Source organism: Gorilla gorilla, chromosome 10, assembly GCF_029281585.2.
Source record: "Gorilla gorilla gorilla isolate KB3781 chromosome 10, NHGRI_mGorGor1-v2.1_pri, whole genome shotgun sequence".
Taxonomy (NCBI): Eukaryota; Metazoa; Chordata; class Mammalia; order Primates; family Hominidae; genus Gorilla; species Gorilla gorilla.
The window spans coordinates 121,452,179-121,596,357 of record NC_073234.2 but is presented as its reverse complement, the minus strand read 5'-3'; the positions used below and the strand labels follow the sequence as shown (position 1 = coordinate 121,596,357).

At 44.1% G+C, this 144,179-nt stretch overlaps 2 protein-coding genes across 2 annotated transcripts; one reads left to right on the top strand and one right to left on the bottom strand.

Annotated features, from left to right (window-relative positions):
* Nucleotides 1–1,660: 1,660 nt before the first annotated feature.
* LOC101142341 (thyroid receptor-interacting protein 11-like) lies at nucleotides 1,661–8,743 on the bottom strand. Its single transcript, XM_055358933.2, has one exon. It carries the CDS (start codon nucleotides 6,761–6,763, stop codon nucleotides 5,705–5,707), a length of 1,059 nt encoding a protein of 352 aa, XP_055214908.1. The 5' UTR covers nucleotides 6,764–8,743; the 3' UTR covers nucleotides 1,661–5,704.
* A 30,321-nt stretch (nucleotides 8,744–39,064) lies between these two features.
* On the top strand, nucleotides 39,065–114,712 carry NUAK1 (NUAK family kinase 1). Its single transcript, XM_004053807.5, has 7 exons — nucleotides 39,065–39,637; nucleotides 71,547–71,667; nucleotides 91,170–91,321; nucleotides 94,119–94,184; nucleotides 105,216–105,335; nucleotides 107,156–107,288; nucleotides 110,108–114,712. The coding sequence occupies exons 1-7, from the start codon at nucleotides 39,398–39,400 to the stop codon at nucleotides 111,259–111,261; spliced, it is 1,986 nt and encodes a 661-aa protein (XP_004053855.1). The 5' UTR covers nucleotides 39,065–39,397; the 3' UTR covers nucleotides 111,262–114,712.
* The last annotated feature ends 29,467 nt before the right edge of the window (nucleotides 114,713–144,179 follow it).

Here is a 144,179-nt window from a genome sequence, read left to right as displayed (position 1 = left end):
GCCCTCCTCATTCTTTTGTGATTTCAGGGGAAAAGAGGAGCATTACCTGACCCCTAAATTTGCTCCCTCTGTTGGCTCTGCCTTTCCACAAAGGGATTTCTTTGAAAAAATAGGGTCTGACAAAAAATAGCCATCTTTCCATCCTAATGGTGGAGTAGTGCTCCACCGTTGCCTCTCACCCTCTCCTCCAGGGAAAGGAAGACTCTGTTGTCTATTCATTTATCCCTGCCCTGCCAGTCCATTCTCTGTTAAAAGGCTATTCTAAGTCTGAACCTCTTGAGAGTGTGAAGAGCTGGTGGGACATATCCAAGTGAAGAGAAGGGAGCATTGCGGAGGCCTGGCCAGGGTTCAGGAGCAAACAATGGTGACACTCTAAGACTACCCACAGCTGGAAGACTCACCTCTCCTAGGAATGCAAGGAGATTTGGAGAGGCTGTGGCCATGGAAAGGGCTACAGGGTAAGATCCACGGCCACAGGAGGACACGGAAACTGCACTTCTCACCCTCTGGTCTTTGCTGGTGCTTCCCATGGACTGTGCCCAACAGAAAGCCAGAGGTGAGGGGAGCCCAGGGGATGCAGTCCCCAGGGGTCAGCCTTCTAGGACCAGAGAAAGAACAGAGAATGGACTGGCGGGGCAGGGATAAATGAATAGACAACAGAGTCTTCCCTTCCCTGGAGGAGTGGGTGAGGAGGCAATGGTGGAGCGCTACTCCACCATTAGGATGGGAGACAGGCCGGGCACGGTGGCTCACGCCTGTAATCCCAGCACTTTGGGAGGTGGAGGTGGGCGGACCACAAGGTTAAGAAATCGAGACCATCCTGGCCAACACGGTGAAACCCTGTCTCTACTAAAAATACAAAAATTAGCCAGGCGTGGTGGCACGTGCCTGTAATCCCAGCTACTCGGGAGGCTGAGGCAGGAGAATCACTTGAACCTGGGAGGCGGAGGCTGCAGTAAGCCGAGACCGCACCACTGCACTCCAGCCCAGCAACAGAGTGAGACTCTGTCTCAAAAAATAAAAAAATACAAAAAAAAATAAGGAGTGGGAGACAGAGGCCAATTATGGCACTACTCCACAGGTAGAGAAAGCCCCCCTTATCTGTGGGTTTGCTTTCCATGATTTCACTTACACCAACCACAGTTCCGGAAATAAATGATTCTGACATATGGTCAGAAGGTCAATAGCAGTCTAATGCTACGTCATGATGCCTGCGTCATTCGCCTTACTTCATCTCATCATGTAGGCATTTTATCATCTCCTGTCTTCACGAGAAGGGTGAGTGCAGAACAAGAAGGTATTTTGAGAGAGAGAAGAAAGAGACACACCACATTCACACAACCCTTATTATAGTATATTTTACAATTGTTCAATTTTATTTTTAGTTATTGTGGTTAAGCTCTTAACTGTGCCTAATTTATAAGTTAAACTTCATCATAGGTGTGTATATATAGGAAAAACATAGTACTGCATATATAGAGTTTGGCACCATCCACAGGAGGTTATTCCCCACAAATAAGAGGGGAAAGGCTGTAAATAAAAGTCAGGAGTGGAGAAAAAGCCCCTCCCCCATCCTTCTCTATCTCTATCTATCTATCTATCTATCTATCTATCTATCTATCTATCTATCTATCTATCTATTTCTCTATCTATCATCTATCTATCATCTATCTATCTATCTATCTATCTATCTATCTATCTATCTATCTATCTATATCTATCTATCTACCTGCCTGTCATGTATATCTGTCTATAAATTCTAGGGAAAAATCAGACGCCGTCTAGAATAGCAGCAAGTGCGGGTTTTAGAACCAGGCCACTGAGTGCTGGCTGGGCCACTCAGCAGCTGTGTGAGTTTGAGCTGTTACTTTATCTCTCCAAGGCTCAGTTTCCTCATTTTGCAACGGTAGCAATGGTAGTTAGGAGAGTTAGATGACTGGATATGTGCAAAGTGTTTGGAACAGTTCCTGGCACATGGTAGGTGGCTATGTCAACAATTCTTCTTTTGTTTGCTAAAATTTTTTTTTTGATTGTGAATGAAGACATTGCCAACTTACATATATCATTTTTATTTGGAGTATTTTTTCACCTTGCAGTGGTCCTGAGAAATTAAAAAATGCATTAACTTTAGCTCTGTAAATAACACAACTTAATATTAAGGTTGGATTGGAAATTTCCCACATTTAGATATTTCACTAAAAATCAAAAGACAATTTATCAGTTTTATGTAGTGAAATCTTAATAAGTATTTAACTTTTTAATAAGTTAAAAGATAAAGACTGGCAAATAATCACAAATGTCAGAACATGAAAGTAGCATTTTTTTCCATAGGAATATATAAAATAAATATCACCTATCCTTACTCAATATTTACAAAATTAAATACAAATTTTTGTTGATGGAAGATGTTTTAAATACTTTGATATGTGGAAAACTTCATTATCTTTAAAAATCAGGTTCAAATGCTTTCAAGTTTGATGCGTGATAGCATTTTCTAAATAATTCTCATTACTCTTCTGTCCCTGAAGACATAGCTTTCCCCCCCATCTATTGATTGGATAAGTATTTTGATAGTTTCTGTACTCTTTTCAATTAACCATTAAGAGGTTAAAAGGAGCCAAAGGCTTTATTTGGGGGAATATTGGACGTTTAAATTGGCTAGTTGGAAAGAAGCCATTCCTTTTTTCCTAAGGTTTTGTTTAGTTTTGTTTTTTCTTCCTTTCATTTTTTAAAAATCAAGAATGGCAGGAATGAAAATTCAGACAATTTGATCCAGTATTATGCTAAAATTAAATTCAATGGCTGGATGAATTTTCTACTACAGTATAGAGGTTGGAAACCATTAGGAATGTGGTGAAAAACTATGGCAGAGAAGGTGGAATTCAACCACAAATTCTGAGTGGATAGAGAAATAAACAGAAAAATTACTGTAGTTAAAATGTTGCAGTTAAACGCACTGTTAGCAATGTCCTATTGCCAACATTAGAATTATATGCTTCATCACTGTCTGGTTACTAAGACAGTTCTGTGAGCAGGTGGTTCATCTCTGACACAACTAAGTTTCAGAAAAATCGATACGTTATATCTGGTTTAGATCAGCGAACACTAAGTATGCATACCAGTCAGCTATAGTTTCAATGACACAATGGAAACATTAGGTAGTATAGCTGTAGGACAAGGTCACATACTTATTTAAATAGCAGCCATTTAATATCATGCTCTGTGATGTTTAGCTATGCAATCCACCCACAACAGCTTTTAAAATTATGTTAAACTATGGGATGAGAGGGGGACAGGTTGTTTTGGTCGGAGAAGGAAATACTAAAAAATGTCACAAAAGGCATTTCAAGTATGATGACATACTACCTAAATACCATGCATATCTTTTTCAAATTAAAAGAGAAAACTTTTTACATATTCTATTTCTTAAAAATAAAGGACCGTGTGTGTGTGTGTTTAACTTAGAAACTAGTATTTCATTTGCTCCACACTGAAATGAAACTTCAATGGCAAGCAGCAAATAATGTAGAATAGTCAGTGAAAGTATCTTTGTTAGGAGTATATAAAAACCAAGGAGTAGGCCGGGTGCAGTGGCTCATGCCTGTAATCACAGCACTCTGGGAGGCTGAGGCAGGTGGATCCCTTGAGGTCAGGAGTTTGAGACCAGCCTGGCCAACATGGCAAAACCCTGTCTCTACTAAAAATACAAAAATTAGCCTAGTATGGTGGCACACACCTGTAATCCCAGCTACTTGGGAGGCTGAGGCAGGAGAATCTCTTGAACCCGGGAGGTGGAGGTTGCAGTAAGCCGGGATCATGCCATTGCACCCCAGCCTGGGTGACAAGAATGAAATTCCATCTCAAAAACAAAAAACAAAAAACCCTCCCAAAAAACCAAGGGGTAAACAACTCATAGAGAAATAATAATGGGCAAAAAACCAAGAGGAGGCAGCTTGACAGTTCTAATACAGAACTTGTATGACCACTTCCTTTAAAGTATACTAAATAAAGAATGGCAATATGAATTAGTTATCCAAGGAGATAGGAGACATTCTGAAGCAGCATTCTCAGTTACTTCATTTTTCAGAAAAACAAGTTTCACCCATCAACGTCCAATTAAGACTTCTAGTCTTCCAAATATATTAGAAAGTACAGTTAATCACAGCAAAACTTGCAAACAACCGAATTTAGTTCTGGCCTGAGCCAGGCCTATTTACATATTTGAATTTGTCTCATTTTCACCTTTCTTTGTTACACAAATGTTTCTATTTTAAAGGCATATAGAAATTTACAAAATTTGCAAGAAATGTCTTTTTAAATGTACAACTTCAACAACTAATAAAAATGTGAACATCCAGATACAGTTAAGTTTCAAGTCAGGATTTTTTTATGATGGGTTTATAAAAAATTAAAGAAATACTCTCTTCAGTTTCAGACATCTGGGTACTGGTGCTATCAAAGCAAATTCATGCCCTCAGTCGCTACTGTGATGAGAACAGTTGAGTCTCAGATTGCTGTACCTCATATATCAGGAAGTGGCATGTTCAGTGATATTGCTAATTATACTTATGTAGATGCAGCTGTATGGTTTAACACTTATATGAAAGTTGTATGAATTTGTGTAAAGAAACATGTAGTTTTAAGATGATGTCTTTAAATAGATATCTTAGCTGTTAAAACTAAGTGATATATCTGCACTATATACCCAACAATAAAAAGGAACAAACTAGTGATACATCCAAAAACTTGGATGGATCTCAAGGGAGTTATGCTGAGTGAAAAAATACCAGTCTCAAGAGGTTACACACTGATTTCATTTATATAACATTCTCTAAATAACAAAATGACTGAGATGGAGAACAGTTAGTGATTGTCAGGGATTCAGGAGAGGGACAGGGAGGTGGCTACGATTATGAGAGGGCAACACAGGGGATGGTTGTGATGGAAGTGTTCTGTATCTTGACTGTGGTGGTAGTCACAAGAATCTACACCCAGGGCTGGGCACAGTGGCTCATGCCTGTAATCCCAGCACTTTGGGAGGCCGAGTGGGAGGATCACTTGAGCCCAGTAGTTTGACAACAGCTTGGCAACATAGTGAGACCCCATCTCTATTTAAAACAACAACAACAATAACGAAAGAATTTACACACATGCTGACATTGCACAGGACCAAATACATACTTCGTCTCAGGGCACCAATGACCTTCCAGGGACCATCTTGTTGGCCTGTTTCCACAAAGTCCTCCAAAGATGATCACTATATGCTTCAGATCAACTTTCCACACTATGCAGAGAAGGCACTACTAGTATTTTTTTATTCTTCATTAAAAAAAAAAAAACTCTCTTGACAAACCACAATCTCTAGCTTAAATGTGCTTGGAAATCACAGAAGGAAACAGAAAGCTAACATATAGCTACTAGTATTTTTGTCTGTCTGTATTTTTGTAAATTAAGATAAAAGATAAATCAAATGTTCCTAGCTTAAATTAAGTCAAATCAGAAGGAATAAATCAGATGATATAGCAAACACTTCCTCTTGACACCTGCAATTTCTAAAAGCATTAGGAATATTTTTATTAAATTCAGAGAAAGCATTAACTACAAATAAATACGTGACGTTTTCTAAAAGGCTGCTTTGTGATAAAGTACATATAGTGTTCATGGTTTCTTTAAAGTGCTAGATTGTCTCTGGCTTGAGAATCATCTATTGTTTTCCAGTGTCTTTCAACACAACTCCAGCGCTGTTGTCAGGAAACACTGGCAAAGGTGTAAATGTGGGCCAAACATCTGAGATGGGTTTCAAAAGAAGATGCTGGGGCCCACCAGGTCCAAGTCCAGCTGGGTTAATAAGAGGTACAGCTGCCGAGCGAGGAGCCAAAACCGGATTTACCTCTCTTCTTCTACCTGACCTGGATTCTGCTGTATCTTTAAAACTTTCTGGTGCATTTGTGTCTAGTTTTCTCCTTCCTGGTGATTCTAGAGGTTTCATATCATGAACAGAAAGCTTTGGTGGTGGAACAGATGAATGAGATTCTGTTTCTAGAAATTTAACAAAACGTTCTGAAAAAGAACTATTAAGCACAGATTGCTGATTTGGTCTCAAAGGTGTGTTGGGAACACTTTTTGATCCTCTTCCAAGCCACCCAGTCATCCACCTGGTAACACTGCCCTGATCGTCATGAAACAACTGCTCCATCTCCTCCCTTCTGACCCCCAGGATGCTGCCCATCAACCGTAACACTTCCTGACGCTGATTTTTTGGCATGTGGAAATGACTGATGAAGAGGTTTCTCATTAGGACTTTGTCCACTTTTCCTTCTAGGCTGTTTGCTAAGTTCACCAATTTCTTTTGTACATCATCCAGCATTTCTTGTTGGAACTCATTTTGTTTTTTAAGTTCTTCAATTTGTTCTTCTTTTAGATCTAACTGTTCTGTGAGTCTTGATGCTGAATCCAATGCAGCATCTGCTTCATCCAAACGTTCCTGTAATATCACTTTTCTTTCCAAACTTTCTGCCTTTTTCTTCCATTCAGCTATAAGCTGTTTTTGCTTTTGTAGTTCAGCAGAATACATAGATTTTTCCTCTTTTTGGAAATGCTGTAGTACCATCTGCAGGTTGGCCAGTGACAGAGCATACTGCTTTACTTGTTGCTGAGAGGCAGAAAGCAGCAGCGCAGTTTCATCCCTTTGCTTGGAGACTACATTCAATTGTTCTTGCAATGACTCTACCTGCACATTGGCTTGATGACTTGCATTTTCCATTGCAGTAGAGGATGAAACTAGCTTTTCCTCCAATACTGTGACTTTCTTTCTTAGTTTAGCGTCTCTATCTTCTGAGGCCAAAGCTTCACTGGTATAAGAACCTTCTGATTCTAAAAGATGATTACGCAGTCTCTCTAGCTTCTGGTTTGACTGAAATTCTTAGTCATGTAAACATTGAACCTGTCTCTGTAGGGCAGTGTTTTCCATTTGTTTTTGTTTCAGGGCCAACATGACTTGGTCTCTCCTGTTGAAATACAACTGTCTTCTCCTGCACTGATTTAACTGCATTTAAAAGCTGTTTCTTTTCCACATTTAGCTGTTCTTGTTCTCTCCTCAAAATATCTCTACCATTTTCTGCAGAAGATAATTTTTTATTTATATCTTTTATTTTATCCTCAAGTTCCTCAATTTTTTTGGTAGACTCCACTTTTTCTGTTTGTAGAAGTTGAGTAGTTTTTTTGCATCTCATAGACTTCAGAGTGATCAATTTCTGTAACTCCAGAGCCACCTTATTGTAGCAGATTTTTGAGTTCTTCAGTTCGTTCTTCATAGTCACTTAATTCTTCTCGATGTCGTTGACTTATTTCTGTTGATGTGCATTGTGCAGTACTGATATTTCATGTTGATGGTCATCAATTTCCTGACTTTGGTTCTGTTTCAGTTCCTTAATGATATTTTGTAGTTTGCATGTTTCACTTTGGGCAGAGCTATGTGTTCCTCATGCTTTCAAAGTCTGAGCAATATGCCTCCAATAGCCAACTTCAGACTCAAGCCTTGAAACTTCATTTAAGAGTCGGTTTATTTCTTGTTGGGACAAAATTGTGTCCTCAAAGTCCATGTCATCATCATGGAAAGCTGAAGAATGATGACTAATCACATAAATGAATGAAGCTGCAGTGGTTGCTGGTACATCGCCAGCTGCTGAAGGTACTGACTGAGCAGCTGACTGCAGTTTCAGCAACTGATCCTGGAGGCAATCTGTCTGGCTTTAAGATGTCTGATTTCTACCTCTTTTTGTTGAAGTTGATTTCAACTTCAACAAAAAGCATTGTAGAATGCTTTTTAAACATTAAAAAGCATTAATAAACAGCATTGTAGAATGCTGGTTTATTTGAAGCTCTGATGCTTCATATTTCACTTCTAGATCTGTACAAAGTTTCTTAAGCCTTTCATTCTCTGATCTCAAGATTGAATGAATGGCTTCAATTTCCTTTGTCCTGGAATCAGGTAATTCTGCTTCCACTTCCTCTGAGCCCTCCATCAGCATAACCTTTGTAAAGTTTGAAATCTGGCCAGTGAGGGAAGCCAGGCTGCCCCCGACTTGACCCGGAGACTGGCCCCATCTGGAGCCGAGGCTCCCAAGCCAGGACGACATCACGGCGACTTTAGTGAACTACCTGGTCCACTTGGAAAAAAAAGGTTTAGTGCCGTCGGATGATCCGACCAAATATCCTTGAATGCCTGCCTTCATGAGACTAGTCCAAAACACTCAGGATTCGATAACATAAGGCGGGGTTCCCAGGCAACGCCTGCTCCTAGTTCTGCTTAGAAACGCAGAGGCCTAGCCTGGGACTTTACCAGGTGCCCGCCTCTAGTGACACAGTCACCCATGCAGGGCTTCTGTTCATTCCCAGGAATTCCCATCGTCCAGATTGGGTCACTTCTTCATCTGCTCTAGTGAGTTTCTCCAGTTCCATGGGCAACTCCTGCCAACTTGACACCGCTCCCATGACACCTGCCAACAATTCTGCCAATAATTCTTTCTTTTTTTTTTAAATTTTACTTTAAGTTCTGGGATACATGTGCAGAATGTGCAGGTTTATTACATAGGTTTACATGTGCCATGGTGGTTTGCTGCACCCGTCAACTTGTCATCTACGTGTTCAGCCCAGCATACATTAGGTATTTGTCCTAATGTTCTCCCTCCCCTTCCCCCAACTCCCCCACAGGCCCCGGTGTGTGATGTTCCCCTCCCTGTGTCCATGTGTTCTCATTGTTCAACTCCCACTTATGAGTGAGGACATGCGGTGTTTGGTTTTCTGTTCCTGTGTTAGTTTGCTGAGAATGGTGGTTTCCAGCTTCAGTCATGTCCCTGCAAAGGACATGAACTAATCCTTTTTTATGGCTGCATAGTATTCCATGGTGTATATATGCCACATTTTCTTTATCTAGTCTATCATTGATGGGCATTTGGGTTGGTTCCAAGTCTTTGCTATTGTGAATAGTGCCACAATAAACATACATGTTCATGTGTCTTTATAGTGAAATGATTTATAATCCTTTGGGTATATACCCAGTAATGGGATTACTGGGTCAAATGGTATTTCTGCTTCTAGATCCTTGAGGAATCACCACACTGTCCTCCACAATGACTGAACTCATTTACACTCCCACCAACAGTGTAAAAGCATTCCTATTTCTCCACACCCTCTCTAGCATCTGTTGTTTCCTGACTTTTTGATGATCACCACTCTCATGAGCGTGAGATGGTATCTCATTGTGGTTTTGACTTGCATTTATCTAATGACCAGTGATGATGAGCTTTTTTTCATATGTTTGTTGGCCACATAAATGTCTTCTTTTGAGAAGTGTTTGTTCATATCCTTTGTCCACTTTTTGATGGGGTTGTATTTTTCTTGTAAATTTGTTTAAGTTCCTTGTAGATTCTGGATATTAGACCTTTGTCAGATGGATAGATGGCAAAAATTTTCTCCCATTCTGTAGGTTGCCTGTTCACTCTGATGATAGTTTCTCTTGCTGTGCAGAAACTCATTAGTTTGATTAGATCTCACTTGTCAATTTTGGCTTTTGTTGCAATTGCTTTTGGTATTTCAGTCACGAAGTCTTTGCCCGTGCCTATGTCCTGAATGGTATTGCCCAGGTTTTCTTCTAGGGTTTTTATGGTTTTAGGTTTTAAGTTTCAGTCTTTAATTCATCTTGAGTTATTTTTTGTAAAAGGTGTAAGGAAGAGGTTCAGTTTCTGTTTTCTGCATATGGCTAGCCAGTTTTCCCAGCACCATTTATTAAGTAGGGAATCCTTTCCCCATTGCTTGTTTTTGTCAGGTTTGTCAAAGATCATATGGTTGTAGATGTATGGTGTTATTTCTGAGGCCTCTGTTCTGTTCCATTGGTCTATATATCTGTTTTGGTACCAGTACCATGCTGTTTTGGTTACTGTAGCCTTGTAGTATAGTTTGAAGTCAGGTAGCATGATGCCTCCAGCTTTGTTCTTTTTGCTTAGGATTGTCTTGGCCATATGGGCTCTTTTTTGGTTTCATATGAAATTTAAAGTAGTTTTTTTTCTAATTGTATGAAGGAAGTCAATGGTAGCTTGATGGGAATAGCAGTGAATCTGTAAATTAGTTTGGTTAGTATGACCATTTTCACAATATTAATTCCTCCTATCCATGAGCATGAAATTTTTTTTCCATTTGTTTGTGTCCTCTCTTATTTCCTTGAGCAGTGGTTTGTAGTTTTCCTTGAAAAGGTCCTTCACATCCCTAGTAAGTTGTATTCCTAGGTATTTTATTCTCTTTGTTGTAATTGTGAATGGGAGTTCACTCATTATTTGGCTGTTTGTCTTATTATTGGTGTATAGCAATGTTTGTAATTTTTGTACATTGATTTTGTATCCTGAGACTTTGCTGAAGTTTCTTATCAGCTTAAGGAGATTGTGGGCTAAGATGATGGGGTTTTCTAAATATACAATCATGTCATCTGCAAACAGGGACAATTTGACTTCCTCTCTTCCTATTTGAATATGCTTTGTTTCTTTCTCTTGCCTGATTGCCCTGGCCAGAACTTCCAATACTATGTTGAACAGGAGTGGTGAGAGAGGGCATCCTTGTCTTGTGCCAGTTTTCAAAGGGAATACTTCCAGCTTTTGCCTATTCAGTATGATATTGGCTATAATTTTGTCATAAATAGCTCTTATTATTTTGAGATATGTTCCATCAATACCTAGTTTATTGAGAGTTTTTAGCATGAAGGGGTGTTGAATTTTATTGAAGGCCTTTTCTGCATCTATTGAGATAATCACGTGTTTTTTGTCATTGGTTCTGTTTATACGATGGATTACATTTATTGATTTGCATATGTTGAACCAGCCTTGCATCCCAGGGATGAAGCCAACTTGATCATGGTGGATAAACTTTTTGATGTGCTGCTGGATCTGGTTTGCCAGTATTTTATTGAGGATTTTTACACTGGTGTTCATCAGGGATATTGGCCTGAAATTTTCTTTTTTTGTTGTGTCTCTGCCGGCTTTTGGTATCAGGATGATGCTGGCCTCATAAAATGAGTTAGGGAGGAGTTCCTCTTTTTCTATTGCTTGGAATAGTTTCAAAAGGAATGGTACCAGCTCCTCTTTGTAACTCTGGTAGAATTCAGCTGTGAATCCGTCTGGTCCTGGACTTTTTTTGGTTGGTAGGATATTAATTACTGCCTCAATTTCAGAACTTATTATCGGTCTATTCAGGGATTCGACTTCTTCCTGGTTTTGTCTTGGGAGGGTGTATGTGTCCAGGAATTTATCCATTTCTTCTAGATTTTCTAGCTTAGTTGCATAGAGGTGTTTATAGTATTCTCTGATGGTAGTTTGTATTTCTGTGGGATCAGTGATGATAGCCCCTTTATCATTTTTTATTGTCTCTATTTGATTCTTCTCTCTTTTCTTGTTTATTAGTCTGGCTAGTGATCTATTTTGTTAATCTTTTCAAAAAACCAGCTCCTGGATTCATTGATTTTTTAAAGGATTTTTCGTGTATCTCTCTCCTTCAGTTTTGCTCTGATCTTAGATATTTCTTGTCTTCTGCTAGCTTTTGAATTTGTTTGCCCTTGTTTCTCTAGTTCTTTTAATTGTGATGTTAGGGTGCCGATTTTAGATCTTTCCCGCTTTCTGATGTGGGCATTTAGTGCATAAATTTCTCTCTTAACACTGCTTTAGCTGTGTCCAGAGATTCTGGTATGTTGTCTCTTTGTTCTCATTGGTTTCAAAGCACTTTATTTCTGCCTTAATTTCCCTATTTACCCAGTAGTCATTCAGGACCAGGTTGTTCAGTGTTCATGTAGTTGTGCAGTTTTGAGTGACTTTCTTAATCCAGAGTTCTAATTTGGTTGCACTGTGGTCTGAGAGACTGTTGGTTATGATTTCTGTTCTTTTACGTTTGCTGAGGAGTATTTTACTTCCAATTATGTGGTCCATTTTAGAATAAGTGCTATGTGGTGCTGAGAAGAATGTATATTCTGTTGATTTGGGGTGGAGAGTTCTGTAGATATCTATTAGGTCTGCTTGGTCCAGAGCTGAGTTCAAGTCTTGAATGTCCGTGTTAATTATCTGTCTCGTTGATCTGTCTAATATTGACAGTGGGGTGTTAAAGTCTCCCACTATTATTGCATGGGAGTCTAAGTCTCTTTGTAGGTCTCTAAGAACTTGTTTTATGAATCTGAGTGTTCCTGTATTGGGTGCATATTTAGGATAGTTAGCTCTTCTTGTTGCATTTATCCCTTTACTGCTATGTAATGCACTTATTTGTCTCTTTTGATCTTTGTTGGTTTAAAGTCTGTTTTATCAGAGAATAGGATTGCAACCCCTCCTTTTTTTTTTTCTTCCCATTTGCTTGGTAAATATTCCTCCGTCCCTTTATTTTGAGCCTATGTGTGTCTTTGCATGTGAGATGGGTCTCCTTAATATGATACACCAATGGGTCTTGACTCTTGATCCAATTTGCCAGTCTGTGTCTTTTAATTGGGGCATTTAGCCCATTTACATTTAAGGTTAATATTGTTATGTGTGAATTTGATCCTGTCATCATGATGCTAGCTGGTTATTTTGCACATTAGTTGATGCAGTTTCTTCATAATGTCATTGGTCTTTATATTTTGGTGTGTTTTTGCAGTTGCTGGTACCAGTTTTTCCTTTCCATATTTAACGCTTCCTTCATGAGCTCTTATAAGGCAGGCCTGGTGGTGACAAAATCCTTCAAAATTTCCTTGTCTGTAGAGGATTTTATTTCTCCTTCACTTGTGACCCTTAGTTTGGCTGGATATGAAATTCTGGGTTGAAAATTCTTTTCTTTAAGAATGTTGAATGTTGACCCCACTCTCTTCTGGCTTGTAGGGTTTCTGCAGAGACATCCACTGTTATTCTGATGGGCTTCCCTTTGTAGGTAACCTGACCTTTCTCTCTGGCTGCGCTTAACATTTTTTTCCCTTCATTTCAACCTTGGAGAATCTGACAATTATGTGTCTTGGGGTTGCTCTTCTCAAGGAGTATCTTAGTGGTGTTCTTTGTATTTCCTGAATTTGAATGTTGGCCTGTCTTGCTAGGTTGGGGAAGTTTTCCTGGATAATATCCTGAAGAGTGTTTTCCAACTTGGTTCCATTCTCCCGTCATTTTCAGGTACACCAATCAATCATAGGTTTGGTCTTTTCACATAGTCCCATATTTCTTGGAGGCTTTGTTTGTTTCTTTTCATTCTTTTTTGTCTAATCTTGTGTTTACGCCTTATTTCATTATGTTGATCTTCAATCTCTGATATCCTTTCTTCTGTTTGATCGATTTGGCTGTTGATACTTGTGTATGCTTCACGAAGTTCTTGTGCTGTGTTTTTCACCTCCATCAGGTCATTTATGTTCTTCTCTAAACTGGTTATTCTTGTTAGCAGCTCCTCTCACCTTTTATCAAGGTTCTTTTTTTTTTTGGAGACAGAGTCTGGCTCTGTTGCCCAGGCTGGAGTGCAGTGGCGTGATCTTGGCTCACTGCAAGCTCCGCCTCCCAGGTTCACACCATTCTCCTGCCTTGGCCTCCCGAGTAGCTGGGATTACAGGCACCCGCCACCATGCCGAGCTAATTTTTTTTGTATTTTTAGTAGAGACGGGGTTTCACCGTGTTAGTCAAGATGGTCTCAATCTCCTGACCTTTATCAAGGTTCTTAGCTTCCTTGTATTGGGTTAGAACATGATCCTTTAGCTCAGAGGAGTGTGTTATTCCCCACCTTGTGAAGCCTACTTCTGTCAATTCGTCAAACTCATTCTTCATTCAGTTTTGTGCCCTTGCTGGAGAGTTGTTGTGATCATTTGGAGGAGAAGAGGCATTCTGGTTTTTGAAATTTTCAGCATTTGGGGGCTGGTTTTTCCTCATCTTCGTGGACTTATCTACCTTTGATCTTTGACGCTGATGTCCTTTGGATGGGGTTTTTGTGTGGGGGTCCTTTTTGTTGATGTTGATGTTATTGCTTCCTGTTTGTCAGTTTTTCTTCTAATAGTCAGGCCCTTCTCTGCAGGTCTGGTGGGGTTTGCTGGAGGTCCACTCCAGACCCTGTTTACCTGGGTATCATCAGTGGAGGCTTCAGAACAGCAAAGATTGCTGTCTGCTCCTTCCTCTGGTAGCTTCCTCCCAGAGGGGCACCCACCTGATGCCAGCCGGAGCTCTCCTGTATGAGATGTCTGTCGACCCCTGCTGGGAGGTGTCACCCAGTCAGGAGGCATGGGAGCCAGGGACCCACTTGAGGAGAATTCCACTTATATACCTTAGCAGAGCTTGAACACTGTGCTGGGAGATCCACTGTTCTCTTCAGAGCCGGCAGGCAGGGACATTTATGTCCACTAAAGCTGTGCCCATGCCCACAGCTGCCCATTCCCCCAGGTGCTCTGTCCCAGGGAGATGGGAGTTTTATCTATAAGCCCCTGACTGGGGCTGCTGCCTTTCTTTCAGAGATGCCTTTCCCAGAGAGGAGGAACCTAGAAAGGCAGTCTGGCCACAGCCACTTTGCCACGCTGTAGTGAGTTCCCAACAATTCATTTTCATGAAGAACTAGCAAATAGTTGGGTAACACTTCCTAGTCAAAAAAAAAAAAAAGTGCCATTCACCAGGTTATGGAGGTGGGTCTGGGGTCTGCTTGCCCCAGGTTAGATTCAGGTTCTCAGTCAGAGACCCAGGGGTGATCCTCTAGGAGGTCTTTCGGGGGACTTTCTCTTCCTGTTCATTCCTTTGAAAATGGGAGGGAGTGATTCTCACCGGGGTACTAAGAATTTATCACATCCTGGCAGGCAAGAAGGAGATACTTACTTAGCCAGACCCAGAAAGGAGAGAAAAGGGAAGGGAGGGAAGAAAGAGGGGTAGGAAACTGCAGCAAAAGGCACCAAAGGGGATATGTGGGACCCAAAGACAAGTCCCATGGGGGCAAGTGGATACTGGGTTTCCCCTTCCACTCCCTTCTGCAGCTCTTCTCCGCCTGGACTTCAGTATGACTTAGTGGGGTCAGCCAGGCCTGCCTCAAATCCCTCTCTGCCCCTTCTGAGGTGGCCCCTGGGGCAAGCCACGAAAAAAGCCTCGGTTTCCTTACCTGTAAAATAAGGACAATAACCCCCTCATTTGCTTGTAGGGAGGTTAAATCCAATAAGGCATCTGTGGCGCTTGCTAGAGTGCCTGGAACAAAACGTGAAAGCAACATTTGGTCAGGAAAAATAAAACCAAGGGCTTTGAATAGATATTTCTCCAAAGAAGATCTACAAGTGGCCAATAAGCACACGGCAATATGCTCTGTGCTCAATATTATTAATCATCAGGGAGATGCAAATTATAACCAAAAGAAGATACACACACTGACACACACACCCATTATTATTTAAAAAAAGGAAAACACAACATAACAAGTATAGGTGAAGATGTGGAGACATTGGAACCCTTGTGCACTGTTGGTGGGAATGTAATATGGCACAGCCACTGTGGAAGACAGTATGGCGTCTCCTCAAAATATGAAACAGAACCACCATGTGATCCAGCAATTCCACTTCTGAGTGTATACCCGAGAGAAATGAAAGCAGGAACTTGGAGAGTGATTTGCACACCCATGTTCAGAGTAGCATTATTCACAGCAATCACCACGTGGAAGCAACTCAAGTATCCACTGAAGGACAAATGGGTAAACAAATGGGGTATATCCAACAATGGAATATTATCCAGCCTTAAAGTGGGAGGGAATTCTGACCAATGCTATAGCATGGATGAAACCTGAATACATTATGCTCGGTGAAATAATCCAGATACAAAAGGACAAATATTGTATGATTCCACTTATATACCTGTTAAAGCAAAGTAAGTATGGACTGAGAAGGACTCCATACTTCCATATTTGAGTCCTTGTGATGAACTGTAACCTAGCTTAATAGGCAGACAAAATTGAAAACCTAACTTAGTAGTACACACCTGTAACACTAGTTAAGGCTTGGCCAATCCCAGTGGCCACACTTCAACCATTCATACACTGCTGAGTGTTCAAACTATGTTCAAATAAGACATATGCTGAGCTGTAACCAATCCAGGCATTCGGTACCTCACTTCTAATTTCTGTACGTCATTTCCCTTTTTTTTTTATCTATAAATCTTCTTCCACCATGTGGCTGCGCCAGAGTCTCTGTGAATCTGCTGTGATTCTGGGGACTGCCCAATTCTCAAATTGTTCATTGCTCAATTAAACTCCTTTAAATTTAATTCAGCTGAAGTTTCTATTTTATCATATCTAAGAGTAGTCAAATCTATAGAGACAGAAAATCTCTGCAGCGGTTGCCAAGGGCTGGGGAAGGGGACATAGAAAATTAGTGGTTAATGGACATGGAGTTTCAGTTGTGGAAGATGAAAAAGTTGTGGAGGTGGATGGTGGTGATGATTGCACAACAATGGGGATGTACTTGATGCCACCGACCTGTACACTAAAAAATGGTTAAAATAGCAAATGTTATAAGATTTGACAACAAACAAGTAAAAGCAAATAAAACCAAGGAAGTTATCATAGCAATGTTATTAACAATAATTACTATTATCTTTCTGAAAGCAGATCCTGTTTACTTTCTTAACACACTTTTCTTCCCTGAGCCTAGCACGGTGCCAGGGTCTCAATACACAAAAGCTTAAAACAAAATGAAATACACAAACTGAAGAAGCAAAAATCCGTGGTGTGTTAAAACCCTTGGAGACTGGAATGAGGGGTCTGTTGGCCTGTCTGGCTTATTTGCATTCGGTATTTGAACAATTCATGGTCCGTTCTCATTTTGCAGACCATGTGACTAGTCTTTGGAGTGAGAAGAAAAAGGAAGAGGCAGAACTGGGGTATTTGGCTTAATTGACAAGGGCAGCATGTGGGCTGGTTGCTGTCTCACTTCTTTATCCTTAGGAGAGTCTGTGCACAGTCACTGCAACTCTCACCACCATCCTTGGACAAACCCAGGTTGCCATTGTATTAGTTAGCTTTTGCTGGGTAACAAACAGTTCCAAAACTTAGTAGCTTATAACAACAGCAATTCATTTAGCTCATGAGACTGTGTTTTGAATGGCTGTTTCTCTTATCTGGGCCAGGTGGGACTTATGTCTGCTGGGCTCATGTGTCTGCAGTCAGTTGCAAGATGACCCAAGACCAGGCTGATCTAGGACGGCCTCAGCTAGCCTGGCTTGTCTCTGCTTCATATGGTCTCCCACTCTCCAGTGGGCTGGCCTAGCCCAGGCTTATTCCTGTGGTAGGACCCAGGGCCTCAAGGGAGTGAGCAGAACTGGGCAAGGCCTCTTGAATTCCAAGCTTGGAGCTGGCTGGACATCATTTCCACTTCATTTTATTGGTCAAAGCAAGGCATAAAACCAGCCTAGATTCAAGGAGTGGGGAAATTGATTCATGGAGGGGAATTATTGCAGGGCATTTTTTTTTGCAGTCTGCTATTCTAACTTTACAAGTTTGGGGTCATCTGGAACAGCATGTGTATTGAAGAAATAATGAAATAGCACTTAGCACAGTGCTTGCCATTAGTCATGTTCAGGTAATGTTGAGTGAATAAAGAAAAGCGTCTTCTTAGGCTGAAGAGATAAAGTAAGAACAAGATGCATTTCATGTCCTCAAGAATCTCAGAGCCAGCTGGGCATGGTGTCTCACGCCTATAATCCCAGCAGTTTGGGAGGCCAAGGCAGGAGCATCACTTGAAGTGAGAAGTTCGAGACCTGGGCAACAAAGTGAGACCCCCATCTCTGCAAAAAATAAAAAAAATTAGTCAGGCACAGGGCTGTGCCCCCTCTAGTCTCAGCTACTTGGGAGGCTGAGGTAGGAGGATTGCTTGAGGCCAGGAGCTTGAGGCCAGGAGTTCGAGGCTACAGTGAGCTATAATGATGCCCCTGGCCTCCAGCATGGGTGACAGAGCTAGACCCTATCTCTTAAAAATAAATAAATAAATAATAAATCTCAGAGCCAAGAGGAGAAGACAGACTTATAAACAGATTACTCTGTAACAGTGGTCAGTGCTGTGATAGGAGTTTGTATGGTGCATTGCAGACACCAATAAGAGAAGGACTCCACTCATCCAGCCTGGGAGACAGTGTGCAGGGGAGCCAGAGGCAGTAAAGCATAGTGGTTCGGGGCATGGTTTCCTACAATGTTGCCCACGTTGGAATCTGGCTCTGATACTAGTTATCTGACCTGGGTCAAGTCACTTGACCTCTCTGTGCCTCAGTTCCTTCATCTTTAATTTGTGGATGTTAAAAATAGTAGTGCCTACTTATAGTGTTTACATGAATTTAATTAATTAATTATAATTATTATAATTGAGACAGGGTCTCACTCTGTTGTCCAGGCTGGAGTGTAGTGGCACAGTCATAGCTCACTGTAGCCTCAAACTCCTGGGCTCAAGGGATCTTCCCTCCTCAGCCTCCTGAGTAGCTGGGACTACAGGCATGTGCCACCATGCCTGGCTAATTTTTTTTTTAGAGGTCTTGCTATGGTGGCCAGGCTGATCTTGAACTCCTGACTTCAAGCAATTCTCCTGCCTCAGCCTCCCAATGCACTGAGATTAGAGACATAAGCCACTGTGCCCAGGCTGCATTAATTTTAAATTAACAAATATTTGAAAAACACTTATGACAGTGACTTAACACATAGTAAGCATTACATGAGTGTTATTATTATTATTATTATTATTATTATTATTTATTACTATTATTCAAGAATGAGTAGATGTTAGCCAGATGGAGCCTGACAGGAGTTAGTGCATTCTAAGTATTGGGGGTTTGGTGAAACCTTAGTCAGTTCTCCCCTCCTTCATACTGTAACACAACTGAGAAATGGATACAGGAATCAGAGGTGAAAGGATCAGTTTCATGCTGGTAAAGGTGGATCTCAGCTTGGGTCTCTCTGAAGTTGATATGGTCTTCCTGTTCCTTTGCCCTATTAATAGACGGACTTACCTTTTGTTGGGGGCTAAGTCCTGCCCTGGTGAACTTATCATAGGGCACAAGGAAAGGAGAAAATAGGCAGGCAGGTTTCTAGGGAGAGACCTTACGTGGGACAGTCCCCTCTTCCATCTCCCCACTTGGATAGCGAGAAATTGTTGAGAGAGGAAACAATCTCTTAATATTGTTCTCTCCTGAATGGTGATCCCATGGAAACAGAAGTGGAGTAGATTGTATTATTGCATTTCAGATATTCACTGTCCCTCCCACTTTGCAGTGTAAGGGGTACACACTCTTGCCTCATTGGTCTTTGGCCCCCTAATGTGACTTGCCCTCAGCAATGCAATGGAACAGAGTTGATGTATACCAGATCTGGTCAGAGGCTTGACATGTGCTCTCGTGGTTGGCTTGGCCTGTTGAGCGTCTACCTCCATCATGAGCTCAACCTGCCCCAGAGAGTGGCTTCTCTTCCAGCCTGGGTCCTGCAATTTGTAGACAAAAAGCTCACACTTGAACTGGCGCCAAACCCAGCTACACCCAGCAGAGCCACAGAAGACTGGTGAACCCACCTTTGAGAAATAATTTCTTATCATAAACCCCTGAGATTTCGGAGGTTGGTTGTTACCACAGGAAAAGATAACTTTTAACGGCAAAGATTATTGTAATGGCAAAAACTGCATTACTTTTGCACCAACCTAATACTAAAGGTGAGTAATTGGCATGTTCCTTGACCGTTAAATGAGAAAAGGGCATGAGCGAAGTCAGAGAGGCATGGAGAGAAGCTGCAAGCTGTCAGGGCTGCTGGAGCATCACCGTGGACTGGAAGATAGATGGAGAGTAGGCAGGGGACAGGCTAAGAAGGATGGGTCCTGTGGTCAAGGCCTGTGAACTTTAACACCAAAGAAATGGAAGACATTGAAGAGTTTTAAGCATGGGGTGACTTGAATAAGATGTGAACTTTAACTCATCCAGGAGTCGTTGTAGTGCAATGCATTACTCACATATCTCTGGTGATGCTGGTGTAAACAAAGCACTGTACTGCCAGTCATATAGAAGTCCGGCACATACAAGGATGCACAGTAGATAATGCTTAATAATGATAATAAATGACCATGTTATGGGTGCATGCATTTAGTATACTGTACTTTCTGTTGTTATTTTAGAGTGCATTCCTTCTACTTATAAAAAGAAGAAGTTAGCTGTAAAACAGCCCCAGGGAGGTCATTCCAGAAGAAGGCATTGTTATCATACGAGATGACTGCCCAATGTGTGTTATTACCCCTGAAGTCCTTCCAGCGGGGCAAGATGTGGAGGTGGAAGATGGTGATATTGATGATTCTGACTGTGTAGGACTAGGCCAATGTGTGCGTTTGTATAGTTTTTAGCAAAAAAAGTTTAAAAAATAAAAATAAAAAATTTAAAAAATGGAAAAGCTTATAGAATAAGGATATAAAGAAAGAAAATATTTATATACAGTTGCACAATGTATTTTAAGCTAAGTGTTATTACATGAGTCATAAAGTTGAAAACATTAAAAAGTTTATAAAGTAAAAAGGTTACAGTAAGCTTTATTATCGAAGATCATTGATCGAAGAAAGAAAAACATTTTAAAAAGAAATTTAGTGTAGCTTAAGTGTACAGTATTTCTAAAGTCCACAGTCGTATCCAGTACTGTTCTCAACCTTCATCTTCACTCACCACTCACTCGCTGACTCACCCAAAGCAATTCCAGTCCTGCTCCACTCATGGGAAGTGCCCTATACAGGGGTACCATTTTCTAATCTTATATACTGTATTTTTACTGTACCTTTTTTATGTTTAGATATATTTAGATACAAGAATACTTCCCATTGTGTTAGAATTGCCTGCAGTATTCAGTACAGTTATGTGCTGTAAAGGTTTGTAATCTAGGAACAATAGGCTCTACACAAGCTTGTCAACACATGGCCCACAGGCTGCATGTGGCCCAGGACAGCTTTGAATACTGCCCAACACAAATGTGTAAACTTTCTTAAAACATTATGAGAATTTTTTTTGCAATTTTTTTTTTTTAGCTCATCAGCTATCGTTAGTGTTAGTGTATTGTATTTTATGTGTGGCCAAAGACAAGTTTTCCTCCAATGTGGCCTAACGGAAGCCGAAAGATTGAACACCCCTGCTCTACTGTATAGCCTTGGTTTGGAGTAGCCGACACCATCTAGGTTTATGTAAGCATACTCTGATGTTCACACAATGAAATTACCAAATGATGAATTTCCCCGAATGTACCCCTGTCATTAGTTGATGCATGACTATAATTATAAAAGATCCAGGGATACATTTGGGCTTTCTGAAAAGAAGTGAGATGGTGGAGACTCAACTCCTATTTCAAGTATTAGGTGGAACTTAGGTGGCCTAGGCCAGATTAGAATTTAGGAGCTTGGTTTCCTGAATCTTGTCTTTCCCAGATATGTCCATTGAAAGAGAAAAGAGAGGTGAGACCAGCTTTCCCCGTCAAGCTGTGAAGTATGTCTACTGAGAGAAGGCCACTGGACACAGAATGACAGAAGCTGAGCCTGTGGCTTGGTCCTGCCACTTGCTTAGCTTTACTGCATCTCATGATATTATTTGCAACTCTGCTTGCAAGTGTAACAAACACCTATTTGAGCTAGGGAAGCTCAACATGGGGGATTTGCTGTACAAATATAGAGATGGTTTGCAGAATTTAAGGAAAGAGATGCAGCTGAACCTTTGGCTAAGACTGGGATCAGGGTTGTAAAAGCCATTGGGGACCATACAGCTTCTCTCTGCTCATCTGCTTCAATCTCTGTTTGTAGACTGACTTTTTCTGCTTCTTGGTCCACAGCTCTGGAGCTTACATCACCTCTACTCAAGTCATCAGCTCAGACCAAACTAGAATCACTTAATCCTCATTGCAAATAGACATAGAAAAAGGACTCTGACCCATTTTGGGCTAATTGTTCACTCTGGTGGCCATCAGGTCAAGGTCAGGGGGCACATATTTAATTAGGGGAGCTCATACTTACTGGTGAAGTGGGAGGACAAGGGCACTGCTGTAGCCTGGGTAGTTATCCCAAATTTTATCTGTGGGGTATCTTAGAACACAAGTTCACTGGTTTAACAGAGACTTCAAATACAGTGGTTTAAATAGGAAGTATATTCCTCTTGTAACAGTCCAGTGATAAGAAATGTAGGATTGAGAGGCCGGGCGCGGTGGCTCACGCCTGTAATCCCAGCACTTTGGGAGGCTGAGACGGGCGGATCATGAGGTCAGGAGATCGAGACCATCCTGGCTAACACGGTGAACCCCATCTCTACTAAAAATACAAAAAAAAATTAGCCGGGCGTGGTGGCCGGCACCTGTAGTCCCAGCTACTCGGGAGGCTGAGGCAGGAGAATGGCGTGAACCTGGGAGGCGGAGCTTGCAGTGAGCCGAGATCGCGCCACTGCACTCCAGCCTGGGCGACAGAGCAAGACTCTGTCTCAAAACAAACAAACAAACAAAAAAACAGAAATGTAGGATTGAGAGATTAAAGCCACAATGCCAGCACACTGGGCCGTACTGATGGTGGAGTCTTATTTTGATGTCCACCATCCCTAGGCTTTCACCCTCATCTCTGATGTTCATTATGGTTCTCCATGGTTCTCCATCAGATTCACCTTCCGGATAGCAAGATAGGGGAAGGGGAAGAGAGAGGGAAGGCCATTCTCTTTAAGGGCGTGACTCAGAAGTTGGCCAGATCTTTTTGTTTATAATAGAACTTAGTTACATGTATAAGAGAACTTAGTTACATATAAGGAAGGCTGGGAAACATAGTCTCTATTCTGGGTGGCCATAATCTCAGTTAAAAATTGGGAGTTCTGCTACTACCGAAGAAAGGGAGAAGCAGATTAAATGGTGTGGCTAAATGGTGTGGGCCAACTGAAAATCCTCCTGCAGTGTAATATTTCCTACAAATTGTTCTGAGGTCAAATGACCTGGTCAGTGCAGGTGAAAATGGAAAGCACAATATAACTGTTCACCTCAGCCTCCCTCAGTTTTATGAGCCATGAAACCTTCTTGTGAATAGTTTTCCGTCTGGTTTTGGAATTAAAAGCCTTATATTGGAGTTGGCAGGGCTTTACCATTTATTATTTGTGTGCCCTGGGGTGAGTAATTTCACCTTTCTGGTATCAGTTTCCTCAAAGATAAAATGGGGCTAACAATAGTGGCTACCTCAAGGGTGTTGGGAAGATTAATTAAGATAACATATGCCGAGGACTTATTACTAATCTGGCATATAGTTAGTGTTCAACATGTTATCATGATTTATGGTCCCACCTTGAGGTTAGAGCTCAGATTCCAACTGACTTTTGGCTTTTATCAGAAATAAAATCTCTGAGAACCCTTCTTGGTTGCCTCCCAGCAGCCATCCTCAATCTTTCTTCTCTCCCTGCCTTTCACTTCAGAGACTGAATGTGCCAGGTACTCAGCCTGCTTTGCAGCTAAGGGTAGCTAGGTGATGGGGTGTTTAGGGAGGTATTTCCATCTGACATAAAAGGAGAGAAAGACACATGAAGGGAGCTGCCCTTTTCCCCTGGCTGAGCCTCTACTTCATTCCTTCTTACTTCCTTCAAAAATAATAGTACGAGAGTGTGATATCCGGAACAAAGGCAACCATCTGTGATTACTGGGTCACAACCCAATGGATTCTAGAAAGCTAAATGGTAGAGAAGAATAGAAAGAGCCTGGATCTTTGATGACTTTGTCGAGCTGCTGAGCCAACCTTGGAACTGTTAACCCCAGTCATCTTGCCATGTGAGATAATAATATTTTCACTGTTTTTTTTTGTCATTGTTGTTGTTTTTTTGAGACACAGTCTCACTCTGTCACCCAGGCTGGAGTGCGATGGCATGATCTCAGCTCACTGCAACCTCTGCCTCCTGGGTTCAAGCGATTCTCCTGCCTCAGCCTCCTGAGTAGCTGGGACTACAGGTGTGTGCCACCATGCCCAGCTAATTTTTGTATTTTTAGTAGAGACGGGGTTTCACCATGTTGGCCAGGCTGGTCTTGAACTCCTGACCTCAGGTGATGCGCCTCAGCCTCCCAAAGTGCTGGGATTAGAGGTGTGAGCCACCGCGCCTGGCCACATTTTCATTATTTAAGGCACATTTGCTTAGTTGTTTTCTTTCTTGTCACTAAAAGGATTCTCATATAAATCCTCCCATTAGGAGAGGAAAATGCACTCTCACTAAAGCTGTTCAAAAGAATATGCCACCCACTAAAAAGGCTGTTTCCCCAAAAGGGCACAGCAAGTGCGCCACCTCTTATGGTGACTTCCCTGAAATGGACACCATTCATTTTGTATGTATGCATTCTGATATATTTATTTTTTTTTTAAAAAAACAGTCTCGTTCCTTCATAGTTACAATTCTGGGCTTCGGCTCAGCTAAGTTCAATATTTACTTATCACCAGCTATATCAAGAACAGTAATAGTGCCAATGACGCACAATAAAGAAGAGACCCAGACACTGCCTTCAAAGAGCTTGTAGTCCAGAGGGGAGAACAAATAGATAAACAGAGGATCCCAACACACAATGGAAAGAGCTATGATGGTATGGAAGGACAAAGAAGACGAACTCAGCCATAAGGCAGGGGGGAAAGTGGGGAGCAAAGCAAACCAGGAAAGAGAATATTTATTGAACACTTACCATGGGTGTGTTAACTGTATGTGTATGTGATTTTTAACTAGAAGTCTCACTTCTGGCACCAATGTATCAGCACAGGAGGTCTGTCTGTCTCCCAGCAAGGACCATCATCAGCATTTTAAGGTAGCCTTATCTACACATCCATACAAAATAGAAAGATAGGTGGGGGTAAATAGAGTCAGCAGGCACTAATTAACATATCTAGGATCAACATATTTGGCCTTGCTTATTCGCATATAGCCAGTCAGAGCAAGAGGGTGAACAGCAACACCCCAAAGAAACCAATCACAAAAAGGAGTTCCTCAGGACAAAGCCCAAGGACCCTGAGGGCAGATGGCTGGATGGCAGGGACTGTACTGTGCTTCCTCATTCTGTTTTCCCACTTTCCTAAGTAACTTGTGGAGCTCTTTGTCTAGAGGCTCTGGGTCATGCTCCGATAAGAACTCTTCTCCTAGATCCAACCTATGGTGATGGCTGAGATGAAGGCTGAGGTGACACAGCATTCATTCCTACACATGAATGATTCCTACAGGTACCTCCTTGGACATTCTGGCTTCCTAATAATGCCCAGGAGAACCATGATATCACATTGTTTGTGTCCAATTTACAGATGAACAATGTGAGTCCCAACAGCCTACATTATCAATAGAAATTTGGAATTTGAGCCAAGAGATAAGGCCTTTTATCGCCAAAGAATTTATGTGTGTGCATTAATGGGAAGGTTTAGTCGAGACAGTTTAGATAATTTTATATTAGATGATTCTTTTATTATTAAATACTCCTAATTTTGTGTATGTGTATGTGTGCATGTATGTGTGTGTGTGTAATCTGAAAAGGCTTCCTCCGATGGGTTTCTACCTATGACAGAGCCAGTGGAGTGCATGAAGCACAGCTCACTGTAACCTTAGACCCCTGAAAGTTTGGCAGGTGCTGTGCCAGATGCTTCTGCTGAAGGAACAAGGATGGATTTGTGGAGTATGTCAGTGTCTTCTGCAGCCTGCAGGTTTCACTCAGGGGCCAGAGCCACAGTCGAGGCTGGACTCTACAAATTCAGGATAACACCCTCAGAGGACAAGGTCACCCGTGGTCACACCGCCATATGCCACTTATTTGCAAAGGTGATGGGAAGTTCCCATTTCATCTGCATTGACACTTGTCAAGCTCATCTGACTATGCCTCAAATTCCACAATTAGAATTTCATCCTTTTGGCTAAAGCCAAACCGGAAATCTGTGTCTTATTCAAGGACATTTCTACCTGGAGAGTGAGACTTTATGCTTAATAGCCACAAATGTGACGTTCTCACATCCCCTCCTCTCACTGGATGCCCTTGATAGCTCAGTAATATAGGTTTGACGATTTTACCTGTTTACCTGATGAGCAAACAGAGGCCCAAATGGAAGCCAAAATGTAAACTCTTGGCTCGAATTCCAGATTTCTATGGATAATGTAGGCTGTTGGGACTCACATTGTTCATCTGTAAATCGGACACAAGAATGTGATGTCATGGTTCTCCTGGGCGTTATCAGGAAGCCAGAATGAGGCACACTGCTCTTTTGCTTGTTAGCTCATTTGTTCATTCATTCATTCACATTCAGCAAGTGGTTCTTTGCAGTCTTGATCTAAAGGACAAAGGGCTACCAAGACGCCTAAGCAGAACCTGCTACCCTAACTCCCCTTTAACTGAGCCCTTATTATTTTCCAGATACCAGGCATATTTTAATATAATCTTCCCCAAATAACTATATTTGTTAGGCATTCTTCCCATCTTGTAGATGCAGAAACTGAGACCCAGAGAAGTTAAGCAAGTTACCTAAAGTCACGCAGCTAGAAATGGAGGGAACTGGAGTTTGACCCAGATCAGACTACAAGAGCTTTCATTCTCAATATTACACAGCCTCTCTCACATTGGAATTTCTCTGTGCTTTATTCCCTTCAACTTTGGCTGGACTTATTTTAGACGGATGTAGCTGGATTCTAAGGGGCTACACTGGATAATAAAGTCTGAGCCAGCAGGTAGGCCAATGACCCAAGTATTTTGGTGAGAGCTACTGGGACATTTAGGTAAAAGTGTTTATCTAAATTTTCTCTGGAAAATTGCTGTATCTGTGCTGTGGCCAGGTGTGGACCAAGTGGGCTGCTCACCGGCTCCTGCCTCAGCAGTAGGTCTTTGCTTCTCTTCTAGAACTGCCCTAGGGACTACTCATCCACTCTATTTTTTAAAATTATTTTTATTTTTATTATTTTTTTGAGAGGGAGTCCCGCTCTGTCTCCCAGGCTAGGTTGGAGTGCAATGGCGAAATCTCAGCTCACTGCAGCTTCCACCTCCTGGGTTCAAGTGATTCTCATGACTCAGCCTCCCAAGTAGCTGGGATTACAGGCACAAGCCACCACACCCAGCTAATTTTTTATATTTTTGGTAGAAACGGGGTTTCACCAAATTGGCCAGGCTGGTCTCAGACTCCTGACCTCAAGTGATCCACCAGCCTCGGCCTCTCAAAGTGCTGGGATTACAGGAGCGAGCCACCCCACCTGGCCTCTCATTCACTCTGTCAGTACAGAGATTGGTCCCTATGGCCAGAGTCCACTCATCACCTGCTGTCTGTCTGCTATGAGTGGCTGGTACCACCTCTGAAGTTTGCCAGCTGGTAACGTGAGAAGCCAGGGGTGAGAGCGAAGTGCAAGGCTGGAGGGGACTACTGGATAGCAATCCCCCAAGGACACATTAATTTCTCTAAATGACCTTCCAGCATAATGAAGGTACAGAGAATCCAATCAGTTGCCCTTTCGAAAGAACAGTGAGACAGCTGCTCTTTTTGAAAAAGCGGGACTCCAAGCTGAAGCCAGGTTGGATTTCTTTGTGCTATCCTTTCTCTGGCTCACGAAATTCTACCTTGGAGGCTGAAAACTCATGGCATTCAGTTTCATTTTAAAAAGGAGATTGGAACCCTGAAACTAAGTATCTACAAATTATTTTAGAAGTGGCTTTCACAAAGATGCTCTTTTTTTTTTTTTTCATTTTGATGATGTCTCTACATTGGAGGGTATGGAGGGTATCATTATCCCCATTTTCTAGATGGGGAAACTAAGGCCAGGAGAGACTGTGTGATGTGATGGGAAATGTTGGGAAATTGAGACTATAAGCTGGCTCTAGTCTGATAAATAATAGACACAACATGTAGAGCCCTTCGCAGCTGACGGAGTATTTGCATGTTTTAAACTTTTTAATCCATCCATCCAACAAACCCAGTAGGACATTTTATTGTTATCCCTGGTCTTACAGATCAGTTAGTGACAGACCTGGCCTTCTAACTCCTTCCCACCCTTCTGTTCTCTTTCCATCATATTACTTCTTCTTGGGTTCCTTGACTTCTTTGAGTCTCTATTCTAGGAGCGGTATTTTTTTCTGTAAAGAGCCAGAGAGTAAATATTTTAGGCTTTGATGGCCATATGATCTCTGTTGAAACTACTCAGTTCTGCCCTTCTAGTTCAAAAGCAGCCATAGATGTACGTAAAAAAATGGATGTTACTGTGTTCAAATAAATCTCTGTTTATGGCCCTGAAATCTGAATTTCATATAATTTTCATGAATCATGAAATATTATTATTATTTGATTTTCAAAAGCAACTCAAAAGTGTAAAAACTGTTCTTAGCTTGTGTATGGCACAAAAACAGGCAGGGGGCCATAGCGTGCTGACTCTCGCCCTATCTTTGTCTGTAAAATTGGGAAGTAGTAATACATCCGCCTTAGACTCACATGGATTAAGTAAGATCACACCAGTACCATGTTTTGCACAGGGTCCACCATTGCCCTTCTGTCACACAATGAGAGCATGAACGTCTCTGGGTTTCAGTTCTCTTATCTATTAGAAGGGAAGTGTTGGCTACTTCTAGCTCTGAGTCTATATATTTTTGCCAAATTAGAGCTTCAACCGCCTTCCTTCTCTCTGCCCTGAGGACATCCATGCCTCCTGGGTCTCCCCAGAATTTCTCCACCCCATTTCCATTTGGCCAACTTCTCTTTCTTGGTCCTAGTCGTTATTTTGTACCTTGGCTTGCACTGAAGTGAACTAGATTTCTTCTCCATTTCTTGGAGAAGTTTTCAGTGGGCAGACCCAGCCACTTGGTGGAGCTGTGGGGAGATGTTTTTCCTTATAAAGCTACCTGATGTTTCCCCTGGAGAACTTCAGGTTTGAAGGTGGGGACACTGGAACTGGTGCTTCTGGGGGAAAGAGGTGTTGTTCATACCTGTGTGCGTGTTTCCAGCATCTGTCCACATCCAGTTAATTTGGGCAGTCAGGGTTTTGAGTTCAGATGTTTCAAGAGTCCTGAGTGGGGCATTTATATGGGAGAGGCCAGGGACAGATAGATCCTAGATCTGGCGAGGTTCTCAATCCGAATTCCTGGAAGTTTCCCAGTTGTCCCTTGTTCTGTCATGGAGGAAATCAGTCTTTCTCCTCACCATGTAAAACATGCACTTTCTTTTTGGAGCCATTAGATGTACAATCAAATAGACTTTATCTTTCAAGGAGCTGACTTTTTGTGACTTTTATATAACAACTATTGGTGAGATGTGATTTCTTCTCCCTTTCTTGGAGAAGTTTTTGGTTGCTCAGATATTACCTATTATGTAGCCAAATTACCTGAGTTTGTAAGTTGCGAGACCACAGGGTAGTCTCTCGATCTCTTAGCATATCCCATGAAAAACGTGGGAAATAAAAATATCTAATCCCAAGTAAAGTATCATTTTGAGAATTAAAAAAGACCACTTGTGGGAAAGTGTTTTGTAAACTGTAAAGCATCATGCTGATGGGAGGTATTAGAAACTTCTTGAGGGCAGAGGACCATCTTGTATTACTCTTTATCTGCAGAATGACTGCAGCATCATAGATGCTCAGCTAACATCTGTTGAATGAATGAGTAAACAGGCGAATGAAGAGCATCACGAAGGGGTTGGCAGACTGGAAATATGCCTATTAAATTAAGGGTTTCAAAGGATGAGGCTGGGAGAAGCAGGAGAAGCAGGCCCTTGAGAGGAATCTAGGGCACGTGGCTTGTCTGCCAGGAAGGCAGCTAATGCATCCCTTGCCAGCTAGCCGGCTGCCGGGCAGGCTGGCTCCACTGGGCAAGCTGCCAGGCCCCAGGCCATCTAAGGCTTGTGTGAGTGTCCCAGAGCAGGTGGGCCGGGAGCGTCTGTCGTCACGGGTGGGCTGGTGACCCGCCTGGAATGCCTTCCCTCTCGTGCCTGCTTTTAGAGCCTTAGTCCCTGGTGACAGTAAACAGAATGGACGCAGGGCCTGACACTGAGCCACCCTGGGTCTTGGCAGGGTGGGTCTGAGAGACCTGTTTTCCAGAGTTAAAAGAATACAAATAAACACAGCACAGATAACTGTAGGCAGTTATATAGGAAATCTAGGTCCCAGGGCTATTTTTTCCTGACCTAGTTTTTTTGTTTGTTTGTTTGGGACATAATTACTTGGGAAATGGAAATTGTTTTACATGCTTGCTATAGACCTGATAGAATAAATCTAATAATAATATTATTTAAACAATAATAATAGCAGCTAATGTTTTGTCTGTGTTTACCACGTGCCTATGTAGTACTATGTTAAACACTTCATAGACATTTTCATAGTTCTACAAGGTAAGCATTCACTCTGTAGGATTGTATCCCATCAATCCTATGTACTAAGTATTATTACTATACCTATTTTACGTATGGAGGGATTGAGGTTCAGTCACTTCCTGGGGTCACAGAGCTGAATGGTGGGAGAGCTGCTAGAACTCAACTCAAACCATTCATCCACCCATTCATTCATTACATAATGATTGAGCACCTACTATATAGCAGGTACTAGGGATTCATGTGTGAATAATACCAATAAAAACTCCTGCTATGTGGGGATAAACACAACAAATAAAGAAATTGTATAATATATTATATGGTGGTAAATGCAATGGTGAAGAATAAAGCATCCAGGGAAGGAAAGCAGCGCCAATAGCAGAATGGGAGGTGGAGAAGGTGGGCTGCAATTGTAGACAGGATGGTCAGGAAAGGCCCCATGGTGAGGGTGACATCTGAGCAGAGTTGAAGGTACTGGGTTGCTGAACTGTGTGGATTGGAAAGTAGAACTTTGTTTTGTATGAACTTTGCCCAATGGGGCAAACAGGCAAATTGGAGTCCAAGGAAGATTTCTGTGAATTCACTTTTTTTCTTAAGTTCATTCTCACTCTCTTTTCTGGGCTATGCATTTCCAGAATAGGAAATTGAATGGTAAACTAGGGAGAAAGTAAAGGTATCAAATAAATTCATCCATCAATCCATCCATCCATCCATCCATCCATCCATCCATCCATCCATTCATCCATCCATCCACCCACCCATCCATCCATACATCTGTTCAACATTCCTAGGGCACCCACTACAAGCCAGACCTATGCTTCTCTTAGAAGAATAAGATCTAGCTCTATACTGTTGGATATATAAAATATATATAAAATAAATATATGTATAAAATAAATATAAATAATATATGTTATATAATTTTATATAATCAACTGTAAATATATTTTACACTGCTTCAGATTTTTTAAATTTAAATTTTCAAATGAAAATTTTATTAAATACAACTTTATTGTTTTGCTAGAGTTGCATTTCAGTTTAATTATTGAAAATTTCTCTGAATTGAGAATACTCTAAGTGTGAAATGCATAATGAATTTTGAAGATTGAGCACAGAAAAATGTAAAATATCTTATCAGTGAGTTGTTTATATTAATTACATATTGAAATTATACTATTCCAAATATTTTATTGTTACTATTTATTTTATAGTAATATAGTAATATGTTTATTATTACTATTTCGAATATTATATTATTAAAGTTAATTTCTCTTGTTTTTGACTGGTTTTTAACATGGCTGCCAGGAAAGTTAAAATTATTTATGTGGCTCACGTTATATTTCTATTGGATAGTGCTGTTCTAGACCTTGCCATTCCGGAGCTTCCAGGCAACTGCAGGGAGCTGGGCACACAATTGAGTAATTGTAATACCATGTGGTAAGTGCTATAATAGACCCAGGAACCGAGTGCTCTGGGGACAGAGGAGAACTGAGCCTTTAGTTCTGCCCAGCCCAGGATCAGGGGAGAGGTGACGTCCTCAGCTAGGTCTCTGAGATGGTAGAAGTTTGTCATCTGGAGGCCAGGAAATGAGGGGTCCCAGGAATTGGGTATAGCATGTGCAAAGGCCAAGAGACATGAAACCCTGAGAACCACAAAGGGAAAGGAATGTGTGCATTATTCAGCAAGAGAAAGGACCCCACGCTGCCCAGAACCCTATTTAACCTCAGTGAAAGCCTAAGCCTCTTCCATTGTAGCCAATTAGAGTTTTTCTCCCACCCGACCCCAGCACGTCCCTGCACGTGACATTTTTACTCTTGCGACTTTCTGGCAGCCACTCCTTCCAGGGTGGCACGGTGTTGTTTCTGCTCTGGAGTCCTGCCGGTGCCTTCTCTGTTGACAGGAATTTATCACCTTTCAGTTTCTTTTTTTTTTTTTTTTTGATAACAGAAACTTCCAACGAATCCCTGCTGTTTTATTCCCCAGGAAGAAGCTATCTTATTTTTCAGTACAGGGTTTAGAACAGAGAAAACAAGGCAAATGGGACTGCTGCCAGCTGTCCACGTGCTCCATCCCATTCACACATGCAGGAGGAAGGGAAGAAGGAATGTGCAAGGAACGGAAGCCTGACATCTCCAAAAGGAATCGAGAATGTCAGTGTCGGAGGGTGTCATCAGTCATTTGCTCCATCGGTTACCCACTGAGGTGGCTCCCCAGACTGACACTCTTCCCAACAGGCTCAATGGGCCCTCTCAACCATCAAATGCATGAGATAAATTAAAACTAAAACTCCATCTGAGCTATTTCTGTTGACCCTTGTAAATATCCACTGATTCTATTTATACTTCTGTTTCCTGATGTCACCTGTCAACCTCCATAGAAAGGCCTTCTCTTATATCCTTTTATATACAGAATAGAATACCAGTGGGCAGGTGGCAACAAAACAAAACAAACAAACAAACAAACAAAAACAAAAAAACAGCCTACATTTATTGGGTAGCACTCCTCGTATCTTGCTGATCTTGTGCTTTTTTTTTTTTTAAATTAACTCATCCAATCCTCAACAACAAAAAACCCTTTGAGACAGGTATTACTAATGCCCCCATCTTAAAGCTGAGAGAACTGAGAAACAAAGAGGAAGTTGACCAAGAGAACATAGATAGAAAGTGGGAGAGTCAGCATTTGTACTTGGGTTGTTCTGATTCTGGAGTCTCTGCCCTTAGTCATCATTCTTATTGTTTCTCTAGCCACTTAGCAGGGGGAAGAAACATAGCTTTCTGTTGGATTTGTGAGTAAGCTTTAGTTTTATTTTAGTTATCTAGTCTGCACTCAAGTAGCCTGGGTTCTCCCAAGAAGTTTGATGGCTGGAGGTCAGTTGAATGCTATTAACTGTACTTACTACTCGTAGACTGGAAGCTGCATGAAGATGAGATCAGACCTGTCTTGCCCCAGCACATTCTCAGCCCCAGGTGCCTGACATGTATGGGAAAATACTGTGGAATGAATAAATTTGTTTCTTCCTGTTTTATGACTGTTGAATACTACTCCTATTTAATCTCTGACACAAGCAATGCAGGAAAGATAAAAGAAAAACTCAAGACCCTAAATAATCTGGTATCTCCTTGAATAAACAGATAGAGAGAAAATAAAAATGTCATTTTGGGTTTCAACTATTCAGGTACTTGTTATAATCTTCCATTTTGCTTTTTCTGTGTAAATACAGATTTGGTGTAAACCGTATGTATTAGTTAGGGTAGTACTAGCTGTCATGACATAAACCCTCAAATTGCATGGGCTTAACACAATACAGTTAAGCTTATTATTCACTGATGCACCAGTCCAATGTCCTGGTCAGAGAGTGACTTTATTTCTTAAGGTGAAGTAGTGGCCCAAGTTTCTTTTATCTTATGGCTTCACCATTCACTTAGGGCCTCCAAGTCCTCTGTTTCCAGCTAGGCAATGCGGAGAAGGCACACCCACTTTTTAAACACCCTGGATTGGAAGCAAAAAACATCACTTTTGCTCATGTTCCATTAGAGAGACCTAGTCTCATGGCCGCACTTGGATGTATGGGAGGCTGGGCAACATGTCCCTGGCTGAACAGCCGTCTGTCAGCTCTATGGATGAAGCAGCATGAATTTTTGGTTGCAATTATCTTCCTTCCACTACAGTGAAGACTAAGCACTTATTTAGCTTGCTATTTAATGTAAATTGTCCACCAGACCACATGTTTAAGTTAGAAACATCACAGTCTTAGGTAACTTTTCAAAACTTCATCTAGCAAAGTGGAAGAACAGTTATCAGCCAAAGCACAGGCATTAATTGACATGAGCTCGGGATAGGGGTTGGAGCAAAGCCTTAGAGTCGGAGGCTCGCGTTCAAATCCTGATTGCAGTTACTGTTTGATCACAGGCAACTTAGCCTCTTTGAGGCTCAGATTTCTCAGTAGCGAAATGGGCAACATAACACCCACCTTGCAGTTTTACGATGATTAGCAGGGCGATATGCATATGTAGGGGTCCTAGGTAGTAAATAAATAATGTAGTAGGTAGTAAATAAATAATGTAGTAGGTAGTAAATAAATAATGACTGCTACTACGATGTTTTCTGAATAAATGTTTCTTTTTTTTCTTTTTAACTGACACACCATTGTACATATTTATGGGGCACAGTGTGATATTTCCATACATGCATACAACGTGTAATGATCAAATCAGGGTTATTCACATAGCAAACATATACCATTTTGTTGTGTTGGGAACATTCAAAATCTGCTCTTCTAGCTATCTGAATATATACAATAAATTATTAATATAGACAATATATTGTATATTGTATATAATTTATATACAATAAATTATAAACATATACAATAAATATATACAATAATGAATGAATATATACAATATAATATTCTACTGTATGTTCTTAAATACACAATATAAATTACTAATTTATTGTATCCTCCCAATTAAATTATTAATTATAGTCACCCTGCAGTGCTATCAAACATGAGCACTTATTTGTCTTATCTAGCTGTAATTTTGTGCTCGCTAACCAACCTTTGGCAATCCCTGTCCCCTCCGCCAACCTCTAGTAACCACAATTCTACTCTCTACTTCAATGAGATTAACTTTTTTAGCTTCCACATATGAGTGAGAACATGTGGTATTTGTCTTGCTGTGCCTGGCTTATTTCACTCAATGTAATGTCCTCCAAGCTCATCTATGCTGCCTGAATGACAGGATTCCTGAACAACGATTTCTTGAGAAAGCGAACATACCTTCTTTCTTTTAAATTGCTTTGAAAATAGAAAGTGCAGTGAAGGACCAGTAATGAGCCTTATGTAAATAAAAGATGTAGGATAGTGTGGATGTCACACTTTCAAGTGCCAGTGTTACTACATCTGTCCTGTATCCAAGAACAAAACCAGAAATCAGAGTCTAACCAAGCAGTATGATTAAAGTGCTTAAAATTGCCCCAGGCCAGGCACGGTGGCTCATTCCTGTAATCCCAGCACTTTGGGAGGCCTAGGCAGGTGGGTCACCTGTGGTCAGGAGTTTGAGACCAGCCTGACCGACATGGTGAAACCTCGTCTCTACTAAAAATACAAAAAAATTAGCTGGGCATGGTGGCACATGCCTGTAATTCCAGCTACTTGGGAGGCTGAGGCAGGGGAATTGCTTGAACTAGGGAGGCGGAGGTTGCAGTGAGCCAAGTTCGTGCCATTGCACTCCATCCTGGGTGACAAGAGTGAAATTCCATCTCAAAAAAAAAAAAAAAAAAAAGGCTCCAAATTCTAGTAGAAGCTATGGAAGATGAAAAGCATCGTATTAATATCCACGATTTATTGAGTGGATATAGTCTAGCCCTTAATCCTCATACCAACCCTGTGGGATGTGTTATTGGTGTAATTGCTAATACCACATACATTGTTACTGTCAGGCCTCTGAGCCCAAGCCAAGCCATCGCATCCCCTGTGACTTGCACATATACGCCCAGATGGCCTGAAGTAACTGAAGAATCACAAAAGAAGTGAAAATGCCCTGCCCTGCCTTAACTGATGACATTCCACCACAAAAGAAGTGAAAATGGCCGGCCCTTGCCTTAAGTGATGACATTACCTTGTGAAAGTCCTTTTCCTGGCTCTTCCTGGCTCATCCTGGCTCAAAAAGCTCCCCCACTGAGCACCTCATGACCCCCACTCCTGCCCGCCAGAGAACAACCCCCCTTTCTTTGACTGTAATTTTCCTTTACCTACCCAAATCTTATAAAACGGCCCCACCCCATCTCCCTTTGCTGACTCTCTTTTTGGACTCAGCCCGCCTGCACCCAGGTGATTAAAAGCTTTATTGCTCACACAAAGCCTGTTTGGTGGTCTCTTCACACAGACGCACATGAAAGTTACCATCGCCACTTTGCAGATTAGAGAACTGAGGCATAGAGGGGGAAAACAATTATCCAAGATGATCATAAGAGGTGGAACAGGGATTTGAACCTAGTCACTCTGCCTCTAGATCTGAAGCTCTTAATCAAGGAGCCTGGGCTCTTGTTGGAGAAAATGCTTTATCGATGTGAAAACATTCACACACAATGCCTGATAGCATTGTGCTGAAGTGTGGTTCCAATTATAAACGTGGTAGGAATTCAGTCTGGAGAGGAACTCCCAGTGCCTGGGCATGACTGTGTGCTAGGCATTGTACTGGGTGTTTTTCATCCTTCCCATTTAAGGAGACGGAGCATGGCATATATGGAAGGAGAAGGGGGAGCTTTGGAACTGGACAGGTAGGGTTTAAATCCTGGTCCTGCCATTTACAAACTGTGTAACCTCTGGGAAATTACTTAACCTTTCTGATACGGTTTCTTCAATTGAAAATAGGGATTGTAAACAGCTACTTTACAGAGGAGGGTTTACTGTCATAAAACAGTACCAGCCTATGGTAGATGATGCTGTTGATTCAATAGATACTGATGAAGTCCCACATATCTGGGAGTAACACTATCAGCCAGAATAACCCAGGTTATACTGCTTTAACAAATCCCACTGACTTAACATAAATAAAGTTTAATATTTGCTGACACTACTTTTCCAATGCAGATTGGCTGGGATTTTCTGCCATCTTTACACAGAGACTCAGGCTGGCTTGGGGAGGCTCCAACTTTGTACCACCATGATTGTCAAGATAGGAAAAAGAAGACACGGGGATTTGCTCACTGGCTCCTAAAGGTTCCAAGTGAAAGCAACACAATCACTTCTGCTCTCATTCCATTGGCCTAAGCAAGTCCTATGGTCTCATCTAACTTCAAGAGGATGGGGTAGTGGATTTCTACCACATCGCAGGGGAGGGGAAGAAGTAGAAAATATTTTAAAATACTACTGTAGACACAATGTGTTTATCTCTACAATAGATCTGCTAATCCGTATCTTAAGAGAAAACCGAAGCTCTGAGAGGTTATGTCATTTGACCAAGGTCACACAGCCAATCCTCTGGGAAGCCAGGACTCAACCTGCATGCCACTCATCCTGACTGTTGGATCTATAGGCACAACGTCCACAAACTTTGTATAGAAGCAGAACAGTTTCAGGATGGGGGGCAGGGAGGCCCTGCAAATGCGGTGGACAGAATAGGAATTGAATAGGCATGATGCGCGTTTGTGTTTGTGTTCTGTGATTGCTCCTGGGGAAGGGAAGAAGGGGCAGGGAAGTTTGTGTGAAATATCAGTAGAAGAAAAGTTTGGACAGGTAAGAATATCACGCGTCAGAGTACAGCAGAGACACGTGTGGAGGATGAGGGCAGTGTTTCAGGCCATTACTCTGGCAGCAGTGAGGAGGCTCCCGGGGAGGGTTGGGGAGAGCGGGCTGTTGCAGGAGTCCGGGGTAAGGTGACCAGGGGTAGACAGGAATGAAGGCGGCGGGAATGTAGAGGAAGGGCTGGACCTGAGAGCTGCAGAGGAGGCCCCAGTGAGGTCCACTGGTGGAAAAGAACCGCCATGCGATCTGCAGAACACCAGACCTTCTTCAGCCTTCACTCTCCCCACCCCAGTCTGGTACATTGCACCACTTGTTAAAAAAAAAAAAATTTCCCTAAGACCTCTTTTTCTCTAGCCTTCTTCCTTATTTTTTCATGGTCTCTTCTTAGAACGGCGGCAGCCACGCCGCGGTGGGAGGCCCTTCCTGCCTGACCCTTACCGTGCGGGGTACCGTTCCTGTCACCATCGCCAGGATCTGGCCCTTCCAGTGAAAGGAAATCTCCCAAGGCCTAATGAGGCAAGAGGCCTGCAAATCGCCTCCTGCTCAGCAAACGGGTTGCTCAGCAGGCCCGGGGTCCTGGTCCACCCCAGGTCCCTGGTTTGCCCACCTCCGATGGCGGCCTTCGCTGGCAGGGTGGGCGCCTCTGGGGAGCCAGCTCCGTCCCGGCGCCTTTAGAGCCCCATCTCTTCCACGTCCCTGGCCTTCCTCCCCTTCCAGGCGGCTGTCCCCGCCGGGGTCCAGATGGTGTCGGAGGGCCGGCGGTTCGACGGCGGGCCCGGGGTTCAGCCTCCCGGCCTCCCTCCGTCCCTGACTCTCCTTTCTTCGGAGACGGCGCGGGGGCCGGGGCCGAAGCGCCGCTCTTGGGGTTCTCCTGGACTCGGAGTTGCCCCAGGCGGGCGCAGCTCTGCCCCGCGGGGTGCCAGCCTCGGCGGGCAAGGTCCGTGAGTCACCGCCTGTAACCCAACACCAGGCCTCCCTGCCCCCTCCCCCAGCTCCGGCCGCCAGGCCGCGGCGACACCTACAAGAAAATGAAGGGGCGCCCAGGCCCGCGGCGGCCCCGGCCGTATCGCGAGCAGGTCCCGGCGGCCCCCGGCTCGCGGCGCTCTCGCTTCCCCGGCCCCGGGGCTCGGCCAGCCGCAACCGCCGCCCCGGCGCCAGCAGGAATCCAGGCCGAGCGACCGGCCCCGGAGCCCGAGGCGGCGGAGGGCCCGCGGTAGCTGCGACCGGCGAGCCCGAGAGCGCCCGGGGAGGGGGCGCCCGGCTTGGAATTTCCCGGTCCCTTCCGGCCCAGCGAGGACAAAGCACCCCTGGCCGCCGCCGCCGCCGTGGCCTACGCCGCGCCGCACAAAGGGCGAGTCGCGACACGCTCCCATCCCCCTCCCAGCTCACGGCGGCCCCGGCCCCGGGTGGCTGCAGGGAGGTGGGGGAAGCCCTGGCTGCACCGCCCCTCGCTCCCCCTCCCCTGGGGCCGCGCGAGCGCCGCCCCCGCCCCGTCTGCGCGTCCTCCCGGGGAGGGGTTAGGGGGCGCGGCGCCCCACATAACGCTCCCCCTCCTGCGCTGCGAGCCACCCTCTCCCCTCCCTCCTGCAAACACCACCGCCTCCCCTGCCACCGCCGCCACCTCTCCCGACGCTCCACAGCTCGCCGCGGCCGGGGGGCGGTGCGCGGACCGTGCGCGCCGCGGGCGCCAGATGTGCAGTCCCCGCCGCCGCCAGTGACCAAGCCGCAGTCCGAGCGGTATCGGGCCGCCTCCCTGATGCTGCGGGGGCGACCTTGAGCGTACAGCGGCTTCCCTCGGTGGGGACCCCGACACCCCAGCGCTGTGCCCGGTCTTGCCCTCTGTAGCCCGGCTCGCCCCGCGCTTGGACATGGAAGGGGCCGCCGCGCCTGTGGCGGGGGACCGCCCCGACTTGGGGCTGGGGGCGCCGAGCTCTCCCCGAGAGGCGGTGGCGGGGGCGACTGCAGCCCCGGAGCCCAGGAAGCCGCACGGGGTGAAGCGGCATCACCACAAGCACAACTTGAAGCACCGCTACGAGCTGCAGGAGACCCTGGGCAAAGGCACCTACGGCAAAGTCAAGCGGGCCACCGAGAGGTTTTCTGGCCGAGTGGTGAGTGGGGCAATCCTGGAGGGTGCGGGGGGCGCTGGGTGGACGCGGCCGGGGACTGAGGGCGTGCGGGGCGGGGGTCTGTGCGCCCTGGGGCTCTCTTGACAGAGAGGGGGCTCATTGGGAAGCCCCGAGACAGACTCCTCACTCTTTCCCCAGTACCCCGTGACTCAGGCGTGTCTCTGTCCTGAAACACTTGTTACATCCTGTCTGCACATATTTTATTTTATTTTTTGGATTGTTTTTAAAAATTTAATCCTAGCAGCAAAGGAATGTTTTAGATTTGCAAACACTTTGCAGCGTTGGGACGGCCGGGGTCTCTCTCCCTCGCAGGCACACAGTTAGACCATGCCCCGAAACGCCTTATTTCCACAACTCTCCAAAGAACCACATTCCCAGCTAGGAGCTAGCCCCTGAGTCCGGTGTTTTGTAGGTGTCCCTACCCCCTTCCACCCATCTGCCCGCAGCTCCTTGCTCTGCATCCTCCCGCTCAGACTCTGCATCGCCCTGACACTGCTGTGACTGCAAGGGAGGGCGACTCTTGCCTGTTTTTGAGACAAGGTTAGGGAGCAAAAATAAAGACTACTGCAAGCCTGAGGATTCTAACAGTTTGCATCATGGCTTTGGGAGGACCGAAATGTCCAGGACATGGGTAGCTACAGAGATAGCTGTGCTTAGTTGCAGCAGGCTCAGTTGTGTTTCAGCTCCTGGTTGCAGGGCTACCAAACCGCTGAAGGGGTCTGGCCCCGCTGCTCTTGTGACAGCTGACACCCTGCCAGGGTCCTGGCACCATTTGCACAGCTCCAAGGAGTGCTTTGAGTGCCTTGGGGTCTGTCTGCCTTGTCCCAGCCTTGGTTTGTTGTTATTTTCACTTCTGCAGAACAGGCCCTTGAAATCCACACTGCTTGTGGCTAGAGAGTTGGGTTCAAAGTGACTGACTGTTGCAGAAAGATTTTGTGTGGTGTGTGGCAGAAAATTAACATGGTTCTTTGATTTGAAGCGGATCAGATGTATTCTAATCGATTTAGGGCCAAAGTCAGAAACTGATTATGGGACTCCTTGTGTGCACTTTTGGGGGTGTTTTGGGGGCTCAGGTTTGCTTATAAACAACAAATGACTGCAGGGAAAAAGGAAAATGAGCTGTAAAATAAAATAGCAGCTTAGTATTGACATGTTTCTTTTGCAATTCGGCAGGAACAGTTCTGTGAAAAAAAATTGGGGTGCCAGTTAGCAAAGTTCGGTCCCCAAATTCTCAAATATCTGGATACCCAGATAACGCCCTCCCAACCCATTTCTCAGATTTGATGTTTGGGTCTATATAACTTCGTCCCATAACGTTATTTTAAAAAAATCTGTTATCAATTAATTGGAAATTTGAGATGGCGTACATTTCTTTTTAAAGCTGGCTCTGTAATAAATTCTACAGCAAGCAAGTAGTTGAGAATTCACTCTGGGCAGGTGCCATTTTTGTAGGATGAAATTGTTAAAGGGGAGGGTTGTAACGGTGGCCTCTGATGAAGGCAATTTCAGGTTTGTGGAAGAAGAGGCTGGGAAACGTGCGCTTCATTCATGCTTTTCTTCTGAGGTGATATTCCCCAGGCTGGATGTTGAATAAGCAAAAACTAAGCTTAGATCCCTGCTCATGTTGTCTTAATAGCTGCTGAAGAATCGCACTGGGAAGGTGGGAAGCAGAATAATGAAAAACAGACGCAGTTCGAGCTGCAGGTTGAGAATGTGAGGCTATGAGGGGTTGTTGAAGTGGTAAGGGTGTGTCTAGGGTCTGTGAAGGGACCCCAAAGGCTAAATGCTGGGGCACTGCCTCAGACCTTTCTAACGAACGAACCCTTGTCTTATGGCAGACGCCTTTCTGCGCGTCAGTGGGACTTCCTGTCAGGCGTTCTTGAGCTGTCTGATCCACAGACTAGGTTAGAGTGAAAGGGATTTGCATCAGTAGGCAGGAGTCCGCCTTTCTCTTTTGGGGGATGTCTTTCTCTGTATTTGCAGAAACTGAACATTCCGTCAGGATTTAGTCAAACGGCCACGAGGGGGCGCCCTGAGAACGAGAGAGGCTTCTTTACCAGCCGCAAATCTGAAGTCCCGCTGTGTTATTGTTCAGCCCTAGTTCATTTTCCCATTGTGCTATTAATTTCAGCTAAATCTCTTGTTTTACCCCAAAATTATGTAAAGATTTTAAATCTGGCAGCAGACCCACGCCCAGAAACTGACAGTCTCTAAAATGCTTCGTTTATTCACGGGACTGCTTTCTCCTTGATAGCTGAGCTTACAGAATGTTAGCCAGATCCCTGGGTAAAAACCTTGCATAAAACAGATGGGAAAACTGAGGTTTGGGGAAGGAAAGTCCTCCTTGGCCCCCCGTCCTCCCCCTGCTGAGCACACTGCTCACAGATGGTGTTAAGAACTTAAGTGAGAAACAGGAATTGTCAAGTGGAAAATTTCCTGTGACTGGCTGAACAGAAAATAACACCAAACAAACAAAAAATTGGTCAACGAGTTGTTCTTGCCCATACAGTGCCTGGTGACTCAGAACCTGTTAAGAGCAGTAAGACATTTTCATCTAAAATATGAACTTGGAGTTTTCTTCTGGTACCAGCGATGTGCTAAACATTCACAACATGCTTTGAAGGTGCAGTTGAGGAGAACTGAAAGGGCACTATCTTAATTTAGCCTTTTGATCTTTGGGTAGAATTTTGAAGTGATGTTTTATTTTCATTTGCACCAGTGCCTTTTACAGCATCTCTCAAGAGGAGCAGTGGTTCTAACGTGTTTTACTAGTGTGAGTGGCCCAAGACAGGTGCCGGGTATGGGGCTGTATGAAATGCTGTGAAATCAACATCCTTGTTGAAAGCTGGGGTTCTTCTCATAGAGGAGAGAAGTTTCTAAAAAATGAGGATGTGGTGGTTTTTAATTGCATACCTGGAAGGACCTTCTGAATAAAACAAAACACAACACAGCATCATTTTCTATGTGCCGCGAAAGGCAGTTCTGAAGAGAAGTGCAGAATGAGATGCTTGGAGTCAGCTGGTGCGACCCTGTGTGTCGTCCAGGCATTCTCCTGCAGTCTTGCAGCCTCTGCTAAAGCATGTCCGTGAGACCAGGACTCAGAGTGGCTTGTTCCAGAGATGAACAAGCTCAAAAATGAGGCACTCTTACAGAAAGGCAAAGAGCCCTGGCTTACATTCAAATCCTTGATCTATCCCCTACTAGCTTTGTGTCTTTTGGCAAGCTATGTGACTTTTTGAAACCTCAGCTTCTTCATCGGTAAAATGAGCTACTAAGAGTACCAACTTCATAGACTTGTGAGAACTGAATACAGTGATCTATATAAAACCTCAAAAGGGGGCATTAATCAATTTAGTTCCTCCTTTTAGCAGATTTTTTTTCTCATCTCATTTTAGGATTTCATTAGATTTTAAGACCATCAGAGAGACAATGCATTGTATCATGCAGAGAGAGATAGAAGAAATAATCAACTTTTCAGAGTAATAAAATAAATACCAAATTAATTAGGGAGGTGTGTCCATAGGAAGATGAGATAATTAGCCAGATTCAGATAGGATCTGAACGCATTTCTCAAGTCTTGAATTTGGGCCTAGTTTATTGCACAACTTTTGTTTTGATACAGTTTTGGGCAGGCCTATTGGGTGAGCCTCTGTGTCATAATTCGGCATGCATTTTCTTTGAGCTAAGCTCCCTGGACCTACAGGCCACACAAAGCGTTGCCAAAAAACCCAAAACCAAAGCCACACAATTTTATGTCCTGTGATCACCTCGATATCAAGGGGCCAAGTTCAACTTCCTCACTGTACCAGGTTATCTCTAGTGAGCAGTAGGTGGTGTGGTGTGAGCTGGAGGCAGGGTCCCTGGGGGGGAGCCTGGGATGGGAGTGGCAGGACTGGTGGGCAGTGTGTGCCCCTCCCCCACAGTCTGCCCTGGTGCCCCTGGCCACTAGAGCATTAGCTTGGGTGATGGGGCATCCTCACCTAGCAAGCCAAGTGTTTTGACCAAAAATGGGTGTTTTAAGCACCCAAAGCTATTCATAGCCTCCTGCTGGAAAACTGCAAATCAGGGAGGCAAATTAGCAAACTGGCCTGCCAAGCCAGGAGGTGTGTTGACGTCACATGCACGGTGGCAGAAGTGCCATGTTGCAGCTAGGGCCCAAATACAGTTTTAGAGTGTAAGGGACCATGGCAAACATGTGGTTCAAACTTCTCATCTTCGAGGTGGGACCAGTAAGGCGCAGAAGTGTTAAGTGACTTTGTTGAGGTTGCACAGCTCTTGAATAATGGAGCTGGATCTTAGAAACCCGATTCTTGGTTTGGTATTTTTCCATCACTCATTTAATAAATCTTTACTAGAGAAAGACATGGGCCTCACTCTTAAAGAACTTATAATCTAGTAGCAAAGGTGAAATGTACTTGCAAACTAATTCTGTTCAGTTCGATGAAGATTTATTGCCATCTTCCATGTGCTACTCACCATGTTAAATGCTGAGACATAGAAATGAGTAAGACCCAGGGAGCTTCCAGCCTAGTGAAAGAGAAGGCGGAAGTAGTTACTAGGCATGAGTAACTTCCATAGAGGATTCGATTGTTTCAGGTGATTTTCAAGTTGGACAACAGCTCATTGAAGCTTAGCTCATGAAAGTGAGTTTGATCCTGGACAGAATCATATTTCTACTGCTACCATTATTTACTACCAGCTGATATTTTTGAGAGCTTGTGGTGCATCCCACTGTGCTAAGTGCTTTAGAGACATTTTCCCTCACTTAACCTTCACAGCAACCCTGTGAGGTGTAAAATAGTGAGACCCATTTTACAGATGGGGAAAATGACACATAGGGAGGTTAGGTAACTTGCCAAGGGTCAGACAGCTGGATGGTGTCTGACCAGTTTCCAAACGAGTTTGTTTGGAAACCCAATGCTGCTAGAGGAATTGAGAACCTTCCTTAATGTTGCACAGCTGGTGGCCTCTGGATTTGGGTGTGGTTCTTTGCTAATGGTGCCAGAAGAGCAGCCATGGGGTGATCGCCCACCCTTCCGGAAGGGGATCTAGAGGAGGGGCCAGGGCATACTGTGGGATTAGAAAGTGTTCTCCAGCTAATGGGAGGACAAGTGCTGTTGAAAATGACCCTTGATTTGGGTTTCAGAGGATTGGAATGTGGGGCATTCCAAGGCATTCATTCACTTGTGTTTGGGGGAAGGTGAATATTCCAGGTGGCTTGGAATGCAGGGTTTGTGCTGGGACACAATGGGAGGGCAGGATTGGTAAGGTAAGATGGGGGTAATAATAATAATTGATGCTAATGCAAATAATAGCAACTAATACTTCTTGAGTGCTTATAACATGCTAGGTGCATGTTAACTGATTTAATCCTCATAACAATTCTGCTATCATCCCATTTTCCAGATGAAGAACCTGAGTCACAGAGAGGTTAACTAGCTTGCTCAAGGTCACAGGCAGCAGCAGAGCCAGGTCTGGACCCAGGCAATGTGAATGCAGAGACCTTGACCTTAACTCTTCCTCTAGAGGTGTCTGAGCTGGGTTCTGATCACAGTGGGGCATTGAGCCCGTCAGTTTGGTGTGCTGGCTTGGAGCAGGGAGTTTTTGCAAGAGTTGAGGTTGGGAAGATAAGAATCAGAGCCAAGTTAGGGAGAAGAGATGTGCCTGCTTCTGGTGAGCCATCTGTTTGTTGGTCTGTTTGTTGGACCTCGAGGAGTTTGTTGTAATGAATCAGGTCAGGGAGCTCTTCACCTGGACACATACAGAGTCCTTTGTTTCCCAAGCAGCCTCAGACCCTGGAGTCCCTAGGGGGCTTTGAGGGGTAAGCTGGTTCACTTCCCTGCCTGCAGACAAAAATGCCCCCACACCATGCCAGTATGTGTTGATCTTGCTTCCTCCTGGGAAGCAGCAGGAGATAAGGGTTTGAGTCAAGGTATCTTGTCTGTCGCTGTGTCCTGTGTGTCTTGAATCCATCCTGCATAGATACTTATTGTCAATGCCTCACATGGTGCCAAGCACATAGTAGGTCCTCAAAAGAGGCTTGTAGGATGGAACTGAAGTGAATACATTGAGCGAGAGAATATCTCGGGAGGTGTGGAAGTTGTACGTTATCTTTCCTGACCTCAAGGAACTTCAGATTTGTAGGGAAGGAAAGACAACAGTTGGAAATGAATGGCAGGTTACAGAGCAATGTCTGAAAAGACAGGCAGACCCTTTTCTGCACGAATTCCCCTTCTGTTACGTTTGCACATGCATTTGTTAGGGAGAGACGTATATCCAGGGTTTGTCAGGTTTCTGGCCGTGGCTTCCTGTCCTCAGTGGCTCCAGAGTCAGACAGCAGAAGTCTCATTTGTCTTTCCCACATGAAAGTCCTGGAGCATCTGTAAGTTATGATTTGTGAAGTATCTGCTTTAAAGCAGAATGCATTTATCATCGTGCTGGCCCAGACGACATTGTAGAGTGCAGGAATGAGAGGATCCCAGGCCTCAGAGTAGGAGGGGCTGGGCCGGATGACCCACCGTGAATGGAGTCTGGCTGAATTGATAAAATTCCCTGGAAACAGCCCAGGAGCAGCCAGATGTTGGCTTTACAGCGAAACTCTTCGGTAAACTTTTAACTGCATGTGAAAACCAGGGCTGGGCATTTCCACTTCTAGGTTTACCCAGGAGAAATGCAAACATATGTCCACACAGAGACTTCTACACAAATGTCTATAGAGCATTATTATTAGTAAGAGCCCCAAAGTGGAAGGAACTGATGAATGGATAAATAAAAGGTGGCACATCCATTTCATTTGTGGAATATTACTTATGATCTATTCCATAATTTTATTTATGGAATATTTTTAGACTGTTATTCAACAGTAAAAAGAAATGAGGTACTTAATACATGTGACAGCATGGATGAACCTTGAAAACATTACGTTCAGTGAAAGAAGCCAGACACAAAAGACCACAGATTGTATGATTCCATTAATATGTAATGTCCACAAGAGACAAATCCATAGCGACAGCGTAGATGAGTGGGCCTGCGGGTGGGGTTGGGAGTAAATGGGGAGTAGCTGCTAATGGGTGTGGAGTGTTCTGGGGGGTGCTGAAAATGTTCTAACATTGTGATGATGGTTGCACCCCTCCGAATATACTAAAAACCCCTGAATTGTGCACTTTAAATGGGTGAATTATATGATATGTGAATTACATCTCAATAAAGCTGGTAATAACTTAAAAGGGGGGGGGGCTCAGGGTGGAGAGTGGGAAAGGGGTGGAAGCCTGTATCTCTCAGGCCTCTAAGATTCCAACCTCTGGTTCCACAGAAATCTCACGCTCATTTTGTGAAAGAAGCGAAGACAATCTCCTGCCAACCATGGTCAACATAGAGAGCCCCAGGGCCAGGCTGCCTGTGTCCGTATGCCAGCCCACCCCTTGAGAGCTGTGTGACCTTGGGCTAGTGACTAATTTTTAACCTCTGGGTTCTTTGCTAGGGCTCACAATAGTTCTTCTTTTATGGATTGTTGAGAGGAAGCACCGAGGTGACATAGCTAAGCCTTTTGCCTGGTGCCTGGCACACAGTAGGTGCACAATAGATGCAGCCAGGGCGATTGCTACTCTACAAGGTGCCTTTGTGCAAATTAAAAAAAGGCCTCCTCTAGGTGGATACATATGAAAAGGCTTCTGTCCTGGCCAGAAGCAGCCCCTCTCCTACTAGCGGCTCTGCGAGAACGACGCGGGCTGGGGCCCATTCACCTGCCCATCGGCTGGTGCCTTGTGCATGTATGATCTGCACATCCCTGCTTGGCAGCCCTGGTGGTAGCTTGCTTTCTTCTTCCTCTTAGCTACCACTTGTCAATACTCTGTGGCTGAAGCTTCCCCATAAGAAAGACCTAACATCCCCACATTGGGGCTCAACACACCTGCTCTTCTTTTCAATCTAGCAATAAACCAGATAGATGTATTTAATGTGTGCTTAACAATGTGTCCAGCACCATAGGGACTTTCAGAGGAGGATATTACAAGTCCTGCCATTGAGATACCTAGAATTTAGTTGGGGCTATTAGATTCAGACATCTGGAATCATCTGAGAACAATGCAATAATCTGAGTATAGAAATGAGGTGTCGAGGCTGGGCACGGTGGTTCACACCTGCAGTCCCAGGACTTGGGGAGGCCGAAGTGGGTGGATCACCGGAGGTTGGGAGTTTGAGACCAGCCTGGCCAACATGGTGAAACCCCGTCTCTACTAAAAGTACAAAAATTAGCCGGGCGTGGTGGTGGGCTCCTGTAATCCCAGCTACTCGGGAGGCTGAGGCAGGAGAATCGCTTGAACCTGCGAGGTGGAGGTTGCAGTGAGTCAGGATCGCGCCACTGCACCCCAGTCTGGGTGACAGAGGCAGACTCTGTCTCAAAGAGAGAGAGAGAGAGAAAAAAAAAAAGGAATGAGGTGTGGAGGAAGAAATTCCAGCTGTCGAATCAGACAGACTTGGATTCAAATTCTGTCCTGCTACCCAGGAGCTAGATGGTCCCAGGCAAGCTGCTCATTTTCTCTGGCTTCTGTTTACTCATCTGGAAAATGCAGCTATGAAATATCCTACCAAGTGCAAAATATCCTACCAAGTGAGATTGCCATCAGAAATAGGATTTGGAAGCTTCCAGCACAGAGCCTGGTGCATAGTAGGCTCTTGAAAACTAGAGCTAATATTACTGTTTCAGGGAGAAGTACTAGGGTGGAGTACCCAGTGACCTTCTTATCTTGGCTCATGGCTGTCCATGTTTAAAATCATCCCATGGTTGCATGGGACCCAAAGTCTGAATTTACCATGTCCTTCAAGGCTCATGCATGGGTCTTCAGACCACCACTTCCTTACTCCTTTGTTTCAGCCCCGTGTCTCGTGTCCTTGTGAGCACGTGGAGAGTGTGTGTTGGACTATTTGTAGGCTCCATTCTTCCTTGTCTATTAGAAAGGCAGCAGGGCTGCTGTCTGCCTCACTCGTCACTGCAGCCCAGCCTGTAGCCCAGTGCTAGGCATCTAGTGGGTGCTCAGTAAGAATGAATGAATGATTGAATGAACAATTGCGGGAAGAAGCACCAGCAATCCTGAGAAGGGAGAGTTCTGTGAAGGCGGGAGTCAGCAGGGAAGGCCCTGGGGCTCCATCCTCCTCCTTCTCTGGGTCACGCCTCCCCTTAGCATTGTATGCACAGCATTGCCAGGTGCTTCTCAGTGACAGCAGCTGGAGAGGCGACTCAAGCCCATCCCAAACCCATTTCCCACCCTTGGAGGCTGCTCCAGGCGGGTAGTTTTTCAGAGCTCAGCAGCCTCCTCAGGCTGCTCCCACACTGGCCTGGCTTCGTTCAGAGAGTCCAGCCCTCCATCTGAGAAGCCCAGGTAATCAGCTCTGCAGAGTGTGCAAGGTTTAGATGCGAAATGCATCTGCAAGGTTTTCAAAACATTTTTTTCTGGGTTGTAAATCAAGTACTTTAAGAATTGCAAACCGGCTGGGGTGCGGAGTTAATGTATGTCTTGAAAAAACACCATCATGATTTGCCTTTTAAATTTGAGAAAAGAATTCCACTTCCCTTACTTTCATTAGAGATATGGAGATCTCCAGGGGGAAGGCGCTAAGTGGAGGCTGTGGTAGGTGTTAGCTCCTTCCCTGGAAGGGCGGGGAATGGTGAGTGGCTTAGGGCTCAACTTTCGTCTATTTGGCTGAAGGGCAATTTCCCTGTTTAAAAAAGGTAGCGGCTGCTTCTCTTAGTTATCTCCAGCGGGACCCCATTCACTTCTGTCTGTGTCAGGCTCCCATTATTCATGTGGCTCACGGGCCACAAAGGTGCTTGATTGCAGCAGGTTCAGACGAAGCCTTGCTGGCTGCTGCCATTTCACTGTGAACTGGGCTCAGCTCACGAGTGGTTCACCCCAACTGCCAGAGGTCACTCATGTCCCAGTCTTCTACAGGATCATGGAAGGGAAGTGGACCGTCCAATCTATACATCGAAAAAGGGAAGCGGGAGTGGTGGCTCATTCCTGTAAATCCCAGCACTTTGAGAGGCCGAGGTGGGTGGATTATTTGAGGTTAGGAGTTCGAGACCAGCCTGAACAACATGGCGAAACCCTGTCTCTACTAAAAATACAAAATTGGCTGGGCACAGTGGCGCACACCAGTAATCCCAACTACTCAGTAGGCTGAGGCAGGAGAATCGCTTGAACCCGGGAGGCAGAGGTTGCAGTGAGACAAGATTGCACAATTGCACTCCAGCCTAGGCAACAGAACGAGTCTCTGTGTCAAAAAAAAAAAAAAAAAAAAAAAGAAAAGAGAGAATTTGGAGCTAGGCTTCCTGGGTTTGAAAGAACATGAACCTCCAATGTAACCTTGAGATAATCAACTGTGACTCGGTTTCTTCATCTGTGAAATGGGAGTTGCAGTGTTAACAAATTGTATGTCGAGTTCTTAGAAAAGTGTGTCGCCCACAGTGAATGGTCCATAAATCTAAGTTTTGGAAGGAGGCCTCTTTGGAAAGGCAGGATGGGGTCTTGGTCCTGTCTGTCCCTGCAGCAGCCTGGGCACGGGGCATTGCACACAGTAGGTGCTGCTGGGTCGAGCACACTTGCTTCACTTGTAAGTTGAGGGCCTGAGACAAAAATGTCCTTAAGGGTCCCTTCCAGCTCGTAGGAAGAGAATCCTAGGATTCACTGAAAGGCTGCATTTCCTATTGCTTGTTTTTTGGCAGAAGGACTCCTTGCTGGGGAAAGCAGGAAGTATCTTCAATTCTCATACACACTTTGCAAGTGCACGGAGAGTCTCCCTGTGTAGACTGTCAGCCTACGTTTAGGGAGGTCTGCTCGCCTTCCCTGCTCTCTGGTTCTGTGGGATGCAAATACATTCTATTCAGCTCAAGGCAGCCAAGGCTTTCTTAAACACGTGTATGAGGTGGCTTCTGAACTAGACTCTATGTGAGACAGAAAATGTTCACCCATGCTGGGTGTGGTTGCTTCTGCCTGTAATCCTACACTTTGGGAGGCAGGGGGATCGCTTGAGGCCAGGAGCTGTAGATCAGCCTGGTCAACACAGTGAGACTCCCTCATCTCTACAAAAAAAATTGAAAAGTTAGCTGGGCATAGTGGCCTGCATCTGTAGTCCTGGCTACTTGGGGGGCCAAGATGGGAGGATTGCTTGAGCCCAGGAGTTGGAGGCCACAGTGATCTACGATCACACCACTGCACTCCAGCCTGGGCAACAGAGCAAGAACTTGTCTCAAATAAAAGAAAATAAAAAGAAAATGCTCGTCCTCAAAGAACTTCTCAGTTTTCTCATCTGTAAAATGGGTTGGTAATAGAACTTAACTCCTAGGTTGTCACAAGGACTCATGGACCACACACACTCTGAGAACAGTGCCTGACATGAAGCCACTTGTCAAGCAGTGTTATTTGTTATTATTTGCGATTCAGAGGAGGGTAAGCTCATGTTCTGCTGGGCAGCTCAGAGGAATCTTTGCTCATTCTTTAGATGCTTAGACTTTAAAGGGGCTTTGCTTTTGGTCCCAGTGAGGCCAGAGGCTCCTGGCTGCCTCTGCTCTCAGGATCTCCCTGTGGACACCACTTATTCTTCCCAAGGCTTTAGCAGTGATTGGGCACATTGAGCACCCAGGAGAGCTTGGCTTCTTGATCCTGGATGACAGGTAGGCTAGAGGCAAGATTCCAGGGATGAGGAAAAGACTTAAGAGAGCCTTGTCCCCAGGGGAAGGGATGTTTTTGCAGTCTCACTTAGAGGGAAGAATTGACTCATATGTTTACTACTATTTCATCCTTGAAGATGAACAAATAAAGCTAACCTTTACTGAGCACTTTGCCAGGCTCTGTGCTGAGTAATTTGCCTGTGTCATCTCACTGAATTCTTAGAACCATTCTATGAGATAGATGCTGTCACCTGACTTTGCCCAGAGGTAACTGAGGCCCAGGGCCCCACTGTTTGTAACTTGGGGATGATGGCAGGAAGGCAACCCATGTCTGTCTGAGCTCGAAATTATGAGCCTAGACTGCTTCCCAAGAAAGAGTAGAAATATCTCTGTCATTTCTTCTTGTGGCAGGTGTTCCCTTCTGCCTCTCCCAGGTAGCTGGTTTAAAAATATTTATTCAAATAGCACTGTGCTAGGCACTGGGGGAGGCAACAGGGAGTAAGATATTGCCCCATTGAGTTCACCCACCTCTTGATTCTAGAATGTGCATCTAACCCTGACATTTGAAGATCCTTAGTCTTTGTGGTCCACATTTATCCCTCCTTGCTGGTCCTTTTAAGGAGACTGATTTCTTGTTGTATTTATTTTTCTTCTTTAATCTCTCAGAATTTTATTACTTTCTATCAAACACATCCGTTAGGCAGCCTTGGCTTTCTCAGTATCAGTTAAGACAGATGCCAGCAAACCTTAGAAGCTCTCAGTGGTCCTTGAGGCAAGATAATTACCTTGTGTGATTCTTAGTAGATTTGAAAGTGACCTCTTTCTTCCATTAGCAGAAGCCATGCAGGGAGGAGACTAATGGTCTGTTTCTCTGGTGAGCTCAAAGCCCAGCCGTGAACGTGTTTGCCTGGAAAGACAGGGCAGTGATGTGCTTGCTGCTCTGGGAAGAACCTCATTTTGCATCATCCTCATGGTTAGTGGGTATCTGTTTTTCAGGCAGGACCAAATGGAACACTGAGGGAGGAAATGAATGAGTGTGTGGGCGTGAAGCAGGTAGTAGAGATCCTGGAGAGGAGAAAAATGAAGTGGAAATCTCCACTTATTTGGTTGTGTAGGAAGGTCCAGAGCAGAGGGAGCATTTTTCCCTTAACAACCCTAATAGCAGGAATCATTGAGTGATCAGTGTGTGCCAGGCACTATTCTAACTATTTACGTGCTTTTTCGCCTTCGAACCTGTATTATTATCACATTCATTTCATAGATGAGGAGGCAGAGGCTTAGAGGAAGTCCAATGACTTGCCCGAAGTCACAGAGCCGGGATCACAGGATGTAGGGCTGGACCGTCTGACTTCAGGGTTCATGATTACAACCACTGTTGGAGCTGGACTTAAAGCACAGAGAAATTGCCTCCGTGCTTGGGAAAATAGCAATATGAAGAACTTAATTTCATGATCCCAGTCGTTCTATGTTTTACTCATTTATATGCTCCCAGTGCCTAGTTCAGTGCCTGGCACACAGTCAGAATGCAATAAATATTTGTCAAATGGCTGTGGAGTGTTATGAGTCTGGGTATGTTGGGAGACTTGGCTGCTGGTTCCATCACTGCCACAACTTAAGCTGTGTGACCTTGGGCAAGACATGCCCCTCCATGGCTTCAGCTAACTTATCTGTAAGATGAGCGCTCTGGGCCAGATTTTTGTTTTAAAATTTGTTATCCATTCAACAGATATTTATTTATTTATTTATTTATTTATTTATTTATTTATTTATTTATTTATTGAGATGGAGTCTGGCTCTGTCACCCAGGCTGGAGTGCAGTGGCGTGATCTCGGCTCATTGCAACCTCCACCTCCCGGGTTCAAGTGATTCTCCTGCCTCAACCTCCCAAGTAGCTGGGACTACAGGTGTGCACCACCATGCCTAGCTGATTTTTGTATTTTTAGTAGAGACGGGGCACAGGCTGGTCTCAAACTCCTAACCTCAGGCGATCCACCTGCCTCAGCCTCCTGTAGTGCTGGGGTTACAGTCATGAGCCACCACACCTGGCCATTTAACAGATATTTATTGATTGCATTTTCTGTGTGAGATACCACTCTGGATGGTAGGGAGACAGCCATGGTGAGACAGATGACATTTCTGCTCCCTTCCTTGCAGCTTACATTCCAGCCGCTTCTAGAAACTGCATTTTGTGAATCTTCATGTCTTGCCCCAAAATTGTTTCAAAGTGGCAGTTGCTGAATTCTCTTCTGTTTGCCTTCCCCTACTAAAAGGCAAGCCAGGGCAGGGGTTTTCATCAGTTTTGCCTACTGATGTACCCCAAGCGCCTAGAACAGTGCTTGGCAAGTTAATATTGCTGATGTGCATGCATGCATGAATGATTGCAATATCTCCTCTGCTAATGAGATCCCAGAATATAAAAATTCTAGGGCTGAAGCCTAAGAAAAAATTAAGGAGCAAAAATCAAATTTTCCAGGAAAAAATTCCATTTTCCAGGAAAAATACTGTCTTTATAAAGGCAAGAACAGTTAAGATTGGGATGGTTTATTATTATCCCTGCTAGTTGAGGGATTAGGGAATCAGGCAGGATTCCTTACTTTTTCATCTGGTGATGCTTTTTGCAAACCGCAGAGAAAACAAAACAAAAACAACTCTTCCTTTCCCCCAACCCCTTTGCTTCAAGCAGAAAAAGCACTTGCTTCTTAAAACAGCTCATGAAGGAAAAAATTATAACGAATATTTTGCATTTCTCTGGTGGCGGCACAGTCTGAATTCCATTCAGCCCCACAATGAGTTCTAATTTTATGAAATGTTTGGATTAGCCACCAATTTTCCGGTGGAATTTAGGAGGCTTGTACTCGTACTTACGCTTGAAGCGAAGAAATCTCATAAAATCCTTGCAGTGTCTCGGACCCAGTGGGACGTTGTAGCCAAGGACAAAATGACCATCAGCAGAATGACGGGGAGGAAAGAGATCCCTTTGGCAGCTGTGGCCTGGCTTTGCAGATGATGGTGTGATCCTGAGCTGCAGTCTCTGGGGCTTGGCCGGGCTGCATACCATTTTCAACTGATCATGGGCTATAAAAATTCCAGCCCAAGCACAATGCCTCGTACCTGACCTTGTTCTTTCAATTCCCAGAGCCAGAGAACATCAGGGCATCTGGTAATTGGGTGAGAGGCATTTGATATAGCACATGGTGCTCTGTCTTCCCCTCCTCATAGCTCATGTTGCCTTGTGTTGTAATTTCCAGCTCACATATCTGCCTCTTTGCCTCTCAACCTGCACTGTCTAATATGGGCACATATGGCTATAAAGTTAAAATTAATTATAATTAAATAAAATAAAACATTCAGTTCCTCGGTGGCACCAGCCACATTTCAAGTGCCCAGTAGCCCCATGTGGCTAGTGGCTATCATGGGATGTTGCAGAATAGATCATTTCCACTATCATAGAAAGTTCTGCTGGGCAGGACTAGTGCTGCTGTAGACACTAGGTTGAATGAGGACGTGGCACACACTTGGCCCCTTACCTTGCTTTATTAGCTCCATAGCACACATTATGATCTATAAAGTATTATGTCTCTGAGCAACCTCGTTCATCACATTTTTTGTATCTCTGGTGTCTAGAACAGTTCCTGGTATGCACTAAGCACCCAGTAACGATTTTCAGAATGAATGAAGTTGCCTGAATCAGCATTGCTTTGCATGAGCCTAACACATAGTGAGTCTTCAAACAAATGGAACAAATACTTCTAGAGGTGAAACCATGGAATGGATTCATCTGATGTTTGTCGAGCATGGACTACAGGTTGGGCGTTATGCGAGGCTCTGGGTATATAGTGATGAGCAAACAAACATAGATCCTCTGGGTAAGGAGCTTATTCAATCCAGTGGCTCTTAAATTTTCAGGGATGTGGGAATCTCCTAGGTGCACCTGTTAAAATATACCATCCTTGGCACTGACCTCAGAGAGTCTGATTCTGATTCAACAGGGTTGGAGTGGGACTTAGGGACACCCGAGTATCTTCTGCATTTTAACCAAGCAACTCAAGTGAATGTGATGGGGGAAGTCCATGGTCTTTATTTTGAGAACAAAGCTCTGGACAATGGGAAGCTAGTTGCTGTATTCATTTGGGGATACACCACACCATTTTCTCTCGTCTATACCTTCTCTTGTGATAAATGGAGGGCTCCTATTTGGGCCTGAAACTTGAGGTTTCTTTTCTTGTTATCCAATCATGGAGTAATAATAATGGCAAACAATTACATAGCAGCAATTACATGCTAGGCGATAGTCTAAGCCTGTCAGTCACTGACCTGAATTCATCCCCATGGTAACCCTAAGAGGTGAACACCATTATCATCCCCATTTTTCAGGCGGATAAACAGGCACAGAAAACTAAGTCACTTGCCCATGTTTACACTCCTTGTAAGATCTGAAAATCCTGAACTGCTGTGATACTGCCGCTCATGGCCACTGGACTTGGGGCAGCTGCCTCCTGAATGCCCAGTGTGCCTTTTTATCCTTTTCTGCTAGTTGCTTGGAATCAAAGTTCCAGTATACTTATGAAATGCCTGTTTAGGGGATTACCACGTGTGGATGTTATGAGCACTGTTGGTCTATAAATATCCACCCCTGCCCCCAAGGAGCTTAACTGTTCAATGGACATTCCCTTGGGCCTACTGTGCACCAGCCCTGTGTAGTACACCCAGGCATAAGACTTGCACTTGGTCTAATGGAGGAGACAGAGGCACAGGCAAAGAGTTTCTGAGAAAGTGTCGCACACAAGATAGGTTTTCTTCTAGATGAGAAAAGCAAAGCAAATCTTTAAGATTGGGTTTTCCTCACTTTTGCTACTTGTGACTCAGTTTTTACATAGTTTTGCTGTTTTACCCAATAGGGGTGTGTGCATGTGTGTGTGTTTTGTGTGTGTAGGGATCCACCAACCCGTTCTGTCAGCACTCTTGTTCATACCTGCTTTTCAGGAGGGATGTTCCTCCCTCCCCACACCCCCCCACCTTTTTTTTTCCCGAGACAGGGTCTCGCTCTGTACCCCAGGCTGGAATGTGGTGGCACAATCTCGCCTCACTGTAACCTCTGCCTCCCGAGTTCAAGTGCTTCCAGTGCCTCAGCCACCCAAGTAGCTGGGATTGCAGGCACCCACCACCATGCCCAGCTAATTTTTGTATTTTTAGTAGAGATGGGGTTTTGCCTTGTTGGCCAGGGTGGTCTTGAATGCTTGGCCTCAAGTGATCTGCTGGCCTTGGCCTCCCAAAGTGCTGGGATTACAGGTGTGGGCTACCACGCCCAGCCTCCCACCCTTTTTTAACCACTTAGAAAGACAGGAGACCCCTTAGAACTGAGAACTGCTTCGAACTCCTGACCCACATGGGAGAACCTTGAAAAGAGAAGCGTGAAATGAGGAGGGGTTAACATTTAGAAACCACCTTGTGTGTGCCTTCTGCAAGGTACACTAAGTGATGCAGTTTACATGCATTATCTTGTATGGTCTTCACAGCAACTCTGTGATGGGGAGTGATGATTGTCCTCACTCTAGGGTTAAAGAAACCGATGCTCAGACAGAATGGCTGATCTGCTCAAGAAAGCAAGAGAGCATTGGAGTTAAAAGCTTGGGTCTGCCTGACCCCGCTGTGGGTTCTTTCCACTATGTGGCTAGTTCTCAGGCCTGGCTGAGCATGAGAATCACCTGGGATCTTTTCAAAACACTGATGTCTGGACTTTACCCCAGGCTAACTAAAGGAGGCTGTCTGGGGAAGGAACTCAGGTATCAGTATTTTTAAACAGACCCATAGGTCACTGTAATGCACTGCTAGGGCTGAGAGCCACTGGCTAGAGCATGCTGACAGCAGAAGTTCAAGGGTCTGCTCTCCTGAAGGTGTCCCCATCCATGCCTGGTCAAGCTGGGACCTTGCTTACAGGAAGGTGAGCCCCCTCCTCCATCCTCGCCCCTGTGGGACTGGTGTGTCCGAAGCCATTGCACTGGACCTGGGCCGAGACCTCTTGCTATCTTGCATCATAGGCTGCCTGTAAATCAGCAGCTGGCTTGTTTTCTTTTTAGGCCCCAGTTGTAGTGACCTTTGACTGTCTGTTTATTTCAGGGAAATAATTCCATCCTGCGAAATCAATTCCCTGGGGGCTACAGAAGTACATTTGGAGGGACTTCTGTTAGTGGGGTGACCTGAAATGGCTTCTCAGAAGAGGCGACAGCTGCTCCTTTTCTCCCAGCCCCCTTCTCACTTTGCCCCCGACATCGTCCTCTGAGTCTCAGATTTTGAAGTTCTCATTGTGGTGTTTGTATTTGCACGCGCCTCTGCATAACGTCTGTTTGTTATTATTATAATAATAAAAATGATAAGAACAGCCAGCATTTTTGGAGCATATACTGGATGTTGGGCACAATATTGGGCATTTTCTCTATGCCATCTCACATCACTTTGCCTTTTCTTGGCAATGATGAGGGCAAATCTAAGTCTGAAATTGGACTTCTTATCCTTAGCAAAGGGCCAGTTGCAGTGGTGCTGTAAGTTTCTGGTCCTGTTGGAGGCCATGGTCTGTAGAGACTTCTCCCATATTGGAAGTGGTAGACTTGGCTGAGATGAGGGTAGGTAGTTGGCTCATTGTGTGGACTGGTGTGGGAAAAGCAGAGAGTAGCCCAACAGCCCCTAGTGTTCAGCCTGCCATGAGCCTCAGTCAAGGGAATGGAGAACGCTGGTTAATCGGATGCTTTGGTTAAGTGGAAATACTAATAAGTTATAATACAGAGCTCTAAATATATTTTTTTCCAGATAATTGAAGCTCACCCATTTAAGAGCCAATCCTCTTAAACATTGTAGGCATTTCTTCAGGAAATCTTTCTCATCGGGATGCACACTTTCTTGCCTTCTTAAAACAAAGTTCCTTGAAGGTAGTGAAAACTTTTTCTTGATGAGTTTGAGAAAATTCTCCTCAATGGTCCTCTGTACTGTGTTTTGGAGTTCTCATGTCTGCTATTTATAGTTTGTGTCTGTCATCTCCCTTATTAACTTTCATTCCTCTTTGTGACCTTTTTAAAAAATAAAATTCTTCTTTTCCCTTAGCGAAAATAGTGCATGCTCAATACTGAAAACTCGCCAGATACAGAAAAGTTAAAGATTAAGGGGAAAGTGAGTTGTCATGTCTTGCTTCTGTCAGTGAGGCTGTGTCTAGCAGCTTTCTAGTTCCATTTTTCCAGCTTCCCTACAGATTTTCTGTGACTAAGCTTTCCTCGTAATTGTGTTAGTAGAAAAACTATGGGTGACCATCTGCAGGGGCGCCGTGCATGGAATCCATGGCATTTCTTTGAGTGGCATTTCTAAGGGCTTATTTCCATTCCCCAAAGTCTTCAGGGCTGAATGGCGCTCCAAGCATGAAGTCGTGTTTTCTGGGTAACAGGATGAGCCACCTTGGAGTAAATAAGGCTGGTCGGGGTCACTCAGGATGTGGCTGAGCTGGGTCTCTTGACTCAAGGTCAAGTGCATTTCCTATTTTGCTACCTCTTACCTGTGTTTTACACTACAGGTTAAGAGATAGTGGTTTTGGCATAAAGAAGCTATTACTATATTTGGATAATTAAAACCAGGAAAAACCTACCTTTATCTCAGTCGTCTATGTTGCTCAAGTGACAGATTTTTAGATTTCTTTTTTGAGGGAGTAAGAAGTAGAATTTAGTCCCCTTGTTAGCATGCCAGACCCAGTCTCTGTTGGAACATCAGTCTTAGATTAATACTGAGATGGACTCAGAAATACACTTGAAAGCAACTTGCATTATTATCCTTACATAGCTTACATTTTATGACCTGCTTAAAGATGCAAGGAGCATAAATCTTGGGAAGGATGGTCTTATTTACTTGTTCGTCTTTTCTGCAGATGGGATGCTCACATTAGAGCCGGGCTGGCTTCAGATGTCTGCTCCAGGATATTTTAGCTGAACTGTATGAGTCCATTAAACAAATGTAAGAGTTTTTGGGAAAGAAGAGCAGTGTCTCAAACCAAATGTTTTACGTGGAGAACATCTGGGGAATATTGGTATTTGTGTGTACAGTACATCAGAAAGCAGCTTGGCGGGGTTCCGCAGGGATGTTTCTGGCCTGTGGTTGCTGGATTTGACAGTTTTGTTGTAAGGGAATGGTTCTTATAAAGTATTGCCATCAAAGCAACGCTTGATCCAGGAAGGAGTGTCGTTGCTTAGCCGCACATTCAAATTGTTCTGATTAGCTCCCCGACCAGACCTTCCACGACATTTGAGCAATCTGCTATCTGAGCTAGTTTCCCCCAAGGCTTTACATTCCAGAGAAAGGAAGCATCACAATGCCAGGGCTAAGAGTGTTTTCTTCCTTACCACATATTTCCATAGATTTGACAAATGTGGAAACAGGCGTGGTCCAGTGGAAGCAGCATTGGCCACTGGATCCAAGTACCTGGGTTGAAACTTGGGTGGGGCCTTTGTAACCTGTGGAAACTTGGGGAGTTCTTGTTGGTTTCTGTTTTCCTCTCCTGCAAAATTTCTGGCTTATCTCATGGGGTGGTGGTGGGGGCAATAAAATGAAGTGGGATGACATTGTATCTATAGGTGGGAGGCCATTCATACAACATGGTATTGCCTCCATGGATTTGTGGTCTTAGCCACAAGTACAGAGGCAACTTGGACCAGAGTGGAATCTGGGTAGATTGCCCGACTTCAGCAACTTGTAGATATTGGGCCAGGTAGTGGGTGGATAGGTAAGAAAGGAATAATTCTTATACAAATTAAGACTTATGATAGTCATCATTTTTGATAAAATTAAGCTCAACAAATATTTATTGGAAGTCTACTACTATAGAGCCAGATCCTTTCCTAGATATTGAGGACACAGAGGGGAACACAGCAGTTCCTGGCTTGCAGTCTCTGCTTGCTATGTCTGGGGCATTGACAATGAATGACCTTCCCTTTTGTTAGGCTATATACTGACTGTCATGTAGCATGGACAGTGGCAGGTAAATAGTTTGTAGGTGTGAACATTATTTGGCAGAGAATGAAGCTGGACTTCCTGCACCTTTGTGCAAAGTAGGTCAATGTTATCCTTACTGAATCCCTCCCCTGAAATGGGATGAAGCTCCACAATAATTTGATATTGCATTTTTGTGGTGTTTGATGAAGTTATTATAAAAATGACATCTATGTGGGTCCTGAAGACTGCATTTCAACTAGTACCGGTCAAGTGAAGTAGGCCCATTTTACAGAGGAGATGACTGAGTGTAAGGCACGCAGTATGAGAGAGAAGCAGCAGCAACACTGCCTTGGCTTTTTTTTGGAAACGGGAAAATGAATAGCTGAGCAAAGTGAGACTCGGTTTTCTGGTTTGAATTGATAGTTATTTAGGAGCGTGAGAAAGACACAGGGATAGAAATGGGGGAGCCATGCATGGAATGACTTCTCAAGAGGCCCCATCTCTGTGCATACACATCATGTGTCTGTGGGCTCCCAAAAGAACACTTTGCTGGGATGGTTCTTGAAACCTTAGAAAGAGCATCTCCAGGGCTAGCTCTAGAGTCGTGTGCCTGCCTGTTGGCATGGGAGAGGGTGAAGTATCTTGGTCTCTTTCAAAAGGCATCTTGGGGGTAGGAATAGTCCTCACAGTGAAGTCAGGGTGTTCCTCCCAAAAGGAGGGTGAATAGGGAGGGGCTGGGCAGGGAGGAGCCCCTGTGTCTACTGGCCTTTCCAGTAGGATGGTAGGCAACTTGAAGGGTAGGTCTAGGTCATGTTCTCTAGGACTGGATCAATGCCTTATCCAGAACAGATTTTCCACAATTGCTTGCTGTGGAATTGACTCATTCTCACATCGTTTTAGGGACATGCCTCCCAGCCCCTCCCATACAATTCTGCCTTTTGCCCACCTGGTCCCACAGAAAGCAGCAGGAACACTGATTGATAGATGTGCTTTTGAAGATGGAAGTGGTTTAAATATTAGCTAACAAACGGACTTCTGTTGGGGACAAGGCAGTGCGGCCTCGATGGGGCCTTCTTGTCCAGAGGTTCTGATTCAGCTCATATTTATGTAACACCTACTATGTGCCAGGCACTGTGCTGATTGCTTTGTCAGTGTGCTTCAGAGGTTAAGAGTATGGCCTTTCAGCGTATGGAGACCCAGACCTCCTATTTATTTATGTGCCTTAGGGCACGTTACTTAACTTCCCTCAGACTCAGTTTATATTCATTGAGAAGGCAGAAACAATAATGTTTTTGTAAGAATTTAATGAGTGAGAGGTTGAGAGGCTTAACAGAAAGGTACTGAAGGCCTGGCACATAGTGAGGGCTTGATAACTGGTAATTATTATGACTGCTAGCTTTTATTGTGAATCACCCCCAACCCGTCTGGAGTGGGCACTGTTATTATCTCCATTTGGAAGATGAGGAAGTTCAGGCTCGGTGATTTTGGGACAAGAAGGGATTCCACATTTGAAAAGTGAGCGAGTAAAAGAAGGCTCAGCGGCAGATGACTGGGGTTTAGGTTGGCTGGAATGATCAGATGTCCCACTATGGTTTTCTGTTTGTCAAGGGTCCTTCTTAATACTTGGGCTCCATTTTAGCAACAGCTTTTTTGTATATACTGTACATTAGGCACATGCTTAGTACTGGAGATGCCATGGTGCATAAAACAGAAATGATTTTCGTGCAAATGAAGCTTATGAGCAATGGTGAGCGAGGTTATAAAAGGGGACCCATATCTGCAAAGGGGTCATTGCAGGGGATGGGCCACGTCTGCAGCAGATGGATGCAGAGGAGTTGGCCAACCGAAAATGTTAATGGCGAGGACAGGATGTGGAGGATCCTGGCAGAGAAAATGGCAGGTGCCATGTCTAGGGGCATGAGCACACTCCCCAACCCAGGGCACAACTTGGGTCTCTGAGATGACCACAGACCCCTGCCCCAGCTTCCTTGAGGGTAGGAACTGAGAGTTGAGTACTGGGCGAGGCTCATCCCCATGATGGGATGGCAGGAAATGCTCATCTGGGGCCGAGCACACTCCTCAGCTCAGCCTGCGGTTTCTTGGGGCTGTGCATTTGCAATGAGCAAGAGCATCCCAGCAGGCAGGCTTGTGGAGCACTAATGAGGGAGATGACAAGCCTCCCGATGGATCTTGCAACAGGCTGGGGAGGAGGGACCAGCCTTTTAACTCTAGGAATAATGGACAATGAGAGCTTCTCTTGGAAGGAAAAAGATGCTTGTGAGGAGATAATGAGAGAGGCCTCGGGGGCTCCTGAGTGCTCTCCAGAGGCTTTGGGGTCGGACTGCAGCCTGCACGGTTGCTCCCGCCCTATCCGATAGGTCTTGTACATTGCTATAAATCAGTTTTCTAAACAGAATAGATTCTGTCTGGATAAAAATAACTTCTGCAGAATCTTCTCTTTCACTTATTTATAAAACCATTCATGATTAAAATATAAAATAAGATAGAAAGTCATGCCTCTTTTTTGCTTGTTGTATTTTACCATATTAAGAAATGAAGAAAAGTTTTTTTGGTTCTGCTCACCTGGATCAGCTAAACTCAACTGACTAATTTCCTTTCCCTTTGGAAAACTAATTTTGCTTCTTAGGTCTTTGTGTTCCTAGCTCATTGCCCGCAAGTTTAGTGATTCAGTAGTGGCCTGAAGTTATCATTTAATAGCAGTGTTTGCAATGAATTAAGAAATAATAGGATGAAAACTTCCCAAGTATGCGTATTCATGGGTGATATTAAATCAGTCTTCAGAAATTGGAGGAAAGTTTGGATAGAACTGAACTGAACTGAACTGAAAACAGCATAGCTGGCATAGCTATGTGAGGACAGACATTAGATGGAGGTGAAATGCACCAAGCTGCAGCACAAGTCATGATTTGTAAGCACCCTGAAGAGTATCTGCCACTCCCATCTCGGTTTATTAATGATGCAACAGTTCTGGGGACTTGGCTGTGACTGGAGCCAGCCTCCCATGTAAATGTCGAATTTTTTTTGTGGCAGTTTCAGCCCTGCTGCTCACTGTGGCTTAGTATTTGGTTAGGAAGGACCCCTTGCTCAGAGTGTTTATCCTTCCTGGAGTGGGAATCAGGACTCTCTTGTTGCAATTCCAGTGCTGCTGATAACTTCATGAACTTGGGGCCTGTATGTACTTTAACCTGCCTGGGACTCGGTTTCCCCATCTGTAACATGAGGAGATTGGCATAGAGCATTCTAAGTCCTTACAGCTCTAACATCTACTCATGATAACAGTGCTCATTTTGGCTTCTGCCGTAGGTACTATTTGCCTTCTCTGCCTTCCATCATATACACAATCTGCCATGTTGCCACAGCAACCTTGTGAGGTTGGTAACATCATCATCCTCATTTGCAGGTGAGGAAACTGAGCCGGTGGCGTGATTATCCGAGTCCCTCTCCTTATAGGAGTCGCCTTGGCTGGGTTGCTGTGACTGATGACAAGCCCAAGGTGCAGATGCTGGATTTCTTAGCAGTACTGGCTCGGGTTCTTCTGGGTTTGGAGGTTGATAAATAAAAGTTGCACAACCTTAAGCTTATCCAAGCCTTGTTATAAACAGTGTCAGAGTGATCAGATGCTACCAGTTGAGGCTGTCCAAGTTGTAAGCAACCTCAGCCCTCTGGCCCAGCCCTTTCTCTCCCTCCCCAGGGCAATTGTAACCTGGAAGAAAAACAGTTGCACTTTAGAATTCTGATTTGGTGTTGCATTTGGCTTCAGAGATGTGAAAGTCCAAAAATAAACAGCTGCTTGGCAACTCCAGTCTCAGCTAAATGGCCTGGCATTTTCAGTCTTTCTTTGAATCTGATATTGTCTGTGTTAGCGTCTCTTGTGTTACCAGAGGCTTTTTCGTGCTCCGGGTTGTGTGTGTAGACTGTGAAGTAACCCATCCACACCCACATTCCCTGGCCTCACTTCATCCACAGGCCCTCCTCGGGCTGGGACTAGGGAGATACCCGTTGGAAGCAAACTTTCCATTTAGCAGGGGTAAATTAATTCAAGTCACTGAGCCCCCTCAAGGAAGCCTGTGTTTAATTCCTCTCTGTATAAACGGAAGGTTCATTAATTTTCATCAGTCATCTAGTGTGTAATATAACTGCTTTCTGTTTAAGCTACAGAACAATAGGTGTCATCAGGGTCACATTTACCCTGCTTTAAGGTGACTGCTCTCAAACCTCAGAGTGCAGCAGAATCACCTGGGAGGCTGTAAAGAATGCTGATACCAGGTCTGCCCCCTACCCTGAACACTGCCACCTTCATTCACTAGCTCTGGGGTGGGCCCAGAAATCTGCATTTTAGTAATCAGTTTCCCCTTTCCCCCTAACCAGGGATCGGAGGCAGGTGATCTGCTCACCACCGTTGGACAGATAGTGCTCTAGAGTCTCTGACTGTCCTTTTCAGGCGGGTTTGTGGCTCACTTTTGGCATGCCCACTCAGCACGAACTTCCCGGCGGCCTTTTTGCTATTTCTTTGGTTCTTGCCTGGTCAGCCACGGTTTGTATCTTATGTTTACAAACCTCAACAGGGAGTGTGAATCTGCCTATGATTTCTTAGTCATTAATTCCACTTCTCTTGTGGCATCACCACTTACAATGACATTCTTAGCTCAGTCTTTGAAGGGGAGAGGGGTGGGGGTGAGTCTTAGAGACCAAGGAATGACTGTCCCTGTAGATAAAAATGTCCCAGCCCTGAGGTCCTCCTGAGCTGGCCCAGGCCCAGTCAAGCACGAATCTGCTTTGTTTTTTATGTTCTGAAAATAGAATGCATTTTTTATGGCAGGAGAGAAATCAATATCATCACAGGAATCATCGTCTCTTTTATGTAGAATTTTGAGAAATAGAGGTTTGAGAACCAAGTTACAGAGGATTAAATTTTCAGAGCCTCTTACAAGATTAAAGGGCTGATGAGGGCCAGTGAGGGGATGCCACTCTTTGAAGGAAAAGCTCCTAGCTACACATACCATGCTCCCTGGCTTCAGTGCCTCGCCTCAGAGCCTGTTGATACAACTCTTGGCTTCCAGTCCATTTTTTTCTGAAATACATTCATGTAGGACATGAACCAACAGGCTAAAGAGGAAGGGAAGAAGAGGCCCATGGGCCCCCAGGCAGAGCTGGCTTGGTTCCCATGGGGCCCGTTGCATCACAGCAACTTGCTGGGGTGTTGTTCTGAGTTGGCCAGGCCCCTCCCTAAAGAGCCGGGGGTCATTTAATTAATTAGGGGCTTTGTTTGCAAGATGGGTGGCATCATCGTGGTGACTGTCCTCAGCCAGAGGCTTTTTGAGTGAAAGCCACTTGGTGATCCTGGGAGCTTTGGACCGGTGTGGCCTCGGTGGGGCTGTGCCTTGCCCCACACTCTGTGCATCTCCCAGGCAAGAGCAGGAGCACTTTACAGCCTCCAGCTGGGCTTGGCTGCCTGCTCCTGCTGCAGGTGGCCTCTGGGCTCCTAGGTAAGGAGAGATCCCCTGAGCTGCCTCTGACTTCGTGCCCTGCAGCTCCCGTGGAACGTGCCTGGGTATGAGATCACACCTTGTGAATGGCAGGGAAGTTGCCAGCTCGTGTTGCTGGGATTAGGATGCAAACTTGTTCTCACTAAGTGATGCTAATGCCATATTTATGACTGTGTTTCTTCCCTGCTGCTCAGCCCTCCAGTCCCTCCTTTTGGGACCTCACATATGACCCTGTAAAACTTCATCTGCTTGGATGGGGGTCCATCTCACTAGGCTTTAGGGACCCTTTCGGATCCTACAGGAGATTCTGTTCCCTGTGATGTTTTCTATTCATCCCAACTTTATTCATAGCCTTAAAAATCAGCAGCCTCTGGGCTCGAATTCTAGCTCCACTTTTTTTTTTTTTTTTTTTTTTTACAGGCTATGTAACTTTGGGAAATATTTATCTTTCCTGGCCTCAATGTTCTCATCTGTAAAATGGGATTGTAGGTAGGCTTAAATGAGATAAGGTCCACTGGCACATGATTAACACCTAAGAAATATTAATTATTGCTATTATTAAGAATATTGCCACTGATTTAAAAATGTTGAGGGTCAAAGACAAAGCACTAAGACCTGGCTACTTCAAGTGTGGTCCCTGGGGCTGGCATCACCTGGGACCTTGCTGGAAATGCAGAATCCCAGGCTGGATACCCAGACCTATGGATTCAGAATCTGCACTTTTACAAGATGCGTGGGTGACTCCTATTTGAGAGGCACTTCAAGAATACTCCTTGAAGTCCAGCTTATATCAATGAATGAGCATGCAGGGAGATGGTTGCAAAAGGAGGAGGGCAGGGATTCTCTTGGTTAGAGCCTCGACGGCATACAACCTGCCCAGACTCTCTGCCACGCCCCGAAGGCTGGTCCTACACTACACAGGCGTCCTCTCCATAAGACACCAGGACACCCTGGGGCTGGCCGGATATTAATTTTAACCTGCTTTTGCCACTGTGCAAATGTGGGGAGGGGAGGATATGTGTGGGGGTGGAGAGGAGCCAAGAGACCTATGATATGATTTGCTGTGGGCTCATTACCTCTTAAGTGTGGTTTATAATCACTGCCATTCAGTGAATATTGTGTGCTGGGGCCTTTACTTACCTAGTTTCCACTCTTCACAACCCCAAGAAACAGGATTTTGTAACCCCATTTTACAGGTGAGGAAACCGAGACCTGGGAAGTTTGGGCTTGCCTGAGGTCACCCAGCCAGTGACAGTCTGAGCATTTACTCTTCTACTCTGCATCCCGCAGCCCTTCCTAGGTCACCAAACTCTGAACACCCACAGCAGCCAATGTGGGAGAGGATGCCCAGCAGGCCACAGAGCAGGTGGTTTTTGGTGATTATTCAAAAAAGGAAAAACCTCCAACCCTCAAGAGGAGGCTGTGCCTGTTGCATGTAACAGAATTGGCTGGGCTGAGTTTGCCTCTGAAACAGGCAGGCACTGCGGGGCGGGATTTACAGGTTCTCCACCAAACCTGCTGCTGCAGAAGGTTTAAACATTAAACCATAGGGTGGCCTTATTTAAAAGCAGACCATTTTATAAGGCACATGGTACTGTCTAGACTTGGGAACATTTATGAACGTGGCTGTACTGTGAGTCGGGCTCAAACACCTGAGTTCCCCCCTCCTCTCAGGCTCTCTGACTTGTACAGGAACAAATGGGATTTTTGGGGGTGGAGGGTGTGTGATTTCAGACATTTGGTAATCTCTTCCTGCTGGGCCCCTTCCTTACCTCTGTGTTTCTTTGTAGATGTGAGAATTGAGGAAAACTGGAGAGGAGGTTTCCTCTGCAATGCCGGGCATGTCTGTGCATTTCTTTGGTAGCCCTGGCCATGAGGGTAATTATGTAATTACTGGTGTGAGTTTTGCTTATTGCCCGTACCCTCCCCACCCCACCTCCCACCTTGAGGGAGGCTGGCTCCCTTCTGTGTAGCCAGGTACATGGTAGGTTTTCAAAAAGAACAAGTGGATGAACAGTCAAATTTCATAAAGGCTGAAGTGTGAATATCTTGAGGCTGAGTTTTGATTTTAAGTAGGAACATATTTGTGCCCTGTTCAGCTGAATGGTGAAAGGAGACAGTGTGGGAGCGGGTGGAGAAATGCTCCTGGGATTGCTTTTTGGGTTCAAGGTGTTCATCCTCCTGTCTGGTTTGGACTCAGGAGCCCTGCTGATAATGGTGTGTGACCAGCTGATCTGATCTTCCTGATTTCAGATGAGGTTGCAATGTAAACACCCAGGATGGAGATGCTCTTGTCCTTTATGTACTATGAAAACATGTCCCTAAGACCTCCGCTCACTGTCTCTTGAGGAGCCAGGAGGAATTCAAGTTTGCTCTGAAAAAGAAAGGAAGAAGGGAAGGTTCTACTTACAGAACACTCACTCTGGGTTAAAAAAGACTGACACTTATTTAGCAGTTACCCCCTGGCCCAGGTGTATTCTTGAGCACCTGACATGTAATCCTCACCAGGACCTATGAGGCAGGTACTATTATTTCTCTACTAGATGAATGAGAAAACTGGTGCACAGAGAGGTTATGTAACCTGCCCAGGGTCACACAGCTAGAGGGTGGTTTTAGCCTGGACTTAAAGCCATGTTCCTAAGCATTATGCAATACTGTCTGTGCACTGGCTCAGTGTATCCTTCAACTTCCTGAAGCAGACACTTTTGCAGGAGCTGCGTTTAGAGTTTTTCTTTTTTTTTTTTTTTTTCCTTAACAACCCTCAAACAATATGACAATCATTCTTAGCTCCCTGGGTCCTACAAAAACAGGCTGAATATGCGGCTAATAAAGTAGTTGGTGTGAAATGCTCCAGAGAAGATAAAATGGGAAGGGTATAGAGAGAGGGAGGTGGCCATAAGTGTGGCCTTATCAGCTAGAGGGATCAGGAAGGATCTCCCTAAGAGGGTGGTGTGAAGCTGAGGCTTAAATGAGAAGGGTGCAAAGATCCCTGGCATGTAAAGCATTCAGCACGGTGTCTGCTCCATATGTTAAGTGGCTAATGAATGCTGGCCATTATTATTAGTAGTAGTATTGCTTTTTTGTTTTGTCATTAACTGGCTGTCTGAACCTTGGATGGGTCCGCCACCACTCTGGGAATAGAGCTGAATGTCTTCCCTCCAGCCTTGGCAGGTGCACAGATGAGAGTGATTTCTAGCATTTGTCTCCTCCTGACTTCCTGTCACCCCTTTGAAACAGGGGAGCAGAATGCACCCTCTTTTACATTTTCAGTGGAAAAATCATTGTAGGAAAAGGGAAAATTTTTGTGGAGAGACAGCCACTATGCTTATTAACATTTATGGAGCCTTTTTAGTTTCCTCAGTGCTGAGCAAGGCTTGATGAGAATGTGGGCACTTTTCCTTTTCACACCCAGCTGAAAGCATCCCCTGGCGATTGCACCATGGGACCCTCCGCCTCGCTGGACTGTTAGGGGGAATCAGCAAGTGGGCTTATTTTTTTACCCTTTAGAATGTTGCTACCCTCCTCTGACCCTGCATGGTGAAGAATTTATGCCTATTGTAACTTGACAATAGAGCCTCCTTGAGGCCAAGTTCAGCTTGCTGCATAATCAAAGGGGTGGTTTCTACCCTCGGCCATCTTTAGCTTATGGAGGAATGTAGGAGTTGTTCCAGCAGCCACCCACACCCTCCACAGCCTGTGTGTGTTCACTGTCTGCTTCCTCCCAGAACAAGGTCCCAGGATTACAGCCCTTCCTCAGATAAAATAAAGCCATCCAGTCATATCTTTACGTTTGACGTAAGTGAAGGGAAGTTTTTCTTGCCCTGTACTGAATGGGGCTGTCATGGCTCTCTGCTGAAAAGGGGCCTTTAAGCTGGAAGGCTCATTCATCTCCATGCAGCCTCCTTCTATCCAGCCATGGGTCCACCCAGGGTCGAAGGGAGGTGGAGCCTGCCCCTGGGTTTACAGCAGGGCCTCCTGTGTTTTATATTTGTTTATCTATTCCTCTATTGCCTATGTAGATAGATGTTAAAGAAATTCTTAATCTTCTTACTATTATGCTTGTCGTGGCAGTATTATTTAACTGGGGTGGTTTCCCCCCTTTTTTGCCCCAGTTCTGCTACCACCTCTCTGGTCTGAGCTTGCATCAATTAATAACAGCAACCCTCCCCTCCCTCTAGCTTCCCTCCTTTCCTCCTTCCCTTCGTCTTTCCTTCGTTTTTTTTCTACCTGCCTACCTGCCTACGCTAAATGTTTTCTCGGGTCTACCGTATGCCAAGCATGGTGTTAAGGACTGGAAGTTAAATAAAGCAATGAATGAGATCCCTACCAGTGTAGAGTCAAGTAAAGACACAAATGCTGATTTAATCACAACTGGGGTAAGGACTGCAAAGGAGAAATCCCAGGAGCTGCTAGTCAGACATAACCTGTCTTTTGGGAGGTCAATACATAGCAAAAACAGTCATAACAGCTACCCAGTTCTTGTTGAGTCATAGATGGACTGATGCATTTTAGAAATGTTTTTGTTTGTAGTGCTTGGTGGAGAGCTGGTACAAGTCAGAAGTAGCACGTGCTCCTAAAAGTGAATATATTCCTGCTGAGGCTGGCTGGGGTTGACTGTGTGATAGGCAAGGTGTGGCCGTGGGCTGCTGATAATGAGGACTTTCTTTGCTCCAGATGACTGTATGCCTTTATAATCCAGAAGGATGGTTTAGCTGCCTTTCCCCTAGGAAAGTTTACCTGACCTCCACAGGTGAGAGTTGAGGTCACAAGAGGACCAGCCTGGAAGGGAACTAGGCAGGCTTTCTGATCCGGCAGCAAATTGATTGGTGGGCTTCTTTGTTACCTGTGGATACTCCCTTCCTGAAGTAGTTTTTGGCCCCCTTAGAGCCAATCTGATTAAGTTACTGACCAGCTTGTTTATGAGCAAAGATGAATCCATTGGCGAACACACTTTTCCTTATTAAGTTCCTATTGTCATTCATTGCCTTTTTCTCGGTGTGTTTCTTTTGAGTAATTGCTCCATGTGTTGGCCCTGGCAGGTCTCTGCAGTTTGGATTTGCAACATTGGCACTGAGCTTTGGGAATTGACAGGGACTGGGCAGGGAGATGAGCTGTCACTACCTTTGTTTTACCCTGATTTGTTTCCAGAAGAGCCCTCTGGTCATACCATGTGCTATTGAAGGTGGCTTGGGCAAGAGGAAGGATGTAGGAAGGAATTCGCTTCTGAGCCCTTGCGTAAACACAGCATAGCCTGGAGTCTTAAAAGCTGAGGCTTGAGGCAGAGCTGGCCTCGAGGTTGGCCAGGCAGTAATGATTTTTTATAGCCACTGCTGTGGCAGCTGCACGGTGGAACTGAGTGGTACCAATTTCACCTAACCATGTTTAATCATCAATACCCTGTAAACTGAACTTGCCTTTTTTTCTTTTTTCAAAGCATCAGGATTCTTCGAGTAAATGACTCTGGCCATGTTAAGCAGCCTCTGCTTTACGAAAAAACAAAAACAAAACAAAACAAAAACAAAAACAAAACCACCATCACAAATCCCAGGCTGTCAAACCTGATGTTTTCTGTTGCCGGGAGAAGGGTGTTTTTGCTGTGTATGAAAGACATGACAAGGGGGCATTTCCAAGCTTTGTTTTGGTTATTGTCGGTTCTGCCAACAAGTAACATCTGTATTTATTTTCCAAACTCCCCCAATGGCTGATTTGCATCTGTTTAGTTCTCTGAATAACATTTCATTTCCTGACTTTATAGGTTGCTATAAAATCCATTCGTAAGGACAAAATTAAGGATGAACAAGACATGGTTCACATCAGACGAGAGATTGAGATCATGTCATCTCTCAACCATCCTCATATCATCAGTATTTATGAAGGTCAGTGATTTTTTTTTTTTTTTTACCCCCGTATCAGTTACCATTTCTCATACCATGGGGCCTGCCAAGACTTTGAGATAATTGCCCTTCTGGGCAGAAGCCAAGTATTTTTCCTCATGATGCAAAAATAGTCGGGTGTTATCTCTTACTTGGTTACCTTGAACACAACCAGACACATGAGTGCAGCTCATTTTGGTCATAAAATATCTCTGGCGGATGCCTTATTCTGTCTTCTTAATTCCTTGGCAGTTGCTAAGCAAACCACCTTATTGAAAGCCAGTCTGTGAGACAGCCCTGGTTTCTGAAAAATGACAGTTTGCTGGGTGACCAAATAACAGTGGATACATTGTAAATGTCATTCCCCAAAGCCAGTCGCTTTGCTGGTGGTACGGAGTTATTCCAAGTTAGGTTCTTTGAGTTAGAAATTAACCCTGAGCAGGTCCAGTAAGCACCAAGAAAGAGGGTTGGTGCACCAGATGCCTTATAAATGGAGCCTAAATTGTGTTGGTGTTTGCAAAAAAAAGCAGCATGGGGAAAAGCTTATACAGACGCTCAGGCTTCAGTTCAACTCCTTGGTCCTTCATGAGAAGAAATGGAGAGAATAAACCGCCCACAGACTATCATTTATGTTTTAAGACCCTGTAAATAAATTACACAGCAGTATGTGTTTATTGTAGAAATGATTGAACTAGAAATGTTAAAATTAAAAAATAATTTCTGTTCTAACTCCCAATTTGATAAATAGCTCTCTATCCATATCTCTATTTTTATCTATTTCTCTGTATCTATTTGTGGTTTTTGTCGAGTTAGATCATGCTATTTAAACTAATTTTTAGCTTGATTCTTTTTTCATTTGTTGTCTCATGCATCTTTTCTGTATCAATAAATATTCCCCTGTAAGGACATTTGAAAAGGTTTTATAGCATTCTGTTTATGGACATACCATAATTTATTGAATATAATTTCTTTTGCCAAACATTTAAGTTGTTCCAAATTTCTGGTTATTATAAACAAGGCTTCACAACTCTCCTTGTGCATCATTTTGACATTCATTTCTGATTATTTTCTTATGAAAATTTCCCAATTTTGGTTTTACTGAGTCAGAGTGTTTCCCTAGAATATTTAAAAATATGTGGCTGAAAAATGAACTTATTGCCGGGTGCCGTGGCTTATGCCTGTGATACTGGCACCCTGGGAGGCTGAGGCGGGCAGGTGGCTTGAAGTCAGGAGTTCGAGACCAGCCTGGCCAACATGGTGAAACCCATCTCTACTAAAAATACAAAAAGTAGTCAGGTGTGGTGGCGCATGCCTGTAGTCCCAGCTACTCAGGAGGCTGAGGCATGTGAATCACTTGAGCTAGGGAGACAGAGGTTGCAGTGAGCTGAGATCGTGCCACTGCATTCCAGCCTGGGTGACAGAGTGAGACTCTGTTTAAAAAAAAAAAAAAGAAAAATGAACTTATTTTTAATTCGTGGTCAGATTATAAGAAGTTATCAGGTTGGGCTAAAAGGAAACCAACCAGTGGTGTCCCTAAAGTTTTTCTGATGGTTTTCGTTTTTCAACTGGTTCCCTGATCTTTTTTTGCCATTCTTTTTTTGTGCGCTTCTATTTTTGCCTCTTATCTAGAAGTAAATGTTGGTAATATATTTCTTTTATCCTGGTCGTTTGAAGGCTCATTTTTGGAGCCCTTGGTGATAGGATTTTTAAGGGAAATTTTTACCCATTCCATCTTTTATTTACATCACAAACACCTCTTACAGTGCTTCTCCAAGTGCCTAGGCTAGTGGCATGAGCGTCACTTGAGATTATTAGAAATGCAGATTCTCAGGCTTCACCCAGGACCGGCTGAATCTGAAACTCTCTGGGTGGGGCTCAGCAATCTGTGTTTCAACAAATTTGAGAACCACTAGTCTACTGAGTGGAGTGTCTACTTCGTGTTAAGCACTCTGTTCAGTGAAGTTAGAAATTTGAAAGCTGAATGTGATATGGATCCCACACTCAAGAAGCAACATAGATCCCACACTCAAGAAGCAATACAGGCCGGACACGATGGCTCACGCCTGTAATCCCAGCACTTTGAGAGGCCGAGGCAAGAGGATCACTTGAGGTCAGGAGTTTGAGACCAGCCCGGCCAACATGGTGAAACCCCATCTCTCCTAAAAATACAAAAATTACCTGGGTGTGGTGGCATGTGCCTGTAATCCCAGCTATTTGGAAGGCTGAGGCAGGAGAATAGCTTGAACCTAGGAGGTAGAGGTTGCAGTGAGCCAAGATTGTGCCATTGCTTTCCAGCCTGGGCAACCAAGTGAGACTCTGTCTTAAAAAAAAAAAAAAAAAAAGAAGCAATACAAGGCAGTATGGAAAGAGTGCTATGTAGATGTAGTTTGTTCTCACGCTGCTATAAGGAACTGCCCAAGAGTGGTAATTTATAAAGGAAAGAGATTTAATTGACTCACAGTTCTGCAAGGCTGAGGAGGCCTCAGGAAACTTACAATCATGGTGGAAGGGGAAGCAAACATTCCTTCTTCACATGGACAGAGGAAGGATAAGCGCCGAGTAAAAGGGGGAAAAGCCCCTTATAGAATCGTCAGATCTTGTGAGAACTCACTCACTATCATGAGAACAGCATGAGGGTAACTGTCCCCATGATTAAATTACCTCCCACTGGGTCCCTCCCACAACATGTAGGGATTATGGGAACTACAATTCAAGATGAGATTTGGGTGGGGAGACAGCCAAACCATATTAGTAGGCATGTAAGCAGTATATTCTGCGACCGTGTTCTGGAAGCTTGGGGATTGGAAGTTTTCATGGAGATGTATGGCATTTGGGCTGGGCCTTGAAGGAATTTTTTGATGGGGGAAGAATTGTGGAAAATAGAATTCCAGGCTGATAAGATAAAATCTGAATATGTCCAGTGAATGAGGGGAATTTCTAGAAGTTGGAAGTGAGTAGAGACAAAGACACAATGTGGAAGTGAGTTTCGTTAAGCTCCGTAGGCCATGGTGAAGGATTGACCTGTAGGGTGTGGACCCATATGGTCCTGTGCCCTGTGAACACTATTGTGTTTTGGGATTTCTTGGCCCAGAGCAGGAGCCTTCTTTATCAGGAAGGGAAAGAGAGTGCATTCCCAGCATGAAGGTTCCAGGTTCTTTATTTGAGAGGCAGTCTGTGGTTGCTGGCGTCCCACATGGAGAAACCTGACTTCTTCACCAGCACCATGCCCTCTGTGGCCTTGGGAATCAGACAGGATGAATGGAGAACAGGAAACCATCCCCCTGGCAGAGAGAAGATCAGAGACAAACCTTAATGGAAGAATATTTAGTTACCAACGTGAAGTTGGCCTCAGTAGAGACTGGGCTGGGGGCTTTAAGGAGAAGAGAAGCCCTCAAAGCTCTTGCTTGTCACTTTAAAGATGCATAGCAGTGTGAGGAAGGTCTTTAGGTTACTAGAAATAATTTCTATCAAGGCCTCAGGAGGGAGCTGGGGCTTCAGTTGGTGAAACCCTTAGGACAGGTTTTAGGGAGTTAAGGAAGACTTGAGGTCTCACATCAGGAGGTCTTGAGCTTCAGCCTCCAGTCCTCCACTGTGACCTAGGCACAGCACTTGGGGTAAGATGGCAGGCTTCTCGGTGCTTCAGTAATCACATCTATAAAATGGGGATGACCATTCTAGCTCTGTCATGGGGTTTTCAGCAGGATTAAATGGCATGATACATGTATCTGGTAAGCTCAAAAAAGATAATTATTATGATGACACTGTAATCATCACAAATAGTTCATAACGTGGGGTCCATTGACAAGGTATTTCATGGATGAGCTGCAGGGATCTGTGAATCCCTTGGAATAGTATGTAACTATGCTGTCCAACACAGAAGCCACTAGCCACAGGTGGATATTTAAATGGAAAATAATTAAAACAAAATAATTTAAAATTCAGTTCCCCAGTCACACTAGCCACATTTCATGTGCTCAGTAGCCACAGGAGGCTAGTGGCTACCATATGGGACAGCATAGCTGCAGAACATTTTCATCCTCATAGAAAGTTCTGCCGGACAGCGCTGCTATATAATGTTTTATGTGTTGTGTGCATGAGTTACTTTTTTCTGAGAGAGGGTACGTAGCTTTCGTCAGACTCTCAGAGGCATTCCTGACCTCAAGTAGGTTAACGAGAATCCAGTGCCTCCAAGTGTTTTGCGACCTACAGGGTATCATGCAAATAAAAGGTGTTGTTTTTATCCAGAAAACTCTCGGGGTCTTACATGTGTCCTTTTTCTTTCTTTTAATTTCTTAGAGCTCTCCAGTTTCTGTTCTGTTCCCTTTCCCTTCTCCCACGCAAGTTCTGTTTCTCCCACATCCACTAAATAACTGTGGAGGAGGGCAGCTCCCCTCCCTTCCCTGGGGGTTGGGAGCAGGAGATTGCCAAGGCTGTATTCCAGCTCCTACACCTCTCACTGGGAACCACAGTCCCAGGATCCCATGACTTTATCTGCTTTCCTGCCCAGCGGGACCCAAAGATCCAGCGCTGAACGTGAAGTTAGACATCCTGCCATCTGTAGAACTCTTCATAGTTTACAAAGGTCTCCCACATCTGGTCTCCTTTTATCCCCACAGCAAACCTGTGAGGTGGGCAGGCCAGGGATTCCCATTTTGCAGTTGTGGAAACTGAGGCTCTAGAATGTTTAATGACTTGCTGGATGTATTAGTTTGTTAGGGCTGTCATAAGAAAATACCATAGACTGGTGACTTAAGCAACAGAAATATATTTTCTCACAATTCTGGTCTGAGGTTGGTGAGGGAAGGATCTGTTCGAGGCCTCTCTCCTTGGCTTATAGATGACCGACTTTTAACTGTGTCTTCATACCTCTTCCCACCACATGTGTCTGTGTCCAAATTTCCTCTTCTCATGAGAACACCAGTCATACTGGATTAGGGCCTGTGCTAAGGACCTCATTTTAACTTATCTCCGTAAAGACCCTGTCTCCAAATAGGGTCACATTCTGAAGTACTTGGTGTTACGGCTTCAACGCCTGAGTTTTTGCGGGGATGCAGTTCAGCTCATCACACTGGGGGTCACGGCTACGTGGTGACCCTGACATATGGGTCTCCTGGTCCCCTTTGTTTTCTTGCTCTGTCGTGCCTCATCCGTATTTCTGATCCTGTGTCTTCTCTTGCTGGCTCTGCAGGCCACCTCAGCCTGGCCTTTTCCATCCTGCCCCTCCCTGCCCCTGCTGCAACCTGGGGGCGTGGTGGGTGCAAGGAGTGTGGCAGCAGTGGTGGTGGGACCGCAGTCTGTGAGCCCATCTGCTGGTCTCCCTGCTACTCACAGAATGAGAGGGGAACCTTCTCTCTGGAAGCCGGTTGGTCGACAGGCCAATTAAGAGCCTTAGCTCGGTGCAGAAATGCATTAATTTGCTTAGAAAGAAATTGATGCTAAGGCACCGAAGTGGCTATTTGGATACTAGCCAAATGAGTAGAAGCTGTTAAAGAACTTGCCAATGTCTTCTTTAGCAAAGATCTTTATGATTAAAATAAAGAGCCAAATGCACACACACATAGTGACAGCAACAACAACAACATCAACAAAACAACAATAGCAACATGACAATGCAATGATGTGCCTAACCCCGTATGTTTAGAAAGTGTGGGTTTTAATGAAAGGAAGCCATCATCTTGAGCTGTACTAACCGGTGATATTGAAATACTAGTTCTAGAGAAAAAGCGATTTATTCATTAACAAAAATGCTAATAAAGTGCTTACTATGTGCCAGGCCCTATTCTAGGCACTAGGAATACAAGGGCCAACAAAGCAAGCTCCTGTCCCTCTTGGAGCTGCCGTTAAAGAGAGGAGACAGAGAGTCAACAAAGTGAACAGACCAGGCGGTCCCTTTCGGATGAGCCTTGAGCTGGAGGACTTTTGGGTAAGTGGTTATTGAGTGAAGACCTGAATGAAGCGGAGACTAAACACTTCAGAGTCCTGGGAATTCCATACAAAGGGAACAGCATGCGCAAATGCTCAGAGGAGAGAAGGCGCTTGTATGGGTAGAAGGGACAAAGGATCTGGGGGGTTGGCAGGGGTGAGGAGAAGGGTAGTAGGAGAAGGAGGTGGAGAGGGCTAGATCTGGACCACACTGGCCAGAGGAAGGAGTGTGGATTCTCTATCAGGAATGGTGGGAAACTGCTAAAAGGAGGAAGTAGCATTTTTTGATTTACACCTTTAAAATAATACTAGGGCTGGGTGTGGCGGCTCACACCTGTAATCCCAGCACTCTGGGAGGTCATGTTGGTAGAGATGGGGTTTCATGATGTTGCCCAGGCTGGTCTCGAACTCTTGAGCTCAAGTGAGGTATTTCTGGTAGATCCTCTGGCCTCACTTGAGCTCAAAAGTTCGAGACCAGCTTGGGCAACATGGTGAAACCCCGTCTCTACCAAAAATACAAAAAATTAGCTGGACGTGATGGTGCATGCCTGTGGTCCCAGCTACTCAGGAGGCTAAGGTGGGAGAATCACTTGAACCCGGAAGGTGGAGGTTGCAATGAGCCAAGTTTGTGCCACTGCACTCCAGCCTGGGTGACAGAGTGAGACCCCATCTCACAAAAATAAATAAAATAAAATAGTACTAATAATAGCTAGGAGTTATTGAGTGTTTACCTTGGGCTAGGAGGTGTGCATGTACTATCTCACTTAACCCTTATATCTGGGAAATATGAAATGTTAAGATCCCTATTTTATGGTAAGGAAAATTCAGCTTTAGAGGCAAAGTCCATTTTCTAAGGTTACCAACTAATAAGTGGTGGATCCGAGAGGTGAACCCAGGCAGCAACACTCAGAACTCGGTGCTCCCGATACTAACCAGGTCATTTGGTGGTCTGCAGAGACCCCTAATTGGAGGGAAGTATTGTTCTTGACCCTGTGATATGGAGAATTCCCAGTCTTCATAGAGGTTACTGTCTTACATATCTGACAGCATTCAATCCTAGCTTTGTAGGCATTTTAGAAAATACTTCTGCCAGCATCCAAGGAAGAAGGTTGGGGTTCAAATCTGTTAAATTCATAGGTCAAATGTTTTCTAAACTGCAGAACACCATGAAAATTTGATTTTTATATAATCACTATACCCCCAGGCCCATAAAATCTGTGACTTCACTGAAGCGATGCTGCTGTTCACCAAATCTCAAAAATAATTCCTTTCAAATGTGTCTTTCTTGAACCAAACCCTGGGGTTAACTCTCCTATTGACCCATGGGTGAAGGTGATTAACCCTCAAATTTGTCAACTCTGTGTAAATACAAATGTAACTGGCTTCTAATGCTAAGTAAATAAAAGAGGATAGACGTACACTTTTCAGTGTGTGATACTAAGGAGAGCCTAATCAAGAGAAAAGAAAGAAATCTCTGGCACCATCTCAAAGAGGGACCCCTGTTTCCAGTCAAAGGAATTCCATTCTCTCAGCAGGGAGGTAATTGACAATATGGAAAAAAAAGCTGAAAAGGAAGTGCCCACTGGAGCTTTCAACTGGGTTGCCTAGGATGGAAGAGATAAAAACAGTTTTTGCCTGAGGTTCTGATTTCAGGACCGAAGTTCAAACATCAAAGGCGCACTGTCTCACCCCCACTTCCCCTTTGAAAGCCTAGGAGACCCGATCTGCAAAACCACTGAGAACAAACATCTTTAGCATCCCATCTGGTAACAGTCCGGCATATAAAACTGAAAAGGTGGGTGGAGGGGTGGGGGAGATTCGGCCTGTGACTTCCCTTTGACACCCTTGGTTTTGGTTTCTGGAAATCTCTCCTCTTGGCCATGCAAGATTGCATCTCTTTATGGGTTCTTTGCATTGTGATACTCTGGAACTGGCCAACCCTTTCATCACTTCTCCTGTTTTAGGTAAGGGTGATCCTGGCTTTCTGGGACAAAGTAGGAAGCCTCTTTGGCATTTGTTAACTGTGATCTCTCATCCGTTGGAAGTGTTTCTCCAACTTGAAAAGAAACGAGATAGACAAACACGTCCTTTGATAAGCTTTTGAATCTGATGCCCCCACCCTGTGAGCCTTAAGCATGCTGCCCACGAGAAGATAAGTTATAATAAGTCTGTATTCTCAAATATTCTCTGAATTCCCACCATGAAGACACTTTGGATGAGTGCACTATCAGTTAAAAGCTCCTCTCATCTTACTAGAGAAATTGCACTACAATATGCTTTTGCAAGCTACCTGTGCTCCCTGAGATTTGGATAGGTCTCTCTGGGAGGAGATACCACCCTTGGCGAAAATCACTGCTCTAAAAATCCAGAGAAGCAGAAGAGAAATCGAGAGACAGGGGCTGTGGAAAAGCCTGTATTCCTTATTGTACACGACCCCCAGCTCGTGGCCAGGGGCAGTGGGGCTTGTGTAAGATGTTTCCGCAGAACCCAGCAGAGGTCCTGGAATCAGAAAGTGTTGCTGCTCCATCCTGTGCCCCTGGAAAATCACCTCTTGAGAATGGCAGGCCCCTGGTAAACTGCTTAATAATGCATTTGAGCAGCAGTTCTCAAAGGGTAGCCCCAGACCTGCTGAATTGGAAACTCTGGGGGTGGGTTACAGCGCCCAGAGTAATCATTAGCTCTCCACGTGTCTCTGATGTACACCCAAATTTGACAACCCCACTGTACTAGAAAAACCCCTGCGTAGAAGGTTAGAAGCAAAACCTTCCAAATAATTGATTCTGGTTTCCTTAGAAACAAAAGCAGGGCTGTATTTCTAGCATCAGTTACTTGGAAATATCTACAAACAGTTTATGTTTCTCTTCTCAGACACAACTGTGCTACTCCAGGGTTCTCAGGCAGGAAGATTTGCAAGCAGGTCCTGATTTAGGTTCTTTTGAAGGCGGGGAATGGCTGAACTGATCTAACAAGATCAATGATCCTTAACATTATCCACTATTCTCATTCATTCATTTGCTTATTTAGTCATTGAATCATTCGTGTGTTTTACGAAAATGTATTGAGCACTTTTGTTCCAGGTACTATTCTATTAGCACTTTTGTTTCAGGTACCATTCATTAAAGTAATGGTGAAAACCACAATCAGTTTTGCACGAACCTAATAGTAGGGCAAGAGTATAAATTTGTCATCCACGTAGGCTGAGATTTGAGTGAGCCAATTGCACTGCCAGTTACTGCAGTGTGACCCTGGGCTAGTGACTAAGCTCTCTGAGGCTGTTTCCTTGTCTATAAATTGGGGCCAGTAGCTAGCTGCTTTATGGATAATGTAGGATTAAATGAGCTAATGCATAAAATTGCTAAGCACCGTGCCAGGGCCATGCTCAAGAAATGGAATTGATTGTTCCTGATGTGATGTCTAGGGATCAGTGAGATGTCCTTTCTGGCTGGAGTAGAAACTTCTGTCGGGAGATTGGAGAAGAGAAGATTGAGGCCAGCTTGCCTATCAGTGATTCTGAATGATGGAGGCACATTAAAATCTCATGAGGAGTTTGTAAAAAATGCTGATGCCTGGGTCTCACCCCCAAAGATTCCAGTTTAATTGACCAGGCTGAGAAATACAGGCTTAATCCTGCAACAAAGAGAAAACGAGCCCTGCTCTGGAAACTTGTCTTGGTCTGATCGTTTGTCATCAGTGAATTCCAGGGAAGAACGTGTGTCTGGCAGCGGTCACCAGTGAGCAGTGAGTGATACCTTCGGGCTTGGGTTTACTTACTTAGCTGTTGGGTTGCTGCCCTCATCAGAGACTCAGAGCCCCGTGAAACAGTTTGTTGAACTTGGCAAAGTAGTGTATTATGCTTGTGTTTACTCCTTTGAACCCATGGCAAATAGTTGAGCATTTTAACACACTCCCTCTGCAGCCAGATTCACACGTTCCACATGAAGTCCCTGCAGACTGGATCCAAACTGAGGACTCGCCCTTATTTGTAACACAGCACCCGAGAGTTCTCTTCACGTGTAATCGTGTGAACGAGTGCTTCAGCTGTGAGCCTGTCCAGCCACGTTTCTAATGAGTTTCCTATTAAGTTAGCTATTTGACCTTCAAGTTATTATTTTCATTGTTTTCTTTTGATTACACCCAAGTCATTTTTCTAGAGGCTGGAGATCAGAAACAAAACAGCTACAAACTAACGCTACTCCCAGGCTGTCCTGCCTCACCCTCCTGGGTTTCCTGGAATTCAATATTTTCTAGTGCCTTAAATAATGACACTTATACTTGACACTAATTTTTAAAGGAAAAAAAAAGACTCTATTGCCCTTTACTATGGGGTCTTTCGGAATGAACTGGGATAGCTTTCTTAATTTGCGCAGGCAGTCACCAGCATGCATTTGGGAAGGCTCGCAGAGCACAGAAGAGGGGCCTCCACAATGGCCATGTACAACAGCGGGGATTTGGATATTGAAAGGGGGGTCAGATTAGATGAACTGTAACTTTTAACCTGCCGAGTCTGGGAATTTTTTTGATTGTGCTCCCCACCATGACTTCTGACAGCAGGTGCCTCTGGTAGGTATGGCTCAGAGATTGACACCCATGCTTGGAACAGCCCTAGGGACCAAAAGAATGAAAGAGAGCTAGGCTTGCCTTCACCTCAGCTTTTACTGGGGGTCACTCGAATCCTCTGATGTCTTTAAGTGTTCATTCACTATTTCTGCCATTCCTCCACCTCCAACCCATCACACACATACCTCAAGGGCTCAAATGCAGCCTTGGGTGTGGACTCTGCCAGTGCATACCCATAATTCTGGAGTTGATGTCTTCCTTAGTTCCCCTTTGCTGCTGAATCGGAACAGCTAACACTTCTGCTTACACTTGCTGCTGTGTGCCGTGCTAATATTCACAGTGAGACGTAAGGTAGAGGCTTCATTTTAGCAGAGGAAGAGCCTGCAGGCACGGAAAGGCTAAGTAACTTGCCAAGGTCACCGAACTGGGAAGTGGCTGGAGCCAGAGGTGTGAGGACCACGGGCCTGGCCTTTCCACCTTGGTGAGGTGGTGACGGTGAGATGAATCCCTGTGCCAAAGCCCTCTGCCGGGGTTTCCAGGGGGTGGAAGACTAAGGCTGTCTTCACAGAGGTATTTCTACCCCCATCACTGCCAGAATTGGGGAGCATGCTTTTTCAGAAGTTCACGGCATCAAGTACAAGAACCCTTGCTTCTTTCTGGGGGTAGTTGTGAGAGGTTCTGATCAATTGCCGGGGCTTTCTCACATTCAGGATTGTGTGAGTGAGTGTAATTTTTTTGAGAGAGAAAGAGTGGTGTGTGTGTGTTGTGTATGACACAAAAGCTGAGACAGAGCAATAGAGGGAATGATCAGGGAGGCTGTGGAGTTGTGTGTGATATGGAGTGTGTATCATGAGCCTGTGGTGATGGCTGATAGCGTCCGTTTCCACCTTAGGGCCCTGCTTGGTTTCTAGAAATGCTCCCCAGGGATGGTTGTGGAAGGAGGGTGGAGTCCAGTGGCTCGTCCAGTGTGGTGTTGTCAAGTCCCCTCTCCCACACAACTTCTCTCTCTATCCTGGCCACGTCCCCTGCCTTCCTAGGATTGGATATTGGGCCCCACTGGCACTATTAATCCTAGCAGGCACGGATGGGTCTTGGCAAGGCTTCTGCATCCCCTCTTCTGCAGGTGGCTTCTACACTTTCTTACCATTTCTTCTGCCTTCTGTGGAGTCCACTTCTGGCAGTGGGTGGCCTCATTGGCTGTGGTTTTCTTCGGGTGTGCCAGCCAACATCCAGAAAGAGTTTTGGTTCAAGAAAAGACAGTGAGTGAACAAAAAAGTCTTTTGTTGTGCAAACCAGGAACTGCACTGAATCAACTCGGACCGATTTATTGACAGGGAGATGCCAGTTTAAATTTCTCATCCTCACTGCTCTGGGCTTTCAGATCCAAGAGATCAGAGGACGATTTAGTGAAGCCGTGAGCCCATGAGGTGTTTGAAATTGACTTCTAGGGAAGAAAGTTTTGAAGAATGAATCTTGTATTGACTAAATGACTCAACTGGTTTGCAGACAGTCTTTCAAAGAAAAGATCCCTTCATTTTTGAAGTGATAAGCTACTTTCTGTGAGGATTGTACTGACCTTTAATAAAAGAGCACCCTTGAGGAGTGGAAAGGTACTTTGGTCCGAGATTTTGGGAAAATTACAAAAATGCTGCTGCTTAGGGAGGCAATGCCGTGGAAGAAATGGCAGCACCCTGGATGTCACCTAGGAGACGGACCTGATAGAAGGCAAAGGTGTGGAGAGAATTCTCTTGGGGCCACTCCTAGGCCCTAGGCCTTTTTTTTTTAAATCAACAGATGGGCTGGGTGCAGAGGCTCACGCCTGTAATCCCAGCACTTTGGGAGGCTGAGGTGGGCGGATGGCTTGAGTTCAGGAGTTTGAGACCAGCCTGGGCAACATGGCGAAACCCTGTCTCTACCAAGAAAAAAAAAATTACAAAGATTAGCCAGGAGTGGTGGCACGTGCCTGTAGTCCCAGCTACTTGGGAGACTGAGGCAGGAGGATCACTTAAGCCTGGGAGGCGGAGGTTGCAGTGAGCTGAGATCTTGCCACTGCACTCCCACCTGTGTGACAGAGCAAGACCCTGTCTCAACAAACAAACAAACCAAAAAACTCAACAAAGGACTCTTCCTCCCTGGAGGTTACAGAAAGAAATTCTCCTTTTTTAAAAACTGACCCTTCCTGGGGCATCCTGTAAATTCGTCCTCATCCTCTCTGCTTTCCAGGCTTCTTTCTTCCAAAACAGTCCAGTATATTCGGCTGTCACGTGGCCAGTGGATGCTTAAAATCCCAGGATCTCCTCACTCATCAGCGTTTCCCTCAGACCAGAGCACTGTTTTTATAATACACATTTTCTCAAGTTCTACAAGTTGTGTTATTAACCTTGAGAGCTGCAGGAGGCAGTCTCTGGGAGCTGGGTCATTAGCCTGGTTGTGAAAACCAGATGATCAGAGGGCAGAACGGGGCTGTCAAACCGAACATCTGATGAAATTCAGGATTAATGTGGAGAAGTAGCTGTTGCTATAGCAACCAATCCCTACTATCCTTTGAAATGGAAAATAAACAGCAAACAAGAAAAATAATTTAAGTTGGTGTCTGGGAAGAAGGAAGGCCTGCCAGTGGAATAGTCAAAGAAAAAGGAGAGTTCGGGTATTTTAGGATATGTTGAAACAATGGTGAAACTATCTCAGAAGCAAAACCCAGGTCATTTTGGGTGGTTCAGTTCCATGCCTGCTTTTTCTAGAAATCTTTTCAGGTCCCTTCTGGCTGACCTCACTGATCTTTCTGATTGTCCAGGTACTTAAAGTCTGTACTGTACAGGTTAGCTCTTGAATTATTTCTTAAGTACTGGTCATTTCCAACTCGAAAGCAACTCCTTGGGGTTAATGACTGTACCTTCTCCTCTTTTGTATTCCCTTTAACATGTACCAAAATGCTCAGATAAATGCCTCAAATCGGCTGATAATAAAGCCATTTCAGAAAAATCAGTAAGGTTGGCTCCATTTAATGAAGGAGAACCTTTACTGTATGTAATGCAAAAAGCAGAACTGTATGATGGAGGAAGGGGGTGGAGAGTCGTGGCGAGAACATGCGCTTTTGAGTTGCACAAATTTGCCATCCAATCTTACTGGGTATCTACCCAACAAAAATGCATACAGATGTGCATCAAAAGACATGCACAAGGATATCCACAGTAATACTATTCATAACAACCCTCAACTGGAAACAGCCCAAATGTCTATCAACAGTAGAATGGATAAATAAACCACACAATACATTCACATAATGGAGTACTCTAGAGCAATGAGAATGAACAATCTTTGACGACATTGAGCAACGTAGATTATTCTCACAAACATGTTGAATTAATGACAAAAGAAGGTATACTACGTGATTCCATTTTTTTTTTTTTTGAGACAGAGTCTCGCTCTGTCACCAGGCTGGCTCACTGCAACCTCCTTCTCCTGGGTTCAAGCGATTCTTGTCCCTCAACCTCCTGAGTAGCTGGGATTACAGGTGCCCACTACCACGCCCAGCTAATTTTTTGTATATTTAGTAGAGACGGGGTTTCACCATGTTGACCAGGCTGGTCTCGGTCTCCTGACCTCATGATCCACCCGCCTCGGCCTCCCAAAGTGCTGGGATTACAGGCATGAGCCACTGTGCCCGGCTATGACTCCATTTTTTAGAACTTCAAAACTCATCTATGATTTTGGTTCATATTCCTCATATTCATGGTTTTGGTGTATCTGTATCTTTGGGGAGATGATTAATGACAGAAAGAGGGCATGGCAGGGGTGCTTGCAGGGGGCTGGCAATATTGTTTCTTGATGTGAGTGCTGGTGCCCTATTTATTTATTTATTTATTTTATTTTTTGTTTTAGAGATGAGGTCTCGCTATGTTGACCAGGTTGGTCTCAAACTCCCAGCCTCAAGCAGTCCTCCCATCTCGGCCTTCCAAAGTGCTGAGATTACAGGTGTGAGCCACCATGCCTGGCTTGGTTCCCTATTTATAAAGTAGGGATAATATGGATCCCTATCTCATAAGATTGTTGTGAGGAATAAATGTTTTAATCCATGACATGTAGTAACTGTTCAATAAATATTAACTATTCTTATTACAAGCGTTCTAGGGAAGGAGAGATCCCTGTCTGGGAAGTCTCCTGGAAAAAATTGAGCCCCAAACAATTTCACAGGTCCAGGATCCTGGATGCTGTCCTGTGCCTTGCTCCTGTCTCTTGGATTGTTCTCAGCGATGTTTGGTTGCCTGTGTGACTCACCTGCAGCTCCTTGTGGGCCTTCAAGGTCTTGTGTTTTATTCATCGCCGTCTTCTTTCTCTCCTCCTAGTCCCTGGCCCTGCCAGCTGCTGGCGGTTCTGTTTCTGCTCTGTTCCCTTCCTCATGCTGACCCTTCTACCTGGCCTGCCTTTCCTTCCCCTCCAAACTGGGAAAAGTCTTCTTTCGGTATCCCCAGTGCCATCTGCATAGTAGGTGCTTTCTGCTGTGCTAAAAACCAGTCTGTGCACCACCTGGCCATGGCCCCAGTGCTGTGGGCTGACTCAGGCTGAGCTAAGTTTCTATTCAGGGATTTAATTTTCCTGGTAGGCCTGGCATGTCAAGGGCCATAGTTTTCCTTACCATTCTGGAGCCACCGGGCTTCTGGGTAAAACTGTCTGGCCAAGAGACACAGGCTTTCATTTTTCAGAAAGGAAACCCTTCCCAACTGGTGGAAAATAAGCTTTTGCTTAGTGACTAATAACATAAACACAGACAAGATTTCTGGGCTTATAAATAACCAGTTGTAAAAGTGCCCAAGGGAAGCAGCCTTTTTTTGCTAGAAGAATAGCCAAGAGTATCCCTGTCACCTTGTAGATAGTGACCTTAAGCACGGGCAAAGGAGCGTTGGGCCAAGGGTGCGGAAGCTGCTCATTCTTCAGTATTAATTCCCAAGGCCTTGCTCTTATACATTATAAATCCTGGACTATTCTGGAAAAATAACACCCAATCTCTAAGGTCCTTTCCTGCTCGAAAATCCTGTGATTCTGCGGCAGCCACAACATGTTTTAAAGAGCGATGCCAGCAGGGAGAGGAAAGTCTTAGGGTTTTGTTTTGCTAGAGCTGCCTAAGTGGCTGATGAAGTAATTATGAGCACAGCTTCCATTCGTTGAGCACTGGCCGAGGCACCGTGCTGAGGGTGATAGACCTGTGAGGAAATTACTAGTCTCATTGGACTGATGAGGAGGCGGAGGGTCAGAGGGGTTGATATATATGAGTGGTAATGGAATGGCTGAGAGCTTGGGGGTAGCAGTCAGACTGCTGGGCCCAGTGCTGGCTATGCCTCGTACTCTTTGTAGTTATGGGAATTATTATTCACCTTGTCCCCAGGTGTTCTCATCTGTAAAATGGGGATCCTCATAGTACCGAATCCTTATGATGTGATTCATGCAGAATGATTATTAGCATGGTGCCTGCACATGGTAAGTCTACAGCAAATTTTGCTGTTATTAAGAAAGGCTTCAAGAAGCTTCATCTGTAACAGCTCTGGCCTCCTTGATGAAACACTGAGGCTTGAAATCTAGAAATTTTGTTTGCTCTCAATTAATTTAAGGTGACAGGGCCTTGACCGTGAGACTTGGGCTTCTTCCTATGGGGGACCGGGGGATGGTGTCCCAGAGCCAGGCCTGGCTGCTCGGACAGTTCTCTGACCAGATTGCTCACTGGCCCTGCCTGAGAGAATGAGGGGCCAGTTTTATCCCTCGGGTATCATCTCACTCATCCAGTGTTTCCCAAACTGGCTCCATATGAGTTCTTCTGGATGCCAATAGGAGGATTGAAATGGCCCAATCAACTGGCAGAACTCTGAGTTAAGGAAACCAGGCTCTCTGAGGACCATCAAGTATTAATGTTTGGCTTGGGTTTGACCGTGGAATTTTTTCTTCTTCAAGATAGCTTGCAGAATGAGTACTCCATGGAGTATGCATTTGGAAGTATTTCTTGACCCCTCCAAATGCAGTCAGCAGGGAGGCAAGTGTGAGGTCTGGCAACCAGAAAGGATGGGGGTAAGGGATGTCCTTGGAGGTGAGACAGGTGGACAGATCTGCGATATATTTTATTTTATCTTTGAGATGAAGTCTCACTCAGTTGCCCAGGCTGGAGTGCAGTGGTGTGATCTCGGCTCACTGCAACCTCCACCTCCTGGGTTCAAGCTATTGTCCTGCCTCAGCCTCCCCAGTAACTGGGATTATAGGCACCTGCCACCACACCCGGCTAATTTTTTATATTTTTGGTGGAGATGGGGTTTCACCATGTTGGCCAGTCTGGTAACTTCTGGCCTCAAGTGATCCACCTGCTTCAGCCTCCCAAAGGGCTGGGATTACAGGCGTGAGCCACCGTACCTGGCTAGACTCGGGATATATTGTAGAGACAGGATCAGTAGGACTGATTGATGGAAGCTGCTTAGTAAAATATTTGGTGTATTGGACTGTATTGAACCGAATTGTGTTTGTGTCTCCTTGATACCAAATCAGCCAGTTGGAGGGGGAAGAATCCAGCCACTGAAACAGCCCTTCTGTCTGTGTGAGGCAAGTGGCCCACACCTCCCGACAGTTGCTGAAGGGCCAGAGGCTTTGGCTCCCTTAAAGACATGCCAGACTCTTTGGGGTGTAAGGCTTCTTGTTTATTTACCTGTCAAAGTACTTTCCTTCTTTCTACATCCCTCCTTTTTAAAATTAGAAAACCCGCTGCCCTCTCCAGGGCCTATCACTCTTTCATTTTTGGGGCCTGGGCCATGCATCCCGAGGCAGTCGGGGTGTTTCCAGTTTCCAAGGTTTATTGTTAATGAAAAGTGCACAACAGGCTGAAATCCCTGGCAGGAGCCAAAGCTGCAGGGTACACCGAGGCCAGCAGACACTGGAGCAGCCAATTTTATCTGGATGTTCTCTCCTCCTCCTCCTCCTCCCTACCCTCCTCCTTCCCCCTTCATTTTATCAGGGAGGTTTGGCTGGACTTGAAGGAGCCAAAAAGGAACTGGAGGGGTCTGAGCTTCTAGCAGCCAGCAATAAGGTATGGGAGGACAGGGGACCCAGGCCTAGGGTAGGTTCCAGGTCAACTCAGTTCTTCATTGAATGTGTGTCTGCCTTGGTGCTAGGCTCTGGGGATGAATTAATATTGATAGCAACAATAATAGCTAACATTATTGAGTGTATGCTGTAAGGGGAAGGCCTTGTAAACATTAAACATACCTGGTATCAATAAGTCCTCCCAGCAGTTCTAAGTACTTGCTAATATTATTCACGTTTTGTAGTTGACTAAACTGAGGCCCAGAGAGGGCAAGCAACATCCCTAGAATCACACAGCCCTAGGAGTATCTCATTCCAACACTGTAGTTTTTAGCTCTGTCTGTCTAGGCAGAGGACCTGGGTATGTAAACCAAGAAATAAACCTGCACAGTTTGCACGTGCTATGAGGCAAGTATTGACTAGTGCAGTGGAAGGGGCACTGTGGAAACCACATATGAGCACAGTCTTGGCTAATGAATTAGGGTGCTGGGCATAGGGGGCCTGATGGAAATGTTAGAAAAGTGGATGAGATGGAGGGAGGTAGGCAGGGGACCTTCAGGGAGGGTCTTGGGTACCCTACAAAGGTTTTCGTACTGTATCCCTTAAGAGTGATGATGGATTTCAAAACAAATATTGCTTATTTTATCCTTGCTCAAAGGACATCTTATGTGAAAGTCCAAAGTGTGAAACAGGTGGCAATGGAGTGGCTTTGGACAGCCTGTCATTTGTGGCCTCCTTCTCCCTGCCTCCTTGCATGGGTCCCTGGCCATCTGCCTGGAACCCTGACTTTGAACATCACGGCTAGAGAGCATCAGCATTGGGGAGAAAGAAGCATTTACAAGCATTTGGGAAGACTGTTTCCTTGGTGGTGTGGTGGTTGAGTGAGAAGGGGCTGGACCTGGTGGCAGGGAACCGGCTTGAGATCATAGTAGCAGCAGCCCTGCAACCTGCGGTGTTAGTTCCCCATCCATGCTGGGGACTGGAGCCCTGCTGATTCCAGCCAGCTCTTTGGGAGGCCGTCTCATCTGGTAGTTCTGCACTTGATCTTTGACGCCAAACTGCCTGACTGCAGGCTGTGCCAGTTTCTTAACCTCCCTAGGCCTCAGTGTCTTCATCTTTCAAATGGTAAAATTACAGATATTTCCCTGATTATTTGTCATAGGGTTTAAATGAGTCAGTACATGTGAGCTACTTAAAACCTTACACACAAACTTGGTGCACAGTAAGTGCTATATTGTTATTTATTATTAATGTTCAGAAATGCCTTTATGTAGTTTGAGTTTACTCATTTAATAAATATTAGCTGAGCTCCTACTATGTTACTCTGTGCCAAATACTGTTCTGGGTGCTGAGGATACACCAGTGAGTGAAACAGGACAACCCCCTTTTACATTTGACTGGGGGAGACAGAATAAATAAATACATGGAATGGGTGTGTAGTAGGGCTGAGAGGGGCCCATGGGATCGTGCACGACTTGGTGGGCTACATTAAAAGCTTTGGGTTTTATTTGCCTGAGATGGGAAGTTATAAAGAGATGACAAGATTGAGCACCCATTTTGGGGTCAGAGTAGCTCTGTCAGGGCCGGGTACCTGGTCCGTATCCAGTGGTTAATAAATTATTGGTTGTGTTTGTTGCTACCCATCATCCTATCTACAGGAAAGCTGTTCTGGGAGAGGGTATGAGAAATGATCTTGACAAGGAAAGTGGGGTCCTCAGAAAAGGGAAACACATTTCCCTTAGCATGACAAACGCGTGTCCAGGAACAATGGTGGTGACACACACCATTTTCCACCTGGCGGGACAGCACGCCCCACGCCTCGTGATGCTGAATTGGCTGATTTGTCTTCTGACCCATCAGTCGATCCTCTGCCTGGCGACATCTCCGTTGTCCTCTCTCGCATTCTCTGTAGCATAAGTGAGCTTGTTGGCTAAACGGGGTGTTTGTGTATTGCTGTTTTCCCTCTGCAGTGTTTGAGAACAAAGATAAGATTGTGATCATCATGGAATATGCCAGCAAAGGGGAGCTGTACGACTACATCAGTGAGCGGCGACGCCTCAGTGAGAGGGAGACCCGGCACTTCTTCCGGCAGATCGTCTCTGCTGTGCACTATTGTCACAAGGTATGGCTGCGCCTGGCCCGCAGCTTTGGCCGTAGATGGTTTTTATGGCACTGCATGATTTTTTTCCTATTATAAAAGTGATATCTGTTCATGGGAGCATGTATGGAGAATTTTTGAACTAGAAAGAAGAAAATTACCATCACCCATGATTCTGGAATCCAGGGATAATCTATTTTTGACATTTTTGCTTGTTTCCTTTCAGTCTTCTTCCTCCTCCTTCTCACATTTTTTTTATGTAAACTTTTAATTTTGAATAATTTTAGATTTACAAGAAAGTTTCAAGGGTAGTACAGAGAGTTCCTATCTATGCCTTTCTTAGTTTACCTTAATATTAACATCTTACATTTCTGTGGTACATTTGTCAAAATGGAGACACCAATGACCTTTTTCTGTTCCAGCATCCAATCTAGGGTACCACAGTGGATTCATTTTTACATCGTTTGTGTCATGCTTTTTTACTTAATACTTTAATCTAAATATTTTCCTATATTATTAAAAATTATTTGTAATTCTTGATTGTTGGACATTGAGACCATTTCTAATTTCTGATTATGACAAATAGTGATCAGTATCTTTATATATGAATATTTTCCTCTCATGTGAATAATTTACTTAAGAGAGATTCCAGAAGTAGAATTACTGGGAGAAATGTTCTTGAAACCTTTCTATGCTCTTGGTGCCTTTTCTTGCATAGGTTACCTACATGCACGGATGTGCTCAGAAGATGGCCACAGCCAGGCTCATGCCTATAATCCAAGCTAGTTGGGAGGCTGAGGATTGCTTGAGCCCAGGAGTTCAAGACCAGCCAGGGCAACATAGCAAGATCCATCTTTAAAAATTTTTTTAAAAAGTAGCCAGGCATGAGGTTGTACACCTGTAGTCCCAGCTGTTTGGGAGGCTGAGACAGGAGGATTCCTTGAGCACAGCAGTTTGGGGCTGTAGTGAGCTATGATGGTGCCACTGCTCTCCAGCCTGGATGACAAAGTGAGACCCCATCTCCAAAATAATAATAATAACAATAATAATATAGCCACAGTAGAGCCACTCTTGGTTTCTGGAAAAGGCATAAAGTACACAGATAACTATAAGCCATGTCTCAGCCATTATTGTTATTAATCATTTTGGCCATGATTTTCATCTCATTCAGACTTTCTCCAGATCTGTCACACCCTGAACAGTCATTTACTTTGAGGATAACGTGACTTGAGTCCAACAGGGCATCCAAAACAGAGTCAACTTCTTCATATAAATGATCTCAACATGGGGCCTCCTGGTTTGTTAAATATTATGTTTAATTGAGAGTGGCTCTGTAAGTAATTAGAGCCAACAGTTACTCAAATCTAAAACCCTTAACTCATGTGAACATTATTTGACCTCTCTTTGTTGACTCAAAATGTGCTCATGATTTGAATCGTATAATATTTTGTATTTCATCATGAGGTATCATTGTAAATCACCACAGAGGTGATATTTTTGATATTGGAAGTGTGTGAACACTTGGATTCTGTATGAATGAGGCTTTATTAGACTCATTCCATCTTATTACAAAAACCAGGAATGCAGCAATGTAAACCAAACTGCTCCTGATGTTTAAAATTAATGGAATCAGGTGTCTTGTAGTCCACATCTTTCTTCTAACAGACTCGGTTTTGTGCATTTCTGAATTCAGAAGACCTCCTTGCAGGCTTGAATTAGAAAAAGATTAGTAGAAATACATGTTTTCATTTCTCCCTCTGAGCAGTGCTTTTGGAGCTATTAAGAATGGTCAAATGAAAAGGAAAATAAACAAGAAAGAACCACCCATAAACATGCCTGTTGGTTTGCTCAAAAGAGCAGCTTCGATTGCAGATGTCCTTTATGCTGAATGATGCTCAGAATCATTCAATGTCCCCTGTTACTTGTCCACTCACCCCAAAATAGCCAGTTCTTTCAGGCCCACTGCTCTTCCCATGCCCACCCACCCCCTAAAAAGATAATCGGGTCTTAAAAAAGAATGAAGAAGGCTAGTGTTTACTGCTGTGTAGACCGACAGCCTATTGGCTGATGACTGCTTTTCACGTTTCAGCTGGCTGGCTGCTGGTCATTGAAGTTCAGCCTCCAGCCTTGCCAGAGTTTGCCTGAATGGAAAGGTCAGGCAGGATGGCAGCCACCTGCTTTGGTCAGGCCAGTGGTCCCGGTCTCATTGGTCTGCTCTCATGCTTCATCTTTCACCCAGCCCTGAGTCCTGCTGAGCAGAGAGGGACTTTCTGAGTCTTCTCTCCAGGTTGCTTAGGAAATGTTATCCTCAGGACAGATCAAAACAGGTCGGAATAGATTGAGCCAGATGTCTTTCCAGCATTGAGTAGGCAGGCAGGCACACAGACAGACAGATGAGGAGTGCCTGTGAGCCCCACAAGTCTTGAGTCCCCGGTAGAGAAATCTGCTTCTTCCCTGGGAATCCCGTCCAGACAGACATTGTTTGCCACTGCCTGGGATTATATTGCTTTCACACAGTGGAATTACATTCCAACAAAGAATCCCCCTGCTGTTTTACAGGCTCTTGGGGAGAACAGATTCCAGTCATTTTTCTCTTAACCACACAGCAAGTGACTAATGCTCTCCTGTCGCTGGTTGGTCGCTGGCGGGGGAGCGTCAAGACAGTGAGAGCAGCCTGAAGGATGGAGGTGAAGACCACCGGGCTGGTGCATTTCTTTAATCTGTCAGACATTTCCCTTTGCGCACCCTCCTCCTCCCTCTTTCTCTCTTGTTCTCATCCCAGCCGCTCCCATTCAATTCCCTCTTTGTCTTCTCATTTCAGAACGGTGTGGTCCACCGGGACTTGAAGCTGGAAAATATACTGCTCGATGACAACTGCAATATTAAGGTAAAGCCCTTGCGTCGTTGATTGATATGCAGGGCCTGGGTCTTGCAGCCGGATGGAGGCTTAACCTGCTCCAAGCCGCAGCCTGGAAATAAGGCAGCCACTTCCTACCTGGCAGGCCGGTGGGGAAGAGTCTCTTTGCTTGAGCTCTAAGTCCAGTTCAAACAATTAAATGCGACAAGCAGTTATTGATCTCCTACTATATGCTGGGCATTGTTCTTCCTCCCTGGGTAAGATGAGATGACTAAGATACAGTGTCTCTCCTCAGGAAGCTCATAGTCTAAAATCATCACCATAACAATACTTTTAGCAACCAATACATATTTCATATGTATTTTATATTTTTGCCTGATATCACTTAAATTCAATCTTTACAACAACTCTACAAGGTAGGTACTGTTATTTACATAATTTCACAGATAGGGAAACTGAGGCACAGAAAAACTAAGTAATTTGCCCAAGGTAATCCAGTGGTAAAGAGTAGAGTTGGGATTTGAACCCATGTCCGTCTGATTTCACGAGCCCAAATTCAAGTCGCTTTGCTTGATTTGCTAGCAGGATCCTAAATTATTTTAGAGCTGGAACTCTTTTCCTGGCTATTTCTTTGTCACTCTCCACCCTGTCTCCTACTTCTCCCTCTCCACCTTCCCACCCCTGAAACCAGCCATAGACCTGGGAAGCTGACTAAAATGGGGATGGTGCTTGCTGTTGGGAAATAGCAAGTGCTGGAGTTTACTTGCATGGAGAGTATTATTGCTGGCTGCTGCTGGAGCTGGAGAAAGCTCTCCTGGCCCACAGGGTTCAATTGCCTCCCAGGGAGCCCTCTGAATGTCCTTTTGACCACGTCTACAAAATAAGCAAATACGGTTTCAAAATAAACGGAGCTCGCTGCATGGGTTTCATTATGAAACGGCCTTAGTACTCCCGGCACCAGCAGGAGCCCTCCAATTGGCCGCTGGTGACGTTAGTGGCTTATCCCTGGTCCCTGGGCAAAGCATGGGAATGATTTTTTTTGTTGCTGCTATCAGTGGAGGAGCGTGTGATGAGACTTGTTTCCTTTCTTGGAAGGATGGAGTTGCTTTGGTGTTGGGATTCTCTGTACAGATCATGGCAGCAACCATTAGTCACCATCATCCTTTGAGAGGCCCCTGGAAGCCATGACCCAGTGACCTCTTGCTCTTGCAGAGTGGTTGACCGTAGTCACATGTAGTCCATAGAATAAGCAGGAAATAGTTGGTCAAAGTAGTTCTCCATGGGAATAGGAAGTGGAATCGCAGGGTCTATTTCTGGCAAAGTGATTGGATTATTCTAGAAGGAGCACTGGTTGTAGAGTTAGGAAATTCCGGGCTGTATGGCTTACTAGCTTCTTGACACTGGGAAAACCACTTAACCCTGTTTCCTCAACTGTAAAATGGGGTAACAGTACTACTCATAGGCCTGCTTAGAGTAGTGAATGAGACGCTCTGTGTTTAGTTTTGTAAACTGCTAAGCACTCGTGTCCAAATGAGTCAAAGTTAAAAGCAGTGGCTTTAGAGTTAGATATTGCAACCCTGCCCCTTAGTAATGGCAGGATTTGGGGTAAGTTTCTTGATGATTTAGGCTTTAGTTTCCTCATCTGTCAAGAGATGCCAGTTCCTGTCTCTGCGGATTATTATTTGTTCATTTTTGTTTCAAGGAGTATTTTCTGAACTGTTACTGTGTGCAATGCCCTGTGCCCAGTCCTGGGGAGTCAATAATAAACGTGAAGATTTTAGACAATACTACAATCAAAGCAATTCATGCTTAACTGTTACTATACTGGGAGCCTTCTTAAGTGGCTGGCCACTGGAGAGGGAATTGAACCGGAAGTCAGCTGCTCTGAAGGTGCCTACCTAGGTCCTAGGATGTGGTGGTCAGGCCATGGCTGAAAAATTGGTCCTGGTTTGAGGGCCACCACATTTTTCTAAGGGTTTGTGTCGTCAACCTTATTGACTTCCTCTCCAGATCTTTCCTGCCACCTGCCCCCAGAGCTCTCAAAACTAAATGTCATCTTTACAAGGCCTGGAATGTAAGACTCTTGCCTAGGGGTTGGGTTCTATGGTGCAGTGTGACCTCTTGGTCCCATGATGTATTCCCAGAAGTGATAAGACACATAGCTTTCTATGAAATCATATAATTCCCTAATGGAGGAAAAGAATGATTAGAATTCTGAAAGCAATTGTGCAGGGAAACAGTGAGGCAGGAGCCCGGGAGAATGGCTTCATTTGTGTAAGCAAAAGGGCAATGATGTTGGGCCTGACAGTTCCCCTGCACCAAGTTCTTCAGCCTAGGGTCCCTGTGCATGATGGAGGGAAAGAGCACACACATAAAGCAGTATTATCAATTAAGGCTTAGGCATATACCTTTCCTTAAGAATTTCTAATCCTGGCATTTCCCAAGGTAAAGCACGGGTGTGCATGCACACATACATCCCAAAGAGAAACCAGATCTTCCCATTATCAACACTTTTAAATTCCTTTCCTCTTTGTTCAAGGAATCCTACTCAGATCTGAGAATCCTACATCTTTAAAGAACTTTGGGAGTCATTTTTCCAACCCCTTGTTTTAATGATTAGACCCAGAAAGTCTAGAGGATAATGCCCATGATCACACAGTGAATCAGTCTGGACTAAATTATTGTGTCTTGCTTCCCCAGAGTGTAGACTAGTGCTTGGCACACAGTAGGTACTTCAAAATGGTTTGATTTTGGAATAAAGGAATGATGAGCCAGGATTAGAACTCATGTGTTTGACTTCCAGGCAAATTATCTTTTCATCATCTCCCATCCACTTCCAAGGTTTTAAAAAAATGTGATTCAGCTGGTCTTGATTTGTCTTCTGGTGGTATATTCTCAACTCTTCCTGACTCAGCATTTTGCTGAAACATATTTAGAAAGGACCCATGCTGGCAAAGGCAGGCAGATACATGGCCACAAGCTGGCCTCTATGCTCAAGAGAGCCCCTGCCATCCGTGTCTGGACCTGGGGGACCACGGACACATGAGCCACGAACCAGCGGGACATGAGCAGCAAGGTCCTCTCTTGGAGCCCCCTCTGGTGCTTCTCTAAATGTGGATCCATTTTCCACGTTTCAAGGGTGGAGGACTTTGGCCTAGGAAGCCTATATAAATGCTACTGGTTTAAACTTGTCACATGTCGCTGCAGTGGTGGGGAGAGCCATGTAGCTCATTCCTCTCCCCTTCCCTGCCTGATGTTGATTTGCAGAGCACACATCTGGCATTGGAAATTATTTATCTGGCACTGCGAGAGGGTGTGGTTTCTAAAAATATTCACACAGTCGGTCAGCAGAAAGAATGAGAGCAATGTGCTGCTTTGGGCTGCATTCCGTACTCTGGAAGCATGTCTACTAAAATAGACACCAAGCACAGCACTAATTTGCAATTAATAAAAAACGGGCCAAATTCACAGCCCACTCTCTGGGAGAATGGAATGCTGACAATTCCCATAGGAGGCTCCTGTAAAAATGTCTTACAATGAGAAGAGGTCCAGGCACCAGGGTCAGCCGACCTCCTCCAAGAGGGCTGGGAATCTGGTGAGCTCCCAGGGCTCAGAGTAGAGGGGCATAGGGGAAATGGCCTGCTGCCCCTTATGACAATGGAAGCGCGGCTGCTGTGGATAAGAAAAGAAGCTTTGAATGGCCAGGGCCAAGATGAGATAGAAACCTCTGAGGCTTAACAATACCAAGTGGGGCAGCTGAGAGTCAGCCTCTGGGCTTTGATGATATGAATGGGAGAGCTCTGTGTTCATGCATGAATTAATCAATTCATGTGTTGTGTGTATATATCCACGCATACCTGCATTCACTCATCCATTCCTGCATTTATTCGCTGAGGAATTGAACGTCTTTTCTGGGCAATATTTATTTGATCAGAAATATTCATTAAGGTCCTACTGTGTACTTGACCCTGTGCTGGGGATTTAATAGTGAACTAGATGGCCAAATTTCTGTCTTGGAACTCAGGATCTCGCAGTTGTTAAACTAGCAGTGATAATGAGCCGTGAGGAGGATACAGAAGTCAGTGAAGAAGAGAAGGTACCTGCTGTAGTGAGCTTAAAATTCCAGTTGGAGACACAGCAGTACACAAATAAACACATAATGTAATTGGCTGGCAGTGAAGAAAATCCATGCAGGATGAGAATGAAGAATAGTGTTGCTCTTTTAGCTAGAGTGATCAGGGAAGGCCATTGGTATAGGACTTGAATTCCTGTCATCCACCAAGCTCTCTCTGGCTTCTTGACCTTGGCACACATGGTTCACACTGTCTGGAATGCTCTGCTCATTCCTTTTTGCCTGCTCCTTCTTTGGGGTCTCTGCTTGACTGCCTCTTCTTCCAGGAAGTCTTCCCTGATCCTTCTCCCTTGGCAGGGCCAAATGGCCCTGTGTAATGTATTCTGGAAGTGCTGAGCAGGAAGCAGTGGGTCTGTCTGGCTGGATGGACCAGAAAGCTTTCATGGAGGAAGAGGGATTGAATTGGGTTTTGAGGGATGGGTAGGAGTTTGATAGTAAGGAGCATGATGATGGCTTTTCAAGAGGAAGAAACAGCAAGCACAGGAACACAGCATGGAGACTAGAAAAGGAAAGTAATGCTTACTGAGCCCCTGCTAGAAGCTAGAGCCCCATGTCAGACCTTCCACACCTTATTTCATTTGGTCCTCAGAATGTCTCCACCGGGGTGGGTGTGATTACATCATTTTACAGAAGAGGAAGCTCTTGCAGCTAATAAGTGATGGGACTGGCTACAAACCTATGGCTATTTGACTCTAAAGACCAGACACCTGATGAATTCTACCCTCTACTCTTACTATCCAAATCTGCCCTACATCTAAGAGCACATCAAATGAGGGCACTGTTTGGTCCATGCTTTGGTCAGCCTTACCTTGGCTGCAGGCAGGCTTGCAGACAGCTATCCCTGCGAGAGACTCTCCAAGTGCTAATGGTGGCTGATGGCCAGGCTGAGTCATGGTGGCCAGAGTAGCCATGCGGGGATGCCAGGGCTGTGTGCTGTGAGCTGGCACTGGCTGCTAATTAACATCCATGGGAGCTGCTGCTTGGACGCGCCCTCTTTTAAGAGCCTCTTCACATTGTTCCTGGTGGGAATTTCTTTTCTTTTAAGAGAGGCAGCATGAGCTTAGATCCTCTGAAGACAGAAGCCGACCCCACTCACTTCTGCTCCTTGTTCCATTCCCTGCCTTCACTTCCTGGCAACTCAGGAGTGAGGCTGTCTTGAGTGAAGCCACAGCGATCAACTCCAAGGCCAGAAAGGAGTTATGGAGTGTACCTTCCTGGATGGAATTGCTGTCTTCCCGTAGAGTTACGCAGAAAGTGCATTTCCTCGTCAGCCACCTGACAGCAATAACTCCCCTTTATGTAGAACTTTACAGCTAAGGCAGCTGTTCACCGATGTCTCAGGCAAGCCACTTTACCACCCTATGCCTCAGTTTTCCTATCTGCAAAATAAGGATAATTTTAGAATTCCACTATCTGCAATCTTCCAGATAGGGTTGTTGCGAGAATTTACTACATCAATATATGTAGCACTCACAGAACCGTGCCTGGCATATAGCAATGCTGCTACTGTTACTTTTATTTTTAGAGACAGGGTCTTGCTCTGTCGCATAGACTGGAGTGCAGTGGCACCATCATAGCTCACAGCAGCCTTAAACTCCTGGCCTCAAGCAGTCCCCCTGCTGTAACCTTGAAAAACACTGGGATTGCAGGCATAAGCCACCACACCTGGCCTATTTTAATTCTTTTCTTGTTTAATCTGGCTTTGATTTTCACAGCACCAAGTGATTGGCGGTATTGCAATTCCATTTTCCAACAAAGGAATCTGAGACTCAGAGAGGTTAAATAAAGTAGTCATAGCTAACATTTACTGAAGGCCTACTGTGTGCTAGGTAGGCATGGTGTAAGCACTTCCATGAATCAGTTTATTTGGTTTGATACCAGCACTTCCAGGTAGGTGACATTATTATCATCAACCCCACTTTACAGATGAAGAAATGCAGGCTTAGAATGGCTGATGTGCAAGTGCGTATTATACACTGGGGCTCTTGTGAAAATGCAGTTTTAGTGGATCTGGGGCAGGGCCTGAGTGTCTCAGTTTCTGAAATGTTCCGAGGTGATGTTAATGCTGCTGGTCCATGGGCCAGATTGGAGTGGGGTGGGATTAACTAAAGTGCCTTGGGTTAGATGCTGGTAAGAGGCAAGGCTGAGATTTGAACTCAAGTACTCAAACCCTGAATCTTTTCCTTTTCCCATCCTATGATGCAGCTTCTCACTCTGAACATGACTGTATTATAAATGAGTGATAAGATCTCCTGGCTCTTTAATGGGCAGTGGCTTTAATGCTTTTGGTTCCCTGTTTGCCTGGTCTAACAAACGATTGTTAAGTCGGCCAAACCATCAGCCTTACCATAATGGCTGTAATTTATAGCGTCAACTGGTCCCAGAACTATTCCAGGAGCTTTACATACGTATTCTCTACTCTTCTTACCTATGTGAGGTGGGTTCTAGTCTGAGTTCCATTTTGCAGATGAGGAACTTGAGTGACTTGGCAGGTCCCACCCATCACCTAGTAACGACAAAGCCATGATTAGCCCCAGGTTCTCCTGGACCCAAAATGTCTGATCTGTGGAGTGCACCACACTTCCTCTTAAACACTGCAGATGACTGTTAGACCATCACTAATTATTATCATTGCCATCAGCATCCTTTCCTATCAGTTAATGTCAGCAAGGTGACACTTCAGTTTTCACCAGATGAGCTCATTATAAACAGTGTTCTGGAGTTAATCCTTTCATGGTGGTAAAATATATGTAACATCAAACTTACCAGTTTTAGGTACACAGTTCAGTGGCATTAAGTATACTCATATTGTTGTGTAAGCATTACCATCATCCATCTCTAGAATGTTTTCACCTTCCCCAGCTGAAACGCTGTCCCCACTGAATAGTAACTCCCCTTTCCCCCTCCTCCCAGCCACTGGTAACCTCCATTCTATTTTCCATCTCTGAATTCGACTACTCTAGGGACCTCATGTACATGGAATCATATATGTCCTTTTGTGTCTGGCTTATTTCACTTAGCATAACATCTTCAGGGTTCATCCGTGTTGTAGTGAGGTTAATCCTTTTGAAATGTGAATGAATAATTACTTCCTCATTTATCTTTCTAACCCCAATTTTCATGCAATGGGGAACACCTCTGGAAAGGCTTGATAACAATAAAAACTCCAAATATTAAGGACCCGAGCCTTGAGTTCCAGGGCTCCTTTCGAGAATTGAGGCTGAACTGAATAGCACAGGGCAGGGGCAGAAGGTGGTTCTGAATCACTACGGGGCAGGGGAGCAGTCAAAACAACAAGCAAAAATGCCAGCTAGGTAGGTACCTTTCTCCAAAGCTTGCCTGCTAGTGTGTCAGCAAAATTCTGCAGCCCAGTCGCCTCCTTGCTGGAAAGTCATCCTCTCCATTTGAAGCTGATGTTCTGTTGGAGAAACTGTACGGCTTGGGAAGACCCATGTGCTCCTTCATGTACTTGCTGCTGTTCTTTGCAACCTTTAGCAAAACTTCTTATGCCCTGGAACCTTCAGCTGCTTCACTTTTAGAGTGAGGGGCAGGATTAACATCTGTTAGGGCTCTTTCAGGTCAAAGTAATTCTGAGATGTGATTATTTTTGTTTTATGATGTTTAAAATCAGTATTTCTCAAATTTCAGTTTGTCATCCTTTTCATGGATTTTTGCCTTCCCGCAGTATCCTCACTGCTATTTTACTTAATATTTTTGTTGAGTTCAGGTCACTTTTTAAAGTTCTGTCTATTTGAAAAAGAAGCCCTAAATAATTACCTTAAGTGGAAAACCAGTATCACTTACCATGAATAGAAGATAAGCTCAAAACTAAGTATAATGGAAACCAAATAGCATTCTGAAGTTCCAGCTTGGTGTTGGTTGCTGCTGCAGGCTAGGCCAGAGGCCTGGTCTCTTTGATAAATGCTAAAGAGATACTGAAGACACACCAGTGCCCAACTGAGACCTTCTTCTTGACTTAATCCAAAGAACTGAAGGTGAATCCAGAAAGGAATGAATTTTTCATTTTATTATTCAAAGTTATTTAATTCCATTATTATTTGGCATCTAAAATTTCTCTATTTCTTCACTGTCAAGAGTCCCTGGCATTGGGATAAACTCTGCTTCTAGTATAATGAAGGTAATTAACTCCCTGGATTTAAAGTTGGGAAGCAAATATATATTGAGCTCCCACTCTGGGCCAATTACTGTTGTAAGGACTTTACATACTTTATGTCATTTAATCTCCACCATGACACAGTAGGGATAGACACTCTTCCTAACGCTATTTTACAGACGAGAAAACTGAAGCTTCAGAGAGGTTTCATAACCAGTGGCCATTTCCCCTCTTATCAATAGTTGATATAAGTTCCATATGGCATTAAATCTTAGAGCCGAAGCCTAAGTTTGAATGGCTCAAGATCTGAGAACGCTCTCTCTCTCTCTCTCTCTCTCTCTGTGTGTGTGTGTGTGTGTGTGTGTGTGTGTGTTGATTAATACTGCTTTCCCATCGAAGTGCCAAGAACACAGGCTAATCTAGATTTCTATTAATCTTGTGTCAGTGGCAATGACAGTTTTACTGGGAGAGGCTGATAAACATCAGTCTGTGAGGATAGGAGTGGGCCATAACATAAACACACTTCTCCAGAACGGCTACAGAGCAAACGAGGCTGCCCAGACTCGGAGTGAAAACTCCCGGCATGAGTGTGTGCATGTGCAGCGGGTGCCTCTCACACGCACGTGTATTTGGAAGCTCATATGGTGCCCCAGGCACTGCCAGGCGGGAAGAGAATGCATTTTCCTGTGCGTAGCCATTCCATGCCTCTTCTGATTGACAGGGCACACTTCATAAAGCTTCCAACCAACTTCCTGCAAGCAAGTCAGGGGCCTTGATAAGAAAGTGGAATTCAGGGCAATGAAGTGCAATCTGAGCCCGGAGAATGCATTTTCTGAGGCTGGTTGTACACCAGCTGCTTTCAATGACATTCCATTCATTCAGGGATGACTTTTACAAAATAGGCTGCTTCTAGGGGCTGTGACCACCACAGAGCCTCGGTGGTATTCAGGCTAGGCTGTCTCTGAGCATGCGAATCATGCAGCTCATTTCCAAGCCTCAAATGGAAATCAGCTTGGAGAATGATGGAAACCTACAGGGGCTCAGCTTGCAAGGCTGGCTTAGAGTGGAGTGAAATATACAGGTGACCCAGGGGCAGGGTGGCACTGTGGTTTGAAGCTTTAGAGACACGGGGGTTTATATTGCTGCATATTAGTTACTCATCTCCTTAAATGAGTAACCTCAACTCCTTAAACCTCAATTTCCTCATCTGTTAAATGAGTTTTTCAAAAAATGTGTGGTAAAGTGGACATAACATAAAACTGACTATTTTAACCTTTTTTAGGCATGAAATGCATTCACATTGCTGTGTAAACCAGGTTTTTGTTAAGATTAGATTAAATAACTTAAAGTGTTTGGAGCAGTACCTGATAATTGGAAGTTGTTCAAAAAGTGGCAACTAAGTTTATTATTATTATTATTATTTTGCATTATATATTAATTATCTTGTGCTTTTCAAAATATAATGCCTGTACCAGTGACAAGTGTTTCTTGGGTGTGGGCAGGTGCTAAGCAGTGGATGATACAAAGATAAGGGGAGGATGTGGAACCTGCCAACTGCCTCAGGAAACTCAGAGTCTGGTAGGGAAAACAAATATATATATGTATATGTATGTATATATGTGCATATGTGTATATATGTACATATGTGTACATATACATATATATGTAAAAGCGCTGTCATAAATGATAACACATAAAACACTTCAAGAAACCAAAGGAGAAGAGAATGATTCCAAGGAGTGTGGAGTACAATGAAAACAAGGCTAGGTGAAACATTTGCATCAAACTTGAAGGTTATGAAGCACTGTTACACTCACGGTCTCATCTTATTTTTTTTTTTTGAGATTGAATCTCGCTTTGTCGCCCAGGCTGGAGTGCAGTGGTGTGATTTTGGCTCACTGCAATCTCCGCCTCTCAGGTTCAAGTGATTCTCATGCCTCAGCCTCCCGAGTAGCTGAGATTACAGGCATGCACCACCACGCCCGGCTAATTTTTGTATTTTTAGTAGAGACGGGGTTTTTCCATGTTGGCCAGGCTGGTCTCGAATTCTTGACCTCAAGTGATCCGCCTGGCCAAGGTCTCATCTCGATTGATTTCTTTTTCTTATTATTCTCATGATGATCCTGTGAGCTAGAACAGGGAAGGGATCATGGATTCCCATTTTCTGGTGGGTAAACTGAGGCTCAAGGTCATTAAGTGACAGATAGGAGCAGAGTTGGGACTGAAATATGATGACTGAAAACCCAATGCTGTGAGTCAATTAGTCCATTTCATCTTGAGTCACAAGACAGGCAAAATACAGTTCTGATCAGGGTGTGAGTGGATACAGAGGTGGTATCACCAGTTGTGTAGGTCAGGGTTTTTCTGCAGTGTGATATGCACACCACCGCAGATGCAGTATAATTGGGTAGACCACAGAGGGAGAATTCTTAAATTAATAGTTACACACTTTAATGTTCATCAGAAACATCAAGCCAGTGATTTTGTGAATGTTATTTCTCAGAGCAAGTCTAAATTAAAGTTTAAATAGAGCATCCATTTAAAGAGTAATTTCTAAGTAAGTTGCAGAGCTTGTAGTCTGCAGATTTGGTAGAACTTGTGATGGATGCCAAGGACTGCAGCTAGGAAACACTGACCTGCTTGGGCTGAGTGGTCCTTTATGAAGACTCAGGGCTGGAGAGAAAATGGCGATCCAGCCAGCAGACCCACCCAGGTGCCCTTCATCCACTCTGTGTGCTGTGTAGTGTGAATTGATCCAACACAGACATAATCTGGAATGCTAACAAGTCTCCCTGGGTCTTGCTTCTCTTTGTAGATTGCTGACTTTGGGCTTTCCAACCTGTACCAGAAGGATAAGTTCTTACAAACGTTTTGTGGGAGTCCACTCTATGCATCTCCTGAGATTGTCAATGGGAGACCTTACCGAGGGCCAGAGGTGAGCAGCTTGCCCGATGTGTATGGGGCAGGGGAGTGGAGGGAGAAGAGGGAGGAAGGGCAAAAACTGGATTCGAGAAATGCTTAAAAAAACAGAGCCTAAAAAAGCAAGCAAGGAAAACGTTTCCTTATACGATTATAAAAGCAGTTAATGTATACTCCTGGGAGGAAATTTGGGAAACCCAGAAAAGCCTAAAGGAGAAAATAAAGGTACCTGCCATCCCCCTAGAAAAGATAATCACTTAAAACTCTAGTGACTTTTAAATCGTTCCCAATGTAGATCTCTGCATTTCAAAAATAATTGAGATCAAGTTAATAAAAGGCAAGATATACATATGTATGTGACACACATATGTATATCTTGCCCTTTACTATGAAAACTATCTTGTGGCAATTTCCAAATTCATTATTAAAAACATGATTTTAATGACATTTTATCAATGAATATACCAAAATTTATTTAGTAATGTCTAGATGTGAACGTTTAGTTTTTTCCCTATTATATCAAAACAGACAAAACAAACAAACAAAAAATTGCCTCACTCTGGGGTAAATATCCTTTTTGTATACATTTTTGGCAGCAAGCATATCTGACTAAGGAAATACATTTTAATGACATCTTCTAATTCATGAGAAATACATTTCCCTACATGCTAGCGCTTTCAAGGGCCACTGTAAGATATGGGTATGTGGAAATTTTATTTTGAAAATGAGTGAGTTGTGAGTGATGATTCTCTTTTTGAAAGATGGTTCTCTTTTCAGAGAAGTTCATCCACTCAGTATCCTTTAAATAGCAGCTGCTCAGTGTGTTGAAATGTTTTCTTTCAAATATTTATGTGTTTGAGAGTGTTTGGGGGCAGGGCTGAAGGGTAAAGAGAAGGATGCCAAGACCATCTATTAACTTCAATGAAGAGAAAGTCTTTCTAAAATAAGAATGTGAGGGAGGAGCATAGAACTCAATTTACAAACTTGTAGAAACTCGACACGAAATTTCTCATAGATAACGAATATTTTGGTCTTCGATGACCTGTTTTTGAGGTTCCAGGCTAGCAGTCTGTGATCTGGTCAGCAAACTCCTTTATTTGGCCACCTTAGTTTTTATTAAAAAAATTGAACAAACATGTAATAATTGGAAGATTTCATGTAAAAGTTTGGTTTCTGACTTCTCTTGTAAAACCAAAGAATCGAGCAGTGCTGGGCCCATGTTACTACATGGCAGCAATTAGCTAAGGAGAGGCTGTCTGCCTAAGACGGGTGAATGTACTGTACAGTTTGTCTCCATCCCCAACACTCTATGTCATAACCCCAATTCTTTCTTGCTTTGTGTATATCTGTTAAGATTTCAGTTTGTAATTCCTGATTCATTTGAAGAAAGTGCAGGAAGGAATTGATTCCTGGATTAGGAATGAAGAGCCCCGCATCCCAGTTTTACCTCCGTCACTGGGGCAGGGCCTCAGGAGAAACCATTTAGGTTCTTCGTGCCTCAGTATTCTCATCTGTTAAATGGGGCTGAAAATAGTCCTGGCTCTAACTGCTTCACAAAATTGTAGTGAGGATTAAAGAAGATAATCTGTTTAAGAAAGTTCTTTACTAGTTGGGACCACTGGCCTCTGTTCAGAATGTAAAGGTCAGGCTCTGTAGCAGGTCCCAGCTGCTTTGCTGTCAGGTGTCAGGCTGCACTAGGAACCTATCTTCCAGGTGCTAAATTCAGTTCCTGGGGGTGTTGGGGGTGGCTGCTCACAGGCTATGATGCTAATGGTTTGGAAGGCATCTTGGGATCTGTTTCCCAGCTCTCCTATATGTGCTGTCTCTCTGCTCCAGGTGGACAGCTGGGCCCTGGGTGTGTTGCTTTACACTCTTGTTTATGGAACAATGCCCTTCGATGGTTTCGATCACAAAAACCTCATTCGGCAAATCAGCAGCGGAGAGTACCGGGAGCCAACACAGCCCTCAGGTGCGTGCCCTGTGGAGGGAGGGTCAGAGGTGGAGGGGAGAGAGATCTGCTTACCCAACTCTTATTTTCTGCTTTTGTTTTAGTATGTCTGTCTGGAGTCACCTGGTTTTCCTCTTTCTTCTTCCCAGAAGTGTCATCCTTGGCAAAACTGGCTTATTAGGCTGCTTTCCCCAAACCTTCCCAAGGGAAATTTTCAGAGCACACCTTCTAGGAGTCCTGTTTGCTTGCTTTGTGGATCTGGGCAAGTCACTTAATCTTTGGATTCAGATTCTCCACCATAAATAAAAACGTTGGAAAAGATATTAGATGAGGTCTCTCCCAGTCTGAGTAGACGTAGAAACCACTCACCTGAGAATGTAAATACTGTGAGGGTGGCCACTGCTCTGTCTCTCACTACTGTGCCACTGGCATGGGGCATGGCTCATGGGTACTGTCTCATTATTGATTTCTGTATAACAACTCTACCCCATCTGCCCCTACAAAACAAACTCAGTGGCTTACACAACCATGAAATCATCTCTTTCACCCCTGTGGGTTGGGAAGTGCTCTTATGGCCTTCCTCTCCTACAGTTGTAAGCAGATGGCAGTTGGGGCTGCTGCTGGGGCTGAATGGTGGACCTTCCTCAGTGCTCTCTGAGGTGCCACCCCACAGTGGCAGCTTGGGGTTCTAAGAAGGAGGAATAAAAAGTTGCCGAGCTTTCTTTCTTTTTTTTAAAATTTTTCTTGAGAGAGTATCTCGCTCTGTTGCCCAGGCTGGAGTGCCAGTGCCATGTCCATGCTTGTACCCAGATTGTGTCACATCTGCTGTGTTCTATTGGTCAAGACAACCATGGTCATGAGCTTCATCTCTTGATGGGGAACATCATGCCTGTATAGAGAGTGTGTACAGCTGGCCATCATTGGTCATTTTTGTTAACAAATGAAGTTAACATTGGCACTTCATTTATATACATACTATACACATGCATATATATATATGTATATCTGTATACCTACACATACACAGTTGATTCTCATTCATAGTAGTTATGTTCTACAAAGTTGCTACAAACACTGAATTTGTGAATATTGAACCATTGCTCCTAGGGGAAATAGAGGGTTAGGTTCCTGAGAGCCTCTGCTCACAATATTTTTGTTAACTGATTGATATATAACCTTGTTTTATGTGTGTCTCTGTTTAAAGACACCTTATTTAATCTATATTATTAATTCATTAACATCAAACTCAACAGCCAACAGCACTGTAATTCATGCCTAAACAAAACTGATCTAAGACACTTATCTTCTCCATAAGGCACATCACAGCCTTCTTGAGCTTAGGAACACTGAACAGTGCTTCAGCACTGTTTTGGGGAGGCATTTAAAAAGAGGAATCACCAATAAAAATTCCAAAAAATGTGAGAAATACAGCACTAAATAGACTGAGAAAAGGACAATTTGTATAATAGTATGAGAACTGAAATAAGAAGGCAGAGTGTTGCCTTGTTTGACCTCCGCTGTGAATACATATGTGTGTTGGGGTGACTCAAACTTTTTGCTGCTCTGTGCATATGCAAAAATGACTGCAAAAGAGCTGCGAATATTGATTTTGAGGTTACCAATAAATTTTAGCAAGTAGGCAAATTTGCAAATACAGACTCTATGGATAATGAGGCTAGACGGTTGTATGTGTATATATACAGATATGCATTATCTCTCTCTCTATATATAATTTTTTCAACAAGCCAGCCTGTTCTTTTTGGAAAAATTCAGAGTGACCTCTAAAGTGGTCTTCTTTGCCTCACCAGCTAACTGATGCCAATGCGGTTCCTGGCACATTGTAGGCGTTCAAGAAATACTTATTGAATGACTGAGGATGATCATCTTGGTACTTTTCAGGGGTGTTTCTTGCCCCAGTCCCTATTACCAGGCCTTTGCCAGCTTCTCATTCGCTTACATAAGCAGCTGAGGGGAGGTGGCAGCTTCCAAGAATATAATTCATCCCAATTGGGGGAACACAGTTTGAACCTAAAAGTCAGTTTATAAGCTGTGAGAGTCAGTTGGTTCCTGTGGCCTTCTCAGCATCCCTTTAGGGGTTTTCCCTAATTCTCTGGCAGCAGAAATTTGCAGGTAGAATTTTCAGACAGGCTGTGAATGGGAAGCAGGTATAGATCACTTCTCTGATCTGATAGCTCAGTAGAAGATGGCTTATGTCAGAGAGGGAAAGAAGGCAAGCTCACTGAGTGTTGGTCTCAGAACCTGGCCAGGACCTTGGGGCGAGGCCAGCTTTGGAGACGGCCATGCTTACTGCCCAGGTGTTCCAGGTAAGTGCCTCTGAGCCACACTCCATGTTCTGTCTCTGGCATGCTTTTCCAGTGACTGCAGGTGCTGTGTGTTTATACAAGCCCACCTTTGGAGGAATAAAGAAAGCCATGGTTATCTACACCTGTTTTTCCTCTGGTAAAATGATATTCGCCAAAGGAATGGTGGGGCACCTCTCAGGGTCAAGTCTGGATTCTTTCTTGGTTACCTGACCTTCCACATTTTCTAAAGATTCAAGATGATGAAAAGCTTAGTAGTTCTATGACATTTCCTCACTTACAGGGAAAACATGCCATGATGTGATGGCAGCCTGGCCTGTGGTTCCAAGTCTTGATTATGCTTTTGATGGATGATCTGAAAGGCTGGGGCTTCCTGCTCCATAATGTGGCTGGACCAGGTCTCCAGATGGATTTTTCCTAGAGGGAGTGTGTGTCTTTCATCACTCCTGGAGGGTCCCACTATCACAAAGCCAGAAGCTCCCACATAATGCCCAATTCTTTTTGTCCCTTGTCCCTTAGATGCTCGAGGACTCATACGGTGGATGCTGATGGTGAACCCCGATCGCCGGGCCACTATTGAGGACATTGCCAACCACTGGTGGGTGAACTGGGGCTATAAGAGCAGCGTGTGTGACTGTGATGCCCTCCATGACTCTGAGTCCCCACTCCTGGCTCGGATCATTGACTGGCACCACCGTTCCACAGGGCTGCAGGCTGACACCGAAGCCAAAATGAAGGGCCTGGCCAAACCCACGACCTCTGAGGTCATGCTAGAGCGGCAGCGGTCGCTGAAGAAGTCCAAGAAAGAGAATGACTTTGCTCAGTCTGGTCAGGATGCAGTGCCTGAAAGCCCATCCAAGTTGAGTTCTAAGAGGCCCAAGGGGATCCTGAAGAAGCGAAGCAACAGCGAGCATCGCTCTCACAGCACTGGCTTCATTGAAGGTGTAGTTGGTCCTGCCTTACCCTCTACTTTCAAGATGGAGCAGGACTTGTGCAGGACTGGCGTGCTCCTCCCAAGCTCACCAGAGGCAGAGGTGCCGGGAAAACTCAGCCCCAAGCAGTCGGCCACGATGCCCAAGAAAGGCATCTTGAAAAAGACCCAGCAGAGAGAATCAGGTTACTACTCTTCCCCAGAGCGCAGTGAGTCTTCGGAGCTGTTGGACAGTAATGATGTGATGGGCAGCAGCATCCCCTCCCCCAGTCCCCCGGACCCAGCCAGGGTAACCTCCCACAGCCTCTCTTGCCGGAGGAAGGGCATCTTGAAACACAGCAGCAAATACTCAGCGGGCACCATGGACCCAGCCCTGGTCAGCCCTGAAATGCCCACACTGGAATCCCTGTCAGAGCCTGGTGTCCCTGCCGAGGGCCTCTCCCGGAGCTACAGCCGTCCTTCCAGTGTCATCAGCGATGACAGCGTGCTGTCCAGCGACTCTTTTGACTTGCTGGATTTGCAGGAGAATCGCCCTGCCCGCCAGCGCATCCGCAGCTGCGTCTCTGCAGAAAACTTCCTCCAGATCCAGGACTTTGAGGGGCTCCAGAACCGGCCCCGGCCCCAGTACCTGAAGCGGTACCGGAACCGGCTGGCAGACAGCAGCTTCTCCCTCCTCACAGACATGGATGATGTGACTCAGGTCTACAAGCAAGCGCTGGAGATCTGCAGCAAGCTCAACTAGCATTCCAGGGTGCCAGGGGCGGGCGGGGGTACGAGGGAGGAAGGGGAGCAAGACTTGGGCTCACAGGCTGGTTACCTCTTTGCTGGCCGTGACAACAGACTGAAAAAGGATTGGCACTGTCTCACTTGGCCAAGTTTGCAGCCTTGAGCCAACACCTAAAAGGGAGAGGTGGGCTCTTCTGCCAGTTCTGTCAATTGTCAGTCAGAATTTGGGCCCTGTTTGGCATTTGCTTTATGGCACCTCCTAGAGGACCAGCTGTCCAGGGGCGGTGGTATTGACCGGCGCTCAGTGGGTGGAGAGGAAGCATATGTGGAAGGAGCATTTCCTTAGAAGTCATCCAGATGCTTCTGGAGGAGGGGCAGGAGACACTTGGGCTGTTTGCCTTGGGTGAGCCCAAAGAACTTGCCCCTTTTCTCCTTGCATTAGCAAGCTAGGTCTGGCTGCATGGAGCTGGCAAGTAGATTTCAGCAACTTGAGCTTGAGTTGATGATCAATTAATAGTGGCTGCCAGTTGTGCTGGCGTAAGTGGCCCACATCATGGGGAAGGAGTGCTGTGATTGACTAGTAATGGCTACCACGGGAAAGGGAAGGGGAAGCAGTAGCACTAATGCTATGTAGTTGTCATCTTTGATCTGGCTAGGCCCTGGGAATCGGGTTTAGTCATCCTGTGGGATCTATGTTAACTCTTTCATGCCACTGGTGAGGCATTTGTTAATTTGCTACTCAACTTTGAGGAAAGACAGGGCCTTGGTCAGAGAGAGAATGCTCTGAACTCTGCTAAGGACATAGAGTCAGCCCATGGTGATTTAGCTCCTTGCTGTTCACCTCCTCTTTCCTGATGTCTGCCTTGCTCTACAGCACAACCTCTTGAGGGTGGACAGGGAGAAAGATGATGGTGTCAGAGGTCAAAACTATTATATATGACAGGGCACAAGATGGTCTGTGATCTTTGCACAGATGAATGGAAGTTGATGCACACCAACAAGAGGCAACTTGTCACTTTCTTTCTCAATATTAACTGGAATGCTGCCTCTTGGGTTCTCACCTGCATGGATGCTTTGAGATGGATGTGATACTGTCCATATTCTCCAGAGGATTACCTGGCTGAACCATTGGCTCTGTTCACCAGTGACAGATGGTTTCCCCATCCACTGAGTGTAGCATCCTCAGAGGTAGGCAAGTTTGCTTCTAGGGAGTTAGCATGTAGATGGGATATTGGGATGAGGAAAGGAAAATTAGGTAGATGGTGCTTTTTTCCCCCAAATCTAAGTATTCTATGTCATGGTTTTAAACTTTGACATGAACTCCTGGGCTTTGGGGGAAGAGAAAGTTCCATTCATTTAAATGAATAAGGTGTTGAAAGAGTGCAGGGGGTTGGGAGGAAGCACGAAAGAGAGGGAACATTTCCTTAGGTGTTACCCAGATGGTTCTGGGGGAGGCAGAAAAGAGGTGCGGCAGGACTCTTATCTTAAAAAGTAAACAAAACAAAACAAAACAAAAAACTAGATATGTAATTTCTAAACACCCAGATCACAATGACAAGATGCCACTCCAACCATGGGACACCTTCATGATACTAGGTTTGGACTTCCTGGTCTCTGGGATGACTTCAGATTCTGCTGGCCAAGGCAAATTGAACTCAGTTCAAGATGGCTACCACTGGTAGACGTGTAGGTAGAAAAGAGGACTGGTCTTGGGAACATCTTTGGAAAAACCAACAAACAATAGTTCTAGGGAGATGAGAAAAAAATTCACCTTACAGTGCTAAGAAAGTGCATTAGAATGGAATTGCCCTTTCCTTAAGGAGACAGTTTGGGCTCTCCCCTTGCCACCAGCTCTGGTGTTTTGGCTTATGCATTCCTTCAGGTTGAGCTGAGCAGTGTGTTATGGGAAGCTGCTCAATTTCCTTTCATTCAATTCCACCTCCTTCCTGAACTCTAATAGAGGTTAAAAGGGAAAAAAAAAAATCTGTAGATAGCAAATTGTGTGTGTGTGGGGGGGTGGGGGTGTGGGTGCATGGAGGACAACCTGCAACTCTGAGCTCCCTACTTCCTGCCTCATTTCATGCAGTCTTTTCTGAACAGCCTATGCTGCTGCCCTGCTGGCCCCTTGTGCACGGCAGCTGGCCATGTCCGTAGCTGTCAGTATGATGTAGATCTAGCTCCTACCTACTGGTTGATGTGTTTTTTCCTTTTGCCAAGTGATTGAGTCTGTTTAGTAGTTTCCATCATTCTAGTCTTTAAGTAAAAATGACACTATTGAGGAAAGTCAGTCTACTCCCTTCTTCCTCCCCCCAAACACGTGTTCTCTTTTGTCAGGAAACTCAGCCAGTGGACTGTGGCAGAGAAAGTCTTCCACTCAGAGGCAGAGACTGAGTTAAGTCATAAGTGGCCTTAGGCATCTGCATTGTTTGCGGGGGTTAAGTTTTCCTTCCAGTGAGGGCTGGAGGGATGAATTAGCTGGTACCTGAAGCCCTGCTTAGCTCTGACACTCTGCCAACATCCTCTGATTCTAGGTGTGGTGTTGACTGTCCTTTCAAGGAAAAACTTGCAATAGAGGGAAAAGCCATTAAAGCAGCTCCCTGCTTCATCATTAAGTCCTGTCATCCCTACCAGCCAATCCCAGTCAAAGAAGTTATGCTTTATTCACTTCTGTGGAATTACAAGTGAGAGACACTTTTAGGACCTGATGGACAAAGCAGGAGATTCACTGTCAGCTTTCCTGGTCCTCTCCTTACTTCTGTGGGCCTTGCACCGTCTTAGTTTACACATCTGCCAAAGGGGTAGAATTACACTTCTTTTTACAGGTAAATGTCAAGGCACAATCAGTTTTCAGGAAGTGCTTCAAGACCCCAGGTGAAATGAAAATGCTAAGTACCCTCTGAATGGCCATCCCTGTTACCAGGTGCTGCTTCTTCAGATGATGGGGAGCACTTTTCAGGGTGAAATTCAGGCGAGTTTTGCCCAGGCCTGCTGTCTTGAGTACAAATGTGAATGATCGACTGACTGCTTGTTGCCAAACTGGAAATGTTCTGTAGGGATTTACTGGCATGGTATCATTCCTAGAAGAAAAAAAGAGAGAAACTTGACTGCACATTAAAAAAAAAAAAAAAATCCACATTGTGACTTTTATTTAATTTCTATTTTTTTTGGTAATAAAAAGTTGACTTTTTTATTTGAATTTGTCTTTTTTATTTATTGGTCTGAAAGGCATTTCAAAGGTATTATAATAATATATTGGTGTAATTTAATTGGTGCAACATGCTTTATGGCTCCTGTCAAAATTGGTTTTCACTCATTTGATTGGTTTGAGCCCGGAACAGCCTACAGGGGAAAAACAAGCTGGATAACCACCCAAAGTGTTTGTATTTTCATTGGAAACTGATTTTTGTTTCATTTTGTTTTTTGTTTCTGTTTTTATTTTTAAGTTAAATAAATTGCAATGAACTGAACCAGAGACCTTGCTTCTTTATTTGGTGGTTTTTTCTCAGTCAAGTAAGTGACAGAATCAATATAAGTAACAGAGACCTACCCAAATGAGCTTAAGCACAAAAGGGAATTTATTCGAAGTTCTCAGAAGAGGAAATGCAGCTTGCAATGCCGCTGGAATTAAGAATTGGAGTGGTGGATTGAAGAGGACAGTATGCCCTCTTTTCTGCTTCTCTTTGCTTATCAGCTTTCTTCTCCTTTTGTAGCCTGGCTTTCTTCTCCCTGATTGTGGAACCCACCTTGGCTTATCCCGTAGCTTCCAAATTTACATGTTCTCAGTCTTGGTTTCCAAAAGAGACTACTCACCAGGTTCCTTAGTTCTGAACTGGAGACGTCATCAAAGGCTAACACTCAGCCACGCTCTTTCTCCGCATTTCAGTTTCCTGTGCCTGCCCTTTCCCTAGGCACTCCCCTCTATCCCAAGGGCAGGAAGTTGCTAATCTGATTGGGATTAATCAGAGTCCAAGATCAGTGGGTCACGATTTCCTAATGGGGAAGGCCACTCACGGCTCTGCCTAGAATGACAGTATCTTGAGTCCCATTTTGCCACTGTTTCTTGTGTAAATAGACCCTCCAGAAAGCTCTTGGAAGGAGAGGTGCATCATAGAGCAAGATTGAAGAGTTCCTGGATCCTGGCCATAATATCAAGTGACATCAAACCCTACCCTAGTATCAAACATTAGAGAGTGATGCTGTGCACAGAATAGTAGTGTTTTAGGATCCATGCCAGAAAAGTCTGACTTTCCAAAGAAATTACAACTTGCACCCCTTTTCTAGTTTACTGGAAGAACATCTGATGTAGCATTGTCACATTTAGCAAATAAAACTACAGAATGCCTAGTTACATTTGAACTTCACATATACTATGAATAATTTTTCAATATAAGTGTGTTCCAGACAATATTTGGGTCATGCTTATACTAAAAAAAAAAAAAAAAAAAGAAATTCAAATTTAACTGAGCATACTGTATACTATCTGGTAACCTAACCTGATAGGGCTTAGTTGTCCAAATTGACCAGGTGCTGGGTATGGTAGGAGGTTGGGGAATGGATGCTTATAATTGTGGCTTGCCAAATTAGAACATGTTGGTGCCTCTCAGGTTGGGCTGAGGTGGGAAGAATTCCAGGTTCAGTCTGGACTTGATAATTGCAATTAAGTTGCTACACCTTTTTGGAACTCAGCTTTCTCAGCTATCTAATGGGTATATTAATTGCTCTCTTATCCAACTCTAACAGGGCTACGAAAAAGAAGGAATGAGAGAAATTCTATGAAGTCACCTTGAGTATAAAACTCAATATGAATGAGAAACAATAGTCCTTCCTTTGCAGGGCAATAGTCACTGACTTAAAATAGGACATTTAAAGGCCTGTGGGCTTTTAATTCTTGCTACAGCCCCTGCCACCACTAGCAAATGGGCAGTAAGTTGCGGTTAGAGGGGCTGTAGGTCATTTGTGGAGTACATTTACTTAGAAGTGTGGCCCTTGGGAAATACATAATTCTGTATCCAGGCAGAAAGAATAGCCTGTGCATGGCCTAGAGGCTGGACCAAATGTGACATAGTAAGGGTAGTGAAAAAATAGGGGTGACTGTAGTGGCAGCAGTTGACATGTTGACAACTGTTGTGGGGTTAATGGGCAGTGGTCACTTTAAGGAGAAAAGTTGAGAGAACTAACATGTATTTAACTTCTACGTAATGCCCACTCCATCTTTATTCAGTAGCAAGTGGCAGAAATCCACTCAGACCGTATTAAGTAATGATTAATTTACTGCTTCATGGAACCGAGAAGCCCAAGTGTGTGTCTCAGGCACAGTTGGATCCAGGAGTTCAAGGGATCTCATTGGCCTCTTTTTCACTCACTCTCCCTGGATGAGGCTTTATTCTTAGGCAGGCCCTCTCCACATGGCAGCAAGACAGCTCCTGGTCAAAGCAGGGTTATGACATTATTTTAGAGTGTGATCCTCGAACCAGAGAGGTTCTTAATGTCCTAGCATTTAGGGAACAAGGAAGGACTGTGATTGGCTTTGTTTGGGTCATGTGTCTCCTTCTGGCCCATCACAGAGTCTGGGTGGAGAAGTGCTCTGATTGGCCAGCCTGGATCATGTACGCACCTTGTGGTATATTTAAATGACATGGAATCACACAGAATGTGGGAGGACAGCTCCCCAAAGGAAGGAATGCAGTGCCAACGATGTTAGTTACACTTCTTGGGCTTCAATTTCCTCACCCATATAATAGCATTAAATAATCGCTAATTTTCAGAGTTATTGTGAAGATTAAATGAAATAAAATTCCTAACGTGGTGCTTGGCACATAGTGGATTTTTAATTTATACAGATAATCTCAGGGAAGACAACAGTAGTAATACATTAGAGAGAAGATATATTTGTTAGGAAGATTTTAGATGTAAAATCAGCTATAATATCAGAAAATTCAGCTGAAATTGGCTTAAACACTACAAGGGCTTTATCAGCTCATACATTTGGAATTCTAGAGGTTGGGGAGTTTCCCAGTTACTTGCGTCTAGTGAAAGAAGTTACATACACACCGCCCACAATTACATATAGTAAGTTCTATGGAAGAAATGGATATGGTACAGAGATAGAGGAGTAAGGGTGGGAGCTACCTCCTGCAGAAAGAGCATTCAGGGAAGGCATCTCTGAAGAGGTGACTTTTGGGCAGAGATCTGAAGATGAAGACTAGTCATATGTAAAGTGAGCATTCTGGGCAGAAAGAACAGTATCTGCAAAGGCCCTGGGGTCTTCACATTAGAGCTTTACAGGATTAGTTTCTGGTTCCATTGGCATAGGACAGCCATGATCCAGGGAACGTGATGTTTTGTTAAACATGTGTGGCCACGTTCTAACATGGACTTAATGTGATCATTTGTGACTTTGTGTACAGATGGCTGCTTCCTTCAACAGGTGGTCCCCAGACAAATATACATGGCGAGATGTGCAGTTTTAAATGAGAATTGTTTCCGCTGCAGAAATTCACTGCCAATTTATTGAAATTTATGGAGAGGATGTTTTTAATCTACAGAATCATGCAAAGTTTGGGGTATGGAAGTGGAACAGCAGCGTTGCTATATGAAGACCAGAAAGTGCAGACAAAGGGGTTTTCACGTCACAAGCCTTGTCTCCTCCTGGCACAACTGTCTGGTTCCAGTGGGGGGTTGCCTGGGAAATTTGCAATCAACTTTGTTGTAAAATCATGAGTTATTTTCATCCTGATGAAAAATTTACACAGCCCTTCTCTACCTGACTGGGAATATCCATTGTACCTTGACCAGCTGGTTCCCCATCCACTCCCTGTACTAGTGTTTGCTTGTGAATTAGTCTGGACATACTATGTTGTGCTGAAGTAGCAGATAAACCCTGAAATGTCAATGGCTCAATATAATAAACAACAATTTCTCACTACCACTAAGTCCAGTACGGGGCTGTTCTCTTTTCATGTCACCTTCAAGCAGGTGCTCAAACATCTGAGCTTCTTCTATCCTGTGGTTCTGACGTCTCCAGGTTCTTCATTTCTAGCTGTGCAAATGAAGGAAAGAGCAGAAATCAGAACCTTTTAAAGATGAGGCCTAGAAGTGGTGTGCATCATTTGTGCCCACCTCCCATTGGTCAGAACTCAGCCATCTGACCTCGACCTAATCATAGACAGTCCTCAAGTCTATAGTACTTAAAAAGTGAAAAGTAAAATGGAATCAGACGAACACTTAGCAATGTTTCTGCCACGGCTTATTTTTGCTTCCCGGGGGAGCTCTCACCGTTAAGAAAAATAATTATTGTTAGTATTAACCAAGTGCTTACCCGGCAGCAGTCCGTGTGCCTACCCTTTGCATATATTATCTCTTTGAATGTTCCTCATGTTCCTTTATCTCCATTTTTACAGATGAGGAAACACTTTTGGAAAAGTGCAGTAACTTGCCCAAGTCAACCAACTGTTAAATGTGCATCTGGATTCAAATATGGGCCTGGGTGACTGACTTTCAAGTCCAAGCTCTTAGTTGCTCTGTTGGGAATCAGGGATGATGATTCTGCAACTCAGTCTCCTCGACAGTAAGCCCAGCCTGTTGCCATCTCTGTTGATATAAACAGCATTTTCCTGCAGGAGCTGAGCAGATATCAGGAACAAAGACAGTTGCCCAAATCAATGCATTCTCCAAACAAACATGGAGAAGAGTGCAACTGTCCCCAATACCCCACTGAAGTGAAATTCTAGAAGCTCCAGTCTCAGCAGATGGAATTAATAGAATGATTCATGTTTCTTAACTACTCTACTATAGGATGGGATGGAGGTGACTCCATCCTGAGCACCTGCAATGGCTCAGAATTCAGTAAAGAAGACAGCAGGCCTCCAGTGGCTGTCCAAAGCTGTGCATACACATATTCCAACAGGGCTCAATATGGTCTCTTCTGTGTTGTGGTGCCTCAGGGGACCCTGCTTCTAGAGGACTGAGAGCTCAAAGCAACCTGGTTGGGGCCATATGGAAACACAGGATGCCAGGCTGTGTTGCATGGACCTGCCTGGGGTCAGGCACTGCAACAGCAGCTTCATCACATAAAAATCTGTGGGTCATCATGTCTTCAAAGCCAAGTACAGGGCGATGACGCTGGCATGGCCCCCAACCAGACTTCCAGAGAAACACCTCACTGTCAGTGAAATTCAGGGTTGGGGACAGTTCATTATGGAGGCAGCTGGAGAAAAGGGACTCCAAAAAATAGCTAGCTTGAGAATGTTCTGCAATTTGGAAGTTGTGAATCACTGAAGCTGAAAAACATCTGATTCAGCAGTGCCTAGGGCATTCCAGAAGTTTCAGCTGTCAGGCTTTGGAGTCCAGACAAAAGCATGTGTGCGGAGCAGAAAGCCAGATGCAGACCTCTTACCCCGTCCTGCTGGTCATGTCCAAAGACGTGGTCGTGGGTTCAATTGCTAGGAAGTACAGATGGTCCCTGGAAATGGGTTCTGCTTAGACTGGCTTCTTATAAACACGTGTAGCTGAGCACTATTTTGATGAAGGAGAGAGACATGGTGGCTGGGGTAAAGTTGCCTCCCATTTTAGAGAAACAACTTATAATCACATTCTCAGGCCCTTTGGGGATCTAGAGTGGTGGGATCATGTTGCCCACGAAGCTACGTTGGAGCTAATAGGAGTGCTCCCTGTTGAGAAGGAGACTTCAAAGTGAAGAAACAGATTGAAAGAGGTGAGTTATCCATCAAGTTTGCAGTGCAGTCATGGCATGTCAGTGCTTTGACTAGTTTCATCCAAGATTTTTCCTATTCTTGCACCAGAAGAGTAAGAAATACATTTATTTTTAAGTTACCCAGTCTCAGATATTCAATTATAGCAACAGAAAATGGACTAAGATAGTCATTTTCATATTATTGAGTCCTAAGAGTGTTTTGTATATACTAGACACAGGGATTTTGTGAGATACATTTTTATAAATATTTCCCCAGTTGTTGAATTTGCCTTTTATTTTTGATTAATAGAGTGCTTTGAAAAGCAGAGGCTTTGAATTTAGATAAAGTCAATTTTATAAATTTTTTAATGGTTAAGGTTTTTGTGTCCTATCTCAGAAATTTTTGCCTACATTCATGTTGCAAATATTTTCTTTATGTTGTCTTTTAAAAGCTTTATATTTAAGTTTTTGCATTTACGTGTATGATCTATTTTAAGGTAATTTTTGTTTACTATGTGGGGAAAGATTGAATTTTACTTATTTTTTTCTGTATGAGATGTTAGTTGTTGGAGTGCTATTTATTGAAAAGATCATTCTTTCTCTGTTAAATTGACATAGCACCCTTGTAAAAAAATTAACTATGGATGTGTGGGTCTATTTCTGACCCTGTATTCCTTCCCATTAATTGGTCAATCATTTTGCCAAAATCACACTGCCTTGATTGTTGCAGCTTTTAGTAACTTTTGAAATCATATAACTTTGTTCCTATTTTAAAAATTATTTTGGATATTTTGGGTCCTTTGCATTTCCAAATAAATTTTAGAATCAGTTGTTCATTTCAACAAAGCAGACTGCTAAGATTTTGATTGCAATTACAATAAATCTATAAATCATCTGGGGAGAACTGACATGTTAACAATACTAAGTCTCCCAACTCATGGACAGAGTGTATGTATTTATTTAGGCCTTTTTTTATTTCTCTCAGCACTAATTTTTATTTTTAGTACGCAGGAATTGCACAGTTTTTGTTAAATTTATTCTGATGTATGTTATACTTTTGTACTATTATAAATGGAATTCTTTACATATTTATTTTCCAAGTTTTTTTGTGGCTAGTATATAGAAATATAGTTGAATTTTATGAATTGGCTAAATTCACTTAGTAGTCCTACCTACTAGTTGTTTTTAAAGATCTAGTAGAATTTTCCCTGTGGGTGGATTTTCCATTTTAGGTTCTCTGTGTATAAAATCTGTTCTACTTCTTCCTTTTTAATTTGTATGTTTGTATTTCTTTTCCTCGCCTCATTACAATACAACAAAACACACCTAGTGCTAGGATATCCAGTATCATGTTGAATAGACATAGACTGAGCAAATGTCTTTCCTCATTCTGAATTTAGTGAGAAATATTAAGTCTTTCACGATTATGTATAATGTTAGTTATAAATGTCTTCTACCAAGTCGAGGAAGTTTCTTTTCTTTTCGAAATGGAGTCTGGCTCTGTCGCCCAGGCTGGAGTGCAGTGGTGAGATCTTGGCTCACTGCAACCTCCACCTCCCGGGGTCAAACGATTCTCCTGCCTCAGCCTCCCAAGCAGCTGGGATTACACGGGCCCACCAGTACGCCCAGCTAATTTTTGTATTTTTAGTAGAGATGGGGTTTCACCATGTTGGCCAGGCTGATCTCGAACTCCTGACCTCAGGTGATCCACCCACCTCTTGACTTCCCAAAATGCTGGGATTACAGGCATGAGCCACTGTGCCTGGCCAGAAGTTTCTTTACATTCCTAGTTTGCTGAGAGATTTCTTTAAAGTTATAAATGGGTAAAGAAATTTGTTAAATATTTTTCTTAAATTTATTAAGATAATTATGTTTTTTCTTCTTTACTATGTTAATATGGTGATTGTATTGAATGAATTTTGAATATTAAACCAACCTTGCCTTCCTGGGATAATTTTCACTTCATGTTGTATTGTTCTTTAAATATATTGCCAAATTTGTTCTGCTGATATTTTGTAAAAGATGTTCTTTTCATGCAAGACATTGGTTTATAGTTTCTCTCTCTCTCTTTAATGTCTTTGGTTTTGTCATCAGGGCAATGGTGACCTTAAACTGTGTTTGAAAATCTTGTCTTCCTTTCTATTGTCTGTAACTGTTTGTGTACAATTGGCATTATTTCTTCATTAAATATTTGATTTAGTATACCAGTGAAGGTATTTGGACCTGGAATTTCCTTTGTGGAAAGGTTTAATGTCATTATTTTTTATCCTTTCTTCTATTCAAATATAAGCACTGAAAGCTGTATGGTTTTGTCTAATAATTGCTGAAGCATCCCACAAATATTGACATGGTGTGTTTTCATTTTCATTTGGTTCAAAATATTTTCAGATTTCCATGTTGATTTCTTCTTTTCATATTTACTTATAATCTTATGGTTGCTGTGTTTTCACTCTTTTGTGTTCCAAGTCTCCCTCTGGTATCAGTTTTCTTCCTCATGAAGAACTTCCATGAATATGTCTTCTTGTGAAGATCAATTAGTGACTTCTCTCAGCTTTTGTTTGTCTGAAAAAAAATCTTTATTTCAACTCTAATTTTGAAAGATATTTTTTCCAGTTAGCAAAATTTACATGACATTTTACATCTTTATCCCTCAAAGATATCAGTCCCCTGTCTTCCGGTTTGCATAGTTTCTGTTGAGACATCTGAGATAATTTTTCTCTTTGTTCTCTGGGTTTATCATGTCTGTTTTTCTGTGCAGCTTTGCATATTTTTCGTTTATTACTTATTTCTTTAGCAATTGATTGTGATTTCTCTTGGTATGGTTTTCTATGTGTTTATCTTTCCTTGAGCTCATTGACCTTCTTGCATCTGTAAGTTTATAGATGTCATAAAAAATTTAGATTTTAAAATTGTCGTTATAAATTCAATATTTTTTCTGTTCATCTTTCTCCTTCTGGAACTCCAGCAATGTATATGTTATACCGTTTGATATTGTCCTACAGCTCAGTGAGTCTCTGTTTATATTTTTCAGTCTTTTTCTTTTTCTTTGTGGCTCCTCTTCAAATTCTTTCATTTCTGAAAGTGCCATTTGGCGTGTGTGTGTGTACGGTGTGTGTCACACACACACACTATATACACTATGGATAGATCTGTCTATCTATATGTGCACACACTACATATATAGTGTATATTTATGTTCCTTTATATATATATTCTTTCATTATACTCATGTTTTTCTTTAAATACTTGAGCTTGCATATCTGAAAGGTTTTAAAGTCCTTTGTTGATCATTCATTCATCTTTACAATGTATAGATGTTTCTATTGATTGATTTTTCTTCTTTTACAAATCATATTCTCTCATCGTAATTACTAATTTTTTAATTGGAGGCTGGGCATTGTGTATTTTATATTGGTTATTGCTGGATTTTGTTATATCCCTTTGAAGAACGTTACGCTTTGTATTGGTGGGTCGAGTGACTTGGATGCAATTCAGCTTGATTCTTTTGAGGCTCAATTTTGATATTTTTAAATGGTTAATTTAATCCCTTTACTGAAGGGCTTATTTAGTCCCACTATTAAGGCATAAAGCTTCCGTGGTGTTACTAAATTTCCTGTGTATTTAGCAATGTCTCTGTGTTCTGGCTGGTGGGAATTTGAATATTTTCAGCCCTGGGTGAGCTCTGAGAATTGTTTGGCTTGCAGATCTCCAGTGATTTTTTTTTTCTGTTAATATTCTTTGCCCAGCCTCATTTGCACGTGGAGATTAGTGTTTAGCTAAAGATCCAGAGTGCCCCTATGCAAATTTCTGGAGCTCTTTCTTTGTATAGTTCCCTTCACTCCAGTACTCTGTGCTTTCCAAGCCTATCTACCCTGATCTCTGTGACTTGCTCTGTTTGGGTTCATCCTCCTGGTGATTCAGTCCAGAAATTAATTCCAGGTTAAGATGGTGCAATTGCCTGGTTTACTTTAGTTTTTGCTTTTATTGGTGATTATGGTCCTGTGTTACTTGTTTAATGTCTGAAAACACTTCTTGAATATAGTTTGTTCTGTTTGTAGATTGTGTTTTCAGTGGGTCAGGGTGTATCTCATAGGAGTTTCTCCTTCATGGGTAGAAGCAAAAGTTGAGATTAAGTCTTTTGCCCAATTACAAATAGATGTTAGCAGAACTGGGTCTAAAACACAAATATGATAGACTTCAAAGCCTGTGCCCTTCATCATGATCAAGATCCCATTCTTCCCTTTTTTGGACCACATTCCAGAAAGAAGGCAGGTAAGAACCCAGTCAGTAAAAAGCAAACTGGCTATTCTTAGTGCTACAATTCCAGTAAGAAGGATTAGGCAGGGAGTTTGCTGTTATTGTTGGCGACTTCTCAGAGGTGCCCTGCCAAAGTTAGCTTTTATTTATTTTCTTCCTTGCGAGTGAATGGAGAAATTATGGGGCAGTTCTTCATTTATTTGTTTGCTGGTTCATTAACTCTATCATTTATTCCTCCATTTAAGATTATTAATGGAAAACCTACTGTGTACCAGGCACTAGGTTTTTGTTGTTGTTTTGGGAGGGAAATGTAGCTCCCAGTGGGTTTTCCTTTGCTTTCTTCCTCTTCATTCTTTTACTCTCTCCCCAACTTTCAATATGATCATGTGGGAAAGGCCCAGATGGTGACATTTTAGGGATGTCTCCCTGGACCCTAGTGGAGTTTCTGGGTGGTTAGGAGAGAAGTTAGGGTCTCCTTTCAAATTAAAATAAATGCCAACATCCCTGGGAGGTATCATACATTAAGCCATTGTCAGCTAAGGCTTGGCCAGCTATTAATGTTTCAGGAGAGATTTTTTAAGCGTTAATTAAGAGTAATCATGGAGAACAACATAGGCCCCTTGGGAAATGGGACAGCATGAGAAAGCAAAGGAATTCTCACAGGAAATGTGGCAAGGATAAACTCTGAAATTTTGTCTCAAGCTGAGACATATATGTCCCTTGTCTTCTTTGGTCTGAGTGTCATAATAATAACAAAGTTGAGTGATGCTTTGTAGGTTACAGGTCCCCCCTGCCCACTCATTTGTTTTTCTTGAAGCCACCTCTCAATAGCCCTTGGAGGTAAACATTAGTACTGTTGATGAAATGGAAATTGGAAGAAGCAAATTCACTGGCTCAAGTTGCCCAGCTGATAAGTGCTATGGTCTGAATTTGAACCCAGGCCATCTAACTCCAGAGCTTCTGGTCCTAATTCTGCTCTGCCATCTAAGCTTGCAAAGCTGCTTGCTATGACCAAATCATCTCTGTCTTCATTACTGGTTCTATCAGTTCAGCATTTTCCTGTGCAACTCCTTCACAGAGCACCAAGTTTGGTGTCCAAGGTGATTTGGGCTTTTTGCATGCATCCAGATATCTATTGCCAACCTCAGGAACTAGTTCTTCCTCTTTGTGGCTGGTTGATTAGAATGGGAGCAAAAAAGCAAGTCTGGCCAGCTACTTCGTGGAAGACCAAGAAATGACAAAGGACACAAGGATGTTCTTCTTTAAAGCTCTGTACAACATGCAGCCAACTAAATGGGAATGAAAGTGCTTTTGAGGAGAAATAGGAATTAAACAATAGTCTATCATCAGGTTTACTGCTGCTGGTAAACAGAATTCAAACGTATTTGCAGGGTAAGACTCTAAGGCTATTTTTAAGAGAGGCACTAGCAGACATTCAACGAAGTCTAGATGGGTTAATGAAATAAATGCATTTCCTGCTTCTCCATGATTTATATTTCTAAGGCTGCACTACATAGTAATTCAATAAAGCTGAAATGGCAGGAAAGTCTGGCAGATTTTTTGGAATATGATACTTGGCTCATTATGGTGGTTCAATTTCAGTATCTGGATAAGGGTCAGATACAAAGGGACATCAGGAACAATCTTTTTTTCTCTCTCTCTCTTTCAGCCTCTACCACTTCAGCATAGCCTGCTCCATCTCAACCTTATTCATGTCAGTATAATAGGTTATTATTAAAGGCTTCCTGAAGCTTATGGTCTATTGGAGAACGATGAGGTATTCACCGCCTGCCAATCATGCTCTTCACAATTAGGAAGTTTATGCCTCAGTTAATGGTTTTTCTTTTCCTCTTGATGTAACAAGAGAATTTATCCTGTGAGTAATACTGTAATTCATCCTTATGGCCATTTTCCTCTGTTAGTGCCCCAGGGACTATTTGAAACCACTTCTTTGTGTGTGTATGTGAATATATATGTGAGACAGAGAGACTCGGGGGAGAGGGAGAAAAAGATGGGAGTGAGAGGGCAGAGAGAGGAGAAAGTATTAATCTCACAGAACTCTTAGTTTCCATTCTGATAGCATTTATTGACTATATAGTCTGTGCCCCTAATGGTCCTATAGTGGAAATCTATATGGTCCTATATGGAAATCTGCTTTGTGTCAGTTCTGCATCACTTCTTTTGGGATTCTGTTTCTCCCAAGGTAATGTGATTCAGTGGGACCTCACCTGGCTGTAATTACCTTTCACACTATAGGGACAAGCTCTTCACTCACTCCGACTAGTTCAATTTTTTTTTTTCTTCTAGACCTAATAATTGGTTCAGTGTTCATTCTAAGCCCAAATACGACCAATCAATGCCATTTGGGTGATCAAGTATGGATGTTGAGGGGGAGGGATTTGTGATGATTGTTGTCATCATCTTCTCTTTCTTTCTTTTTTTTTTTTCTGGAATCACCATGAGGATGATGTAAACCTAGAGATACTACTGGTAGCCATTTTTATCACCAAGTGATAACAGAGATGGCCTGAGAATGAAGCCAAGAAAGAGCACCACAGAACTAAGAGAGTAAGTGAAATGCGTATTGTAGCATCATTTGATCTTCTGAGCCAGGTTGCCCCCAAAGCAAACATTACCCTGAGACTTCAGAGTGATGAGAGTTATTCTCCTTTTTTGGGCTGAATTAGTTTGATTTGGGTTCCTGTCACTTGCAACAGAAGAACAGCTTCTGGATACCTGAACAAGTGGAAGTTCCTGGAAGGTGGTGCACCCAGGAACTTGCACATGTTCCAAGCAAGAGAAAGCATGGAAACTCTGCACCCCTTCCCCTCATTCCTCATCCTAGTATCTCTTCATCTGTATCCTTTGCAATATCCTTTATAATAAACCAGTCAACTTAAGTTATTTCCCTGAGTTCTGGGAGCTGCCTTAACAAATTAATTAAACCCAAAACAGGGGTCGTGGGAACCCCAACTTGAAGCCACTTGGTCAGAACTTCTAGAAGTCCAGACTTGCGACTGGTGTCTTGGTGCAGGAGAGAAAGGGAGTCTTGGGGACTGACCCTATCTCCAGGTAGATAGTGTTGGAATTGAATTGGAGGATGCCCAACTGGTGTCTGCTGCTTGGTGTGTGGAGACGAATCTCCACATCTTTGTTACAAAAGTCTTCTGTGTTGATGATTGTTGTGGTGGTGTGAAAGCAGAAGAAAAGCAAAGTTTGAGAGAGTTTTTCCCTATGCAGATAGTAACGACAGTGTGAGGAAGGGAGCAGTTGCTGGACTCTAGAAGGAGAGAGCTGTCAAGAGGGCTTCCTTGACAGGAGCTGTCACCAGGGAAAGCAGCCAGCCAGAGGTGAACTTGCAGGGAGGGAGCCTGGGAAATGACTGCTGAACCTCTGCTGAAGTCAGAGGGCGGATATCCCTTCCTGTAGTTGACACGGGTCAGCTTCCAAGGCTCAGAGCAGGTGGAGAATGCACCTGAAGGGGCATGATAGGGTTTGGCTGTGTCTCCACCCACATCTCATCTTGAATTTAGCTCCCATAGTTCTCACATGTCTGGGAGGAACTTGGTGGAAGGTAATTGAATAATGGGGACAGGTTTTTCCCATGATGTTCTGGTGATAGTGAATAAGTCTCACGAGAGCTGAGCTGATGGTTTTATAAAGGGGAGTTCCCCTGCATACGCTCTCTTCTTGCCTGCCACCATGTGAGATGAGACCTTACTCCTCCTTGCCTTCCTCCATGATTGTGAGACCTCTCAGGCCATATGGAACTGTGAGTCAATTAAACCTCTTTCCTTTATAAATTAAACAGTCATGGGTATGTCCTTATTAGCAGCATGAGAACAGACTAATACAGGGCAAATAAGAGATCCTCAGTGGAGGTGCATGCTGTCACTGTCCCTATATTATAGATGAGGAAATCAGGGCTCAGTGAGGCCACGGTGATAACGGGCCAAAGATTGTATCAATCAGTAGCAAAGACAGATGGCAAATCAGTTCCCCGACCATAAAGCTGTGCTCACCGCAGTCATCCTGGCCCTGGGGCTTTTGGCTGGACCTGTTTGCCTCTGAAAAGAGACCCACAGGCCTGTGTGCCAGGCTGGAGGATGGGGACAGACATCGATTGGGCTTCTCCTTCTTGCCAGGCACTGTGCTAGGCATTTAACCCACAACAGGCCTATTGAATAGGTGTTGCTGATTCCATTCTATATGTGAACAATCTGAGCCTCAGAGAGGCTAAGTAACTTGCTCAAGGGTACACAGCTGGTGAAGATACTGACCTAGGTTCCAGAGGTCAGATTCCAGAATCCATGATCTTTCCATTATATCCTGGGGCAGAGACCTAAGGAGCAGAAAGGGGAAAGGAGAGGGAGGGAGGGAGAGGCTGCTGTGCGAGTCATTTCGAGATGGTGGGCAGGAACGGGGGAGAATTCAGGTGGCAGCATCTTTCTTGGGCCCAGGAAGCATAAGGCATGTAGGCAGGAATCCCAGAGTGCCATCTGGAGTTCCAGAACATCCCTAAGCAGCCTTTATATCTGCAGGCCTGTGCTGGGCCGCAGACTCACATGAAAGCATAAAAGCCTTCTGCAGCAGATGGGAATTTGAAATCACGTGTTGTGAGCAGCCAGAGCTGGGAGCTGTGACTCCTATGCGGCGCTGTCAGTGTGTCTGAGACACTGCTTCTTGTCCTTCCTCCCCTGCCTGTCCTTTCCACTCTGAGTTTCTCCTCCCTCTCTCTCCTTTGCTTTCACTATTAAAATTTTATTTTATATATATTTTATTTTATTTTAGCTTGAGTTTTCTCAAGTTTCCTCTGCCTCCTCCCTGGACATGGAGACACATCTTCACTTTGTTCTTCAGGCCTCTCAAATTCAATGCATTCAAGTAAAAATCCCTTTCTTCTCACTTAGCAAATCTGCCTCTCCTCGTTGTTGGTTTTGCATTTTGCCTTCTGGCACCGGATGCCTGGATGGAAAGCTGGGAAGAGCCAGCTTTGCTTCCTGCCTCCCCTCTCCTTTCCCTCCCTCCATCTCCAGTTGGTTTCCTCATCGCTCTTGGTGCCCCTTCTGCTTCCTCTGCCTGGTTTCCGCTCTCTTCATCTTTCACTGAAGCTCTTTAGATATTTTTGGAGCCGAGTCCCTGACTGCTTGGTCTCTTCTCTGCTTCCTCCAGCACATTGCCACAGATATCACTTGAAAACATTGTCCAGGTGATACCAACAGTTTTAGCAAGAAGAGAAAATGGAGGCATTTTCCAGGTGACTTTGGTAAGGAGAGTGTAGTGGGCAGGCTCACAGTCCCCACAAGACTCCAGCCCTAATTCTGGGGGCATTGCATGTTAGTTACTTCCATGGCAAAAGGGACTTTGCAGAGGAAATCTAGGTTAGCAATGAGTTGACTTAAGATAGAGACATTATCCTGGATTAGCCAGGTAGGCTCAGTGTAATCACACAAGCCCTAAACTGCAGAAGGGGAATGCAGAAGGGAAAGTCAGAGAGATTTTAAGAATGGGAAGGATTCAAAGCTCTGTTGCTGGCTTGAAGATGGAGGGGGTCCCAGGTCAAGGAAATGGGAACCTCAGTCCTACAGCTGGAAGGAGCTGAATTCTTTCAGCAACCTGAGTGAGTTTGGAAGGCGCTTCAGCCTAGAGCCTCTAGAAGAGAATGCAGCTCTGCAGGCACCTTTTCAGCCTTGTTAGATCCTGAGCAGAGTTCAGCCATGCCATGCCAGACATCTGAGCTACAGAACCCTGATATAATGAATGGTTTTTGTTTGTAAGCCCCTAAATTTGTGGTACTTTGTTATGGCAGCCCCAATACAAACTAATACAAATAGAAAACTAACACACACAAAAAAGCCAGAAAGATAAATCAGAAACCAATAATAATGATTATGTTTATGGTTATGAGGGGACAGAAATAGGAAGGAGACATCACTGACACACGGGGAAATTAGCATACACTGAACATTTGCTGCGGACCAGACACCATGCCAAGTCCTTTGACTGCTATACCAGACCGGGATCTGAGTTGTAAGGAATAGAAAGGGCCTTTGGCTAATCTAAGCCAGAAAGAAAATTTATGAAAGAATATAAGGCATCTCCCAGAAACTCCAAGAAGGCTGGAAAACAAGGCTTGGGAAATAGTTGGGAATATAGAGGAAGCAAGGTGGCCAGAACTCAGCCAAAATTGGACCATAGAGCCAGGGTGTTGGGTGGACCACAGCTACCCTGGCTGTCCCCTGGCATTGTGGCGGCTTTGCTACCACAGCCAGCTCTGGCCTTTGGCCATTGGGCATTGCTAGCGGTACCACTGCTCTAGAAAATGGGATGGTTCTGGTGAATACAGTATTGCCTAAATGGATCCTGCTTTGTCCCTGCGTCTGTGGATCATTACTTTGAGATTTAAAACTCTGAGCAGGTGTGTCTGGCTGGGTCACAGGCCCAGAAGCTTCAACTGCTGTGCAGCCAAAAAATGACTCACAGAAAGTGGCAAATCATCCTGTACCATCTCATTTAATCCACATAACAACCCAGCAGGGAACTACTATTATCCCCACTTAATAGATAAGGAAACCAAGGCTGCCAGGAAGGTGAAGCTCCTTTCCCAAGATCCTGAGCTTGTACAGGGCAGAGCTCAAACTTGAACTCAGGTCACCTACTTTATATGCACATCCTGTGGCCTCTTCTTGCAGTGACAGTCAAGGTTCAGATCCTTTCTGAGGAAAGAAGAGGCAGGTGGATTCTATCTGGTGTGTGGTTCAGAGAACTCTGGGGAGACATGTTGAATGGGAGCAGTAGCTGTCCAAACAGCTCTGACCCATTTGCTTTTGAGGCTTGGGCATGGCAGAACTTTAATTATTTTTCCCTATTTAGTGAAATATGCTTTCAGACATCTGTTCTGAGTTGGTCCCCTTTTGTTAGTATATATTGTGTAGCATGGCCTACTCTCTCTCAACTTGAAATTTAGACAAGCGATGTTGAGGCTCTGCTGATGAGACCACCACTGGGGAACCTTATCTTCTGTCTTGCCTCTCCTTGCCCCCTTTACTGTCCTTCTCCACCAAGCATTGCAAAGGAAATGAGATGGAATCCCACCCACCTGGGACTCTGCCTGGGTAAGATGGACGCTAATCATAGAGACCAGTCTGTGGGTTAGGGGCTCCACCCAGTGTACTCAGTACTCTGAGCCCTATCTGGCATCCTTGACACAGCTCTCTTCTCCTGCCCCATTATCCTCCCAGCTCTGAGCCAGGCCAGTGACAGAAAGAACAAAAAGAAGGCCTCGTTTGTAATCTGTTTCCTGATTTGAGATATCTGGAGCAGGTCCAGTCATAGGCCACTGATTAAAAGTGGTTTAGTTACTGTCACTGGTGTGAGGACCAGGCTAAATGGAAACAAGCCAAGCTCGGGCTCCACAGAGAGGAAACCCCAATTCAAAAGTTCCCTGGGATGACCTCCAATAAAAACCATCTGTGAAGGTGACTTATGAGCACTGACAAGAATTGGTTCATTTAGGCATTATTTATGATAAATATGCAATATATACGTATACTCAATATAGATATACATTCAATATTCAAATATAGAAAATAAATATTCGATACATAAATATTCACTAGTTTTGCACACATGTAGGCCTATGCAGTAGAGTTTAGGAATTAAGCATGTGAACTCTTGATCACCTACTCTGTGCTAGGCATCTGACACACATGATCTCACTTAGTGTTCACATCACTCTCCAAGGAGGATATCGTTGTGAATATCACTGATATTTTACAGGTAGCAAAATGGAAAATAATAGCAGAGATAATGTAAGGGAGGTTGTTTTCATACATTATAAAGTACAGTGGGATGGTTGACTACAATTACTGCTAATTATGATTAATCATCATTATTAGTTTTAATAATTACTGAAATAGAGAGGGTTGATGTTAACCCATGTTACTAGGCCACAGCCAACCAGGGTGTCAGTCAGGAGGGACTGAAAGTTGAAGGACAGGGTCATTCCTGTCCAAGTGAGACCAAAACTCACTCCCTGTATCTATTTAGGCACACTCAGTCCTAGGTATTTTGCTCATATAACTCATCTGATCCTACAACTGCCATAAGAGATAGAGACAATTATTCTTCTTTTACAATGGAAGAAGTTGACTGGAGAAAAAGAGTAGGCAGTTGTTCAAGTTCATATAGTCAATGGAGATTTGCACCCTGGTAGACTCCGGAGCCTGCTGGCTTTATCACTAAGCCAGTGAGCTCATTGCTGTACCACCAGCCTTAGTCACATTTCAGCAAGTGTGTAGGATTGCTAGACTTCACTCATAAAAGTATAGAATGCCTAATTAAACTTGGATTTACATAAGTGACAAGTAATTTTTTTAGTATAAGAGTCTCCCATGAGACATGGGCATGTGATAATGCGTGTAGAGTCTGTTAAACACCAGGCACATAATTGGTGTTCAAAAAGCCTCATTTCCTTCTCTTATGTCAGACTGCTAATTCCTACCCAACTCCGATATCTATGACTCTTCAGTATAAAATCCTAATTTCCAGCCGGGTACATCCTTTGATTATGTTCACCAGCCTCCCTTATTGCTTCCTTATAACTAGGTGCAGCCAAGTGACTAAGTTATTTTAAATGAAATGCAATCACAAGTGTGACTTAGAGTTTTAGAAAGATTAGAAAGCTTTTAGAAAGTTAGAAAGTTTCCTTAAAAGGGAGGGGACAAACTCGTCTTCCTTCTTTTGGTCTTTCCCATTTCTCCCTTTATCTTGCCTGTAATGTAATGTACATGGAATGACTGGCATCTGGCCAGTCATCTTGGACCATTAGTTGACCTTGAGGATGAAGCCATTGCATGAGGTCAGTGAAGCAGAAAGACAGATGCCTGTATCCCTTCCTAATGACCATGGATCCACTATCCTTGCCAGGGACTGCCTATCTCTAGACATCTTTTGTTCATGACAGAAACAGGCTTCTTCTTCTGAAGTCTGATCTCTGTTAGTAGCAGTCAAATGTAATTCATAACTGATATGCATTATCCAGTAAATATTTCATGTGTACCTATTATAAGCCAGACATTGTAATGGATTGTGGAAGTAAAAGAATGCCATTATGTAGCTCAAGGTCTTTTCAAACTTTCTTTATTTAAAACTTAGATCAGAGCCAGGAGCAACCTCAGCAACTTCTCAAATCAATTCATTCATTTTATATATTTAATATCTGTACTGCTTTTTGCCTCAGAAAATTTTGTAAGTCATTTTTCTCAGCTCATAGCACATAGTCATCATTAGTCCCTATAAAGGCTCTCTCTCATTTTATTTTTTCCCTTTTTTCTGACTTCTATGTCTTACTCTCCCTACAATAAGTACTAACCCTAAAGTGTATATATATACATATATGTGTGTGCGTATATATATATATATATATACGCACACACGTATAAACAATTAATGAGGTTGTGTTCTTGTAAAATATTACCAGTCTATGAGTCTGTAATTTTCACAAATGATAATATGCTATAAACCTAATTCTTTTTAATTTTTTTCACTTAATACTATTTTTCTAATACAAATATATTACTAACAATAAAACTACTGAATGAAGTTTAAGATTTCTCTGCAAAAATTTTTGTTGTGTTGGTTTGTAGAGTATATCCCACTAAGGATGAATAGTTAGGATATTGTGTTCAAACATTTGTTTTTGATTTTGGAGTTAGTCTTTTCTCCCCTCTTTTTGGGTTAATTTATTTTAAATAAATTAAATAAACATAAATAAACCTAGTTCAAAAGACAAATCTAAATTAAAAATTCTACTCAGAGATGGCTTCTTCCCATCCCTACCCCTCCTTCCTATTTCTTTCCCCTCATAACCAGAAACACAATCATTATTACTGGATTCTGGTTTATGTTTCTGGCTTTTTTTGGATCAAAAGTAAACACATACATATTCTCATTTCTCTTTCTTATTTCATGAAATGTAGTGCACATATAAACAGTGTTCTATACCTGGGCATATATATGCTGGAGTTATTCCAAACATATATGCTGGAATTATTACCGAGAATATATGCTGAAATTATTCCAAATCAGTAAATAGAAATTTTAAAATCCTTTTTACATTTGTGTAGTACTCCATTGTGACAATGTACAATAGTTTCTTCAACTAATTTCCTCTTGTTTGAAATTTAGGTTGCTTCCATTCTTTTATTACAGACAATGCCATTGTGGATAACCCTGGATGCATGTTGTATTTGTGGAGATGCATTTCCAGGGTGGATTCCTGGTAATGGACTTGCAGGGTCAAAGCACAAATGCTACCTCACTTTATGAAATTCATATGGTTTTGCTGGGTCCCCATCCAAACTCATCTTGAATCTTAATCCCTGTAATCCCCATGTGTCGTGGGAGGGGCATGGTGGGAGGCAAATGAATCATGGGGATGTTTCCCCTATGCTGTTCTCATGATAGTGAGTGAGTTCTCACAAGATCTGATGGTTTTATAAGCATCTGGCATTTCCCCTGCTGGCACTCATTCTCTCTCCTGCTGCCCTGTGAAGAGGTATCTTCCGTCATGACTGTAAGTTTCCTGAGGCCTCCCTAGCCATGTGGAACTGTGAGTCAATTAAACCTCTTTTCTTTATAAATTACCCAGTCTTCTTCATAGCAGCATGAGAATGGACTAATACAGAGATATTTTCAAATTCCCCTCTATAGGAGATGTGTCATTTGCATCTCCTCAGCAATGTATAAGATGCCTGTTAATCCACAGTCCTGCCAACAGTGAAGTTGAACTTTTATATTTTTAACAATTGAATAGGTGAGAAATAGTATTTCAGTACAGATTTAATTTGCATTTTTTTTCTCATTATGAGAGAGGTTGTACATCTTTTCATGTGTTTCTGGATTGCTTGCTTGTTTTGCATGTTAATACTGCACCATTGAAATCTATCCATATTGCTCTGTGGATATATGGTTTGTTTTGCCTTTTTTGCTCTATTGCACTCCATAGACTACATTCATTACATATAACTTTAACTTGGTTATTTTTCGTAGCATCTTCCATTACCATAAGCCATTACCATAAAACATGGGGAGAGATAATTTCTCTGGGATATGCATCTAGGAGGACATATGCACATTTAATTTCACTCAGGGCTGACAGATTTTTCTGAAATGTCTGTAACCATCTACCTTTCCACCAACATGGCATAAGAATTTTTACTTCAAATTTACTCATGTTACAAATAAGGCAGTGTGGCCTAGATGGATCATAAATTTAGCCAATAAGAGCCAGGATTTGAACCTTGATCCTTCAGTCTACATTAATCATTGTTGACTAATGTCATATTCAATAAAAATGAATTAATTCAACAAACATTTATGGAGTGCTTACTGTACAGCAAGAAAGGTTCTGGGTACTGGAGATATAAGGAGGAGATTATAGTCTTAAGGTGTGCGGGGGGAGATCAGTAAATAATCAAATAGCGACAGTCAAGATTTGTATATCTCCATCTGTAAGTGTGCATATGTCACGTGGGTGGTCTGGGTGAAGTGGCCAAGCCAGCCTTTCTTCTGACTCTTGGCCAAGTCTGAACAGGATGAAGAGTAATTTTGCTCTTTTGCTTCACCAGATTCCTCTGCTGTTCACAGGCTCATTTTATAAGGCTTTGTGGGAACATTTCCACATCTAGAAATGTTGGCCAACTAGTCTGCCATGTTAATAAATTCTTTGGAAAGCTCAATCCACATACAGTTAGAGAAAAAGAAATATATTTGGATGGGTACATCATCCTCTGGTTTTGTCCTCAGGACTATGAATTTCTGATGAGAATTTAGAGAAATCAAGTTTCTCCTTTTGTAGTTTTATCTAATTTGGCTCCCATCATTTCTCACCTCTGTTAAAAGCAACTAGTTTGGACTGGAGCAGTGTCCCACACTTTTCAATGCCTGGGCCTTTTTTTCTTGAGACAGAATCTTGCTCTGCTGCCTAGGCTGAGTACAGTGATGTAATCATAACTCACCATAACCTCAAACTCCTGGGCTCAAGCAATCCTCCCACCTCAGCCTTAAAGTAGGCAGGACTACAGGCATGCACCACCACACTGGGCTAATTTTAAAATTTTTATCTTTTATTTTTAGTAGAGATGAGATTTTGCTATGTTGCCCAGGCTGGTCTCAAACTCCTGGCCTCAAGTGATCCTCCTGCCTCAGTCTCCCAAAGTGCTGGGATTACAAGCATGAGCCAGCATGCCTGACCTCGTATTCCTTTTCTATCCATGTTTTCAAAGACATTATCTTCTGAATAAATCATTTGCTAATGACTACTGTTATTTTTCTGCTATTTATGATTCAGATATGTTTGATTATGCAATAAAATAACATTTTAGAATTTCTTATGATGGCCCTGATAGCCAGTCAGAGCTTCTAATTGGCGCCTGGTCATATGGTTTGGCTCTGTGTCCCCACTCAAATCTCATCTCAAATTGTAATACCCTCATGTCAGGGGAGGGACCAGGTGGGAGGTAATTGGATCATGAGGGTGGTTTCCTCCATGCTGTTCTCATGATAGTGAGAGAGTTCTCACGAGATCTGATGGTTTTAAAAGGGGCAGTTTCCGCTGCATGCTCTCTCTCTCCTGCTGCCTTGTGAAGAAGGTGCTTGCTTCTCCTTCACCTTCCACCATGATTATAAATTTTCTGAGGCCTCCCCAGCCATGTGAAACTGTGAGTCAATTAAACCTCTTCTCTTTATAAATTACCCAGTTTTGGGCTCCGTATCTCTGATTATCTCTCTCTCTATATGTATGTGTTTGTGTGAGTGTGTATACATATGGAGAGAGGGAGAGAATTGCATCTCAGGAATTCCTCTGATGTCATCTATGATTATCATCCAATGAATTCAGCACTCCATTGATGGAATCTCAGAAAAAAATCTTACATTGTGTTAAACCTATGGGCTGTGAGGTCAGACTGCCTATGTTTGATCCCAGATATGGCTCTTGCTTTCAGGTATCGAGTAACTACTGTGTGCCAGGCATGGCTCTAAAGTGATGGCAGCAGTGGCCTATCTGTAGTGGCCGCTGCGAAGACACCAGCTGCAATGGGGGAGGTGTGGCTGGGGCTGTGGACTCTGTGTGAAAGAGTCTGTGCGAAAGAGCCAGCAGGAGCCGGGAACTGGTGGGAGCCCTGCCTCCTGCTGAGTGGGTGGGGTGGGAGCCCCATGCTCCCTGGGTGCATGCTGCAGACCTGGGCATCCCTGTGCTCTTGGGGGCCCAGGAAGCTTTTTGCCCCCACAGGCTTGAAAGTGACTGCTCCCACTGCCTGGCCTCTCCCTGCTCCTGGTGCCCACCCTGGGGTGAAGCAAAGTTGTGGCCAAGCCAGAGTGCTGTCACAACCCTGCTCGGTGTGTGCACACTTGGGGTGGTGCTGATACACCAACCCCCTGCTGCCTTGGCCCCTTGTGGACTTTGGGCACCGATGAGCATGGGAGGGAGGCTGAGGTGCTGAGGGCAGCTCTGTATGGGCCTGCAGGTGCCTCTTGGCAGGAATAGCCTGAGTACTTTGGCCATCATGTTGATGGCAGGAGGCAGATAGGTTCCTGGGCAGAAAGGGGTGGGTCCTTGGTGAAACACCTTCAAGCCAGGGAGGGCCTGAAACCTGGGGGCTGGGCTGCCAGTTCTGGGTGGAGTCTGTGGCCCAGAGTGAGAACTTATGGTGCTTTTTCTGGGCCGCCCATGGGCCAATCAGCATGCACTTCCTCCCTTCTGAGCCCATAAAACCCCCAGATTCAGCCAGACTTGCACAGATGTTGGGATGTGTGAGCAACCTGCCTGCAGATAGGAGCTACCTACTGCAGGTCTTCTCTCTGCTGAGGGTTTCACCTTCACTGGGATGACCTGCCTGCAGATAGGAGCTAACCACTTTGGATCTCCTGAGAGCTGTACTGTCACTCAGTAAAGCACCTCTTTGCCTTGTTCATCCTCTAGTTGTCTGCATAACTCATCCTTCCTGAATGTGGGACAAGAACTCAGGACCTGCTGAATGGTGGGACTGAAAGACCTGTAACACAAACAGGGCTGAAACACATCCCCCTGCTTGCCACATTGCAGGTGACAAGAAGGAGAGTAGAGCTGTGACCCTTCAGGGAGCCTAGACCTAGGGGCTCCCCAAGCCAGAGCTGTAACACCCTCTTCGGGGCTCTGCAGTTTCTGGCATCTTTGAGCTTTCAGGTGCTATCATGTTCCCCCTGCCCAGACACTGGTGCCTGCAGCAGAAGCCACTTGTGGTATGTCTGGTTCAGCTGCAGCCTTGCATGGAGGCGGTGCCTATGCCAGTGCCTGGAGCTGCCTGCCCCACTGCAGCAGCTGGTGTGCCTGGCTGTGTGCAGTGGCCAGACCCTGCCCTTGCTTGCTCACACACCCCTTGCTGCTTCATGCCTGGCTCGCCCTTGGCAGGTGTGGAATCTGGGCCAGTAGTGCAAGCCAAGCGCAGCCTGCTGGGCCAAGTGGGTGGAATTGAGTCCAGCGGGCACAAACAATACTCAGGCAGAAGGCACTGCTGGCTGCAGAGGTTTCCGGCTGGTGAAGTGACACCCCAAGGATCCCGTGACATAAGCACTTGGAATTTATTATTAAATTAAATGCTCTGTTACTTTTGTTTACAGGTGGCACCTTAAATTAGCTTCCTCAAAATTAAAGTAACTTATTTATTTATATCCAAAAAGTCTAGGATTTCAGGTCTGGCTGGATCCAGGGTTCAGAAGATATCAAGTCCTAGTCCTATCTTCTTGTACTTCCTCCTCAATCAGGCTGCTTGTTGTGGCAACTTTTCTTATGACAACTCCAGTTTTATAATTTACCCACTTCACAATCTGAATAGAAGAGATTCTCTTTTCCTGAGAGTTTCAATAGAAGTGTCGGAATGAGGACAGATTTATTTGTCCATTTCAGAACAACCCACTGGGCTGTGGGAGTTTGATGCTCAAACTGCACAGATCTGTCAAATGCCCATGCTGGACCTGGGGGAGTGGTCTGAGAGTGGGGAACATCACCTGAGAGTGGGGAAAGGCAGCTCCTCAAGGAAAACTGGGAGGCCATGGCCAGAAGAGGGGCGTGGATGCTGGCATGCAGAGGAGCAGATGCCCCGTCCATTTCACAGATGGGAAAACTGAGATGAATTTAGGCCCAAAAGCTAGGAACTGGCTCACGTCACAGCCAGTAAATGGGGCTGCCAAGATTCTGACCCAGTTCTCTCTAACTCCACGGCCCACCCCCCTTCTGCTGTGTACTGCTGAGGGCAGGCTGTGCCTCATGTCCCTTTCTGTGCCCTCACACTCTCTGGGTATTCCTGGTTCTGAGATCCTACTTGTACTCTCAGGGTGTCTCGATCTCTGTCTTAATCATGTCCACCACCCTCCGTTCTAATTAACAGGATTTTATGGTTTTGGACCAGCTTGTCATTCACTGCCTTGTCTCAGCTGGTTCTCATAGTAATCTAGGGAGTTACAGTGGGCTAAGACTATTGCCTGTTAGTAAAATAAAAACTATAGCTTTATGGTGGTATGCAGTGGGTGCCTAATAATGGTGACACACTCTCGAACATAAATTGTTCCCCTACAAGTGTTTCTCCCACTGTTAGTTCCTCAAAAAACAGCAGGAGGTGAGTTAGCTGTGGATCAGATTGTGGGCTAGTGGATGTGTTAATACTAACCCTGGAACGGATGGACTTGCTGACTAGGCAGTAGGCAACTCTGAACCTCCTGTGCCAGTGAGGTCAGAGCCTGCCCCTAGGACACCCTCAGTGTGAGGTAGGGAGCAGAGCAGAGCATGTGGGCAGCAAGGTGCCAAGAGGAAGAAAAAGGAAAGAAAGGGGAGGGGAGGGGAGGGAAAGGAAGAGAAGAAAAACGGTGGAGAGGGGAGGAGGAGAAAGAGAAGGAGAGAGGAGGGGAGGGGAGGGGAGGAGAGGGTAGGAAAGGGAAGAGATAGGAGGGGAGAGGAGGGAAAGGAAGAGAAGGGAAGGGGAGAGGAGGGGAAGGGAGGTGAGGAGAAAGAAGGGGAGGGGAGGAGAAGGAACAGAAGGAGAGGGGAGGAAAGGAAAGAGATGGGAGGGGAGACGAGGGAAAGAAAGAGAAGGGAAGGGGACGGGGGGAAAGGGAGGGGAGAAAAGGAAGAGAAAGAGAGGGGAGGGGAGGAGAGAAGAGGGGAGAAGAGAGAAAGGAAGATAAAGAGTGGGGAGTGGGGGAGGGAAAGGAAGAGAAGGGAAGGGGAGAGGAGGGGAAGGGAGGGGAGGCAAAGAAACAAAGTGAAGGGAGGGGAGGGAAAGGAAGAGAAGGAGAGGGGAGGAAAGGGGAGGGGAGAGGACAGGAGGGGAGGAAAAGAGAGAAAGAGAAAGGAAAAGGAGGGGAGGGGAGGGAAAGAAAGAGGTAGGGACAGGAGGCATGGGGAGGAGAGGGGACAGGAAGTAAGGGAAGGCAAAAGAACTTGCTTTTCAACTTCACCGATCAGGTTAAGTCTCCCCTCTTCCCTGGGGGATGATATGGTTAGGCTTTCGGTCCTGAACTAAATCTCTTCTTGAATTGTAATCCCCATAATCCCCATGTGTCAAGGGAGAGACCAGGTGGAGGTAATCGAATCTTGGGGGCAGTTTCTCCCATGCTATTCTCATGATAGTGAGTGAGTTCTCACAAGATCTGACGGTTTTATAAGGGGCTCTTCCCCCTTCGCTCAGCAGTTCTCCTTCCTGCTGCTTTGTGAAGAAGGTGCCTTCCTTCCTTCCCTTCACCTTCCACCATAAGTTTCCTGAGGCCTCGCCAGCCACGCTGATCTGAATTAATTAAAAACCTCTTTCCTTTATAAATTACCCAGTCTTGGGCAATTCTTTGTAGCAGTATGAAAATGGACTAATAAAGAGGGTGAGAAAGGGGGCAGAAAGAAGCCAAGAGTGTCACCCCAGGAGAGCTCCTGCTACTGCATGGAAAAACACATCAAGAGAACAAAGATTTCCCTTCCAACATTGCTTTGCTGGCACAGTCCCGGGCTCTGAGACTCATGGAAGGTTCTAGGGAGGCTGTCTTGCCCTGGCCCTCAGATTGTTCACATACCACAGGTGTTTGAGAGAAAGAACAGAGCAAATGAGGAGGCACAAGCAGTTGGGGGTATGCAGAGGAAGGAGGAGAGGGGAGCCTGCAGAGGCACCATAACTACTAAACTCCTAACCTTTCACCAAGCGTGCTGTCGTGGTGAGGTGCATGTCTTTGGAGTTGGATGAATATGGCTGTAAATTCCAGCTCTGCCATTTACTGTGGGACATAAACACATCCTGGAACCTCTCTATGTGTTACTGTACTTATGCATAAAATGGCAGTCATTTTATCAACCTTGTGTGGTTATAAAGATAATTTAAAGAGTGTAAAAATGCCTGGAACATAGTAGGTGCTCAATAAATAATAGCTATGAGCAAAATCCTACCTCCTCCTCAAGGTCTACAAGCCCCTCCTTTCTCTCCCACCCCATCTCCCACCCTCTCCCTGCTGTACATTGCACACAGCACAAACGCACTAATCTTCTTTCAGCCCCACAAACACGCCAAGCCCATTCCCATATCAGGCCTTGGCCTGTGCTGCTCCCTTTGCCTGAAGAACTCTCCTCATGAATCTCCAGCCTCACAGCTCTTCCTTGTCTCACCTGCAATGGTGCTTGCTCTCATTTTCTTATCTTACCTCCTTAATTCATCCAAGTTTCTCCCTACCACACCACCCTGTTGCATCTCTTACAAAATGTATCATTGTCTGAAATGGCTTGGAGTTTTTTGGTGGTCTCTCTTCCACTAGGATGGAACTTCCAGGAGGATAGAAACTTCCACTGTGTTTCTCATGCTGTATTTCCAGTATTGGGGCCTAGTAGATGCTCAATAAACTCTTCTGAAGGAGACAATGACCATGGTGATGGTGATAGTGACATTGACTATGTGGACTCAATAATCTCCTCTTTCCCAGCCTTCAGAAATTTTTCTTTTCTAACCTGCCTCAGCTTCAGAGCTTCTCCCTGTGTCTCGCAGGAGTTTTGTGGGTCACAGGCAGTGCCGGTTGTAAAGAACGCAGCCCGTGGGGTGAGGAGATGACACAGCCTTTGGGAGGAAGACAGGGCTCGTGAAAGAGAGAGACGTGAAACAGCAGAGTTTTCTTGGCCTGAGGCCTGAGACGCTGCAGTGAGTTTATAGAATGCTAGCCAGTTATGATTGTTTGTTATGGGACATTTACATATCATTCAATGTTGGCCAGGATCTTTTATAATCTTTTAATCAAATTTATAAACAACATTACAAACTTTTAAAAAATTTACTATTAGTTATTAAACTGGCAGGAGTGTACCTGCATCAAAAAAAAAAAAAAAAAAAAGGGAACGCTTGAGTTTTGTGGGACTGGAATTACTTTTCATCCTCTGATGCCTGGTTTCATGTCAGCTGGTTGTACTGAGGGTTAGGCCTTTAACAGAATTTCTTTTGAGGGAGGACACAAGTGAAACCATAACAGTTCCTAATCATGACCAAAAAGACATTAGGAATCTCCACACTAAATTAGAAATACCATTTGATCCAGCAATCCCACTACTGGGTATCTACCCAGAGAAAGAAAAGTCATTATATGAAAAAGATACTTGCACACACATGTTTATAGCAGCACAATTCGCAATTGCAAAAATATCGAACCAGCCCAAATGCCCATCAATCAATGAGTGGATAAAGAAATTCTGGTGTGTACATATACCATGGAATACTACTCAGCCATAAAGAGGAATGAATTAATGGCATTCGCCACAACCTGGATGGAACTGGAGACTATTATTCTAAGTGAAGTAACTCAGGAATGGAAAACAACCAAACATCGTATGTTCTCATTCATAAGTGGGAGCTAAGCTATGAAGATGCAAAGGCATAAGAATGATACAATGGACTTTGGGGACTTGGGGGAAAGGGTGGGAGAGGGTAAGGGATAAAAAACTACAAATTTGGTGCAGTGTATACTGCTCCGGTGATGGGTGCACCAAAATCTCACAAATCACCACTAAAGAACTTACTCATGAAACCAAATACCACCTGTTCCCCAAAACCAATGGAAATAAAACATTCTTTAAAAAGAGGACATTAGTCCACATGATTTCTTTTTGATTTGTTTTTTTCTGTGTGTTTGTGTTTGTGTTTTTGTTTTGTTTTGTTTTGTTTTGTTTTGTTTTGTTTTGAGACGGTCTTACTCTGTTGCTCCAGCTGGAGTGCAATGGCGCAATCTTGGCTCTCTGCAACCTCTGCCTCCCACGTTCAAATGATTCTCATGCCTCAGCCACCTGAATAGCTGGGATTACAGGCACAGGCCACTACACTCTGGTAATTTGTGTATTTTTTGTAGAGATGGGGTTTCACCATGTTGCCCAGGCTGTTCTTAAACCCCTGAGCTCAAAGTGATCTACCTGCCTTGGCCTCCCAAAGTGTTGAGATTATGGGAGTGAGCCATTACACCTGGCATGTTATTTGTTTTGATGGAAGAAATGATGTTTTGCAATTGTAGCCTGCTCTGCAAAAAAATAATGATGTATGTTAGGAACTTACAAAATTAGCTAATGTATCAGAAAGTCATATACAGTGGAATTTCTAGCCCAAAAAATAAGAATATTTTTAAGGATTTTGATTTTCATCTCCTAATTTCCTCCAGAAAGACTGAGCTGTAATGCTCTCCATTAGAGCAATGGTAGGTGTTCCTCAAGGGCTGACGTCAGGCTTTATTATCTTTGTTTACTGGGCCACACCTGGCATCTATTAGGTGGGCAATACATATTTCAATGTAAAACACAATTTCTTCATTGTATTTCATTTCTCCATTAGTATGTGTCAAATATTGCATGGGATATACCTGAACTGAAAGATTATCTATTGTTTGAAATTCAAATTTAAGTAGGCATTTTGTGTTTTTATTTGCTCAATTTGGCAAAATCCGTT

What these genes read in the sequence shown, in the direction of transcription:
- LOC101142341 (XM_055358933.2), bottom strand. Translation starts at nt 6,763, where the DNA reads ATGGAAAATGCAAGTCATCAAGCCAATGTGCAGGTAGAGTCATTGCAA.
- NUAK1 (XM_004053807.5), top strand. Translation starts at nt 39,398, where the DNA reads ATGGAAGGGGCCGCCGCGCCTGTGGCGGGGGACCGCCCCGACTTGGGG. An exon ending in AGAGGTTTTCTGGCCGAGTG is followed by an intron (nt 39,638 to 71,546) that starts GTGAGTGGGGCA and finishes CTGACTTTATAG; the next exon opens with GTTGCTATAAAATCCATTCG. An exon ending in ATGACAACTGCAATATTAAG is followed by an intron (nt 94,185 to 105,215) that starts GTAAAGCCCTTG and finishes TTCTCTTTGTAG; the next exon opens with ATTGCTGACTTTGGGCTTTC.